The sequence below is a fragment of the Vigna radiata genome, chromosome 8 (assembly GCF_000741045.1).
Source record: "Vigna radiata var. radiata cultivar VC1973A chromosome 8, Vradiata_ver6, whole genome shotgun sequence".
Classification (NCBI taxonomy): Eukaryota; Viridiplantae; Streptophyta; class Magnoliopsida; order Fabales; family Fabaceae; genus Vigna; species Vigna radiata.
Window position 1 is genome coordinate 37,292,431 of NC_028358.1, and position 140,225 is coordinate 37,432,655.

The 140,225-nt window shown below is 32.0% G+C and overlaps 12 protein-coding genes and 1 non-coding gene across 35 annotated transcripts in view; 10 read left to right on the plus strand and 3 right to left on the minus strand.

The window, feature by feature from the left end:
• Positions 1-9,292: 9,292 nt before the first annotated feature.
• LOC106770615 (transcription factor MYB8) lies at positions 9,293-10,636 on the plus strand. The gene is made up of 3 exons (XM_014656415.2): positions 9,293-9,532; positions 9,613-9,742; positions 9,838-10,636. The coding sequence occupies exons 1-3, from the start codon at positions 9,397-9,399 to the stop codon at positions 10,391-10,393; spliced, it is 822 nt and encodes a 273-aa protein (XP_014511901.1). The 5' UTR covers positions 9,293-9,396; the 3' UTR covers positions 10,394-10,636.
• A 5,107-nt stretch (positions 10,637-15,743) lies between these two features.
• LOC106772340 (protein indeterminate-domain 5, chloroplastic) lies at positions 15,744-19,980 on the plus strand. Of its 2 annotated transcripts, XM_014658706.2 has the most exons (5): positions 15,744-16,054; positions 16,185-16,220; positions 16,371-16,540; positions 16,939-17,335; positions 18,726-19,980. In XM_014658706.2, exons 3-5 carry the CDS (start codon positions 16,402-16,404, stop codon positions 19,792-19,794), a joined length of 1,605 nt encoding a protein of 534 aa, XP_014514192.1. In that variant the 5' UTR covers positions 15,744-16,054; positions 16,185-16,220; positions 16,371-16,401; the 3' UTR covers positions 19,795-19,980. The 2 variants fall into 2 exon arrangements, with proteins under 2 accessions (XP_014514192.1, XP_022641135.1); XM_022785414.1 differs by lacking the exon at positions 15,744-16,054 and having other exon boundaries at positions 16,061-16,220.
• Positions 19,981-41,156: 21,176 nt separating this feature from the next.
• Positions 41,157-42,253, plus strand: LOC111242379 (extensin-3-like). Its single transcript, XM_022785415.1, has 2 exons — positions 41,157-41,915; positions 41,997-42,253. Exon 1 carries the CDS (start codon positions 41,194-41,196, stop codon positions 41,896-41,898), a length of 705 nt encoding a protein of 234 aa, XP_022641136.1. The 5' UTR covers positions 41,157-41,193; the 3' UTR covers positions 41,899-41,915; positions 41,997-42,253.
• Positions 42,254-43,860: 1,607 nt separating this feature from the next.
• Positions 43,861-45,911, plus strand: LOC106771338 (probable cysteine protease RD19D). Its single transcript, XM_014657305.2, has 4 exons — positions 43,861-44,377; positions 44,722-44,841; positions 45,088-45,331; positions 45,417-45,911. Exons 1-4 carry the CDS (start codon positions 43,910-43,912, stop codon positions 45,716-45,718), a joined length of 1,134 nt encoding a protein of 377 aa, XP_014512791.1. The 5' UTR covers positions 43,861-43,909; the 3' UTR covers positions 45,719-45,911.
• A 66-nt stretch (positions 45,912-45,977) lies between these two features.
• Positions 45,978-46,050, minus strand: TRNAE-CUC. Its single transcript has one exon. It is a non-coding gene; the product is annotated as a tRNA-Glu (tRNA).
• A 6,090-nt stretch (positions 46,051-52,140) lies between these two features.
• Positions 52,141-58,758, plus strand: LOC106772557. 17 transcript variants are annotated; one of them, XM_014659036.2, is made up of 8 exons: positions 52,141-52,444; positions 53,100-53,220; positions 53,375-53,431; positions 53,555-53,618; positions 53,862-54,179; positions 54,643-54,730; positions 57,610-57,676; positions 58,491-58,758. In XM_014659036.2, exons 5-8 carry the CDS (start codon positions 54,017-54,019, stop codon positions 58,584-58,586), a joined length of 414 nt encoding a protein of 137 aa, XP_014514522.1. In that variant the 5' UTR covers positions 52,141-52,444; positions 53,100-53,220; positions 53,375-53,431; positions 53,555-53,618; positions 53,862-54,016; the 3' UTR covers positions 58,587-58,758. The 17 variants fall into 17 exon arrangements, with proteins under 17 accessions (XP_014514522.1, XP_022641137.1, XP_014514513.1 ...); XM_022785416.1 differs by lacking the exon at positions 53,555-53,618 and having other exon boundaries at positions 53,100-53,281; positions 53,372-53,431; XM_014659027.2 differs by lacking the exon at positions 53,555-53,618 and having other exon boundaries at positions 53,100-53,281.
• Positions 58,759-59,882: 1,124 nt separating this feature from the next.
• On the plus strand, positions 59,883-64,015 carry LOC106772516 (serine carboxypeptidase-like). The gene is made up of 9 exons (XM_014658958.2): positions 59,883-60,227; positions 60,774-60,942; positions 61,039-61,158; positions 61,419-61,562; positions 61,660-61,813; positions 62,430-62,518; positions 63,105-63,363; positions 63,456-63,589; positions 63,675-64,015. Exons 1-9 carry the CDS (start codon positions 59,935-59,937, stop codon positions 63,801-63,803), a joined length of 1,491 nt encoding a protein of 496 aa, XP_014514444.1. The 5' UTR covers positions 59,883-59,934; the 3' UTR covers positions 63,804-64,015.
• An 864-nt stretch (positions 64,016-64,879) lies between these two features.
• LOC106771881 lies at positions 64,880-68,036 on the plus strand. Of its 2 annotated transcripts, XM_014657895.2 has the most exons (8): positions 64,880-65,089; positions 65,340-65,413; positions 65,727-65,768; positions 66,175-66,216; positions 67,104-67,187; positions 67,592-67,679; positions 67,804-67,901; positions 67,983-68,036. In XM_014657895.2, the coding sequence occupies exons 1-8, from the start codon at positions 64,936-64,938 to the stop codon at positions 67,998-68,000; spliced, it is 600 nt and encodes a 199-aa protein (XP_014513381.1). In that variant the 5' UTR covers positions 64,880-64,935; the 3' UTR covers positions 68,001-68,036. The 2 variants fall into 2 exon arrangements, with proteins under 2 accessions (XP_014513381.1, XP_022641142.1); XM_022785421.1 differs by lacking the exon at positions 67,983-68,036 and having other exon boundaries at positions 67,790-67,901.
• A 703-nt stretch (positions 68,037-68,739) lies between these two features.
• On the minus strand, positions 68,740-87,196 carry LOC106771880 (protein MOR1). The gene is made up of 54 exons (XM_014657894.2): positions 86,788-87,196; positions 86,505-86,610; positions 86,268-86,391; positions 84,936-85,015; positions 84,678-84,855; positions 84,517-84,581; positions 83,739-83,821; positions 83,540-83,625; positions 83,310-83,423; positions 82,515-82,634; positions 81,957-82,059; positions 81,304-81,440; positions 80,901-80,966; positions 80,689-80,806; positions 80,483-80,523; positions 80,063-80,134; positions 79,854-79,964; positions 79,643-79,748; positions 79,031-79,143; positions 78,833-78,920; positions 78,647-78,747; positions 77,806-77,913; positions 77,612-77,717; positions 77,465-77,544; positions 77,236-77,385; positions 77,043-77,118; positions 76,823-76,947; positions 76,619-76,729; positions 76,397-76,546; positions 76,215-76,289; positions 76,047-76,128; positions 75,860-75,969; positions 75,683-75,781; positions 75,509-75,583; positions 75,327-75,422; positions 75,133-75,234; positions 74,925-75,026; positions 74,568-74,750; positions 74,384-74,495; positions 74,040-74,116; positions 73,884-73,963; positions 73,196-73,255; positions 72,954-73,080; positions 72,700-72,822; positions 72,542-72,619; positions 72,292-72,450; positions 72,029-72,187; positions 71,293-71,390; positions 71,069-71,225; positions 70,871-70,987; positions 70,043-70,138; positions 69,786-69,857; positions 69,401-69,683; positions 68,740-69,313 (listed from the first exon to the last, which is right to left on the minus strand). The coding sequence occupies exons 1-54, from the start codon at positions 86,945-86,947 to the stop codon at positions 69,039-69,041; spliced, it is 6,075 nt and encodes a 2,024-aa protein (XP_014513380.1). The 5' UTR covers positions 86,948-87,196; the 3' UTR covers positions 68,740-69,038.
• A 7,011-nt stretch (positions 87,197-94,207) lies between these two features.
• On the plus strand, positions 94,208-97,363 carry LOC106769813. Of its 4 annotated transcripts, none has more exons than XM_014655583.2 (3): positions 94,233-94,392; positions 94,634-94,727; positions 96,320-97,363. In XM_014655583.2, exon 3 carries the CDS (start codon positions 96,324-96,326, stop codon positions 97,107-97,109), a length of 786 nt encoding a protein of 261 aa, XP_014511069.1. In that variant the 5' UTR covers positions 94,233-94,392; positions 94,634-94,727; positions 96,320-96,323; the 3' UTR covers positions 97,110-97,363. The 4 variants fall into 4 exon arrangements, with proteins under 4 accessions (XP_014511068.1, XP_014511069.1, XP_014511070.1 ...); XM_014655584.2 differs by having other exon boundaries at positions 96,324-97,363; XM_014655582.2 differs by lacking the exon at positions 94,634-94,727 and having other exon boundaries at positions 94,208-94,392.
• A 3,569-nt stretch (positions 97,364-100,932) lies between these two features.
• On the plus strand, positions 100,933-106,958 carry LOC106771481 (glycerol-3-phosphate dehydrogenase SDP6, mitochondrial). The gene is made up of 6 exons (XM_014657473.2): positions 100,933-101,483; positions 103,120-103,593; positions 104,221-104,552; positions 105,021-105,181; positions 105,324-105,582; positions 106,448-106,958. Exons 1-6 carry the CDS (start codon positions 101,120-101,122, stop codon positions 106,745-106,747), a joined length of 1,890 nt encoding a protein of 629 aa, XP_014512959.1. The 5' UTR covers positions 100,933-101,119; the 3' UTR covers positions 106,748-106,958.
• Positions 106,959-107,601: 643 nt separating this feature from the next.
• On the plus strand, positions 107,602-111,687 carry LOC106771768 (putative ribosomal large subunit pseudouridine synthase SVR1, chloroplastic). 2 transcript variants are annotated; one of them, XM_022785422.1, is made up of 9 exons: positions 107,602-108,189; positions 108,271-108,350; positions 108,432-108,532; positions 108,837-108,909; positions 109,031-109,124; positions 109,231-109,279; positions 109,605-109,755; positions 111,107-111,162; positions 111,276-111,687. In XM_022785422.1, exons 1-9 carry the CDS (start codon positions 107,694-107,696, stop codon positions 111,334-111,336), a joined length of 1,161 nt encoding a protein of 386 aa, XP_022641143.1. In that variant the 5' UTR covers positions 107,602-107,693; the 3' UTR covers positions 111,337-111,687. The 2 variants fall into 2 exon arrangements, with proteins under 2 accessions (XP_022641143.1, XP_014513249.1); XM_014657763.2 differs by lacking the exon at positions 111,276-111,687 and adding an exon at positions 110,319-110,375 and having other exon boundaries at positions 107,604-108,189; positions 111,107-111,166.
• A 240-nt stretch (positions 111,688-111,927) lies between these two features.
• Positions 111,928-140,225, minus strand: part of LOC106771767 (exocyst complex component SEC8) — a 40,650-nt gene continuing 12,352 nt past the window's right edge. The window contains exons 3-27 of the mRNA XM_014657761.2: positions 137,621-137,833; positions 136,670-136,843; positions 135,854-135,955; positions 131,323-131,432; positions 130,866-131,039; positions 130,256-130,418; positions 130,072-130,178; positions 128,905-129,212; positions 128,647-128,810; positions 127,337-127,452; positions 126,419-126,489; positions 122,128-122,255; positions 121,984-122,033; positions 120,315-120,415; positions 119,871-119,983; positions 119,566-119,673; positions 117,395-117,592; positions 117,201-117,286; positions 113,969-114,146; positions 113,792-113,869; positions 113,082-113,183; positions 112,885-112,959; positions 112,645-112,740; positions 112,508-112,557; positions 111,928-112,438 (exon numbers count right to left, since the gene is read on the minus strand). Of these exons, the coding sequence (XP_014513247.1) occupies positions 112,351-112,438; positions 112,508-112,557; positions 112,645-112,740; positions 112,885-112,959; positions 113,082-113,183; positions 113,792-113,869; positions 113,969-114,146; positions 117,201-117,286; positions 117,395-117,592; positions 119,566-119,673; positions 119,871-119,983; positions 120,315-120,415; positions 121,984-122,033; positions 122,128-122,255; positions 126,419-126,489; positions 127,337-127,452; positions 128,647-128,810; positions 128,905-129,212; positions 130,072-130,178; positions 130,256-130,418; positions 130,866-131,039; positions 131,323-131,432; positions 135,854-135,955; positions 136,670-136,843; positions 137,621-137,833 (3,153 nt within the window). The 3' untranslated portion in view covers positions 111,928-112,350. The remainder of the gene's footprint in view (positions 112,439-112,507; positions 112,558-112,644; positions 112,741-112,884; positions 112,960-113,081; positions 113,184-113,791; positions 113,870-113,968; positions 114,147-117,200; positions 117,287-117,394; positions 117,593-119,565; positions 119,674-119,870; positions 119,984-120,314; positions 120,416-121,983; positions 122,034-122,127; positions 122,256-126,418; positions 126,490-127,336; positions 127,453-128,646; positions 128,811-128,904; positions 129,213-130,071; positions 130,179-130,255; positions 130,419-130,865; positions 131,040-131,322; positions 131,433-135,853; positions 135,956-136,669; positions 136,844-137,620; positions 137,834-140,225) is intronic.

Genomic DNA, 140,225 nt, shown 5'->3' on the forward strand with positions numbered 1-140,225 from the left:
AAAAGTTAGCGCAATTGATCGTCCTACCCCTATCCCTAGGTGGTATTGCAGAATCAAGAGATTACTCACCAGTTCATGTCATTACCACACGTCCCCATGTCAATAACGACAAACAACAATATATCGAATGAGTTAAACGATAAAAGCCTTAAGACACCAACAATAATCAATCAAAACATATGGAGACCATATAAATAATCAATAATTTCAATAAGAGAGTATCGAAAGATTACATTGAATTTCCCAACAACAATAGGGTTTAGTTCACCATAGACATGGTGAAACTAGATGTAAAATGGAAGAAGAATGGAAGAGCAAACCCTAGAAAAGATGAAAAGGAGTCTAAGCATCCAAGAGATCCTCTCCAGAGAGCAAAATTAGGTATGGCCGTCTTCCCCTGTCAAAAGAATGACTCTGAATTCGTAGTAGGGATATTTATAGGTGAGAAGTGCGTCAAAATCAGGCCCAAGTCCAGCGTGCTACCGCCGGGCGGTTTGAGTGTGCCGCCCAGCGGTTTGCCACAACCTGCCGCCACCGCCCAGCGACAATTGCCACCACCCGACGGTTTCTCTCAACGTGAAATGCTGCCTAATCTACTTAAATTCACATTGTTTTTATATTTTTTTACTTAATCGTGTTTCAAATGAATTATACTTAAAAAATGTATTTAATTCTATATGAACAATCTTAATTTTCATTGCAATAATCGTTTTTTTATATAATAATCTTTTAATAAAAGTTGAAGAAATTAGATATCTCCTACATAGTAAGATTTCTCCAATAATAATATATATTTTTCTTATTAAAAATCCTCCACCAATTATTCTTATTAGTCAAAGATTACTAGGGAGTTCTTTAGTAGAAGTTATTTGTTAATATAGTCAATATATAATTTACACAAATAACAAGGTACTTTGTTATGTTTAATAAAATTAGTTGAAAAATTAAAAAACTAGTAGGTGGTTTAATTTTTTTTTATTAAATTATAAATATTTGTTGAAATATCTTATAAAAATATAATAATAAAAATAAGTATACTTAAATAATATTTTATGTGAGATATAAATTACTTATTACAAATATATTTTGTGAAATTTATAATTATTTTAAACTCGTGTACTTCATTTATAAATCAATTATTTAATCGTATTATTTAATTGCAGTTATTATATCTTATATTATATGGTTCTATTCTTAACCTTATGCTGGACAACATCATAAAATATTTATAATCAAGTCTTAAAAAAGTAATGATTTGATATATATTATAAACTATGATGACATATAACTATTAATTTTAAAAGAATAAAACACACATTTAATGAATATTATAAGAATAAAATTATAAAAGTTGATAGTTAGAATCTAACATTTTGAAAATCCTAATTAAAATAACATTTGAAGAAAAAAAAGAAGCAAAAAAGCTATTAAAAAGGTTCCTTTATTCAACATTGTTTTACAGAAAAAAATTCATTAAAGAACAACTACAAAGTCTTACCACATCTGTGTTCTACATGCTTAAACCATTTTATTTGAAGAAGGTTATATCCTATTTCAAAGTCAGAATACATATTCAACTGGCCATTTTCTTAAAAAATAGAAAGGCATGCAAAGTCTGCGATGTCAATCAAGTTTGCATTCCATCCATTATCAATCATATGAAGTCCACTACAATACCATTAAATATGACAAAAGATTTTAAATACTGGGACTTGAATTCAATCAACAAACATGGAAATTAAATAGTAAAAATAACAAAAAATAAATCGATAAAAAAATACTGAAATGTAAGAAACATAAATGGATCAAATTGTTAATTTAAATAATTAGTCAAATGAAAACCCCTTACTCTTTTGTTAAAATGAAACGTTTACAAATGTCTATCCATGGAAAGGTGAGAAGATATATATACAACTAGCGCCAAAACCAAAAGTGACAAAACAAATGATGAATAGCACAATTTAATCTGCTGAAAAGACAAATTCCACATGTTCTTTTTACGTTCTTAGTTCATGGGGAAAGGGAATTTATAATGAGTGTTTTCTGCATTTATGACACAGCCTTCATGATTTCTATATAATATTTTCTCGTTTTCCATTCTATATTGTTTGGTGATCCTTCTGAGGAGACTTGAAACTACGTGAAAACAGTTGCAGACTCAGACTCCAATGGTTGAATTATTATCTCAGGCCAAATATCAAGAGAGAAAACATTAATTTTTTGTTATGATCTGATAATCCTACCCAGTTCAAGTTTCATAATCATGGCTAATTCTCTTTTGGGTTCAGTCATTTAGCACTCTCACGACAATGACAACAGCTTTCACAGCAAAGCACGTAAAATCACATTTCCATTATTCTGCATTATGAACTGTACACACATACATAGGTACAGAGCTGTAATCATCGCATACCGCACCTGAGTTTTTTTTTTTTTTCATTCTTTTATTACCATTACACTTAATTTTTCAGAACAAAATTCATAAATATGATTTGAAAACAGGTAGTAAAATAAAAGGTATTAGTTATCGTTACATAGTTTGCTTATTCTAAAGAAATCCCCCACCATCCTGGTTGGTTTATCTGCAAGGGCTTTGAAGCGTCGGTGTTACGTCCAAAGCTATTTATTGTTTAATAATTTCTTTTATGGTTGTGTATGATTCCGTTATGACCTTTTTTCTGGCACAGAATCACGTTTTAGGGGCCAACTAATTGCTTTTGAATGGGTATAAGGATGACCTAACAAAAACGTGAATATATATTGTTTTGTTTTTGTCTTTGTCGAAAAGAAGGTTGTGGTGCTATTGATTGAAGGTGGAATAAGAAAGGCGTTAAAAGATGAGCTTTGATGAAGGTGATTGGAATTTGCTTTTGAAGCTTTGCTACACTTCTTGGGGACAAGATGTGAATGCAGCCATGCATAGTGTTGACGACTTCTGAACTGAGAGAGAACGTTTGATATATAGTCCACAGCATTATTCATCCACGTTTTCTTACTTATACACTAACAACACATTTCGGAAGTATATAACATTCAAAGAATAACATTCTTAAACGATGAAAACAGACAACATATACTATTAGTTATTACAGAGTAGTGAACAGTGGAAGAGAGATAAAGTTTGAGTGTATATTGGTAAAGTGAATATCACTAAAGTGATGTCCCTGAAGAAAGTTACATTTACACTATAAAACATAAGTGGGACCAAAATGGAAATGATGATACCTTGGAGTTTGAATCTAGGACCCTCCTCCGCGGAGGCACCACGAGGCTGGCTACCAAGATCTTGTCCCTTTTCTGTTACTCTTGCTTTTTCTCTGCCTTCTTTTTACATTACCAAACAAAGACTAATTAAATTACCAGTGATTAACTCACTCAACAAATTTTCCATATTTGTTTTGACAGAAAGAAGACCATCAAGCGTTCAAACGTGTCCTTAAAATTCTTAAAGTTATCAGTCTCTCCAACCTTGTTGTGTTCTTTATGTTTGTCTTAAGTAGTATTTGACAAACGAATTTAAACAAAATGGTGGCATAAATAAAGTTTTATCTAATTAGTGTGTGATATATCCTATATACAGTATAGAATTGAAAACAAAAAACGTGAAAAATCATGTAAAGGTCCCTTTCGGTGTGGTGGCGGCAGTGAACAAGGATATAAAGGGTCCAAATATAGTTGCCAAGAGTTTTCAAACTGATGTGGACATGCGTCAAAAATAGGGGTCTGCGCTATGTTACATGTGTAACTTTTCATTATTATATTCAACTAATACATGCTGGACTTTAAATGGGAAAGAATTTGGAATGTGACGTGAGATCCTAGTAAGTGTCCATCGTTAATTGCTTTAGAATAAACCAAAATGTTTTAGTTTGATTTTTACATGGACTCTATTTTGCCTTTATTCTAAGGTGTGAAACATAGCAGAATAAGCTTCTAGAAGGTGAGAACAAAAGCAACTATAAGTTAGATGTTACTCATATAATTACAAGCATTTAGCCCGGAAATAATATAAAAGATCAAATAAAATTAATAAAGTTTATGTTTCATTTTATTGAGAGAGATATGGTAATATATATATGTATATATATTATATCTAAAAGATAATGATCAACTTATAATAGTCTTGGTAATACATATATGAGTTAGTGAGTTTTTTTTTTTTTTTTACTTATTTAGGTTAATCCTATTTCGAAATTTTAGATTTGGGTCGTTTTTGTGTATATATAACACAACTTTCTTGTGAAAAAGTGATCATCGTCTTAATCCATTATTCATACTTTCTTCTTCCTTTATTTAAGCATTGTTTATGGGACATTTCATTGTTCAAAACACATTTCCATTTTGTCATTTAAAAAATTTTAATTTTTTTATATCATATATAAGTTTTAGTTCTTTTAATTTTAATTTTAATTATGTTTCGGTTAATATCCAAAATTTAAGACCTTCACTTTTCATTATATTTTGATTGTGAATCAAAATAGAACTCCAAAAACAATGGACACCAAATCTCTTTCCTACACTAGTGCAACATCCGTAATTTCAAAATGAAATTAACTAAAAATAATGGAATTGGTAACTGATAATTAATTTCCTGGAATCAAGAATCTCAATAATAAACATACAATTTCTTTCTTTTTATTTGGGAATATATATATATATATATATATATATATATATATATATATATATATATATATATATATATATATATATATATATATATATATTGTCGTACTAGGAATTGGTAGATACTTTATAGTCACACGGGATGAGCTTCTCCTCTTATCACGATGGTGGGAACACATAAAAAGCAGTTTGATCCTAAAGTCAATAAATATAAGCATGAATATAAAGTAAATTTGATTCCCCTCTTTGAAAAATTATCTTAATAATTAAGAATCTTGACTGATTATAAGATAAATATAAGGTTTAATTTTTTGGCTAAATTAAGATAAATTATTAAAAGTTAAATACGTGTTTAATTACCTTAATGACTAAAAAAATTTAAACACAATTAAAGTTTTTATATTAATAATATAATTTTTAATTATACTAAAAATAAAATATATTAATACTTATAACATTGAACCAACATTTTATTTTTATAAAAAATATTTATTGAATTTTATAAATAACAAATATGGACCCTATAATCTCCATTGTGATAAATAACATATATCATATTGAATAAGTTTTATTCATCCTCAACTTGTAATATAAGATTTATTTTTCACATATATAAATTAACACTATTCTTAATCGACTAAGAGACTCTAATAACAAGCATTATACTTGTTTAGTATTGAATTGGTTAAAGACATTGTTGGAGTCTTCATTCTTGCAACATGTTTTAGAAATTGGATAATTATCCCGATGAAGTTCAAGCAAGCTCGTCGCAAGGTTCATAGTGTTACATTTGTTGTTCTAGGTCAAACCATGGACAAACGTAGAATATACTATCCTCTATGGTATAAACCATGAAACAAAGCTGGAATCTTCTAGGACTGAAGTAAATTCCACAAAAAAAAAGAATTTATGTCTAATATCTCTTTATTTCTGACAGTGAATGTTATAAAAGATTATATGTTGTATTGTATCATTTCTATAATAGTAATTTTTCAAGCAAGTAGGGTAACAGTTATCACATGTTATATTTGATTTAGAATAGAGAGTTATTTTCACTTGATTTAGAAATATATTTTGTATAACATATTTATTTATTTTCACCCTGTTCTATGCTCACTCCATACTTTTTTTCTACTTTTATTTCAGTCTTTTTTGTATGGTTTCCTTTGTAATGATCTTTTCCTATCTTCCAGATAAGGAAAGTTTCTTTGTGCAACTAATTAATTAAAATTAAATTAACTTAATTGGGTCTTTACTTTTTTCAATATATTTGTCGTTAGTGAATAAAAAAACATTAAAAACCCTAAAGAATGGTAGAAAAAGGAAGAAAGTTTTTTTACACGTCCAATTTACGTCCAGTTTAACGTGGAATTATAGAAACAATGATGGTATGAATGAGTTGGAATTTTAGAACATCATCGATAAAATCGATCACGCGCAAATACAAGGAATTCGTGCAAAAGAGTTGCTTTTGACTATGACCATCGTGAGTTACATTTAAAGCCTTAATTTTTACACTAGACTGAATAAAGGAATAAAAGAAGTAATAAAGAGAGAAATAAAGAAGTAAAAAGTCTACATATTTGGAGGAAGGAGCAAACTGAATGATAGAAAAGCAAAGCAGAAAATGCCCACAAAGTTAAGAATTCCAAAATTACCGACCAGAGTACAATCGATGAGCGTGCGATGGTTTTTTCACTTGTAAGTAAGACAAAAACAGTAAAAATACTTTTACCATGTTAATTAAACTCTTTTAAGGTTTAATTATTTTTTTATGCTATTTGACCCTGAATTATTGTATTGATGATTTTAAAATCAAAATTTACCCTGGGTTCCGGTAAAGTAGCAATTTAACTTTTTCTTCCCACAAAAGAATCAACGTTTAACTTTTAGTTGAATATGACATAAGTATGGGTGAAACATGTTGATTCAATCATTTGATAAGAGTTCAAGATGTACAAAAGAAAGATTTGATCCGATTCTCTATCGTTCCAATAAATTATGAATAAACTATCTCTTTAAACAACAAATGAGAACTTCGTGCTCAAAACATTGATTTGATTTATTTAGTAAGTATATCTCCAATTTAAAAATCAATTATGTGATTTTATTTTATATAGGTCTCTTTATTTTATTTTATTTTTTGAGTTTCACTAAAAAATAATGTGAAATATATAAAGTTTAAATAACTTCTCAATTCACTAACTTCTTTTATTTTGAATTTAGTTTCTATTAATTTTTTTTAATCTTTTGAATATTTAAAAGTGAAAACTATTATTTCATTTTATGATTTTACTTATTTAGCTCCCATGTTAATAAATGTGAGTTTTTATAACTAATGTAAAATGATGAGTGGCTTTAATTATTCATAACAAAAGTGATCTCACTAATAATAGTGATGAGGTACTTCTTTGATCTCTATAGGTCATGATGTGAAAATCATCATACTTAATTATTATAAGTAATGATGTGGAAGTCATTAGAAAATATAACAAGTTGGTTATATATCCAACACGTAATATCTTTTTATATTAGTAACATAATTTCACATATTTTAAAAATATTAATCATAATTATTTATATTAATAATATAATTTCACACTTTTAACACGTTAAGATAAACAAACAATATGAAGATGCAAGATAGTAATCATACCATCCAATTAATACAGAAAATAAACTCAGACATTTAATTGAAAAATATAGAAATTATGAGTTCTTAATAAACAAAAAAAATTAATAAAAATCAATTAAAAATATTCAAATATATCAAAAATTTGATATTCATGTTTTAACCTTTTAAAACTTAAAAAAAAAATTGTTCTTATAAATAGGATTTTATTTAAGATCCAAAGTTTTTAGTTTCACTTGATATTAACCTGTTGTAATCAACTAGAAATGTATCAACGATGTACAGTCAATTTAGTATAGAACAAATAGGCTATATATTATTTTTTTTTTTAAATCTCTGTCTTTAAAAAAATGGAAATAAGTCATTAGAACAAATGTTCCATGAGGAACTTAATTGACAGTATTATAACCTTAACAAGTACTCTTTAACAGTTTGTTTTGTAGAATACTTTGTCATGTGTAGCCAACCTGAAGTTATAATTAAAATACAGAGTTGTGTGGATTTTTATTTTTTTTTAATTTGATTATCTGAAATTGCATGTGTTGTATATTGGTCTTTTAAATATCACGTGCCACTATTGTACTTATCTAACATATTTTTGCATCAAATTAATCCCCTCAAAGATTAGGGTACGTAGTGTTTGACTCAAACACGTTTTTTTCTTAAAAAAAGACAGACAGAGATTTATAAGGATCTTTATTTTCTAAAAAAAGGGGATTATTTTTTTCCACAAAAAGCTAACTACACAGCTTTTTAAAATATGTTACACATGTAAAACAAAAAAGAATGAAACTTTTAGTTTTAAATAAACTTTTAACTTAAAATGAACTAGCAATTTGTACTTTATTTTTAACAGATTTACTTTAAATTTTATTTTTAAATTAATTTTTAAGCCAATCAAAAGTTGTACCAAACATAATCTACACAGCGGTGTTTTGATGCTAATAGTCCCCATGATATGAAACCCATAGCTTTTACATTTTTAATGGATTCATTTTAGTACAAGCCAGATTCTTGAAGGAGCAATTTAGTTAAAAAAAGAAAAACTATTTAATTATTCGTATTATTTTACTGATAAACTTTTTTTTTTTAAATATGGCGACATATAGATTTACAAGAAGAGATTAATGGTTTTTGTAAGAAAATAACTGTTGGACTTGGATTACGATATCAATGAGAAGTTAATAAAGTACAGTTGTGTTAATATTTTATGTAAAAAAAAAAAAAACAAGAGCTAATAAATATATATATTTTTTATGGTTTGGATGAAGGAAGAAAAAGTAACAGAAAAAAATAGTTAATTTTATTGTTTATTAAAAGAAAGGGTGAGAAATTTGCATTTATATATATAAGCAGATAAATGATAAGTAAAAAAATATTGGAAAAAACAAAGTTTCCTTTCTACTTTTTTTTTTCTCATAAAAAGATGGAATCTTTATTCTTTACACGGCTCTTTATCATTTCCTTTTTCTCTTCCTTATCATTCTACAGCAACGATCTAGTTCGCTCTTCTTTTTCTAGACTCAGTTGCTTTCTTTTAACAAACAACACAGACCCAAATGGTATAACAGTTTCAGAATTCAGATGCTACGTTGATTCTTTGCAGTAACAGTGAGAAGTGCAATGATCTTTGTTCTATTATTGATTTTTGAGTATTGTAAAAATCAGATTGGAGGGACCACTGCGTTATAATAACTCAGCACTATCTTCTGATGTTTGAGCCTCTTAGTTGCCCATCTCCATATCTCATTGTCATAACTTTGTCCCACTGTTCAATTTAAAAAATATATACAAACTAAAAATTCATTTTTTAATTCATGTTTTAAATTCTTTTCACTTAATCTGACAAAAATTTGAAATTTTTACGTTGTTAAATTATACTATATCACCTTTCAGAAACAGCACTATGATTGCTAGTCCACTTGGGGTCCCATTTGAAGGGAAAAAATAAGGTAATAGAACTGTTATAATCGTGATCCTGATTCGGTTGATTCATCTACCACACAGCACAGATATCTGAAATATATTTAAATAAATAAAAGAAAAGTGAGCGAGTATTTAAGGAGCATTTACAAGACCTTTCAGAATCCAAGGATAAAGAGAAAGAGATAGTGAGTGAGAGAGAAATAGAGAAGAATATGGGAAGAAAGGGAAATTGTGAGAATCAATATGCTATGAACAGAGGTCCTTGGTCTGCTGAAGAAGACAAAATTCTTATGAACTACGTTCAAGTCCACGGAGAAGGTAAATGGAGAGAGCTTTCCAAAAGAGCAGGTATATATAAATGCATCGCCATATATGTTTCAAAAGTATATATATTCTACTTTCAAAACTGATCGTTTCTATTTATGTAGGGTTGAAAAGATGTGGTAAGAGTTGTAGACTTCGATGGTTGAATTATCTAAAGCCAGATATTAAGAGAGGAAACATTTCTTCTGATGAAGAAGATCTCATTATCAGATTACATAAACTCTTAGGGAATAGGTATATCTATTTATATTATACATGCATTTCTTCCATTTTTTTTATTTTTTTTCTCACGTAGAGAATATATTAGTTAATATTCTTATGGTGAATAGATGGTCTCTCATTGCGGGACGATTACCAGGGAGAACAGACAACGAAATTAAGAACTACTGGAATACTTATTTGAGAAAGAAGGTAGAGCACAAGCACAATCAAAACGACAACATTCCTATCAACTTAAGCTCGAAAAGTTCCTTGGGTGATGTTCTTGATCCTACAAAATCCGCTCACCCAATGATGATTAAGCCCAAATCAATGAGGTGTACCAAGGTTATGATGCCAGGCAATGATTCGGTGAACACCATGAATTTGATCGCGACGACCTGGGACCATAACCCTTCTGCATCCATGCCACAAGATGAACATAACCACTGTTTAACCGGTGTTCTTCAAGACTTTGACATCGGTGACTTTTTAATGTCGTACGAGGATGATTGTCGTTTCAATGGGTATGCTTGTGTTGAAATACCCCAACATATTTTTGAAGATCAGACTTGGAGGCTTGATGATTCCATGGTTGAAGCAACCTGGTACGAGAATTGGAAGCACGACGCCTACTTTTCACAAGAACAAGATATGGACATGGATATGGGCTTTTCTTCATTTTAAAACTGGACAAAATTTAGGTACATTACTTTTAAGTGCTTTTGATATTGTTCTTTAATCAAAATTAGAATTTCATTTCAGTATCATCTGCCATGAAGGTTGAATTTAAATGTTGGTACTAATTAGAAATTCTAATTTTGAATCAAAAACAGATCTAAAATCTCTTAAGTATTGTGATTTTTATGTATAAGTTGTGTGTTACAAGGGAGAATTATGCTTCCGGCAATACATTGCAATTTTGGGTTATTCTATAAGGATAGAGCTTCTTTTGATACTACCTTTTTTTATCAAGATTCCTTTGATACATGTTTTTCATAATAAAGTATTATATTAAAATAATATAAATAAAAATGTTATATTAAAATAATAATTTATGAAATTATAAATTGAATGTAAGAGAAAAGTTTAAGTGTCAAATATCATGACTCTATAAAGAACCATGAAGGTGGTGCAATTCCTTTCACGCACTTCGATTAGTTATAATTTATTAAATATTTTATTTTAAACAAAGCAATAGTTCTACAATATTATGATTATTTATTGTGAAAATTAATAAATTAAATTTCAAGAAATTTTAGTAAAGCTTAAAACACTTTAAAATACTGGTTATTAATAGAGGACTAAAAGAAATAACTTTACTAAATGTTACTCTTGGACTAAATAATTTTTATCTTATATAAGTACATTATGAAAACACTATTCTTTTATGTAAAAAAAAAAAAAATCAATTTTTTTAAGCTATATATACAACAATTTTATATATTGAAAGGTTTAACTATGTTCTGTAGCTATTGTCAAATGTAAGTAATTATTATGATTTAAAAATTTACAAAAAAAATTCTTATGTTATTTGTAAACATGACTCGATTCATGAATAGCTATTGAATTTTACTAAACTTTGGTAACCTATTTAAAAACTAAAATTAAATATAAGAACAAGCTCAAATGTGATGCCTATCAAATGAATTTTGTGTTGGTTCTTCTTTTTGTGGCACATACTTTTGAGTAGTATTTCTAATTCAATAAAAAAAATATGAATTGTTGAATATCATCAGTATATACGAACTTATTATTCAGAATTAAATATATACTAAATTTTATGAACATATACAAGCTTTTTTAAAATCTTAATCAATTTGTAAGGATTTACTATATAATTTAACCATAGAAAAATGAATGAATTCTTTATTAAATTCAATAACCAATTTAAAATAGCAAAATACTACAGAAAAAAGTAATTATGTTTGCTTGCAGCGTGTAGAATTAAATTTGTTTTTAAAATTACCTTTGTTAAAAAAGTGAAAGCAAATGAAAGATTTATGTTATAATGAAAATTATGTTATATTTTATCATAAAATTATTTTTCTAAGAGATATTTTAAATATAAATTATTTAGTTCTCGTCTTAATTTCAATTATATTAGGTTTGTAAAAGTAAATAAAAATAAAACCAAGTTTTTAAATGCTTACTCAACATATACTTAATTGGGCCCATATAGATATGGGCCTAGTCGACCACAAAATTGTTAATAAGCCCCAACCATTTTAGATATTTGTATTTTAACGAAAGATTATTTGAAGATCGATACAACTATGAACATAATAAAAATAAGTCTCGATAAGATTTTAAGTTTTAATTATGCATTTTGACAACAATTTATTGAGATACACAGTAAAATTTAGTTATCTATTTTAACAAGAAGTTTTTATTGTGTATTTTATAATTTGTTTAAAGATAAACTTGATTTATGTGTATCTTAACAAAATATTGTTAGTAGAACTATATAGTAGCTCAACAAATCTTCTTATCATACACTTTGCCTTGGGAGATTTTTTGTAACAAAATATTGTACATTTTATGGTCTTAGACAAGGCTAATATATCGTTGAATGCTTTTCTCTCTGCATATTCATTGTTACTAACTCCACCCTATACTAACAGGAAAAAGACTAAAATATCCTTACTTATTGCATTAAGTTATTCTTGACCTTCGTCATCACCACTGCTTTGCTTTGTCATCACGGCTGCACCTTTGTTCTCCATTGTAGAGAAAGAAGAAGAAAAAGAACTTTTTTCGGGTAAAAGTTCGTTGGAAAATGTATCATATAAACTTATTTTAGAAAGTTTACTCTGAAATGAATTTTATGTGTTTTGAAAAACCTTTTTCTAGGAAATTCATTCTGAAAAGTTTATTATGGAAGTCACTTTTACGAAGGATAAAATTATTATTATAAAAATTAGGTGTCTGTAATTATGGAGGTGCAAGAAGAAAAGGGCTACGGCTGATTGGTCAAACTCCTAGTTCAAATCATGCATAAGAGTTTCAAAAAGTAAAAGTATGACTGCTTTTAAAGGGATATATCTGGAAATCAATTGATCCATGTGACCAAATTAAGTGATAAAAATAAGTCTCAATATATTAGCCAATCTCATTCTTATCTTTAGTCAAATTAATTAAAGGCATATAAAACTTAGACTAAAATATATTTTTATTATTTATTTGCATTTTTAAAATTAAACCAGGTCACTTGAGTTAAAAACGTTTATTTTGCATCTTAATATGCCTTAGTTATGACAATATTTGGTCATTTCACATACTGACTTCATCAATTTATTGACATGTGATAAACTATAAAAATTTTGTATTTCTATTTTTGAAATTCGTTAAGTTTGCCAAAATTAACATTATTAATAAAAGCTGATAAATACCTTAGTTTAGTGTGTGCGTGTATCATTTTCTAATAAACTATATTGAAGGGTTATTATTATTTTCTAGTTCATGTTCGATTAAGTTGTCAATTTTCTAGAGTTTGAGGCAAGGTTTGACGAGTGGAAACCGAAGGGAATATTTTCCTTTTTGTTTCTTAGCTTTTTTCTTACAAAAATTAAATATATAACTTTTTTAATTCCTTTTAATAATATATAAATAAAATAGAATCCATTCGTTTATTTCTATCACATTCTATGTGCATGTTATTAAAGGACTACTTGAAACATTGTCAACCCAAAAGCTGTAAAATGTAGTTATTTTAAGAAGGATAGTAATATTTTTTTTAATACAATGTAAAAGAGATGATTAATTAGTAACAATTTTAGAAATATACTTTTTTTTTCATATGCATTAGTTGTGGTGTTTTGTTATGGTAGAATGTGAGAAGAGAGAATATATAAATAGCTTTTGTACTTACAATGAGTACTTTATGAGAGGATGAACTTCATATACTTTTTGAATTTTTCATGCGTCAAGTGTCTTTCCTTTTTTTGTCTGTGGACACTTTGTTCTCCGTAGATGATATTGGTATGTTTATAAAAGACAATATGATAATTAGTAGAGTGCATTCGATAGCAAAAAAATATTATAAATGCGAATGTAAATATTTTTTTTCAATAAATATATTATTTATAGGATAAATATGAGTTTATGATGTTAGAAGTGGATTCTAGGCCTAACTCAATCCTACAAAACCGGTTTGTAAAGTGAGGTCTGCACCCCACTTATATATTATAAATTGACCTTATCGATGTGGAACTTCAAACACATGAGGCAATCCTTATGTAGATGTTTTTGATCTATTTTCCTCTAAACCTAATTATAATATTATGTTAAAAAATAGATTTTGAATCTAATTTAATTTCAGAAAATTATTTTAAAAAATAAAATTTACAGTGGATGGATGTGAAGTTGCAAGATATGAAAGAATAGGTATGAGTAGAAGGTAATGAAAAGAAAATCCTGAAATGTAGGTAAAGCCAAAATCCCTGAAGAGTTATAATTGTTGATCTATTTTCTGTGTTAAAAAGAAGGTCCTTATCTAGGTACTTACCCCCACACACATCATGTGTCTCAGTTTTAAGCTTCTATCCAAATCTAAGCCACACACAACATGGTCCACAGCTAAACCTTCTTCATCTTTCATTTTCATTCCAATGTCAATTCACCTATCATCATCATCTCTCATTTCTTTCATACCAATACATTACCAATAGATAAATCTTCAGAATCTTAAATACAAATCAGAAAGTTAAGTCTTATATAAACAAAAATATTATAAGTATTAAGTTTTTAAGTTTTTTATACTAACTAGCAATTCCATATCACAAGTCACAATCTTTCAAATTCAATAATTTTAAATATTTTTAATTATTTTTTTATTAAAGTATTTTATTGTTTGGTACTTAAATAAAATAAAAAAATATTTTAAATACTTAATGAAGTATAAATTTTAATAAATTACTAGATAAAAAAAAACTAATTGAATATAAAAACATACGAAAAAAAAATGGAAGTATCCACTTGCAGAAAAATATCCTAAAAAGAAATTGAAGTCGTCACGTACACATCTTCACTTGAAAGGAAAATTGAAATCGTCTTACAAATGCCTTCTTGAGAGGTTACTTTTTTCTAATTAACTAATACACATCATAAATAATTATTTTTATTTGACATTTATATGTAAAAATACAATACTTAAATTTTTTTTTTATGTTATCTATTAACTTTCATTATATTTTGTGAAACTTTAGAAAATTTAAAAGGAATTGTAGATTTTTTTTTGTGGACGCAACTTTATAATGCAAATATTTTGCTTTGATCTTGGTAGCTTTCACTTGGGTGTTACATTGCATTGGCTTTTGTGACATAACACTAGTTTTTGACCGACAAGCAACGAGTTTCTTGTATTGATCTCCAGAACCAAGCCTTATCATACCATATTCCCTTTTCAACTTCAAGCGAAGCAGCTGTTTTAACAGAGACTTCGTACAACCAAGGAAAAGAATGTTTCAACCTAGCATTATCAATGCAAACATCATCCTCATACACACTGAGTAAACCAAGATGGTCACAACACCGATAACACTTTTCCAACCAAATATCTTTCTTACAAAAGGAACAAGAAACTAATCATCACCAGCAAAATATCTCTTCAACCAAACACTTCAAAATACCATTACCATTATTATAGAATCGGAGAGAGCAACACAAATATTGTCAGTATCTACCTACGCTTAGGTTTTTAAGAGTTCCAAGTCGTTTTTGTCCCAGAATTACCACAAGATTTTGATTCACCAACCAATAATCCAAGAACTTTTTTTATAAATTTTACAGTCACCGTATGATAACAGATGAAAGTTTTGTAAAAAGCATGGTAAAGAAAGTATATTGTAAGACATGATGATAATAAGAATAGTTATATGATAATAATAATGCATAAACGAATTAGTTGTTGGCTAAAAAATGACGAATGTTGTCTGGTTGTTGGTAAAAAGATAGGAAATAAGAGAAGGAGAGATAAGGTGAGGTTGAAGGCTAAGAGGGTCGGTGGCCCCAGACCATCATCTGCTAAGGACACAGTAGCCCGTGCAGTAGCAGTATAACAGTGACATAAATTACCTTCCTCACTTCGCTGGCAACTTTACCACCCTTAATTATTTCCCCTCACAAAATGCACAACCATGAGGAGAAGAGGGGAAAAGAAGAGACACATAGATCAAAAGAGATACATATCAGTTGATTTATACATGCCTTTTCGAGGACAACCTAGCATGTTATTAACTATTATTATTATTCTCCTGTCTAGATGACACCAAATGATTGAGAAATAACAAGAGGGAGTAGTAGTAGCTAAATTTTATGATAAGAAAACAATAGCAAGGAGATAACTAGGTATTCAGACTCAATTGTTTTCTTCTCTTCGTCTCCTGTTTGCTTCTGTCTCCCAAGATACTTTCCTCTCGGTATCTTTTGTGATTTAATCTCTCAGCAGTTTCTTTTTTTTTTTCTTTTTTTCTGACAGACAAAGAAAGCTGGGAAAAAATCAAACATACTTCAGGTCTTTTTTTTTTTCATTCTGTTGTAGTTTCTTTTTCCCTTTCTTTTTGTTTATTCTTTCCAAGCAACAAGGAAACATGCAATTGAGGTTTCTTTTTTTTCTTTAGCAGAAGGATATTCGGATATCTGATAGGTTTTACTTTTGATTCAGATATTATTAGTTCCAGATTTGCACAACAGTTATGGCGGCAGCTTCCTCATCCACTCCATTCTTGGGAATCAGAGAAGAAAGCCCTCAGATTACAGCACACCATCAACCCTCCACTGTGGCTCCAATCACAGTTCCTCAAAAGAAACGGAGGAATCAACCTGGAACACCAAGCAAGTAGCTTAGTTGAATTTCATCACTTAAACCACACACACATATATACTTTGCAGTTTTATTTCCCTTGTTTTCATTTTCTCAATAACAAACACAACAAAACCCTAAATCATGAATACGAGTAAGGGCTATTGACTTGTTTAATTTACTGTGAAGACATTCAATTCATGGTTGGATTTGCTTTGTAGCATGAAAGTTCTAGTTAAAAAATTTGAATGATTTTTTAAAATTTGTATTTGGTTTATGATTACTGTTAAAGTGCCTACGTGGTTCTAAAAGATGGGTCAAAAAAGAAAGATTATTCTTGTGTTTGTTGTGCGTATTCAATTTGAGCAAGTGATTGAAGCAAAAGGGTTTTTTAATAATTTGTTGTTTGTCATTTTTATGGGGGTAAAAGATCCAGACGCAGAGGTGATAGAACTATCTCCCAAGACCCTAATGGCAACAAACAGGTTTATATGTGAGGTGTGCAATAAAGGATTCCAAAGGGAGCAAAACCTACAGCTTCACAGAAGAGGACACAACCTTCCTTGGAAGCTAAAGCAGAAGAGTACAAAAGAGCAAAAAAGAAAGGTTTATCTTTGTCCCGAGCCCACCTGTGTCCATCATGATCCTTCAAGGGCCTTGGGAGACCTCACTGGGATCAAGAAGCACTACTCTCGCAAGCATGGTGAGAAGAAATGGAAGTGTGAAAAGTGCTCAAAGAAATATGCTGTTCAATCTGATTGGAAAGCACATTCTAAGACTTGTGGCACTAGAGAGTACAGATGTGACTGTGGCACTCTCTTCTCTAGGTAACAACCCATTTTATCTTACTTTCTCCTTCACTTCATACATTCTTCATCTAATATGTATATCATCCACTTTATGAAAAATTAGGGTTTCTCTTACTTTTATCTGGTTTTGAATTTTTAGCACTAGTAAAAGCTTTGAAGCTTCACGCATTTTTATATAAGCATGTCTAAAGTAATGTTCGCTAATTTCTAATTTAGCTTATTTGATAATAATGATTTTTTATTACCTGATTGAAAGAATTTTTTATTTGAGAAAGTTACACCAAGAATGGACTAAGTGAATTATAGCATGTAATAAGAGCTGGAGTAATGGGGTACCAAATGTGAACAAGAGCTTTCTCATTTCCCTGTAAGCTTGTGTCTGGGTGTTGGTGGAGGCATGGCAGAAGACTGGTCGCACGTGAGTACCCTGTTGAAATGGGGTACCAAAATTGACATGCTTTGAGAAGAAAAAACAAGCAAGTTCAACTTTGTTCCTCGGGAACAGTGCCCCCACCCTTATTCCCATTCACGTGTAGTTAAACAACTTTGCAAAGGCAACAGGCGCAGTGATACTGGGTTTGTTCTCACATGAGTTGGAGATGCTGCCTTTTGTTCTCTTTCGGCTTGGCTCGGTTCAAATATAAATACACTTATCTTTCTTGCAATGGGTCCGAGCTGCATAATTGTCACCACTGCCACCCCATTATTTATTTATGCAATTGCTAAACAAATTCTCTGCATTAATTCGCCACTTCTATCGGCAATTTTTGTATTGTACGACTGTTTTCAAATGAATTCTCATCGTAGAAAATAGACAACTATTGAGGTTGTTTGCATTTATTGAACTGGCCCCATGTTTGCTCCTATGATAATTGACTTTCATCAAAACCTGAAAATAATTCTCTTTTATTCAAGGAGAGAGACCTTAAAGTGGCAGTTCGATTTGGATTTCTTGTGTGTATCATATTTTGGTATATAATGCTCCCCTGGGCCCTCTGTTTCCATTGTAGTTTTCTTTTCAAATTTGCAGTTCCAATAACAAAGAAAATATGATTCCTATTATGCTTTTATTTTATTTATTTGTATATTTGACAATCTTTGGATTCAGCAGTTAGGTTGGACGGTGTTAGGTTACCCATATACGTTCTTAAAGTAAATATATGATTTTGTTTAAGAAATTTATGTGTTGATTTGTGGCATAAACTCGCTGTTATTGAGCTGATTAGGAACAGTTTGATTATTAATTATATTCTATTCTAAGTTTAGCATACTTATAATTAATATATATAATTTGAGTCCAAACATGATACTCGACGTAATAAATTCAGCTTTTCTATTCTCAATTTCTATCATCTAATGTGGTTAATTTAAGTATAAGTTGATTTGTTCCAATATGTTTTTGATGCAGGCGTGACAGTTTCATCACTCATAGGGCGTTCTGTGATGCGCTGGCACAAGAGAGTGCAAGATTCCCCAGTAACTTAAACCCTTTGGGGAGTCATTTGTTTGGCACAAACCACACTAGTTTAACCCTATCCCAAGTGGGTACTCAACTTTCCCAAGTTCAAAATCAGAACCAAACAACCTCTAACAACATCTTGCGCCTTGGAAATGTTGGTGCAGCTGTAAAGTTTGAGCACTTGATTCCACCTCTAAATCAGTCTTCATTTGGACACTCACCACAATCAATGCCTTCTTCAGCTTTCTTCATGAATGACACCACCAATCAAACATTATTTGAAGAACACCAATCGCAACAAGGACCAATATTCTCAAACAAACAACTACATGGCCTAATGCAGCTCACTGATCTTCATGGCAACACCAACAACTCCGATTCTTCATCAGTTGCTGCTCCTGATTCCAATCTTTTCAACCTCAGCTTCTTCCCTAGTAGCAATGGCCCTAACACCATTATCTCTGGTCAATTCAACAACATAAGCGGTGGTGACCACGGAACAACGCCACCACCACTCTATGTTAATAACAACCCTGCAGTAACTGACCATCTTGGTTCGGGTTTTTCTTCGTTCTTTGGTGATTCATTAGAAAACGTATCGTCCCCTCATATGTCTGCCACTGTGTTGCTTCAAAAAGCGTCACAAATGGGTTCGACCACAACCTCCGGCGGTTCTTCTTTACTTAGAGGAATGTGTAGCAATAATGGTTCCAAAGCTGAAAATGGTCACCACCACCACCACAGTCTTCAAGGGTTGATGAACTCTATCGCCAATGGAAACACGTCCTTGTTTAGGAACATGCAAGGGAACGAAAACAACCTTTGTGGCTTTCACAACTTGGACGAGTCCAACAATAAGTTGCCCCAGAATCTTAGTGTAAACTTTGGAGGTTCTGATAAGTTGACCTTAGACTTTTTGGGTGTTGGAGGAATGGTGAGAAATATGAATGGTGGATTTTCACAGAGAGAACAACTACAACAACAACGTGTCATGGGTACTGAGTTCTTTGGACCTTGACCTGAAATCAGCACAGCCAAATCATCATTTTGGAAAGTCAACGTTGTAATAAGGAAAAGATTAGGCAGAATGTATGGACTTATTTAAAACTGCTTTGAGGTTATTTTGTTATGAAAAGAAGTCTAATTGTTATATTATCTATGATTTCGATTCTATAAACTGTAACTCTTATGTTTTTCTTGAGTACATCGATCCCTTTATATTCAGTACTCTCTCTCTTTGACAGTGATAGACATCTGAATAAATTCACTGTTTCATTGAATTTCATGAAAAGTTTAATTTGAGACAGAAAAGAAAACACGGCAAAGCCAGACAGGTTATGCACAAAGCTCAACAGACGAGGATGCTGAGAATCTTCACGTATTCGATATATTCCAATGGAAACGACAAAGCCTGGTTTCCTTTCAATTTCATCATTGTTTTTCTAGCTATAATTAACATATACCATACCCACTAAAGCTACACAGAACTTAAAAATAAAGCAGTAGGAATTTGGTATTACACATACCTAATTCCTTACTTTTCAAGAAAATGTTATTATAAACGTGCATGGCAGCACACAAATCATGAATTTTACACATAAAATGTTATTTATCAGACGCCAAACTACTTTCTCTTTCAAAGAAATAAAATACTTGAAAATATTGATTTAACAGCAATCAATTAATTATAACATAATTAATTTACTAACATCCCTCACGGTACACAGATTAAAATATAAATTAGAAAAATGGTTAGTACAAGTTGATAAACGGCGTTCATATTTTCATGTGCTTTTGTTGACATTCCTTTGCTTAAAGATGACCCTTTTTAGCCATGATTTTGAAATATTCCTGACCATGTTGACCACTTTTGAAACTCAGATTGGTATGAGTTGTTCTCTCTCTGAGGTGTTTGCATGTTAGCATGCACTGTAGGGCAATGCCGTGGTTGCTGACAATTAGGGTTAGGTCTCACGTCATTATTAATTTGGTGAAAGATTTTCGTGGCGTTAAGTAAATGAATAAAGGTGTGGTGGCTGAACATATACACAGTGTTCATCAGCATCCAACAGAGACAGTATAGTCTCTGCAAATGTTCGTTATCGTAATTATTAGTAAAGATATTGTGACACTTTTGTCGCACCTCATGTCATTTGCCTCCTCATATGGGAATCCCTCGTCCGTGACTATCAAACCCACTCATCTCATTTCGTCTTTATATATAGTCTCTCTCCATTTTTCCCTTTTTCGGATATTTCTTCCACACCAAACCAATTCCTTATTCCACTCCTTATTATCTTTTATAATGTTATCTTTCCATCAATAACATCTCAACATCTCACTATACCTTCAAACTTTTTAAAACCTCATAAATGTGTTTGGTATGTGTGTAATATCAGATTTTTCATACGGATTTAGTTTTTTTTATTAGAAGTTCACGTTGATTAGAGATAAGTCCATTCATAATATATAAATAGATGTAAATCTCACTTTATAAATTGATTTTGTAAAAATAAATTAAATTTAAAATTCATTTTTAACATGATTTCAGAATTATAGTTAAACTTAAGACCGTATGTATATAAGTGGGTGTTCCTTGGATTTTGAAAAGATTACTACTTTTGTTAACATTTTATATAATAAAAGTATTGGTTTTGAATAAGAAGAAAAAATAGAACATGCAATCTATATTTATGTTATCATATGCAGTGAATCATACAAAGTAGATAGGAATAGTTTTCTGTGTCCCCATTGTGATTAACTCAATCATTCATGAACAAAAGACTCTGACTTGCATATCAAAGCTATCTATTTGATTGTCCACTTGCACGTGAATTGATGTAAGCATGAATTGTTATCCCTTTTTCAAAAACAAAAAGTAGCGCGAGCAATGCATTGGAGTTGCCCCAGGTATCAAATTTTGACAGTGGGGTTTTATAACATATATGCACCAATATACCTGTCAATATAATATTATATGAGTTATATATTTGTTTGCAAAAGTTGGAGAATTTTATTTTTTAGAAACCATCTAAAATAGAAATTATTTTTATTTTGTTGATATTGTAAATATTGTCCGAAAGACTATAATATTGACAATGGAGAGGGTCATGAAATTTTACTATTGGGAAAGAGAATTTGAAATGTACATTTCATTTTATCAAATAAGTTATTGACAAATCAAATTTTATTAATAATTAAGTTATTGACCAATAAAATTTGTTAGTAATTAAGTCAATTTTGTCTATAATTAAGTCAATAATTTCATATACAATTTGTGACATCCCAATTATATGACAAAGATATATAATATAAAGGCGTCATCAAATATAATGTAGGAAAGTAGTTAGAGTAGAATGACCGTTAAAGTATGGATTACACTCATCCTGTAAGACCTTAAAAGATCAATTTTAAATAAAAGAGGTCTAAATTTAAAACTTAACCGTAGAGGGTATTTTAAAATGACATGAAGTAGATATAACTCCTAAGAAACTAGGCTGCAACACCAACATCCTCCAGCTCTTGCTCCAAGGGAACCTCCTCAACAACATATGCTCACATTCAAGCGGATAATCATCGCAAAAGGGGACATACACAAGCAACACAAACAAGCAAGGGTGAGCTAGGTATAAAAATCATGTTATCAATAACACACAACATGCAAAGTTCATTCAAGACATATTAAAAGACATTACAAGACTCGTCACATTATAAACTGACTCGTCCGGACTAGAATGATTGTCGAGCTATGGCGAGTTGTACACTCGTGGTGGCATCTACTGCTTTGCAAGCCATTGCCAATGGGTTTCACCCTACCACACTCACGAGGTTAGTCTGTACCGTGCCTTGGAGCATACTGGAAGCCTCCAAGACTAAGACCTCCTACTACTCCTCACCACATAGCTCAATCCTCTCTAAGTGAGAAGAAAGGCTATTGGAGCGTCAGGATAACTCCTAAGACGGAGCTTCCATGCAAATCATTCTACACACTACTAGGGCACCACCATGAATCCTCTCCTTGAGGATCATGGAATTACGTCCATGAACCATACTTTGTTCCTTTCATTCATAAAACATACTTCATACTTTCACATACTTTTAGTTAACTAACATTAACACCATCACACCATGCAATTCAATCAATACACACCTTTATCAGCCAAAACAAGAACAAAATAGACAATCGAGACTCAAGGGATTAGCACAGCGCACCTTTCTCGCAAGGCGAAACATGATTGGTTCGCATGGCGCACACAGACTCGCACAGCGAAACAGGGACGTTTCGCACATTGCACCTTGGCTTCGCGTAGCGAATTAGTTCGCAGCATGCTCCACTTCTCAAGTCTCTCTCGCACAGCCCCCTACTTCGTGTTGTGAATTAACACCCTAAAAACCCAAGGACTTTGCGAAGCCCTTTGCGCTGGGAATGCTAGGACACCACCTACAGGGAAATATAGTGGTGGAATCAATGTGGAGGCTAGAGAGAAGGCAGAGAGAATGAGAATGATTTTTCTAGAGAGAGAGTCTAAGTTTAATGAACTCGGACTTTGGGATACTCTTTCTAAAGTTAAGGTGTCTCGATGATTAAGGCCTAAGTACCTCACACAAGACCCAACAGCCCTTGGCCCAAATTTTAAGGACCTCACACAATTTTATTGATAAATATATATGAATTAAATAAAAATATTGATAGATAACTAAATTTTTTTTATAAATATATTCATTGATAAATCAAATAAAAATATTCATAGATAACTAAAATTTTTTTGATAAATATATTCAATGATAAATAAAATAAAAATATTCATCGATAACATCATTAATAATTAATATTTACCAAATTCTTTTCGTCGGTAAAAAATCAGTGATAACTTATGTTTTTCTGTAATGTTTATTTAGTTTGTATTCTAAATGAACTTATATCATACCAATCAATTTTGAAAACAATAATTATATTTTTAAAAATAGAAAAAAATACTTATTACAACAAGTACATATAGTAAAATATATATGTCAAAAAGTAAGTAAATATATAATTTTTTTCTAATTTGGATTTTTTTTTAAATTTTTATTTTCATTTAGCCGTTTAGATGTGGGTATGGATCGAGTTTGCAGTTTTGTTTTTACTTAACCTGCTAACAATAAACCAAGTCATTAGACTCTTTTTTCGAAATCTAATTTGTAAAGGGTGAAGAGATAATAAATTTTTCAAATAATATCTCTTATTAAATCAATCCAATCCAAATGCAATGTATCATAACATAACCCACAATTTTACAATCTTACATGCAATGTATTCGTATCCAATAATATGATTAAAAAAATTCATTATTTCATACGTTCTGGAAGTCACTTTATGAAACTTGAAAAGGTCATTCTAAAAGGTACAGGGTGCAGCTAGAAATTATCATGGTGTAGAAAAAAACAATGCCCAAACTTAGTTAGATGAGAACTTGCAAAGAGTAGTTTTGGTAGTTTTGATAGTGTTATATAAATTTAAATTCTTTTAAAAAAAAAATTACTTAAATATTGAAATGGCTAAAGCAAGGGTTAAAAGACATTGACTATGTTAGAATATTTTGATTTAGAATTATTTCATTTGTAATATCAACTTTTGTTAATTCTTTGTTTTTAAAAACGTCCCAATGGGTTTAGAGAAAATAACGTATGTAAATGATATTTGCTTTAAATTCTATTTTTTTTGGTAGACACGGTATAGTTAAATAGGAAGAATATATGATATAACAAAATAAAACTATTATGTGATGAAAATATAATAAGATAAAAATATGCAAACATATTAAATAATCATTAGATGTAAAATATATTATGTTAAGTAAAAATGATTGGCATATAACTTAGCTAAAATTTATTTTTTACTAATTTTTATAATATTAAATTATATTTATATAACCAATTTTATATTATAAAAGTGATATAACACTTTTAAAATATAATTTGTATCTCGAAAATATTTGAATAATTATTATTTAATATTTTAACAAAAAATACAGTTAAAATTGTTGTGTCACACTAATTATAAATATTAATATATATAACATAATAGTGTTAAATAAAAAATGATGGTCCGTAGTATCATATAAATTAATATAAATAAAATTATACAAATTTTTATTTATTTATATACTTACTTTATCTTAAAAGTGTAAATGAATTTCATACATTTTATGAAATTAATATTAAGATATAAATACTGATTGAAATGTATTTTTGAATAGTAAATGTCGTTTTTATATTTAAATTACTATTATAATTTAAATTTATGTTAAATATTATACATGGAAAGGAAAACAATTTATCCTATTATATTAAACTTAACTCAAGTTTTTTAAGAGTAAAAAATTCACCATAGTCAAACAAACTAGGTAAGATAAGTATATTTATTTATGTATAGGATTTTAAAATATATGGGATTTTTTTATTGAATATTTTTTAGGAAATACATTCAAAGATCCTTTTGTAACGAGAGCCTTAATCTACAAAGGTTTTAATAAAAAAAGTTATTTATCTATCGAAATTCATATACCCTTCACTATAATACAAATAAATATTTTCATACAGTCTAAAATTTTTTATAAATAAAAAAATTAATTTCTTTTGTTACAAAATTTATATATTTGTTAAGATATTTATCCTATTTATAATAATTATATTGTGTCTAGGATTACTCCACTTATCATGATTATATTGTGTCTATATCATTACTTTAATTATAATAATTATATTGTGTTTAGAGTTATCTTAATTATCATTTATTCTTGTATCACTTTATTTTTGTAAATAGAAAATTATAAGAGAAATAAATCAAATTCTCTAAAATTGTTTTACAGGTTAATTCTCAAATATATATTTTGTCGAAATACAAATATTTTTTTATAAATAAAATTATGTAACACTTTCTATATTTTTCCCATAAATTCCTACTTACATTACATTTATTTTAAAATTTTCATCTAAACTTATTTTTCACTCATAACAATATGAATATGATTCAAGAAGATTAGAAACTCGAAAACACGTATTTGAATTAATAAAATATAAAAATATGTTGCATAAATCAATTAATAAAAATAAGCTTAGTCCATGAAAATAGTTTTGATTTAGATTTGTATATTATTTTCAAATTGTACTCTAGTATGTGTTAAAATAGGTAAAAAAAATAACATTAAATGGTATATTTTTTATGAATCTTTATCCAAATCAGTTCACTTTCTTTATTTTTTTTTTCTAAAAACATAACAAAAATTATAAAAACTTTCCGGAAGGTCACCCATCTCATAATTACTCTAGCTTAACCATAGAATTCTTATGAGTTAGGCTACCGAAAAACAAATGCATTTATTGATATAAGTAGCCAAATCAATTCCTTTAAGCTATCCTTCAACTGTATAGTCTCATACCTATACAGTCTCTAGATCCCTCTCATTCTAGTGTATGTTCGATTCGTCCATGTACCCCTTCCACTGGAAGCCTGCCAGGAGCCGCTCCTTATTCGTGCCCCCTGCACCATGCCTCTTGCACCGGCGATCACTCCCCGCCCTCGTCAGTGCCCGGGTGTCACATGTCCACCAGCTTTTGTCTGGTTCGTCCTCGAACCACACCGTACTGAGAGAGGCTAGACTCTGATACCATTTGTAACGCTCCAGCAACTTACATTCTCGGAAGGTCACCATCCCATAATTACTCTAGACTAAGCACGCTTAACCATGGAGTTGTTATGAGTTAGGCTACCGAAAAGCAACATTTGTTGATATGAGTAGCCAAATCAATTCCTTTAAGCTATCCTTCAACTGTATAGTCTCATACCTATACAGTCTCTAGATCCCTCTCATTGATGTATGTTCGATTCGTCCACGTGCCCCTTCCACTGGAAGTCTGCCAGGAACCGCTCCTTGTCCATGCCCCTGCATCATGCCTATTGCACCGACGATCATTCCCCGCTCTCGTCAGTGCCCCGGCATCATGTGAGAAAAGATAAGATTTTCATGAAAACTCAAAAATATTTATGTAAAAGTACCTTATGTAAATAATAAATGCCTTTAAATCTTCTTTCTAGAAGATTTTCTCATTCTTCCTTCCTTCAAATCATTTCTCCCATTTCTTCACGATTCCAATAAAACATGCACAACTTCCATAATTTCATCTTCTCCAACCAACAGTGCATGAGCAAAAATAAACACAACCTTAATGGCACTAAATATGATAGAACGAAGGCTTATAAATATTTAAAGAATATAATAAATATTAAAAATGTAATTACTATTACTTAAGTATACAATAAGTAAAATATTATGATAAAATGGTGGCTTAATTCACTTAATCTAAATCACCACCAGGCAACAATACCCACCATTCAAGTTTTCAAGGACTATTACAATAGTTTTATACAAACAATCACTTACTTTTGCTAAATTAATCCAATCATCATCTCCAAAAATCATATAAATATAGGTAGGTAAGATGTACGGTACAGTGATCAACAAAATGTAATCTGCTAAGTATACGTATGTTCAACACTTTCACCTTCAACTTTAAAAATTAAATAAATACAGTTTTTTTTTAATTTAATTGTTTAAATTTTTGTAAAATTTCAAATAATATTTTTAATTATTATTTATATTATTTAATACATCCAAACTAAAATATTAATCTAAAACGTTACTTAATAGGTAAATAAATTAATATCATTAGATTAAAATAATTATATATTTATTTAATTTTAAGTTTAGAACTCAACATGCACTAAAGTTTTAAGTCATGAATAAATTTTTATTTTATATCTAAATTTCGTGATTAAAAAATATATTTTTTAGATACTTTTATCAATAATTATAATTATGCGCTTTATATTCTCTAAAAAAAGATGGAATCTTTCACAGGAATTAGTGATCTCAAATCCATAATTTATTTTTTATTTGAGAAGGAGTCAAACAAAAAAAAAACAAGAAAGAGAGAGATTGTATTAGATTAGTCACCACCTACTCCATATTTTATGTGAAAAATACTGATAACGGCTCGTGATGATAAAAGGGTGCCCTGTTTGTCTCACATGCAAATGACCAATCGCAGATTTGATTCTACAAAGGATGCTTATTTTAATGTCAAAACCGACATCCTTTGATAAACTTGTTAAAAACAACCGACATGCTTTCTTGAGGTGCCTTGAAAAACACCAATCTCTCTCTCTTATAAACGCATTTTCCACTTTAGATCCATCAGGCTCTCTGCTATGCCACTTTCACTTATATTAATCTCGTTTTCAAAGAGGGGAACACATCTTCACCATTTCCCAATTGTTATTATACTAAAAATTAAATATGTTAATATTTATTATATTAAATTAACTTTTTTATGCTTTTAAATATATAATATTAAATTTATATAAAAAAATATTATAAGTTAATATTTTCAAATAAGACGGATAAATTTTGATTATCTGAATTACCCTCACCTTGTACGCATGAAATTAATATAAAAAGGGGATTTTTTACCTTTTTCTTTTTTTGCATTCAAATTAGAAAAGTGATCCGGATTTAAGCCATATAAGTTGCTTTTAAATGACTTGTGTTAATATTTTATTTGTTTTGTGTGATTGTGAGATTGAGGGCAAGTTATTTGATGCATTGTAAAGATACGACCGTCGTAGTTGACAACGAAGAACTCAAGTTGATGCCTATCTAGGTTTAGCCTTCGAATACGAGGACATAGATATGAAACCAAAGTGATATAATAATTTAAGAATAATCACATATTCTAATAATTAAGCATAGTTATGGGTTACTAGCATACACAAACTTATAATAAGGACAATTCCATTTTCTCTTTTTAATTAATCAACTTTTATCATTGTCATGTTTATTGTTATCTTTTGAAATATTGTTAATATTCTTGTCCCTATAAGTAAAAAGAGATATATTTTTCTGTGAAAAAAAAAACAAACAATCATTCCATGTGATTGGTGAAACCACTTGATTACAAATAAATATTTTATGCCTTGGTACTATTTGAATTTGTTTTTGTTGAATATGATATGGATAATATCATTTTCATAGTTTTAAATTATAAATAAACCCTTGTTTTATTTGATATTTTAATTTTTTTAATTATAATTTTGTTATCCTTAATTACGCTAAAAAGGAAAGATGTGTGCTCTTTTTATTTTTATTTTATAATATTGTTTTTTATTTTAAATTTTCCTTTTAAGAAAAATTATTTAATAAATGTTTAAAACTCTCACAAATGAAGTTTTCGAATTCGTGGCAGAATTAGACATTCTAATTGAGATTATCCATAAAGGATGATGTCATCGTATTTGAAGACGAGAGTTTAAAACAAATGTAGTAAAAAAAGGTGAAGTGAAAACATAAAATCTATTAGAATTAATATAAAATGACATTCGTAATAACAATAATCACCGGTGACAATACTATTAAAGATAAAGATTCAATACTCATTTTTTCTATGTTTGGCTCAAACTCTAAATAAGAGAAAAGGAAGAAAGTGAGAACAATATGCAGAATACGAAGCAATAACAAGAGTCATTAGAAGAAGTGATAAGTGAAGTAAAGTACAACTGATATAAGAAGATAAAAAGAGAGACTTTGAGGAGATGAGGAAGAGAGCGACAAAGAGAGTAAGAGTGCCACTAGTGCAGAAAGAGTTTTAAACGTCAATTATTTTGGGCTTTTAACGTCACTTCAAGAACCGGCGTCTATACGGGTGACGTTAATGAGACGTCAGATTTTTGCATGTCCGATGTCCATATAGACGTCGGTTTAATGCAAAGCTTGAAGTTTATAAAGACATCAGACCTTGCTTGAACCGACGTCTAAGGTGGCCTTAGACATCGGTCAGTGACACGTTTAACGTCTATAAGGTCGTCAAACATTGCATTAACCAACATCTATGGGAATTATAGACGTTGGTCAGTACATTAACCGACGTCTTAAAATGAATTTTTGTTGTATTTTGGTGTAGTTTTCTTATGTCTTTGGTTAGCGTAGCACCTCCTTCCTTTGCTAGTTTCTTCGTAAGAAAAATTTGCGTCTTTTGGACTTCTCATGACATTTCAACCCTAGTACAAACCTGGGTCGTTGCCTAGGTCCATTCTGGCCGCCACTGAAAAAAAATACGACGAGAATACGATGTCGAATTCTTTTTCGTTAGCGGTTGGAATGAACATAGGCAACAATCCAAGTTCGTCTTTGGGTTGAAATGTCATGAGAGATCCAAAAAACGCAAGTTTTTCTAATGAGGAAACTAGCAAAGGGAGAAGGTGCACTACGCTACCCCAAAGACACAAGAATAATCGCACCAAAACACAACGAAAACTCATTTTAATTGGTTCAAATGAAAGATGAAACATAAAAAATTACTTTAATCGGAGTAAAAAACAACTTTAAATGGTTAAAAGGAGATCAAATGCACCTGAAAATGCAGTGTAACGGAGAGAAAAGGCGAAGACGATGAAACTGTTGATCGCAAACTACTGGTTCGCACAGTTATTTAACAAGAAATAAGACGTCCATTGGTCACAAACCCGACGTATATAATTCCATTTACGTCGGTCGCCTCACTAATGTGACGTCTATTCGATTTAAAAATTAATATTTGTGTTATATATAGAGGTCGGCTTGGAGGGATGAGATGTCCAATTGGCGGAAACAAATGACTTTTCACATACCTGGTCAGATTATAGACGTCCGTTTCGGCGGGATCTGATGTCTAAGGGGTGGAAAAGAGTGACTATTCACTTACCCGGTAGACATATAGGCGCCAATTAGCAAGGTCCCCGACGTTTATAGTCTGATAGGTAGGTGAATAGCTATTAATTTCCGTCATATAGACGTCGCTGCCCACTCAAAACTGACTTCTATATGTTTGAAAGAAATGATTTTTCACCTAACTGTCAGACATATAGACGTTAGGTGGGAGGGCCCCGACGTCTGCAATACTATAGACGTCGGGGAACCTTCTAACGGACGTCTATATGGCCAACTTATTTACGAAAATGCCACCGGTCATCAATATATGTCGCTTTTACCCTTAACCGACATTTATGGGATGATTTTAAACAACGTTTTTACACTAGTGTGCAGAGAGTGAAAATTAATATGAAGAGGGTGATGATGGAATACTATCTGATAAACTTTCTTCATTCTCCTCTTATATTTCTTTTACACTTTATTGTATACATAAAATAACTCATGTTCTGATACCATAACCCATACTCCATGAAAACTAAAATATGTATACAATAAAGTGTAAAAGAAATACGAGAGGATAATCAGGATAATTTATCAAACAATATTCCATCAGGTGAAGTGCGATGAGAAGGATAAAATTAAAAATATTATACCAATTATAATGATAGACCGATATAGTATTTATTTTTAAATTAAAAATAATATAACTTATATTTATTATAATTATATTATCGTTTTTTAATGTGATAGTTTTACTAACTATGGAAATAAAATGTCCTGTATTTCGTTACAAAATTACCGTGAGTCTCACTTTCTATATCAATTATCACTAGAATTGATATAAAAATTGTCATCATATTTGTAATTTTTTCATTGTTTCACTTATTATAACCGAAAAATAATAATTATTATAATAAATTACCATTAAATTCAATTTTACACTAATTGACAAACAAACGTAGAATACAAATGCAATCAAATAAAACTTTTATTTGAAAAAAAATTAATGACCAATAAAGTATTCACTACACTCATTATTCTCTCTACCAATGAGACTTTTTACATATGACTAAAAAGGGTCAAATTACTTTTATTTTAAAATTATCACTATACTCTTTCAACGTATCATTCTTATGTTTTTTATAACTAAAAAATTGTTGTAATAAATAAATCATATATCATAATTAACTCATATTTATTGATAAAACCTCCCAAAAAAATGTGACAAATTAAAGTCAACATAAGGTTCGATATACACAAATGTTATGTACAATGTTGTATGACAATATTTTTTTTTATACGATATATTTTGGATTAGTCTTTATAAAAGTTTTTTTTACAAAAACAACTATGAAAAATAAAATAAAACTAATTTTTTTATTAATAATATTTAATGTATTCACAAATTAAAAACTTATTTTTAAATTACTATAAACTAAATTAATAACGGGATAATTTTATTTATATTTATATTTTTTTCTCCTAGAATTCACTGAAATGAAATGGTCTTACAGGTACATTAAATTTGTACTGATTTGAATGTTTTAAATTCCTTTTTTGTCAGTATCAGAATGGTGGGGGCACTTCAGAGCTTCCAAAACTTCTTCCCAAATTTCTGGATTAGTAAAAAGTCAGTTTCGTTACATCCAAATAATATATATATATATATATATATATATATATATATATATAGTAAATAAAGATTTATTTTACAATTTTATTTTAATAATTTCATTTTAAAAATAAAATATATAATCAAAGTATTAATATAATTAACTATTAAATGATTATGTACGGTGAAAGCATATATAATACGTGGCAAACAATTACACTTACGACAATATCATATTTTGTAATTATATAGAGTTCAATCTCTGGACAGACTGAGACAATATACTAAATATTTTAAATTAAAAAAAATTACTTTTGTATGACAGGCCTAAATGTAAAATTGAAAACTACAAATGAAAATATATTAAATGTTTGATATCAAATGAGAGCACACTTGTTGGACTGTAAAATTAAAATAAAATCACAACCAACTCCGAAAATTTAAATTTATAATTACATACCAATAAATGGCCTCTGTAAACATGTAACATATATTTTATAATGTCTGAAATCTAACTGTTTAACGAACTGATTTGTTGTGTAAAACAGATATAATATATAAGACACGTTTTTATTCTCAAAAACTATCTTATCATAACTAGCACGAGAGATTTAATGTTTTCGTTCCGTGAAAACCAGACGTAATTTTTTTAAAATTAGGCGTGAAAAGAGGTAAAGGAAAATATAAAATAAATAAATTCGGGAATGAAAATCGTCAATGGTAGAAGCTTAGAATGAAGGATAATTAAATATACGATGCTATATATGTATTGGGAGGTAGAGTAAAGTAAACGTTGTTTTTCGTTCTTAATTAGGACGCAGCCTATAAAATCAAAATCCAAATCCAACGTTCCAAAAACACTTAGGGTCACAACCGTTTCAAAACGCTTTGGGACGTTTGCTCCTAAAAAACCAATAACAAGAACGAAAAATTCTCTTTTAACAATTTTTTTTACAACTTTTTGACAATACATAGGTGACAGTTTGTGATTGGCTGTTTCAAATACGTTTTTAAAAGGGTTAAATATGTTTTTAGTCCTTATTGGGGCGATTTTAGTTTTAGTCCCTCTTTCAAAATAAGGTATAATTTAGTCCTTCAACTTTAGAAAACTCTGGTTTTAGTCCTTTTTACCAAATACGCGTTTGAAACAACAAATAAAGTTAAAAAAATTTGGTAAAAAAGACTAAAACCAGAGTTTTCTAGAGTTGAAGGACTAAATTGTACTTTAGTTTGAAAGAGGGACTAAAACCAAAATCGTCCCAAAGTATAGGGACTAAAAACATATTTAACCCTTTTTAAAATAAATTCAAACAGACCAATAAAATAGTAACACGTGTTCTCTTGTAAAAAAAATGTTAAAAAAGAGTTTTAAAATATCATTATCCTAACAAGAATGGCAATTCATGCATGCATGTGTACTATGTCTGAAGGAAAAAAAATAAAAGGTAAGGAAAATGATATTTTAACACTATTTTGATACTACACACGTGTTAAAATGTGATTGGACGATTTCAAATTAAAAAAGTTGAGGCAGAAGTATATTTGGAAGAAAAAAGCCAAAGATTTTTTTTTTAATTTAAAATCGTTAAATTTTGACATGTGTACAATGTCAAAATGGTGAAAAAAAAAGTGTTAAAATATCATTTTCCAATATGTAAATGATATAGAAAGACAGTATAAAATAGGTATAAAATAGGGTTCTCAACATAACCATAACCATAATGTCTCTAATGGCCTCTGCTTCTCTCATTCTTGCATTGGCCATAATATTCTTCAGTCTCCCATTTCAAATTTCAGGAAACCACCATGTCTCTCCACCACCACCTCCTCACAAGAAGCCCTATCACCATCCCAATCCACCACCACCACCATCTCAAATACTGCACCACCACCCACCCCCTCCTCATCCACTCCGCCACTCTCCTCCACCGCCAAACAAACCACACAAGTTAACATCTCCACCACCACCATTGCACAAGTACCCTCCACCTCACCCACACCACTCACCACCACCACCACCCAAAAAGAAACCCTACAAACACCCTTCTCCCCCACCTCCTCCAGTGCCAAAGAAGCCTTACCCAGTTTACCACTCTCCACCGCCACCGCCACCACCACACAATAAGCCATACAAATATCCATCTCCGCCACCTCCTAAGCCATTCAAACACCCTTCCCCTCCTCCTCTCCCACACTTCCACTTTGAATCAACTCCTCCACCTTACTAAAAAGTGCTTTCCTATATATTACACCACACGGTAACCATTCATAACCCTGCCTAACATAACATGTTTGTTTTTGCATACTTTTCCTTACCTCGTTCTTATATTTTCTTCACATGATTCATCATTTCTCCTCCTTCTGCAAAATATTTCTCTTCTCTCCCTATATATACCTCTGCAATCAAGCATTCTTTAATCTCTCCTGTGACTTTTTGTTAAGCTTTTCATGTAAAATCTTTACTTATTTGATTTTGTTTTAGACATGAATTAGACATGAACTGATAGAGCCCTACATGTCTTTTTCCAGGGTCTAAAAGCTCAGGAAGCCATGAACTGGAGGAAGCACTTCCAAAATATAGTATAATAAAAGAGGAAACATTTCATTGGTGTTTAATTGTTGTTCAGAATGGATTTTCTTTTTCTGTTTTTAGTGTGTTCTATCATATTGTGAGCTTCCCTCCATGCATTTTCTTCATTTCGCCTGCATGCAGTGTAGTTTTTTAAGGTTGTCTGTTCGCGTATTGGCTGGCAAAGCAATATAAAAATAAATATTTCATGAACGTTCTCTTCGTACAGTGACAAAAAAAAGTATTAATATTATTAATGATATGACAAAAATAACAGTAACTGTCAATTAAGTGCTTATGTTGAGTACATATATCCATAAATCATAATGGAGTATGACTGTGAGGGTCATGATGTTGATATTGATTATGGTAGTGAGGGCGTGTTGATAATGATAAATGATTATTTTTCTAATCAATGTGATTATAGTTATGGCGATCAAACGTGAATATGTTTAGTTATTTTTAAAGTTTAAAAAATTAGATTATTAAAAAAAAAAAACTTTTGCATGAGATTAAAATTAATTTAATCTGTCTTTAATATTGATTACGGATTCATATAACTGTATCCAAACATGATAACTTTTTTTTTCATTCCATTTTTTTTTTATAGAGATGATAAATTATGATTCTAAATGAATATAAAAAAAATTAGATAAAAAAGTTAGGTGTATAAAAGATATCTTTTTTTAACTTCTCTTTTTCCACATAAATTATACAAAAACCAGATGACTATTTATCAATATCATTTCATTACCTTGAGTTTAGGGGGGAAATTTAACTTTAAAAATATTTGAATTCAATGTTTTTAAATTGTTTTCTTTAACATTTTGTTTCGATGAAATAATTTTAATTTATCAAATTTTGATTTACATGTTTAGACAAAGTATATTAATCACTACCGAAATACAAAATGTATTTTAATATCAAATTTTTAATAATTAAAAAATAATAATATTAAGGATTTTTTAACTTATCTTAATTGATGATATTTTTCTGGGAGTTCGTTAATAGTTTAATTTTAATTCTAAATATTTTTATAAAATTTCAGAATGTTAATTTCTTTCCTCTTGTTTTAAAAAACACATTTTACTATAACTTTTTTTTTTAATAAAAAGTAATTACTCTTTAAATATTTTTTGAACACGTTATTAGGAAAATCTTAAAGAAAAGTAAGTCACTAAGCAATTTGCAAAGCATAGTATTAATTATGAGGTAATACAAATAACTAAATTAATTAATTCCATTACAATCGTGTTTTATTTTCTTCTTTGTCGTCTATTATAAGGGATACATTCTTGAATCATTAGAAAAATAACATAACTTTGTAACGCATAAATATTAATTTTTAAAGTTTGATGTGATTTTTAATATATATATATATATATATATATATATATATATATATAATTTTCTTTTAAATTATTATATTTTAGTTTCTCAAAATTAAGACTTTGGAACCTCTAAATGTTTTTTTGAAGACTCTCTACCACAAACAATATCGAAAAATATCAGGCAAGATTAAGAAGGTCCTTCTTGCCAATAAATACCAGTCTTATTAAGAAATATCATGCAAAATCGAGAAGCATTAGTCTGGTTGAAAAGTGTCAGACAAAATTAGAAGTATGAAAGTTTTAGAAGTACTAATATTATGAATAAATACTAGAAAAAAATATAGAACATCTCAACACAATATATATGTAACTAATCAAACAATAATAAACATCTAAAACAATATATTAGGAATAACATTAACATGTCCTTAAGACTCATTCAAGTAGAAACCCATTAGTAAGAATAATAAATAAAATTCATAGCAATCAAGTAAATCCATTATTAATATAATAAAATTAAAAGTGTGATCAAATTATTACATGTAAGCCAAACTATAAAGTAACTTTAAATATTTGGCAATGGTACAATGACACGCCTACGTGGCAAAAACATTCAAATGTCACATTATTTTTCACCTTTTTCTTCCAAAATTACCTTTTTATCTTCAATAAAGGTTAAAAAGAAGTGGACCCTACCGTGTCAAATGAATGTTTTTTCAAAAGTGTGTGTCAAAATATCTTTATTCCTAAATATTAGACAACATTTTTTGATAATATTTAAACATTATCATACGTTTCATTATGTGATTGGTCCATAGCGGTATCATTGTGTCATTTGGACCAATTACACAATAACACGTATAATGATATTCAAATGTTGTAAAAAAATGTTGTCTATGTATCATTACCCAAAGTTTATTTGTTATTAGTTTTACTCTATTTTCGCATAAAGAATTATTAAGTTATTTCTTTTGCCACATCATTGTCCCTCTTGAAGCTTCAAACAAGATGAGAAAGTGTATTTCAATGCAAAATCAAGTGTCGATATTATGCAGGGGTTGTCACAGTTTTTAACTCAGGTTTCCAATACTATAATAAAATAAATCAGTAAAATAAAAATACTGAAATAATAAATAAAATACAATTAATTGTTTTACTTTTTATATTTGAAAATAATTTATTTTACTTAATTGTTTCTAATATGAATTTTTATTTTAGTTAAAAATTTTATTTAACTCTAATTTATATTTTCAAATTATTTTTACATGAAGTTAATTTAAAAAAAAAAAAAGTACATACATAGTATTGTAATAATTCAGAGGTGACTATATTATAATATTACTCAATCAAACTTGTCTGTCAGTAAGATGTGACGTTTAGATAGAACCTACCCTGATCATCACAGACTGAACAAATGCACATGCATTAACACTTTATAAATGGGAAAATTCAGCAATTTCACGTGTCTATTATGCACAATAAATATTTACTTTGTGTTCTATAATGAGTTGAAACTATAAGAAAAAATATTTTTCTTGTATAAAGGAATTTAAATTATATTTTGTACTTGAAAATAAAAACTATAGTAAGTAAACTTTATAATAAATAAATATTTTTAAATATGTAAGATGTATTTTTATATTAACTAATTTTAACTGTAACACAAACTTACTTTAACTTTTAATTTTTGGAATCGTTAAAATTTAATTCGTGAAGATAAAAGAAAAAATTGTAAATATAGATTAAATATTTTATCGACTTGGCTAGGTATATAGATAGTAGATCTGACCAATGTTTTGTCAAACGTACCATAATTTAATCTTATTAATATGTTAATATATTTTCTCAAATGCGTGAGTACTTGGTAAACCTTACACTCTTCTTAATTATATTATTATTATAAATAAAATAATTAAATATATATATATATATATATATATATATATATATATATATTTTGTTAAAAGTGAAATTAGTTTTTCTTTAAAACTTTAATTTAATTTAGTTTTTTAATTTTTAAAATATATAGATTTAGTTTTTTAATCAAATTCTGTAAATTTATTTGATATATTAATTTTATAATTGTTTATACTATTTAATATATTTTATTAATATTAATTTAAACACATATTTAAAACCTAAATAAAGTTTATTTAATAAAATTTGATTAAAAACCTAAATTTTCATTATTCTAAAAATGAAATATTAAAATTAATTTAAACTTTAAAAAAAAGATTAATTAATTTTCATTTGACAGAAAAAATATATTTAACCTAAATAAAAGTAATAAATGATGAGATAATATCAAAATTTTTCAATTAAATAAGCTTAAAATTAACTTTAATTACATTGTGAAGTTCCCCGATAAAGAGAAGAATAGAAGACAGTGATTACATTGGATAACTCGTGAGTCTTGGCCTGCTGGCACGTGAATCGCTGCTTTCGGGAATAGAGCATAAAATACCATTTCTATTCAATAATTAAGGAAAAATCTTTTAATAAGTTTTTTTAATAATATTTTATAACGCATTTATGATTAGTTTATTTTGAATATTTCTTTAAATATAAATTCAAAAATACTAATAAAATTATAACACGTGTTTTGTTATAAAAAATATTAAAAAAATAACAAAATATCAAAATCCTAATTCATAATGTCAAGAAATAAAATAAATAAAAATACACATTTTAAGCACTTCCACTTGGCCAATAATAGAAAAATTGGATTAGATTGATTTAAAATTGTGGAATCTTATTCTAAGCTTTTATATTTATCCCTTTTGATGTATCCACTTCAGATGTCATGTCCCAAGTTAAAGCCTTCTCTGCCACTAATCCTTTATATCATACACAAATTTATTGCAGCACAGATTACATGTTAAAATAGTATTTTACCTAATAACATTTGTTTTTATACAATTTTTTTAATAATTTGTTCAAAATAATTTAATTTTATACAATTTTTTTAATAATTTGTGAGATAAGATCTATATTTATTTATATATTATAAATTGTTTTTATTTTTAAATTATTGTAAAAGTTTTAATATATTCATTTATATTGAGATATATTTATATTAAAAGAAATTAAATAATAATGATTGGTTAGATAACGAATAATACATAAATTCAATAATAATAAATTCAACAAATAACGGTAACATAATAGATAAAATAAACAATAAATCTACTTAGAATATATTGTAACTCATAACTTTTATAATATATTAAAGAATGAATTTTAAATTTAATTTCACATTAAAAACTAATTTATAAAACAAAATTTATGCTAATTAACTTTATCTTTGATTGAGACAATACTTCCAATTTATTTTAAATTAATGTAGTTTTTATTTTTTTAATTTACATAATTAACTTCTAGATTGAACTTTGGTCACAGTTTAAAAATTTTAATTTTGTTTCTCCTCTCAATAAAAATAAGTTTCTATATATTTTATACAGAGGATTGACTATTAAAGATACATATTAGCATATGTTTATTTATTGTGCGTGTTTAAAACTAAGTGTTTAGGAATTATGTAGTGGCGTTTTATGGATTTATATCAAGTGTTATTATAATTTTAAATTATTTTAAAGTAAAAAGGATTGTTCATGTAAAAAATAAAATTGTATAAATATCTTAAATATGACAAGTACTTGCTAATAGAAACTCTTAATAAAATTAATATTAATTGACAAGTCCTAGTAGTAGTAGTAGTGAGTGGCTTGTGTCGAAAACTTAAGTAATTTAGGTAAGTTTAGATATACAATAAATGATATTAGAAGAAATATCCTTATTATCAAAGTCCACAACCATTTTAATGATTACGAATATTAAAATTAAAGTATGAAAAACCTTACTAAAATAATAATTAATTAATTTGCTGATATGAACAAACTGAAAATATTCATCCCTTATAATTCATAAACGTATCGATTCTTTAAGTATGTTATTAGGAGTTAATTAAATTGTGTGATATTATATTATTCTTTTTTCTATTTCTCTTTTCGTTCTCATTGTGAAAATATATATAAACGTAACATACAATTTCGCTTCTAATATTTTTTTTTTCTTGTCAAACCGTGAATTAAAAATCTATGGATTAAAAAAAGTACTTAGAATTGTTTAACAAATTTCTTACCATGTTCAAGGAAAAACTATAAAACGAGTTTCTTAAAATTAGTTTGTACATTTTTAGAAACCACATTGTCTAAAGAAATTTAGCCAACAAAAATGTTTGGGTTTCTTATTATTTACTTTTTCTAAAATATTTAATAAATTATACAAAGTTCTGAAATTGTTAAAACATGAAAAGATTAAACTTATAGTTTTTTAGTGGAATGAAAAAACAGGGAGGGATGAAAAATATGTAGTTTTGTGTGCCTCATGTAGTACCAATTCAGACAAGTACAAATTTCTGAAATTATGCATGAATTTGGAAATCAAGTTAAAAAAATAGTTTTATGGAATATTTTAAAAACTTTCCATATTTTTATTTAAGTTTCTCAAGTGACACAGCTGAATCAATCCATCTCATTGTTTTAATTAAAACAATTTAAGAAAAATATAAGAAATAAAAAGTTGGCGAAGACAAATACCCAAAAATCATGCATGTTGGACTGAGTGATGTTTGGGTGCTAGAAACAATAAATAATTAAATCAAAATGTTTGTCTTTACTTTCACACACAAAATGAAAAATAAAGGTCGTGTCAGCGTTTTCTGACCACTACACACTACACAGACTGGCATCCCTGCTCTTATTTACTTTTCTTTTTTACTTCTACAATACAATATTAATGACTAAAATTAGATGCTTTTGTTATTCAACAACGTACATATATAATAGAAAGAATATATTAAAAAGACAATATAGATTATGCAAGAGATGATATTTTAATGAGATATGTGAAAAGATATTCATAAAAAAGGTACGTAAGTATGAAAGGTGAATCAATATTCCAAAACCGTGTTCGAAAGGATCTAAAAGTCAATGTCACGGAAGCAAGAGTTCAAAGACAGCATTACATGATAATTGATCGTGTTTCCAAGAAGGTGAGTCTAAAAGTGAAAAAAAGTTGAGGATTAACTGAGGTGTAGATTGGAGGTAATGGTAACGAAACAAGTATAAAAGGAGATGCAGAAGGTCCTTTTAGAGCAACCCAAAACCCTTGGAGGAAAATGGGGTCTCTAATGGCTTCTTCTGCCACTATCACTCTTGCATTTGCCATAATCCTTTTCAGCCTCCCATCTGAAATCTCAGCCAACCACTACTCCTACTCCTCTCCTCCACCTCCCAAGAAACCTTACCACTACCCTTCTCCTCCTCCACCGTCTCCTTCACCACCACCACCACCCTACCACTACCCATCTCCACCACCACCACCAAAGAAGCCATACAAGTACTCTTCACCACCCCCTCCAGTTCCCACATACCCTCATCCACACCCCCACCCCCACCCTCACCCTCATCCTCACCCTCACCCACACCCACACCCAGTCTACCACTCCCCACCACCTCCACCACCAAAGAAGCCATACAAGTACCCATCTCCACCACCACCAGTTCACAAGCCATACCCTCACCCACACCCAGTCTACCACTCTCCTCCACCTCCTCCCAAGAAGCCATACAAATACCCTTCCCCTCCTCCACCAGTGCACAAACACCCTTACCCTCACCCACACCCACACCCAGTCTACCACTCCCCTCCTCCTCCCGTTCACACCTACCCTCCCCATGTCCCCACCCCAGTTTACCACTCTCCTCCACCATCACCTCACAAGAAGCCTTACAAGTACAAGTCTCCTCCTCCTCCTCCGGTCTACTCTCCACCTCCACCCCACTACTACTACAAATCCCCTCCTCCTCCTTACCACTACTAGATACTTCACACTACATCGTAATAACATCTGAAACTTTTTCTTTCTCTTTTTTATGCTTCACTATCAAATATCATCACTATGTTACGTCTTTTCTGTAGGATCTTAAACGTCAAAGCCATGGACGGGAAGCTGCACTTCTTACCTGCAGATTCACTGAGAATTATAAACGTTTATCAATTGTTTAGAGAACCGTGTTTACTTCCATAGTCATTATGTTGTTCTTCTATTATTAGACATTTGTAAGGCATGTGTTCTACATGTATGTGTCTGCACTTGTCTGAATCTTCTGTAATTTTCAAAGTCTGCTTTATCAACCTCACCAAATAAATTATTCCTTCCCATGGGATTCACTTTTTCCCTGTTCCTCTGCCTTTTTATACTCCTCCTAATATTAATATTTTACGTTTATAATTAATTATCGTTTACCAGTGTTGTATTTGATGCTATATTCGGAAGCATATTTTAATGGAAAATTGAACTTTTAATAAACGTATAATAATACCCATCACGTTTTGGTGAGGAAAATATATATATCTTGACGTGAACAAAATCTCCGTGATTAACGCTGGAATCCTCGCCTGAGTGTAATAATTTAATCTGTATGCGTCTTTTGTGACATATTTATTATAATTTAAAATTAGTTTAAGTTTAAGTTATGCATGAGTTAGTGAATAAAAATAAGATTTATAAAATCTTATTAGTTTTAATAAAGAGTTTTTTACTACATAAAGCCAAAATCCCCTCAGCAAACTTCTTTGTTGCTTGCGTTCTGGCCCAATCCCTTTTTAGTGGCCCTTCTGTGCCTTCAAGATTGAACCCCATTGATTGAGCAAAGATCTCATTCCAGAGTTTTATTCCCAGCCAATTTTCTCTTCTCTCACATCATTATCATGTGTACCAAATAAACATCTTTGAAGGCATCAGAACAATCTAGTACATTCTTGGGTTCCTTAACCATTATGATAGAGGGAGAGATAAAATCATAAACATTAATTAATGCATACGTCAAACTTTATTGAAAGAGAAAAAGAAAAGATCTATTTCAACTATTTTCTGGAGAAAACTTTATTTTAAAACAAAGTCCGAAGACAAGGGTTCATTTACTAAAAATCAATATTTGAACAGTATCGAATACATAAAGAAATCCACTTAATTTATATTTTAACTTACTTTTTTATTATCATAAGTTGTTTGAATTATAGTGTGTTATCTTAGCTTTATTCTAAAATTTAAATAACTCGAAGAATAATTAATTATATACATCGTCTCCAAAATTAAACAAAAAAATAAATATAACATAATAAAATAATAGATTAAATACATTTTATTCTTTAAACTTTATTGTGAAATTTGAAATTTTGATATAACTAGATTTTAAACTTTAAAAGTAATAAAATATAATTCTTTTTAATTTAATTGTAATAATTTTTTTATTACGCAGTATTTCAAATTGGTGTTTAAGTCACTTACTCACATATTTTAACTCAAATATCAATTTAGAAAACTGTTTAACACATGAAAAGTTAATTATTTCTATTATTTTAAATCAAAATCCATCAAAATTTTGGAAAAAAAGTTGTTTTAGTTTCTCCAAATGATTTCGTGTGTCTAAGCTGTTGACGAAAAGGTACAAGCCAAATGAAGCATAGACAGAGGAAAACTATTTATTGCTAAATTGTAGATTCAAATTTGATATAACATTGTTGATTTAATAAAAGAGCCACTACAAAATATATAAATTTAGAAAAAGATGATGTTTTGTCTTACTCACGGTTTAAGACTCTGAGCCCTACCACGTGTCACGTTGCATGTTGAGCCTAACTACTGCATGCTGCCACCTTTCCATTCGTTTTCAATTCACACTTATACCCCTGTCCTACACCGTCGTGTATTCTCCAATAGCACCCTTCGAAGGCTATAAATGTAATTACATATTCACGGAGGACAACCCCATAAAACGCGAAGAAGAAGAGCCGTAGTAGCAGAGTAGGCAGAGGCAGCACGCGGAGACATGGTGGCAAAGCGAGGTCATGGCCTCACGTGCTTCGCACGTCTTTCACTCTTCCTCTTAGCTCTAACCCTATCCTCTGCTCGCCAAACCACGTTTCAAGACATAGCCAGAAAGTTGAAGCTCGAGGACAACCAACTTCTGCGAACAGAGAAAAGGTTCAGAGTCTTCATCGAGAATTACGGGAAGAACTACTCCACACGGGAAGAGTATTTACAGCGTTTGAAGATTTTCGCAGGAAACATGCTGAGAGCGGCGGAGAACCAGGCGCTCGATCCCACTGCCATCCACGGCGTCACGCAGTTCTCCGATCTCACCGAGGACGAGTTTCAACGCCACTACACCGGTGTCAATGGCGGCTTCCCGTTGAATAATGGCGCCGGTGGTGTGGCACCGCCGTTGGAGGTGGATGGACTGCCGGAGGATTTCGATTGGCGAGAGAAAGGGGCAGTCACCGAAGTTAAAATGCAGGTACGTACATACATATATGACAAGTTTAGCTTTAATTTCTACGAAGAAAATTACATTTCAACTAACTACAATTCTTCATTATTATGATTTTTTGAAGTGGTATATATTTTTTTCACTACTAACTAATTAGTAGAAGTATTTAATATTTTATTTTTAGCTAACTGATTCCAGCTATGAACAATTAGTTAAAATGTCACTATTAAAAATTACATATTGAATACTTTATGATTATTTGTGATCAGATTTGTATAACTAATTTCCTTTTTTAAGTGAAAGTCTTTTTTAAACTTAATTAATCTATGAATATTCCATTTTTTTAAGTGGTTCGCGTAATTTGAAAACAGGGTAAATGTGGATCATGCTGGGCTTTCAGCACCACGGGATCTATAGAAGGAGCCAATTTTATTGCAACCGGAAAGCTGCTCAATCTTAGTGAACAACAGCTCGTAGACTGTGACAGCCAGGTACTATATAAAAATATTTCTGTTCAAGGACTGTTATATATATATATATATATATATATATATATATATATATATATATATATATATATATATATATATGTTTATCTCTATGTAACTTGCTTTCTTCAGTGCTTTTCAATGCATATAAATAAATGTCACAAATTTTATGCATCCCGATTCATTTCTGAACTGGGGTTCCATCTTGCTCCTGATAACTTTTTGTTTTGTTCAATTTCTGTTTCCAAGTGTGACATAACAGAAAGGACCACATGTGACAATGGCTGTAATGGAGGTCTTATGACAAATGCCTACAAGTATTTGCTGGAGTCTGGAGGGTTGGAGGAGGAGTCTTCATACCCTTACACAGGGGAGAAAGGTGAATGCAAGTTTGATCCAGGGAAAGTAGCTGTTAGGATCAAAAATTTCACCAACATTCCTGTGGATGAGAACCAAATTGCTGCATATTTAGTCAAGCACGGCCCACTTGCTAGTAAGTCCCCCTAATAAAACAATCCTTGATGTTTAATGTTAGTAATATCTTTATGTCTTTAACATTTATGAACTTTGATGTGTAGTTGGTCTGAACGCAATTTTCATGCAAACATACATTGGAGGTGTGTCGTGCCCTCTCATATGCAGCAAGAAATGGCTCAACCATGGTGTGTTGCTCGTGGGATATAGAGCTAAAGGGTTCTCAATTCTGAGGCTTGGCAACAAACCATACTGGATCATCAAGAATTCCTGGGGGAAAAGATGGGGAGTAGATGGGTATTACAAGCTCTGCCGAGGGCATGCCATCTGTGGAATGAACACGATGGTCTCTGCTGCAATGGTTGCCCAAACACAAACAACTACACAGAGTTATGCTTCCTATTAGCTGCCTACTTCCGCTCCGTACTTATGCAATGAAGTATTTATTTTTACTACTATAAAGTTTTTAAAAAATCTTTCTATGTACTGCAGTTTAAAGACATGTGATGTATGATAATGTGTGTTCTATCTATAATAAGATCTTTGTAAGATGAAAATAGAGCATATTATGTCAAGTTCTGTCTGCTATGTTACCTGAATTTTGGTTGCTGATGGAGTTGACGAGAGAATTGTGAAAGTGTGTGGAAAATTAGATAAAAAATTTCTTCCGTTGCCGGGACTTGAACCCGGGTCTCTCGGGTGAGAGCCGAGTATCCTAACCAACTAGACTACAACGGATTGATGAAATAGTTGTAATGTTTTAATATATTAATAATATTCATATAATTTATTTATTAAAAATACAACATATCACACACTTCACATCTGATGTTATTACTTTACGTAATGTGTTTATGTGATTGAAGTACAAGCTGATAGAACAAACGTGGTTGGAAATTTGAGATAATTAGATGAAAAATTGCTAATTTCATTTAATTAAATTCAATATAATGGAAAAACTTTAATGACTTAGTTGTGTTTTAATGAGTACGAGACTAGGATTTATACATGGAACCTGCAATTACTAACGATGATAAACTTCACTACTGCGCTTTCATTATTTTATTTTCATTATACCTCGAAGCAAAATATATATAAATTTAGGGAGTTAAACAGGGCTATATAATTATACATACCACTTCAATAAATAAAAATAATCTTTTATATACTTGTCAGTTTCGTCTGTAGTAAAATGATATCTAAATTGTAGATTCATTGGGTTGGGTTGAATTCAGTTTATATAGTACATCAGAAAATTTAAAGTTGTAACTTAATATAAGCTATAGTAGAGGTGAGCGTGTTTTAGAAACTAGAAGAAAATGAGTTATTTAACATGAGTTGGGTGCATTTCCCTATGAAAAACAAAATATGTATATAGATCTCCTTATTTGGTTTTGGAATCTTGTGGAATGATTATTTAAATTGTTTAATTTAAAATCCCAAAGCACTCAACAATCCGTTGTAGTCTAGTTGGTTAGGAAAGTCCCGGCAACGGAAATTGGTTTTTAGTGGATTTAATATTTTTAATAAAAATTGTGTATAGTGTTTTTAATACTTTTATAATTTTTCCAACTATTTTAACAAAAAGAGTATAAAATGGAAAGATCTATATAATGTCTTGATCCTCTTTAAAATATAGAAAAATGTTACATATCAATGTTCTGAATACCAACAAAATATAAGTCATTCAAAATTTTAAAACTATAAAACGTTTGAAATTAAAATTAAATATAAAATGAGATAAATTTAAAATAGATTTCTAATACAAAATAAAACATTTCAAAATGCTTTTGTGCATTTCTTTTAATTGTATTGTAAACTTTTTAAATAAAAATTTGATGATGTGTTGGAGAATGTTTGGAAATGTTGAATCAGTGTTATCGAACTTGTGAGTTAATTCATTAATTTGATCTAGTTTACAAGTTCATATAGTGTTTCTAAGTTAATTTGGAAGCAAACTCGTATTTGGTATATGATTACAACTCGTATTTGCTATATGATTAGTGGAATCGACGGTTGTCTCGGTAAACTTGTATGAAGATTGCGAGTTTGTTTTGATTTTGTGAGTTTGGGAAGAAATTTTGAAAGCGTAAAATAGAGTCATTTTTAGGACTCACCAAATTAGGTTTTTTGATTTAGGCTTAGTGATGAAGCTCATCTTCTTCATTCCTCTCTTGTGATTCACTCACATTGTGTTTTCGTTCTTGGGATTCATCTTCATTCTCACACTCTCAATCATGGTTTTAGTTGTACACTCCCTCACGTCTTTGTTCTCGTATCGTTGACGTCATTGTCGTCTTCAATCTCGTATTCATCCTTGCGCCTTCATTACCATCACTCACATTGTATTTCTCACACTATCACTATTGTCGTTGATCTTGTCGTCGATCTTGTTGTTGATCTCGCATAAGTTCTTGTGCATTATGTTTTAGTTGCTACCTCCGCCTCACAAAATGTATTTTAAGTAAAGTGTTGCACTCTTCAAAATAAATGATTTTATGTTTGAAAAAAATAGTGTTGCACTACACCATCCAAAAAGTCATGCCATTGCTGCAATGTTTTAAGTTCATCTCTACTACAATGTTTTATGCTCTTGTGTATTTTATTTTTTATGTTTGTAGTGAAAAAGCTTATCCCATTATGTTTGGAAATGCATCAGATTCGTTGGGAGATAATCAAAGTGCATCTTCATAAGTTAAAAGTAAAAGTAAAAATGCTTCAGGAAATCGGTATGATATTGGATGGAAACATGGATTTGATATTAATGGTAATGGAAGAAAAATTAAACATAACTATTGCTCAAAGATTGTGAGTGGAGGCATACGTGGATTTAAACATCATCTTGTTGGAATCAAGAAGGATTATGAACCTTGTCCTTCTGTTTTAGATGAAATAAAAAATTTGATGATAAAAATAGTTGTTGAAGTTAAGAATGCTTCATGAAAGAAAGTAAAGTTAAATACCATTATTGAAGACGATGAAGAAAATGAGAGTGGTAAAGGAAGACACAAGGTGTTCAGTTTGAAGGAAAACAAAAAATTTCCACTACTAGCAACAAGGGTGTCAAAGCAACTATAAATCAAATGATGAGAAAATGACACAAAAAAAAAGTTGATACTCAAGTGATTGAACTCTTTTACATCAGTGTCATTCCTTTTAATGTAATTAGAAATCTAGTATTTGCAAAGGTGTGTGAAATGGTTAGTAAGTATGGAGTAGGATATATACCACCATATTATCATGATATTAGAGATAAGCTTTTGAAACAAGTAATGAACAAAACAGATGCAATCATTAAGGAATATATGGAGGAGTGGAAGAGAACTGGATGTACCATTATGTATGATGGTGAACAGACAGAAAAAATGCTCTATTTACAACTTCTTGGTAAATAATACTAAATGGACATTCTTTTCTTTATTCACTTGACATTTCATACATTTCAAAAATAATTGATAAAGTTTTTAAAATGTTAAATGATATTGTTGAGTTTGTTGGAAAAGAAAATGTTGTTCAAGTTGTCATTGATAATGCTGCAAATTTCAAAGCAGTTGGAGAGTGGTTGATGCAAAAAAGAGAAAAATTATATCAGACTCCATGTGCAACACATTGCATTGATTTGATCTCTGAAGATTTTGAAAACTATTTGAAGGTCCATGAATTGACAATTATGAAGGGACAAAAGATTACCATCTACATTTATGGAAGATCAATGTTGATTTCCTTGTAGAAAAAGTTCACTTAAGGTGGAGACTTGATAAGACGGGATGTGACTAGATTTGCCACGACTTATTCATTTCTTGCTTTTCTTCATGAATTTAAGGCATCATTGTTGACCATGTTTAGCTCTAAAGAGCAGAAGACAAGCAAGTTTGAAACTTCACAAAATGGGAGAAGAGTATAACAGGTGGTATTATATAACCGGTTTTGGAAGAATGTCTTCACATGCGTGAAAGTTACTACCCCTCTTATGGTGGTCTTGAGATTAGTTGACTCAGATGTAAAACCCGCAGTAGGTTTCATTTATGAAGACATGGATTATGTAAAAGAGAACATTAGGTTCAAATTTAACAATATAAAAAATAGGTAAATTTTTAAACTTTTACTCATTCAAAGTTTAATTACTTGTATGTGAAATTATTTCTAATATAACAAAATTGGTTTGATAATTATATGTAGTTATGAAGAGGTTTGAAGAATAATTGATGCTCAATGGGATAATTAACTACATAGGCCTTTGCACGCAATTGCTTATTTTTTTAAATCTCCATTTCCACCATGAACCTAACCTTAGATATCATGATGGTGGAAAGTTGAAAGAAGGATTGTATATGACGAGAAGATTGGTACCAGATATGACAAAAAGAAGAAAGATTAATTTATAAATTGTTGAATTTCATTATGTTATAGGTCTTTTTGGAATAGAAGATGCAAAGGAATGCACAAAAGAATTAAATCCTGGGGAATGGTGAGAGATGTTTGGGGATGAAACTCCAGAGTTGAAGAGATTTGTCATTCAGATTTTAGGTTTGACTTGTAGTTCTTTGGAATGTAAACGTAATTAAAGCTCATTTGAAATCATAATTTAAATTATTTGTAATTTATAATTTTCTTTATTATGTTTATATGTTTACTACAAAATTGATATTTCATTTTAGGTTCATATAAAGATAAAGAATCGTTTGCTTAAAAAAAAGATGAATGATTTAATTTATGTGATGTATAATTTGAAGTTGAAAAGTATACCAATTAAAAAATTATTATTGTTCTTTGATGACATTGAATCAAATGATGAATAGATAATTGAAGAGGCAGATGATGTTGTTGAAATTGAGCAAGTTGAAGGTGAAAATGATGGTGAAAATATTCACTTAGATGAAACAACAATATATCGTACTTTATATGCTATTGATCTTGATAACATAACATTCACAGACAATGAAGATGTACAATATCCATCTAAAGAAGAATAAGATAAAAATGATGATGTGTTATTAAATGATTAATCGTTATTAAATGATTATAAGATTATATATATATATATATATATATATATATATATATATATATATATATATATATATATATATATATATAACATTCCAATTTATGTTTTAATATATTTTTATGAATGAAATTTATATAAATTTATTTATTTTAATTTATATAATTTTGTGAACTTATTTGAATGATTTATATATTTTTTTCATGCAGAAAATAAAGTAAAGTAATTATTTTGTTATGTAAAATTATTTAAAATATTGGTGGAAGACATTTTCCGAATCTTCTGTCGATTCATTAGTTCTTTAATTAAAAAAGAGGTATTTAATATGTTTGATGGGTCATTGAAAAGTTTTCGTTTTATGACAAATGTATTTCATTTTCAACCATTATTTAATGTGTTATTCAAATTGGATCCTTTTCAAATCTCTATTTTATCGTTTATATAGTTGTTGAAAAAGTCTTGTAGTTAATTACTACGTTCTCTACCCTGATAATTAATGCAACTGACTTTTTATTATTAAAAAGTCTTTTGAAATATGTATTTGGCATTGCCAGGTTTGTTAAACCAGTGAGTGTTGTCATATTTTTAAAAACATTTTAAATACCATTACACTAATAAAATATCTCTATTTTAATTTAAAATATACCAATTGTAATTTTATTCTTAAGTCTTTAGTTATTTATCCAATAAATATTAACAGTTTTGGCCCATCTTTTACTCATTATCTTCGTTTTTTATATAAAACTTAGAAGTAATACGTTTTATATTTTTAATTTATTATCGTTGAAACCTATTATACATTATTTTATAATTACCTGTACATTCTTTTTGGAACATTTATTCTTTTTTATCGTGTAGTTTATATTTATTAAATATATATTTTAATTAATATATAAACTTAATCGGTATCTATTAGATTAATATAAATAACTAAATATGTTTTTAGTTTCTTGAATTTTAATAAATAATTAAAATTTATTTTTATCGAAAATTTTGACGTGTTTTAATTTTAAAACATTAAAAAGTAAAAAATTATAATTGTTTTAATTTAATTTTTAAAATTTTATTTATGTATGAAAGGTGTTTTTTTTTATTAATATTTAAATGAGTTGCATAGTTTGACATATATAAAAAAATTAATGCAATTAAGTTAAAATACTATATTTATTTAGTTTAAAAATTAAAATATATCAAAATTTCTTAAAAAAATTAAATTTTTTTATGAAAGTTTAGAAACTATAAAAATATATCAATATAATGACGAGTGATTGATATATCTACCAACAACATGGTTTAATTATTAACTATTATTATAATTCAACATAAAAACAACTTGTGTTGTGTATAGCATGGGTAAAAGAATAGTTTATTATTGTAGAAACTATAAAATTTAGTATTTTATTCAATAGACACAGAATTTAAAAAGATAAACTAATATAAATTATCGTTTTCAATATATTTATTTTACTTTAAAGACGTAACAGAGGAAACGTGTGTGGCTCTTACGAGCTGAACTTGTTGCCTCATTGTTAAGACCTCAAATGACTAAAAGCCCCTCAAATGGTTTTTCAATTCTTCTCCACCTTTATGTCATCAATGGTTGGTGGAGGGGTATTCTAGTCATACTGTATTACACGTGTATAAATAAGAAACAGCAAAAAATTATCCAAACTCTACCATGTGAAAACAAAGTTATTGTAAAGGGATAATTCTGATTATTTATAATTATCATTTTAATTTTGGAGAAAAATAAAAAACAATAATACATGCAATAAAATTACTACTTTAGAAGAGAAAGGTTTTTCATTTTTAACATTGTGAGAAATTATCATAAATTCAGTGTAGAAAGAAATGCTCTAAGAATTTATCATAATAAATAATAATGGTAAAAAGATAAAAAAAAAACTGGTGGCAAGTCGCCACAGACACATGTCCGCAAGAAGAAATTGACAACGTAGAGAGTAGAGAAAATGCATGTTCTTCTGTTAATTGTTGTAGCTGAATGCTTGTAGAGTCTGAGACCCACGTTTCTAAATCGGACCTTGAAATTCTTAGCTTCTGATTCTTCTCCGATTAATCTCTTTGGTCGGCCACCACCACCTACCGTCACTCAAAAGCACCATACGGGTATTTTTTTTTGTTTTTGTTTTTTTTTAATGTTTCAGATGCTGTTTTTTTTATTCAGATCTGGTGCTGTTTTTTCTTTTCCTCAATGCATTCCTCATTGGGGCACAATGTTGTTTGGTTTTGTCTCCTAATTGGAATTAAAGGGAATCTCTTACTTTTTTTTTTTTGTTGTTGTTAGCTTTGTAATTTGTGTTCTTGCTAGGTTACGTTGCTTTCTTGATGAAGCTGTGTTGTATTAACTGTACATTTAAAACCGACACAAGTTTTGAGCGGTATACAGTGATGAAGGGAAAATTGATTTGCGGGATGTTGTCCATATACGGTTTTTGGTTTGTCTAAATTTCTGTTTCCTTTTTGTTTATATAAAAGCAATGTGGGTATTTCAAGTCAGGGAGATTTGGGATCTAGAAGTTGCATATCTGTGTTCTTTACCTAATGTATTTTATTTCAGATCTGGAAGGGAAGTGGAATGAATTAATGGATAAATATTTCGTTTCGTGATATTGTGTTTGATCGGAATTTGGGTATTATGAGCTAACCAATTCCCACATAGAGTAATATAGGATACCCATTGAAGGGTTTAGGTGCCTGGTTCTCCTCCTTTAATAGTTAGTTTCTAAAAGTGGGTTCTCTAAGTTTTTGGGTTACTTATCAGGATCCGAGTATCAAACTTGTTGTATTCCAGTTGAAGTTGAAATATTAGGAAAAGCGTGCGTCAGGCTTTGTACGGTATCAGGTTGGAGAGTGGGGGAATGCTTGGTTCACTGAATTTTCAGGTTGTTTTACATTTGGATTTCGGGAATGATGCTCATGTATCTGGAATAACTTGAATTGAATGTTAGTATGCATTTGTTATATTTGAACTTTTGAGACTGTACATTCTGTCATTTGTTCATTTCAATCACTGACTAAAATCGGAAAACAAAGCAGGTACAGGGTGAATTGGCTTGTCTAAAAGTTGTTACACGCCATTGATGACTCAGAAAGGTTCACTTTATACATTATAGTAAAAGAGCATGACTATGTGTAGTGTTCAACTTTTACATATCACTTAGAGGTTTTGTCACCTATTGCTTCCTTGATAATACTCCAAATTATCATAATCTTCAGGCAATTGATGCCACATTAGAGATGAGATATAATGTGGAACCAATCAGAGAAAATGAGGTTTGGGGTAAGATAAGTTTTATGAATGTTGTGCAAATTTAAAGCAACGGGTGAAGAAAACTACTGTTGAAGGAAGTTATTTATGAATGTTGTTGTAAAAAAATTGTGAAATTTACACTTCATTCAATTTTATCCATTTTTACATGTTGATTTCTTTTTTCCTTTTTCCTGTTTTATTAGTGTTGTACAACAAACACAAATTACACTTTGCCAATGGTTTTCCTTTGAAAGTTGTTTCATCATTATGCAGCAGCAGTGACAGATGAGCACCAGTTCTTTTCAAAACCTGTGACATGAAAGTTGCAATAACTGTTAGGAAGCTTGGATGTACCTCTAATCTTTTGAAGGAAACAAGTATTAATATTTACCGTATAATTATTGCGGGGAATATCATTTAATTTGGATATGATGGAGTTCTGTGCTGAAAGTTCCCATTCAAATGGGAAACAAATTTTGAAGCATTCTAAACCTGCAGATGAAGTGAAAAGATCCAGTGAAAAGGCTCACAGAAATTCTCATTCCAATGTAAAGCAAAATTTTAAGCAAACTTCGACTTTTGTTAATCATGGTGAGCTTGTCATTGTAATGTTCATAGTCTAGTAAGTAAATGGTCATTTTCCTTTAGCATTGTTGAAAAGTATTAACTATCCAGACATCCCATATAGCTTGTTGGTAGCTCTGTTTTATTCATGCTAGTTACCAGGATGGTATGTAATAATTTTGTTTATTAGCTGAAATAACATAACTTGAGGAATATGGAAGGAGATTGTTCCATGAAATATCTTTCCGATCTATATATACGAGGACTCCAAATATCTAATCAGAGAAAACAAGCTTCAAATACTTTTCTCGCCTAGTAAGAATTAAAGAAGCAAATAATGAAATAGTACTAGCTTTCTCATAATTTGTCAGTTTTTTTTTTTAATTTATTTAATTCTTCAAATCATTATTATATATACTTTTCTATTTTCTGTTCATTTTTAATTTTTCTACTGTAACTTAAAACCTAATATGGATTGATATATCTGCAGCTGCAATTGCTTGGCATGAGGATAGAAGAAAATGGGTTGGTGATAGGTCTCAGCATCCACCAAGAATAGCTAAAGATCAAATTATTAGGTATAACTAAAGTCAACTTCCCTTTTTTCATTCACAGAACGATCAATCATTGTTATTAGAGTATAGTTATAATGAAAGTTTTGGAAGGTGTTTTATCTTATGTTTTTTATGAAAAAAAAAACAAGAAATGAAATAATAATGCTTTAGGAGGGTTTTTTTTCACACACATTTTTCTAGTTTCTTATAGATAATTTGCAATTTTATTTAAAAACTAGAGTTTCTTAAGTCATTCTTAAGACACAGGAAATCACCATTCTCTTCCTTGTCATCTTTTATACCCATTCCATGGTGAATCCTATTCCTAACCTGATAAACCGTTCTTGCCAATGAATTAAATGTCTTGTTTCTGGCATTAGAAGAACTCATATAAGCTGATCCCCTTTTTCTGATCTTACACTATATAATTCATTTACATTTTACCTAATTCATAGATAAACAATAAATGACACGTGTAATAATAAGTTTTAAATTACTAAATTGGATGTAAACTTCAAAGTGGATTGAAATACACAACCTTTTTATAAACTTTCAGAATCATGAAAAATACAATCTAATTATTCATTCGTATAGATCACAATTGATTATATATTTATTAACGATTTCTATAATCTAATTACAGCAACTTACAAACCAATTGGTAATAAAACTTAGATTTATCTGTGGACATTGTCCCTAAAACTACAATCTCTCTCTAAAGGAAATCAAATACAAAACACTAGCAAAGTTGTAATGCATAATTTCATTTATGCTCTTTGATAAAGTGAGGATTGAAGAAAAGCAACATGATATTAAAACTTAAACACCAAAGGAGGGTTCAACTCCAAACACTATTAATTGGGAGAATCTCAAGACTTAAATATCAGTCCAAATAGTTTATTACACTCAAACCCAGTATTTGGCTAGGGCTATTAGTAATTCATTCATGTAGCACTTATATCATGCCATCTATAGCTAATACTGCAACGAGAAACATGCATGCATAAATCAATAGTCAGATTCCACCTGAGTTATACCAAGAATGTGGCTTGATTTTCCAAATTGCATCAGACCTAAATACCAGTCAGTGGTTAGATTGCTCCAAGGGGATCATTGATAGAAATTAAAGTTGTAAACTGAGAATCCACATGAAATCTGAACTTATTGTGAGTGCATTGGAAAAGAGAGAAAAGAGAAGAATGAAGTATCATTATATATTCCAATCTTGTTACTGTCTACAAAGATTAGCTTGAATATACAGGCATATCCAAGCATTGTAAAAAAGAAACGAACAAACAACAGAAAAACAGAATTAACAGAATCTGTTTATACATGGGCAAAACTGAAGAAGAGATATACTATCTATATCAGACCCCCCTCAAGCTGGGTGTAAGGATTATAATGTCCAAGCTTGGAAACGACATCAAGGAAAGGAGCAGGAGGGAGAGATTTTGTGAAAACATCAGCTAGCTGGCATGCTGAAGGAACATGAAAGAGATGTATAAGGTCATCCAGAAGCTTCTGTCTGATAAGAAAGCAATCAATTTCAACGTGTTTTATTCTCTCATGAAAAGTGGGACTGCGCTATTTGAATAGCAAAGTTACTATCACAAAATGTTGTATAAGGTGTGATAATGGAGAGATGAAGATCTTGAAGGATGTATTGAAGCCATTGCAATTCACAAGTGAGGGAGGCCAAAGCAGGTTATTCAGCTTCTGATGAAGACCTTGAGACAGTTGTTTGTTTCTTGGATTTTCAAGAAATCAAGGATGTGCCATTGAGGATGGAAAAGCCAGAGACAAAGCGTCGAGTGGTGGCACAGGAAGCCCAATCAGAATATAATCTAGGAGGAGGCTTCGTGTAGATTTCTTCTTCCAAATCACCGTTAAGAAATACATTGTCAACATCTAGCTGTTGTATAAACCAGTGTGGCAGAGCAAGGACAAGTCTCACATAAGTCAACTTGACAACTAGAGAGAATTCTCAAAGTAATCTATCCCTTTAGTTTGTGTATATTCCTTTGCAATCAGCCGAGCCTTGTATCTATCTACCAAACCATCTGCTTTGTTTTGACTCGATAAACCCATCCACAACCCATGGCTTTCTTGTCAGAAGAAAGAGGAACTACTGTCCAAGTATGGTTTTTATTGAGAACATCTATTTCAGCAGCCACTGCCTAATTCCAGCAGTCACTTTGAGCAGCTTCCTTGAAGGAAAAAGGTTCAGCTAGGGCATAAATGTTGTGACAAAAAGAAGCATGATTAGAGGAACATTTATCACAAGAAACAAAGTGAAGTATAGGGTAAGGAGCTGTAGTTTGAGAATTATCAGAAACAGTGTCAATAGGAGTAGTATTAAGGGAAGAAACTGTGGCACGATTGACTAGATGATCAAGCAAGAGGATGAGTCGCCATGAAAGGTCTAAGAGAAAGAATAGCGGAAGCTTGCTAAACTGATACCATGTGAGTGTATTGGAAAAGAGAGAAAAGAGAAGAATGAAGTAGTATTCCCAATCTTGTTTCTGATTACAAAGATTAGCTTGAATATATAGGCATACTCAAGCATTCAAAAGAATCGAACCAACAACAGAAAAACAAAATTAACAGAATTTGTTTATACATGAGAGAAACTGAAGAAGAGATATACTATCTCTATCAATTATTGAATTTGAGTGCCTTCACTTTCTTTTCTTATGCTTTCTTTTGGGTACAAATATATATTTTTCATATAAAATCTCTTCAGTACATGGTAGGGATGTTTAGTCCTATAATAGGGACAAATGTACACAGAAAAAATTGTGTTTTATTACCAATTGCGTTGTAAAACCCCTATAATGCGCGCTTCAATAGTTTTGACTTAGCTTCTTAAACAACTCTAATAGTTTTGAACATTTTTATGTCAGCTGGTCAACGTCTTATGAAGAGCTGCTTTCAACTAACGAACCTTTTGCAGAGCCAATTCCCTTACCTGTAAGATTCCTTTACCTGAAAGAATCTAATCTAATGCATAAAAAATGTATGTGTTCAAATGGATGTCATAATGTAAAAGTTTATTTATAGCATGTAAATCTCGAAGCTTGAACTATATTGTCAACAAGCAAGTTAACGCTCTCTTGTCACAGTGTTTTGATTGTTGAGTCACAAAGAACTTCAGTTTCTCAAAGTATCTCTTATGCACAGGTCTTAGCTAGAGTCTTAAATTTAAGATTTAGGCCTTCTTAGAAATTCTCATCCAAACATGCTGATATGATATCGCGAGGGGTATAAATTTAAGACTGGTAAAATATAAGGTGTAAAAAGTTGAAATGCAAAGAAACATTAAAATGCATATCTTATAAGATTTTTTCATTGGAACAAAAGTTGTAAGAGTGTTTTAAAAATGCAGTATGTAGAGATCCACTTAAGGTAAGATAAGATCTCATGAGAAGGTTTAACAAGACTGTTGCATTGGATATGGTCTCACTTTTTCTCAACCAATTTACATCTGCATCAGTAATTTTAACTCAATACTTGTTCATTGGTTTTGTAGCTTTACCAGCTATTACATTTTATAGTACTTCATTTGAAGCTAAAAAAACTTGTTGCATAATATTCCTTCCATGCACTGAAACAAAATTGGTGGATTGGTGGTGACTTACGCAGGAGATGGTAGATTTCTTAGTCGATATTTGGCATGATGATGAAGGCTTCTTTGACTAGATTGTTGGAAGTTTTGGTTAAATGTCCAATGAAACAAGGACTATCTAAAGCTTCTAATATGCAATGACTTCCATTGCTCTTGTAGGTGTCCGCGTGCACTGATCATGATCGTAGACGGAGACCATCTATGTTCTCCGCGTTAACCTCAGCATCTAATCCTTTTATATGTAGAAATGGTTAATGGTTATATTTTGCATCATTTATCTAATGACAAATTTCATTATATATGCACACACCCACCATAAAAAAATATATTATTTGTATCTCATGATCCATCAGCAAATTGACAAGTTCAAATCCATGTATTAAATATATGGTTTCATCAATGCTACTTTTTCATTTCTAAATTCAAATTGTGCCACAGTTGTGTTTTGTTGTCACTTCCGGTGACAGATCTAGGATTTCTGTTGGTGGAATCATTAATTTTTTGTGACTTCCGGTGATATATATATATATATATATATATATATGCAATTTGAAAATGCACATTTCATTGCTGGAGAGAGAAAATTTCTCAAGTTGCAGTGACCATGGACCATGGCAAACATTCTATGCAAAACATCACACCATCAGCAGATAAAAAGTTACGTTAATATCGTTATCAATATCTCATTGACGTAACTTAAACAAAGACGATTAGTAAGGTAAAGCACGATTAGATATTAATCAAACGAAAATGCATTTAAACGAATGCTTTGAAGTTCCATACACGATAGAAATAAGTTATACTAACCTTTCAAACCATCTGGAATAGCAGGTACGTTTTCGACTAAAACATACTAAAAATTTTCTGTTAATAAATTTACTTTGAAGTTACAAATAAAAGATAAAGTAATACGTTTTCATTTAAGACATTTTCATTATGTTTTTATATCATTCATCACTCTTTTTTTTTTAAAAGCTATAAAACTATGAAAACACAGATTAAATGGGAAATGAAACATGTGCAAATTTCATAGTTTTTAAAGTTAATATTAAAAAATGTGTTGAAAAAAAAACATTGTTAATATTTTTATTTATTTATCTTATTATAAGTCCAATAAATTAGTTGACCATTGAATTAATGATCTTTAATATCAAATTCACGTGTAATTATCTTGAATCACGCACGCGTACATCGCTAATGCATGTAACTGAAAAAAAAAAAAGAGGTGATTTATCTAATAGTTAAACAACTTTTTTTATTAAAAATAATTTTATTTTTTAAAACAAAAATTAAGTAGAAATAAAAATATAACTTGCTCAAGTTAATAGTCAGTACCGACCTATTTAATTATCAGTACTTGTTTATATGATTTATATTTATATTTATCTATAACATTATAAAGATATACTTTTCTATATTTATATATAGTTGAATGGAGTTGAAAGGTAAGATGCATGTGTAGTTTGCACGTTTATAGACAGGTGGTTGTAAAGTATGGTTGTATGATGCCACATGTCCTTGAAAAAGAAACTTTCATAACACGCAAACACATTTTATTACAATCTTGAATTTGGGTTTGGCAGAAGAAAGTGTGGGAAAGAAAATGGGACACTGTAACCGCTGCTTCTTCACGCTGTGCCCTCTTCTCCTTCTTCTGCTGCTTCCTTCTTCCTCCGGCACGGATCTCCTATTTGATTTTCCGGCGAAGATCAGAGACCTTAACCTTTTCCCTTCAGAAGATGTCAACATCGTTCGCCACCCTAATTGCCACGCCAACAAACTCGTCGAGAAACCCCTCAGATTCCCAAACTTGTTGCCTACACAGTCTGGCGTTTCACTCGACAATTTGGCTCATTCCGCTGGTTACTATCCTATCTCCCATTCTAATGCAGCCAGGTTTGCTTCTTTTTTTTTTTTTTTTAAATAAAAAATTGATTGAATGTATATGTTTTTCACTGTACCTTACGTTCATGTCGAGTTAAATGGTAAAACCCCAGCTTTATTGTTGATAGTATCATTTGTTGTTTAACCTTGTGTTTCTTTTCAGGAAAACAAAACAAGAAAAACATTAACCCTTTCAGTTATGGTTACGTTTGGCTAAACGACTTATTTAATACGCGAACAACGCTTATGTTATATAGATTGGCTTTAGCCTGTGGAGAAAACTTAATTCATTTTACCTCCAGAACTTGTAGATAAGTTTTTAGTTGTTTTCATATGAGTTCTAATTAGTTTCATGAGCTATTCTGGAGAGCTTATTAAATTAATTAGAAACTATTTTTTGGAGCACTTTATATTAGGATGAAGAGGGGAAAAGAAAATGGTTGAATTAAATATTCTTAATTCTTTTATGTCGGTGAAATATGATTGTTGCGGGGAAAATGCTGCAAATCCTTGGTATGCATTTGTTATTTATTTTTGGGTTTGGGTTGAATGGTGCAGGATGTTCTACTTTTTCTTTGAATCACGGAACAGCAAGAAGGATCCTGTTGTGATTTGGTTAACCGGGGGACCTGGTTGTAGTAGTGAATTGGCTGTGTTTTATGAAAATGGCCCTTTTAAGATTGCTGACAATATGTCCCTTGTGTGGAATGATTATGGTTGGGACAAGGTAATCCTCATACCATTTGTTGCCTTTCAACTGCGCCTTTCCTACGTTATGATTATCTTGTATGAGGTCTTGATAAATTGCCTGGTGTCCTTTCAGGTGTCCAATCTTCTCTATGTTGACCAACCAACTGGAACTGGCTTTAGTTACAGTACGGACAAGCGTGACATTCGTCATGATGAAGAAGGAGTGAGCAATGACTTGTATGACTTTTTACAGGTACTTGTGTTAGCTCAAAACACTCGTTATACAACATTAATGCAGTGTCTACTTATTTGGTTTCCTGACTTGTATTTATTGTTTCTTTTCTGGAACAGAAGCTGTATCTCCTATCTTTTTATTCTCTAACACTTCTTAATGGCTCTTCTTAGAAGACCAAAACTAAGCAATGTGTCGTTATCTTGAATTTTGATTTAAACACCTTGCTTAGCTTGATCAGCAATGTCTTGTCTTAGCAAAGTTTTCTGTTTATCCTACAGGCTTTCTTTGCTGAACATCCTGAGTATGCAGAGAATGACTTTTTCATTACGGGTGAATCATATGCTGGACATTATATTCCAGCTTTTGCAGCTCGAGTCCATAGGGGAAACAAAGCTAAAGAAGGGATTCATATAAACCTAAAGGTTTGTTACATTAATATGTGAGCTATTCTTTCTTGAGTTTTAGATATACGATGAAAGGTGAGTAGACTTGCTTGGCTAACTGGAAGTGGTTAAACAGGGATTTGCCATTGGTAATGGGCTTACTGATCCGGCGATTCAGTATAAAGCATACACAGATTATGCACTGGACATGGGCATAATTCAGAAGACTGACTATGATCGCATCAACAAATTGATGGTCCCGGCCTGCGAATTGGCAATAAAATTATGTGGTATTTCGCATGTGATTTTGTTGCATGCTCTGCTTTCAGTGGATTTTGTGTTTCTTATATTTCGTAATTAGAAGCTAAGGCTATAATTGAATTAAACAGAGAGAAATGCCATAAGTATTCTTGTGTTTATTTTAATGAATACTAAAGACTTCCGTAAATCAGTTATATAATATTGTGCTTTAGAATTGTCTATTGTCCCCAACTTATCCTACAATAATGTAAACTGGATATTCATATTATTTTCAGAAGTATGTAATAACTATCCTGACAATAAATGCATATTACTTTTTTCCAAAATGACCTAGTGGGATAAAGGCTTTGTTGTTGTTTGCTTAAGTGCATACTACTTTTTTATTATGAATTCTTAGAAGGAAGTTCTCCAATCATATTTAGAGTTTTACGTTGATAATGTGCAATGGATTTAATGGGAGACCGACAGCCACAGTACTTATGTCACTTTAAGTAGGTTTTATCCTTGTATGAAATACTTTTAAAATTCAACATATAATCGTGGATTTTAACTTTCAGCAATCATGTGGCATTTAAGCAAGTTTTATAATCCTGATCAATGAACCAAGAATTAACTGGTTCTCACTTGCTTAAAAAATCCTTTCAGGTACTGATGGAACAATTGCGTGCACGGCTTCATATTTTGTTTGTAATACGATATTCAATTCCATCTTGTCACATACTGACAATATCAATGTGGGTAACAAAGTTTCTTCCTCTTCTGCGAGTTTTAGATGTTTGTTGTAGTACCCTAGTTTACTTGTTTGCGGAATATAATTAACTCTACTGAATTATTTGGGAGCCCCTTAAGCATGAAACATGGTCAAAATACAGGCCTTTTTGTTGATAGATATTCTGATACCATGTTAATATATGTCTCAATCTAAAAAGTCTGTTGTCAAGTTCGAAGTGAAGATGGATTTTGATTTTCTTGAGCGAATTTCATAAATTTAACTTGCGAGTTTTTTCTTCCAAGAATAACTTCCGAAAAAATAAATTAACATCAACATGTTATATGATCGAAGTAACCAGTTTATGTGATGGTAGCACATAATTATGTCTGACGTATTTTCTCTAAAAATGAACAGGCATCTGGTTAATCGACTTGCCTAACCAACTCTGTAATTCATCGTTGATTACTTTCTCAGTGGAGTATATTTTGGACAAGAAATTTTAAGCTTTTACTGTGCTGGTTAGCAAGAAGATTTTGATATATTGACATCTATGGAGATTGTGCCAAGTCTTGAAAGTTTTGACCAGCTACTGTATTCTTGTATTGCAGTATTATGACATCAGGAAGAAGTGTGAGGGTAGCCTCTGCTATGATTTTTCGAACATGGAAAAATTCTTGAGCATAAAATCTGTTCGGGATGCACTAGGAGTTGGAGATATTGCTTTTGTGTCTTGTAGTTCCACAGTTTATCAGGCTATGCTGGTGGATTGGATGAGGAATCTTGAAGTTGGTATTCCTGGCCTTCTTGAGGATGGAATCAATATGCTTGTGTACGCTGGGGAATATGATCTCATCTGCAACTGGCTTGGTAAGTGCTTGTGCCTATAAAATTCCATACATAAGACTTTTCAATGCAATGTGTAATGTTCTTTTTCCTTTTGGTATGAATTCAATGATTAGGTAATTCAAAATGGGTTCATGCGATGGAGTGGTCAGGGCAGAAAGAATTCGTGTCCTCACCCGAAGTTCCTTTCACAGTAGATGACTCTGAAGCTGGACTATTGAAGACCTATGGACCATTAAGTTTCCTAAAGGTATGTAATCCCCTACACGCACAAACTTCCCTGTGGCTTGGTAAAATGATTACTCACTTTGATATTTTGTCGGTGAAAAATACAGGTTCATGATGCTGGTCACATGGTGCCGATGGATCAGCCAAAGGCTGCTTTAGAAATGCTGAAAAGGTGGACTCAGGGAACACTTTCGGAATCTGGAGATGATGCTGAGAAATTGGTTGCAGAGATGTAATCACTTATGTTGTAATTAGTTCTACAAAAATATGATGCAATAATGAGGGAAATTAATCGCCATGTGTTTTCCGCCAAACTGAACTCATATTACCTTAAAACAAGACTGAATCAAGGCCGTGCGATGTAAAATGTTGAGATGTAATCGTCATCTAAATGTTGGGTTCCGAGTGACACACGGATCCAGTCCATTGCAAAACTTTCATTTTTCTTTATATGATGAAATTATTAAATATATATATATATATATATATATATATATATATATATATAATAAAGAAAAGGCTAGTTTTGAGAAACTGAATCTGGTTCTCAAACATTCATCGGGAATTATAAAAAATTTATGCTTGAATAATATAATTTTACTTTCAATTTATAAAAGTTTTCGTGCTGTATATAATTTATACCAATTTTAAGTATTTGTTCAAATAAGTAAATATGGGAATATATTTAAGGGCTAGATATGTTTTTAGTTTCTGGAGTGGTTTTGATTTTAGTTTTTTTTAAATTAAGGTACAATTTAGTGATTTAACTTTAGAAAACTTTGTTTAATTTTTTTTGTCAAATTTTTTTTAACTTTATTTGTTGTTTCAAATGTGTTTCTTAGTTAATATTGAAGTAAAAATGTGTAATTTAAATGCTATGATGAGTTTGAAACAGTTGATAACATTTGGTAGAAAAGACTAAAATTAAAGACTAAAACTGTTGAAAAAAGAGATTTAAACAAAAATCATTCTAAGAATAAAAATATATTTAATCCTATATTTAAATTGAATAATTAACTAGAGAAACCAGTATCAATTTGAATTATAAATTTATTTGGTTTCGCTGATTAAACAGCGAGTTATTCATTATAATAGATTATTACAAGAAAATCAAACATGAAGAGGAAGAGTTATTCTTTTAAATATTCTTGGAATAAATTTATTATCTTTATAACTAATATATTAAATTAAATTTAATAAAAATTAAATTAAATTATTGCAATTAGAAATTAATTTAAATACATCAATAATTTCTTATGTGTGTGTGTGTGTATATATATATATATATATATATATATATTGTTATCATCAGGTGTGTGTGTGTGTAAGAGTCATAGTGGAAGAAATTGGAAAGTAGTGAGGAAAATCATGTCATCTGCTACTTCCATTGGATTATCAGCAAATTCGTGGTTGCGCTGTCACGTATCAATGCCTCCTTCATGTTTTCCAGTTTCAGTGTCTTATTCTTCTTCTTCGAACTCTTCTAAGTTCTGCCATTATATTCGGAGAGCATCTTCTGAAGGTAAAATTTATAATCTTATCACTGTCTTCTCTAATACCCATTTGGGGCATTGTGCAGTTCTTCAAATCGACACTCCTACCCACAAGTGATGTTAAATTTTTGTTTTTTCTTTCTATATCGCGTTGTATAGATTTGGACTTGGAGCTTCCGAGCTTACTTATGTAACTTGTATATTGAGAAAACAAAAAATTCTTTTATTCAGGGGGCGCTACGAACTACAATTCTTTATATAATGTTTTCCATAGTGCAGGTCTTCCTAATGAGGTGGTTGAAGACTCCAAATTCGTTCCTTTGAATGCTGAGGATCCTATATATGGTCCACCTGTAAGTCATGGTTAGTTTTGAATAACATGTTTTCAATCACTTATTATAACTTTTCACCTCACTGCCACGATAATATAATTTTAAACATACACACTCGTACAAAATGCCTATTAACGAACTTTTCATTGAAATCAAAAGTTGTTATCTTTTACTGTCTCTGATAGGCCTTGATTTCCTATTTATTTGGCTGAGAAAATTTGAATCGAGTGAGTTTTGTCTATGCTCTTTTCACTCTATTTTGACTTGGGTCAGAACTTAGTAATCTGGCTCTGAGTTTATATGTAGTCAAACCCACGTTTCTTTTGTTCTGCAGGCCTTATTGTTGTTGGGCTTTGAAGCAGAAGAAGATTTGAAGGTGATCTTACCATCACTCATGTAGTAAGATATATTAGTCTTAGAAAAGAATAATGTGGTAGTTTCATGTCTTAAAAGATTTACAATGCCTTCTGTTTCTTTTACTTTCTATCTCTTTACTTCAGTGGCCATTTAGTGTACTTGAATTTCTAATCAACCTTTGATCTGGTTATTGTTTGTTCTTTCAATTTGATGATCCAAAATATCATCGATGAGTACCTTTTATTGATATTGTTACCACTATTGAAAATCCTCTATATACCTTGTAATTCATTAATTTATCAGCTATCAGTAAATTACTGTAACATAGCCAAGCAGCTTACGATGATTATGCAGTCATATTTTACTTTAGATATATTAGCATTAATGTCATTTAACAGTATAATGTCCATCTTGATATTGAGCAGATCCAACAGCTTTTAAAAGAGTTAGATGGTGAATTCCTGAAGGTAACATCTCATTTATCTCCTCTTTCATGGCCATTTTATTCGAAAACCAAAATCAATGGGGTAAATATTCTGTAAGAAAGTGAAGAGGGGAAGGGGGCGGGGTAGACTAAAAGATCATTCTTTCTAAGCAATTTCTAGACACAACAAATCTACAAAATGGATGGATAATATAACTTGCTGCTCTTGTAAAAGTAAAATAGTTTTCAGCCTTTTGTTGATGGGAATGTTGTGGATCAATAATTAGTAAAAGATGAATTTTATGATAAACAAAGGACCATTTTGATCAGAAGGCAAAACTTTCATACATATGCAGAATAACTAGCTTGTGCTCGACCTGATACCGAATGGTTTTATAACTTTATACTTTTGTTGAGTAAGCAACATGGGAATATGTCATTTGAGATTGAAAGTATTTTGTAAATGGTAGAAACAGGGCGCCATGAGAGGTCTGATTAAAACACCTATTTAAATGTCCAAATATTGTTTCAAAGTCATAACTATATAATCCATGCTGTGCCTCTTATATATTTCCAAGAAAACAATATCATCATGAAAAAGTTACTACGAATTTGATTGAGTGAATAACACAGCACAATCAATTAAAGATGCATTAGATAAACTAAGAAAATGAATATCTGTATTTACCCATAAACGAAGGGAGAGATAGTGCATAAGGTTCCCAGTTAGAGTATGGAGAAGGTAGATTTTAGAAGTTGTATCAGCACAGGTGGATAGCCTTAACCTCTTACAATTTGGTTAAGGCTTACCCTCTGGTTTTTTTCACATCACTGACTAAAATTTGAAGGTTATATAACAATTTTAATTTTCGTAGATATCTCAAAAAGAATTGAAAAAATAAATAGGGAATATAATGTGTTGCATTGCAGGTCATCTATTGCACAGAAGACATGATTACAAGTTCACTTTGGGAGGCAATGCATACAACACAGCAGAGTTTGGAAGAGGTCAAGGTATAAAGATTTATGTATTACTTTCATCTAACATCTGATCTGTCTCTGTGCACTCCTCGAGAATTTGAACTCATAAAGTGATAATAAATAACAGAAGAAAAAGTTTTTCCTTTGTTATTGCTGCCTACCATTTCATACATATTCATTATGTATTACTTTATTGTATCAAAACTGGAGAACTCACATCACCTCTAACTTTCTGAGCATAAGAATCTTGAACCTTGCAGCACTATATAAGTTAATAAACATGCTTCTAATTCACTAAGGAACTTTCACCTGGACAAAATATTTCTTTTTACTGAAGGATTAAGGTGGCACATGTTGATATTTCATTCGGTCATGGCAATCCTTAATTTATGAATTACATTGAAATCTCTTCATATTCAGTATTTTGTACACTGCAGATAGCCAAGTCACTACCCCGGATATGTTTCTTGTCTGGTTTAAGCGGAGAGGAGATGATGATGTTCATAGATTCTTTTCCGGAAACTGGTAACAAAAATATGATCACATCCTCAATTGTTCCTTAGGGTTTGTTGAAGACAAAATCTTTCTTTCTGTACATTGTCGGCAGATATCACAGGTTCACTATGGTTTTGAAGTTTTTGTTATGCAGGACTAAAACCAGCTGCATTTGCTGCACTTGTTCCCAACAGTGCTAATAAACCCCTGCAGGAATTGATAGAAGAAGTAAAGGGAGACCATGAGATGTTGGTATGTAATTGTTTCCGGAACGATTCTTTATCATTTTCAATGAGCTTATGATCAACAGGAAACAATATTTTATGACTGCAGACTGGAGAAGAGTTATGAAGATCTGAATTCCCATTGAATCCAGGGAAGCTATTGGAAAAAAGACCTGATCTGATAAATCTCAATCACGTTAGAATTTTAAGTGTAGAAAATTTGTTATTGTTCCCAACTGCTTTACATGGTACTTAATTGGATATTCTGTCGTCAGTAACTTCTTGAAAATATGGATGCAATCTTATTCTTTGGTAAATTGTATATTGTAAAACTCATAAATATGTAATGAAAGTTAGCCTAAGGCACAACAAAATTTTAAGCAATTTTTGGATGACGTTTGACCAATAAGAGATGAAAATGTATATTGGTCATGTTAAGTAAGAGAATATTCTGAGCTTGTAAAAATTACATGTTTCTCATCCACAAAGTTCAATCAGGAAACTTTGCTGAAGAATATTTGAACCAACAATTCTCGAATCTGAAATAAAGATTTAAACTTTCACAACACAACATAGGCAACTTCTTACACCCTTCAGAAATTAGGCATTGGTGGGTGTTGTAGTGGTTTTATTGTGTTGTGAAAAAGTACAAACTTTGAGATCACATTGATGATTAGTAGAATTCAAAAAAGTAAACTAAGTAGGAAATAGCACACCAACTTTCGCAAGCACAAACGATTAATGAACAAATTCAAGGACATTGAACGTGATGTCCTACAATTCATTTTGCATAATTGAATTGAAACACCAGTGTCAAAATTTGCTGAAACAAGCTAATGCGATAACACCAAGCAAAGCTCAGCATCAGTAAGGAATGATCTGTAAAATTGCATTAAATTGACGCAATCTACATTAACTCCTGTTAGAAAAACAAAGCTCCACTACAATATACAACGAGCAAGAGGGCAAAGCATGAGGTGAAATAATTGCAAGGGCGGTAAATGGACAGCAACTTAATCCTGCTATGCTCTGCAACGTCAATGTTCAATAGTTTGAAGGATTATACATATTCATCTATACCGTATTGAAAATTATATGACGACACGCTGTACGCCAGTGCGTCAATGAAATCTGACAATAGTGAGGAATGCTTTCTCTTTACCCATCAAAGAGGTTCAAGGGAACCACTTTTCAATCTTTCCATCCGCGCTTGAAGGCCAGACAGTGCCTTCTCATCCATAGGAAGTACCCCACCGTGCAAAGTATTCTCCGTACCAACATGCTCTGCTGTATGAGGAATCTGACTAGGAGGAACTCCATGATTCAAGTTGTCATTTGCACTCGTTAAGTGCCTACCAACAGATTCTGTACTTCCAGCAGCTGCTGCTAATTGCATACTCTTCATTCTCTCTCTGATTGCATCCAACGTACCACTGGTTACTGCAGTTCATATGTAACTTCTCCTAGTCAATATCATTTCTTCAATGTAAAAATTGGTGCAAAACAAGTAAAATTATGTTAAAATACCTCCTGTCATAAATCTATCATTTCTTTGGTCACCTAATGTATAGTCAGAATTTAATGCTCTAGACGTAATGGCATTCACAGGCCTATTCTCCTCACTGTATGATGGGGGTAAATTAAAATTTGTTGGGTCAGGTTTCACATTTAATTTAGCATCACCCAATGGATTTGCATTTACAGGTGAGAGAGGTGCAAAATCAGGGGAAGATATGTTTAAAGATGCTGGTGGAGGAGTAGGCATAGGTAAACTCGAGGGAGTTCTTCCAGCTGCAGCATTCTTTTCCATCTGCCATTAAATTTAATTGGCAATCGTCAAAAACTCCGAATTGCTCACAGAAATACAAAATGAAGCTCAATCAACATGTGAATACAAGTAAGTAATCTCAACCTGAGCAAGACCATCTCTAATGTAGGTTCGAAAGGCCTCACTAGCATTTTGAAGCTGAGCAAATATGTCAACCTAAGATAAAGCACAAGAACCTTAATCAAATAAGCAAAAATCGTATAGGCTGAACATTTACTTAAATCCATCACATTACATCTTATCTGAAAATTATTATTATCATCCATTTTCACTCTAAACCAGAAAAATACATCGCTATTTCTGTTATCTTTACTCTCAATCAAAATACCCTTAACTCTTACCTTAGGGTACAATTGGGTAATCCGATATAGCTCATATAGACCAATTGTGCAAGTTTGCTTCTCCCCAATCTTCTTAAATATAGCAGCCAACTCTTGCTGCAATTTTATTTCGAAGACAAACAGAGTCAACGTGAAATATAGGCTTTTAAGTTGAGTTGCAGCAAAATAGGATATAGAACATGACAACACAAGAAAAAACAGAATAAATTAGAAAATTTTGAAGACAAACAGAGTCAACTGTGAAATATAGGCTTTTAAGTTAAGTTGCAGCAAAATAGGATATTAGAACATCATGACAACACAAGAAAAAACAGAATAAATTAGAAACACTGAGATATATCGGTTATTGCCAGGATTGCGAGTTAAATTTTAGGATAATAAGTACAAGTTGAGAATCATCTGTGCTGCCTCACCAACGGAATATAAGGCAAGTGGGAGTTAAATAGAAGTAATGGTATTATCGATTCCTTGTGAGGCAAGCAGACAGATTCACACAGATCATTCTTGCCTTATCACCCAATTTTTCAAAAACACCTCACATTTCTTTTCTCCATCAAGAACAATTACATCTGTAGCTCCATGTCCTACTTATTAATGTATTGTATCATAATATATTTGGGTTTTATGACTTGTTAATAACCATGATTTTTCAATCTAAGTTCGTACAATGTACTTATTTTCTTTTTTATGCACATATACACATGAATATAGTTTTGCATTCTAGATAAAATCTTCAATTCAAATAACAATTCTAGGTAGAATTTCAAGTTTACAACATTGGATGAAGTTATAGTACCCAAGATACCGAGAAATAAAGCATAACTATACCTTTAACTGGGCATCAGCAGAATGGGTCCCCGAGGCTGAATTATTGGTTGCTGAGTCTCCCCAATGGTTTTGTCCCCCAGGCCCAGATGCAGTCAACATTCTTGCCGCAGCCAAAGTCTAAAAATAAAAGGTAGTACAAATAGAGTATAAATGGGTCTACTTCAACAATAAATCACAATAATTTGTTTCAGTTTATACCTCAAGATTAAGTTCAATGTATGCAAGGATGATGGGTTGAGGTTTTGCATCAATAGGAACCATTGAAAGATGACCCTTTATCGCTGCACCACGAAGCTTGACAAGTTCATGCAGAACAGTTTTTACCATTCGTAAAGGTTTGTCATCAGCACCAGCCCTGTAAAAATTACACATTAGCAAATAGAAATGATTCAAGAATTATTTTACCAATCATCAATCAATACCTTCTTCTAATTTCTTCCATTCCCAAGTCTTGCAGGTACAAATGGATACTTTGAAGAATACGATCAAGGTCAACATCATATATAGTACTCTGAAGGACCTGCAGCATAAACAAAATACATGTTAGTGCTGAACCAAAAAACTTAAATTAATAACTATTCGAGACAAATTATATAAGTTCAGAGCGTAAATAAATATCAATAGAACCATGTAGAAGTCCAATAGACTGGTTAACGGATTTGTTAATAATTGAATATTCAATATATATTAACTACAAATATGTAGTTAATATATATTATAACAATGATATGGGGAATGGTGAATGGAAAAATTTGGGGTCAAAATTTCTTCATAAGGTTATCATATTAAAAAGCATAGTAGCCAATCTCAGATATGCTATCACCACAAATTGCGTAGTAGTCTCTACTAGAAACATAAGTAAAAGTTTAAAGTCAAAAGTACTCTAAATTCAAGCTATTCATCATTGATTCATGCTATCTGTGGAAGTTTAAATTAAAAAGGAAATATAATAACCTTATAGACCCTAGAGTAAATAACAAATTGCTCAGTCCAGAAACCTTGGCTAATAAGTTATATTACATTAGCCTAATTATCTTCATAAAACCAAAATAGTTTGTTTTATGTTCATATCCTTTACCATTTTGCCGATGGCTGCACATGTTACCTTTGTAAGCTTGATAAGGCATTTTACAACTGGATCAGAAAACTTATGATTACCTTAGTAAGCTTGATGAGGCATTTTACAACTAGATCAGAAAACTTCTGATTTCTGGAAGCAAGTGACTCGTTTGATGCTGGTGAAGGCCATCTGGATGGATCTAACGGCCGTAAAAGATTGATTAAGACAACAAAGGAAGAAGTACGATCTGCATTATCCTGTATTGACAATAACTAGTTACTAAAAAACCTGCACTATAATACATCAGCATAATATGCCTCACATTGCAGATCAACAGATGGGGGGAGATAAAGCTCCTAACCAGAATCTTAAGCATCAACACATTCAATGCTTTCAACAGTTGACTTCCATCTTCCATATGAGGAACCCTGTCATCCAAGAGCCACAGAAGCAGCTCAGTAATGAGACTGTCAAGAGTGCTCTCATTTACAGCATGTGCTAATCTTTTATTCTGAAAAGTCTGTATTTCCCAAGACAAATTAGCAATCACAAATAGCTATATTAAAAGACATCAGATGATACAAAATATAACGCCAAAATAAAAAAAGTACCTGCATGAGAGTGTTAAGCACATATTTACAAGATCGTGACGAAGCCCCAGTCAAATTGAAGTCAAAGGTTCTTGCAACCTATTTAAAATGATAAAAAAATAATCAAAACATGAAAATCATTCCCTGAACGAGAAAAGTAGTCTGGAAAGTTATCTCACCTTATTTGCAAGGCATGAAACTAATCTATCTGCATCTTTCACAAGTTCATCCATAACAATACCGTCTGGGTCATTAGAGACCTGACCTAACTCATAACAAATAACTTTCATTCCATCAACAGACTGCAACAAGAAAATAAAAAATCAGAGTTCAACCTTCAATTTCAAAAGAATAGAAAGCGAATGGTGTATCTCAAAAGATGTGTGTGTGTGTGTGTGTATGAATGTATAGCAAATTACTTAGTTTATTTCACCTGTTCAGGAGATCCAAAAGAAATTATATCAAGTGCTTCATTCCAATCTGGGGGTCCACTAGCAACAGCAGAAGAACGGGAAATCAATTGTCTCTCTGTGTTACTATCAGGTTGACCATAATTTTTCCTGAAATCAACATGAATGATATGGAATAATAAAATAGGGATAATTTGGGGCAGGGTTAATTTCCCTTTAATAAGGAGCAGAAAATGAATGAATATCGGTAAAACTTTTACCATACCTCAGTATGGGACCAGCAAGAGATCTAGACATCTCTCCACTTTGCTCTGCAACATCAGACCTGGTAATGGAAGCAATAACAGGAAATATTCACTGTCAAACATCTGTATTTAACTTTTTGTGTTTAATAATCCGGACAAAAGAAACTCTTCAGTCCAAGTCAAGAAATAGGTTAACTAATCCCACACTCGAGAATGAGAAAGGATGCTTAAGACATAATTATCTCTCAGCTTATTCATGTGTGTGTATGTGTACACACATGAGTTCTTACATCAGAGATAGGACCGATGTGAAAGTCATTGTGTAGTTACTATGTTCATTTATACTTCCTTGAAAGGAACTGTATCACGCACATCCATCATAACATTTTCAATATAAATAAGATATCTTTTTGATGTTTTTACCAAAACAATTCATCAAATCCTAATATCTCAACAGCCATAATCACAGTGCACCCTCCCCCAAAATATTTTTGCTACACCAAATAGGATCCCAGCCTCATTTAGTGGATAAAATTATCAAAGATATCAACAACAAGCAAATGCCCACAAAAAGGAATTAAGTCATGTTTATATTTTCATTTCTAAACGATGATCAGGATCAAGACATCATAGAACAAATTAGAAGGAAAAAATGCATTTTGACTGAACAGCATAAAATACAGAACAGATTGGAAAGAATGGACACACCCATTTTCCCTGACTGAGCGTCTTAAAATGGCCCTTGCTTCACCAGGCTTCCCTTCCTTCTTCTTTTCCATCTCCCGTACCTAGTAAAGTACACAACCAAAATCATCAAGAACTCAGTATATAACAGGGAGACAAATGGCTAAAGGATGTACGGACCTTCCACTTGAATCTATCATCTAACATGCTTCTTTGAGCATCTGAAAGGTTTCCAACAAAATCCCAGATGTCATTACCTGCATACCAAAATTGAAAAATAACTCAGGGGGTTATAGGAGGTGTGAAGAAAAGAATAAAAATTCAGCACCTACGTTCAGCGAGTTAAAAAGTGGATCACTTCAAACATGGAGGACATGTCGCGCATGCAATTTACACACTAGTGGAAGAACACAACCCACACCAACAAAATACAACAGATGTGCTTTATATCACGAGGCAGAAAGTACAGCTACTTCACAAGAACGTTGAAAAATAGAGAGATAGTTCTAAAGGGTGTGGCATACCTAGAATCTTATAACAAGTAGCTAGTGTATTTAATGTAGCTTTCCTAGTTTCACCATCCCGTTCTGCTGTCAAACTAGCAACAGCTTGCAATGATTTTAGCTGCCCACCAATCTGTCCACAGAATGTCAGTAGTATTCAAGGAAAACAGTGAGAGTAGAAAATAATTAAAAAATAGAAACATACCTCAGCAACATGATGATCAATAATAAATCCAACCAAATCAACACATTCAATTCGAGTTCGATTATTCTTGGAACGCAAACCCTCTAATATATAGGGGAAACATTTAGAAACTGAATATATGGCAACAAATTGTTTGGTCAGCTCGCGCATTTTTTCTCGTACTTTCTCAATGTTATGCCCTAACTGCAACATTAAAATAAGAAATTAACTTCTACTTTTCCATCTATAACACCAAAGTAAGCACACTTATATAACCTAGTACCTTAGTTTAAAACAAAAGTTAGCTGAAATCAACATAACCATTAGAAAGATTCGCGGGAATAATAACATTCTACAAATATAGTTGCTAATATTAACCTTCTCTACAAGGCATGGAAGAAACACTGCCACTTCAGATTCTGTCAGAGTGTAACCCTCCTCCTTCAAGGTGTCAAGCAGTTCTGGAAGAAATTCCAGCACCTGAGCAATTAAATTGAATGAAGTTACAACTGACACCATACATCTTCAAACTAAAGGAAAAAAAGAAGGAAACTGGCATCACAACAAAAACAAAAATAATAGAAACCTTCAATAGACATGTTGTGTTTGATTTGCAAAACTGTAACACAAACCACCTCAGAAGAATGTCCAAAACTTCTATTACTTCCTTAGCAATGGAAGGAAGGGCCTGAAAAGCGCAATTGCAGTTTGTTCAAGTTCCGGTAAATAAAAAACACTTCAAAAGCATGGACGTTATTGAGAATGTTATAAGAACAACACCTTCTGTAGCATTTGAAGTCCATCAACTTGCTTCTTAAAATCTGCACTTAAGAGTCTCCTATGTAAATCCTCTCGGAAATACTTCATCATATCATTCTGCAAATTACAGTCACTTTTAATATAATTCAATAGTTATAGAAAGTTGGAGTTATGTATACGTATTCCTCAACAAACAGTCCCACCTCAAGATCTTGAATTTGCTCAGGACGTGGGTCCTCAAACTTACACCTTCGAACCACCATTCTCTCCCTATCTTCCTGCATATGAGACACAATCATGAAGATGACAGTCCAGCAGCACATATACTTTTAAGATCTCAAGTAAAGTTTGGTAAACCCAACCTCAAACAACATTACCTTATTTGAATCCTTGATATTTAACAACGCTTGAGACTGTACCACTATATCTTGAACAGATATTGGTTCAGATTTAGTGCCTTTTGTTGCCACAGCTCTCTGTTGAGATGTTGAAACAAATACTTAGAAAATCCAAACAAATCTAAGAGTAATTAACAAAAAAGAAGAAGAAACTACCGAAGATGCAGCTCTATTTCCATGTTTTGAAACACCATTAGCAGTTGATTTCCCCCCCTTCAATTTTGCTGGTGCACCCACTGAAACCGATTTGGCCACCACAGATGACTCTAAAAAAATAACTTTGTAGGTAAGATAAAAATAAGAACAAATTCACCATGATTAACAAAGAAGAATGAGAACATACCTTGAAAAGCTCCATATGGTTTCAACTTCTCAAGAACCAGAGTCAGTGCTGGTCCATGAATGTCTTTAACTATCTTTTCAATCTGGAGAAACAAATTAAAGATGTTTGGGTACCACATTAATACTAAGGAAACAAGGGAAGAAAAAAGCAGTCTATCAAAACAAATACCATTTCGTGTCCACTAACTCTCAGTATCTCATTAATGCAAGCCTCTGCTGCCTTGCGAACATCAGAAGATTTATCCTAAGAATAAGCCATCATAAATTTTGTTCAAAACAATAGTATAAATTAGAACTAATTTGAGAAATATTATAACCACAAAATCAGAAAGCTGAGTAACCAGACTGTACTGTCATTGCGGAAGAGGCAGGCTTCAGCAGTTGTGCAGCTTCAGCAAAACTACTTAACCCAGAAAGTTGCTTAGATAACCAATCAAAAAGATCCTTACGCCCATCCGCACCAATTTTAGAGTCCACCAAAGCAATTGCAATATATGGAACCTAAAGCAAAAACCATACTCAGGACATTGATACTATGGACACAGAAAAACACAACATAGGATAAAGACAGACCATTTTATCAAGATGAACAGCAGCCAGCCAAGAATCTAAAGTATTCAGTACACATTCTCTCATGTGCTTCTTGTTGTCACCAAGACATTTCAATATATCAGACAGAATACCCTGGACAAACCATTGCAATTAAGTCACATAGCAAACAGCAAAAGAACAGTACCAACTATTTAAAAATATGAAGGCATAACAGAATCCTCATACCTTGCTGGCCTTCTCTACAACTTGCCCCATTGCAGATGCAACATTGCCAATTGTTGTCAAGGTAGCCATGACGATGTTTTTGTTGCTATCAAAGAGTCGTCCCCTGAGAGCTCCAAACAACTCACCTGGTAAAAAAACCAGTTAAGAACAAATAAAAGGACAAACCAAGTCGAAAATATACCACACATCTTATTTAATGGGGTAAAGGTTGATGAAATACCGGTTCCAGTTGCTTGAATGCGCTTATTAGCCTCTTCCAATATTTTGTTTACAGCATCAACAGACTCCATACGAACCTATAGTATGCACAGCAAAATTAGAAGCAACAATGCAACAAAATACTTCCTTAATAACTGAAAACCCAACCATAAATACAAAATTAAAAGCAAACTGCATGCTCTTATCAAACAAACCTTCCAATCAGGGCTTTCCAAGCTCTTCAAAAGAGTTTGAGTGATCTTTCCACTGATGTCTTCACGAGGCAAGCCATCAAGTCCACCAGCAACAACAGATGAAGATGAATCCGAAGTCCTGACAGTTCTCTTGGTAACTACAGATGCTCCCTGAAGCAGTTGAAATTATATGACAACACTAGGAAAACCAAGACGTAACGTACAACTAACCTCACCAAACACAACATACCTCAAAAGGATTCTTCTCATACTCCGTATCAAGGGCACTAAGCAGTGCAGGCTTTACATCAGTAAGAAACCCTTTAATGTCTGCAAGAAGAGAAAGCTTAGAGCCTTCAAAACATACTTGAGAAGAAAATATGAAACACAAATTTACCTGGACCAACAAATCTATGCAAAACACCCAAGAGCTTAATTGATGCATTTCTAGTAGCAGCAGTACTTGACTGCAGCCCAGTGTCTTTAAGAAAATCAATTAAATCCTGCATAATAAGATTTGCATTAAAAAGTTAGAAACTTTAACCAAAACATTCCACAAAAAAATATAAAAATAAAACATCTATAATGCACCTTAAGCTTAATATGAGAAACACCAAAATCCTCGACAGCAGAAACCATCCACAAAATTCCCTCACTGAGAACCTTAGGATTCTTATGCTCCTTCATGATCTTGTAAAGCTACAATTAAAAAAAAAAACACAGTTTTCCAAACATTATGTTTTAATACGCAAGATAAACAAAATCAATAATATGCATCCAAAAGGAAACAAACTGAACTTCAATTGAATCCAGACACGGGCACTATCTTAATAACGGGAATTAATTACAACAATTAAACAGCTACACTAAAACTGTTCTACCGTTAGCTAATTACTGGTATTTGACTGCTATTACAGTCACAGACTTACAATATCTTAAAACTACGCACAACCATCATTTTTAACTCTAAAATTTTGTCTTGTTTCTCGAAAAAAATTATATTATTTAAGATTCCTAAGAAATTATGAGATTCAACTTGGAAATATATAACTTAACTTGATTAACTAAATAGTAAAGAATTTGTATAGAAAGAAAATAAACATGTGATATCATTTTGCTAAGCAAACCATCTTCCACAAAAACAAGCATAATTGACTAAATTCACCTTGTATATATGTTTATACAGTTAACACTAGCCACAGACAACAGTGCAAACAATGACACTAAACAGTGAAAGAGCAGTTCAATTGTTTAAAACAGTAACACAAAAGGAGTTGCTAATAGAACATAATTTTATTTACCATATTCAAAACAAAAAAACAAAAGTACACTTATGCCCTAACAACTCGTATGTTTATAGGATTCACAGGCTAGGAGTAAACTTATGCCCTAACAACTAAAATATATGCTCATCAAGGGCAACCATGCTTACTCTTTCCAAAATGAATCCTGGACCAACAGCTTCACACAAAGTACTCAGGCATTTCATTGCATGTGCACGTGTCTTAATATCTGCCACACGTTCACTTAGTCCTAAAATTGAAAAACAAGTCGCAAATCAGAAGAGTCATTCCTAAAGTAAACACAGTTTATTAATGGTAAAAGCTAAACTACCCACCTGAAAGACAAAGTACTGCACACTTCTTTGGAAATTTCGCTGCAGTCGAACCTATATGATTGACCACTTCAATAACCTGCTGCTGAACCTGCACATGGAAACACAAGCTAAGGGGCCCTCTTAAAATCTCCTTCCTATGTTTCACAACAAACCATAAAAAATAGAACATTTTAAATTCCAAAGGAACTATTTTAGAACCTGAACATTTTTCTCGCCCCATCCAGGTAAAGTGCAGAGTAAACGAATCAAAATTTCTGCTGATTGGTTGAGGTCCTGTAAGCTTTCTACCTGCTGTTTCAGTGAAGAAATGGCTGCAAAAATCTAACTTCAGCAGCCTTATTTTATCAAGCATTTCATAAAGGCAAAAGCAGAAAATTACAAGGAAAACAGACAAAATTTTTGGTTATCTTTCATCCCCGTCTCTTCTGACAAGAGAGAATGGCAGGCCATATTTCAAATTACAAGGAAAACAGGATAGATTTTATTCAAGTGTAGGTCGAATTTCACATAACCAAATGGACAATCTAAAATAAAACAATTACACTTTACACAAAAGTTTAAACTGAGACTCCATTTAAAATACAACGGATTAGTTACTAGCAATTTAGTTCTATGCTCAGAATAAAACTTATGTTACAGGATAAAACCAATCCATCAAAAGAGCAACTCGCCATAATAGACATTGTTATAATGATTCAGAGGTTAAACCATCGACCAGACAACCCACCCCCACCCTGTTTACCAACATGTTTCCTCCCAAGATGAATAATAAAAAATAAACAAAGTCACTACAAGTAGGAGACTGCCAACCTTCTAGACGCTCTTTCCACACAGCACTTTTCAATAGAGCAATAGTATCTGACTGTATAAGAGAACCTATTCGACTTTCAATCTCTTCAAGACTCATCTCAGTAGGCTGTACAATGTTAGACACACAGATTAAATAAATATAATTAGTTATCAAAGAAACAGAAATAATATTCAGATCAAAGAGAAAAAGAACAGACAGACATCATTTTACCTCAACATCCTCAGGTGGTTCAATTGATTTTGAAGCCTTCACCTGTGCAACTCCATCAGTTTTTTTGTTTGTGCCAGACTTTACAGCCCCTCCTCCTTTCTTGGTGACAGGCTAGAATGTGCATAATATTTAACAAATCAACTTGCATTCATCAGAAATACAATAATAATATAATCATATTTTAAATAAATAGCAAGATACAATCTTACAGCTGACTGAACAGGTCTCTTTCCACTAAGCATGCTAGCTGCTGACCTTTTGACAAATGCACTTTCAGAGGTCTGTAAGCAAATCAAGTGACATATAAATGTTGCCCTCCAATATATACATTCAACTTTAAAATTAAATCATTCACAAGTTTGTATTCTCTAATACTTAACATGGTTCTCAAATTCATGTCCAACACCTATTCTAGCAATTTAGCATTCATATTACATGTGATATTTAAGGTAAAAATTGGAATCACATTTTTTTAATGGTACAAAACCTATGGGAGGGAAGGAAAACTGGGAAGGGAAAACTTCCAAACTACAAATAATCCAACTAAATCTTGGAGCAACACAAGGATGAAATGAAACTGAAGTCAGATTTCTTGAGCTAAAAACTAAATTAAAGAAAAGTAAACACACCTCTGCAGAAGATGCACTTGCCCGGGTATTTTGCACAGAAGCTGGAACATCATTACCAAAGTGTCACAGCATAAAACCAACATATTTACACATTAAACATCAATAAATCACAAATTAGAGAATGACTCAAATTAGGAAAGCCCTAGTCTTTAAAAAAAGCTCAAAACTTGAGTATTTAATTTTTTTTTATAATAAATAGAACGTACCCGCAGAAGAACCAACAGGCACAGCATCCTCAGAACCTGAAATCATTTCCGAAAGCTTCTTTCTTCTAACATCATCAAGTTTCTCCAATGACCTCTCCAGAGGTCTCATACCAACCAACTATTTAACAGAGTGAAGGAAATAATGTTCAGAACTTCAACAGCAAAAGCATTTTCGAGAGCAAAGAAAAAGATGCAGTTGAAACAAGTTTTACCTTAGCTATTGCAGCCAATGCTGAAAAGGCGGCATCCCTGACTTCAGGAGTGCCGTCGTTTAGGCACTGAAATATCCATATTTTATCATTTAAAGAAAAAAATAAGACATACATTTACAGTGTATTTTTTACTGACAATTGAAATAAATCATATTCTAGAATAAACAGCAGTTCAAAACTTGAGAACTAAACACAAGACAAATAATCACAACTGTAGTCATGCAGTTTATTAAATCGTGTTTTGAGTGATCCTACACCAAGGAAAGAAGGGGATCAAATTGATATTTAAATAAAAATATCTAAAGCTGCTGAGCCAAAGACTCTAAAATCACTTTTAAAATCCACCAAAAAGACAAAAACAAGCCCGCTAAATAAAATTAAAAAACAATGAGAGCAAACTGACCTCCATACAGATTGGAACATAATCCTTGTGCACCTTTGTAACAACAACCTTGTTACTTGTTTCAATACAAAATGTCACCCAGGTCAAGGATAACGATCGTACAAGAGGGACTTTGTTTTTTGTGGCTGTCTTAACATCTGCAACAGATCACACATAATACATTAAAGAAGAAGCAAACATAAAACACTAATGACAAGATTACTTAAGGTCAACATACAGAAATACAAACAATAACTTACGACAGACTACAAACACAACATATCGATCTAAATCATGGGGTGTTTAATACAAGTAGTTAAAAAAGCGATATGAATCTACAGCTAAATAAATAACAACAGGAAAATATTGAATGGATTTTACATCATGTCTTGCAGATGATACGGAATCTAAGGGGAAAATAACACCAAAAATCCTTTGTTCTGACATCTGTAGTTAGTGATGCAAGATAAATATTATAATAGTCAGTTTGGGAACTAATAAACTTCACTAGGAAAAGCACTAAACAGTGCAGGGCAAGGCCACAGAAGTTGAGAGTATGTACAGAAAATAATGCTAGAGATGAGATTCTTTAAAACAAGTTAACTAAATTATTTAACCTATAACCAAACAAAAGACTATCGAGTTGGATAAAAAATCAAGGATGTGAAACATGCCTTCAATGATATCTATGAGGCTGATGCATCCAGCTTTATGCATCGCTTGAAGAGTCTGTATCAATGCCTCAGCCAAAGCAGGTTTTTTTTCCTTCAACTTTTCCTGTTCATCACAAAAAAACATAATAAGCAAGCAACATTTGAAGAGTGAATTATTAATTTGTGTATAAATACAATTCACTATTTACTTTAACAGGAATTTACTTGCAAACTAGAAGCACGATTCTGATGTTAACACCTCTAACAGCATACAAAACAGAAGACAATCAACCTTCTCCTAAATAAAATCAATGACTTCTTCAAAATACACAGCAGTAACAGAAATTTAAGGTGATGAACAAGTCAAAGTGAGAAAAATCACACTCTCAACCATTTCTGCAGATAAACCCATTTAAATAAAACAGATGACTTTATTGGATTTAAATGGAAGGAATACAGATTAACTACTGCTGCTTCATGTAACAAATAACCAATGAAGAATATAATGTAAATAGACCGCAAAGTAAAAAGCATTCATTTGTTAACCCCTCGTACATTTGGCTGTAGGATAGTACTTACAAGCAAAACAGGCAATAAAAAGCGAGAACTTGCGGAAAAATGAGTTCTTAATCCACGAGCAAGATTGCCAATAGCCTGAACAGCTTCAACTGCAACAGCAATATTCACATCTGTGATTAGCTGCAAGCAAAAACGACCAGTTAAACTTTTTGCAATCAAAAATACATCAGTAACAAAGAAAATACATAAATAAATAAAATACAAACAATATCAAATCAACTATGTCCCTAGTCACAAAAATGACCATGATTCACATAAACAATTAAACTTCAGAGTAAGAAAAGAACAAAATGCACCACTACCAACTTCACAAATATCAAGCAACATTTGTCCTTTACCACATAGTCATAGTCATATGATACAATACAAACAGGCAAATGCATCTTTGAGCACAAAGATGTTTAAAAAACATTGGACTTTACATTTACATAAGCAAATCCTAACCTCCACAAAAACAGGGAGAAAGCCTCGAAGAAATTGCCCAGCAATAAACAGAAAGAAGTTTCAATGAAAGAAGGCACAAACTAATAGAAGTGGTAACTCTTCAGTAGACGAACTTTAACTGAAAATTATGCCCCAATACTTTTAAATTCATGTCAGTGGCAAAACTAAAAACCAGACCCAATCATTTTAACTTCTGAAAGTCAACTATGCATCAACACATGAGATATCCTAAAAGTCTCTAGGAAACAGACAAATATTTGAGTAAAAACGTAGATCCAAACAATGTCAAAGCTTTGTATAGAAAAAGCCACGATGCATAATTTCTATAAAACACAAATATGTACAAGATACCTTCTTTAAGGTCCGACAAACTTCAGAGAAATCACCAGGAGAAATTCTTTTAGTTGATGCAAGCTTTGTTAGCTCAGCAACAGCTTCCTTCCTTTCAGACCATTTGGTGGCTTTCTGAACATTAACGAGACAAAAGTAAACAACAAACTTAGGCAGATTCAAAGAATGCAACAAAAGTAAAGGTACAATAGTTACTGAGCACAATCTAAGAGAAAAGGCAGATAACTGACCACTCCATCCCAAAATCCTGACTTCTCCAAAGGAGTCAGTATATCAACAGGATCAACAAGTTCATATTCATCAATTTCTTGAGGAGCTATTTATGAAAGCATTTACAACAAAAAAAAAGGCTTAAATCAGTATTACCGAGGAAAGACAACAATGTCTAAAAATAAGAAAAACATACTCCAGATACAAAAGTTTGCATACCATCATTCCCAGAATCTTCAGTAGGGCCAGGACCCACAACCTCTGACACAGCTTCCTGTTCAGGTTCCTTGTCTTGCTCAGATCTAAAAACATGACGGAATATTTGATTAGGATGGCATTAAGACAGTTAAGCCAATAAATGTTTCAGATCAACATATTGAACTAGAAAAGATCAACACCAGTGGTATAAGCAAAAGGTTGTGTTTGATGAAAGTTGGTCACAGACCAGTGGCTAATGCCATCTTTTGTTGGTAAAACCTTATGAAGTAAAGTTATAAAAGGACGGAACTACAACCTAGAATTATATGAAATATGAGTTCAAAATTTGATATGTATACAACAAAAGTGCTTTGTAGAACTCAAAAATGCTCCATACTTTTTATGGTACTAAATTTATGTAAGATGCCCTCTGAAAGTTTCGATTACTCACTCTTCACATCACTTATCACATTCAAATAGAAAAAAATAACTAGTTCAGATTTAGAAACTGTTTCAAGGTTGTGACGAAACAGCAGAAAAATAGGAACTTGGAGGAATATAATACCTGAATAAAGCAATACCTAACTAGTCATAAAACTTCCAAAAGCAATTTAAAACAAAACATCCAAATACAAAAGTCCACAATAACAAGGAAAAAAACAATTACAAAATAAAATGAAGTAAAAAGAATATGCACACAAGTCATGCATGTCCCAGTAAGTACGGAAAGAACCTATCATTGTACTGAACACTCAGTAAGGAGAAATTCAAAGCAAATGTAGTAAAATCAAACATCCACCTTATTTTACGGGTTGGCTTTGCTGCTCCAGTAACATTTACAAGTTCTGCTTCTAGCTCTTTTTTCTACAGGAATGGAAAAAGGGAGTGTATGATTTCTTTATGAAGGAGAAAAAAAATAAAAAAAAAAACTAGAAAAAATAGACAACCATTCTAACTTACCATTGTATCTCTCATTTTCTCAAACAAAATTGACTTTACACTATCTTTACCAATCCAACGGCAAAGCTCGAGGGTCAACCCTTTAGAGGATGCACGAACATTTTGATCTTGATGATCAAAGAGTTCTGGAAGCATCTTCAAAAGTCTTTTTGGGGGCACAATTTTTGCTCCAAATTCACTACCAGCATAAAAATAATAATTCTATAAAATCTGTAAAAGAAAACACCTATAGTAAATATTGCAATAAAGATTCCAAACCTTAAAGCTTGAAACATAACATCTATTGCAGGTACCACCGCTTTAGCAACTTTGTTTTTTATTGCTTTCTCCATCGCATCCTAAAATTACCAAAAGCCTTCAGAAATTATTGGAAAGGAATAATATCACAAGTAGACCTGAATTATCAATGTGTAAACACCAAAGAATTCACCACATTGGAAACCAAACTATTTGAAATCAATTGTTTGAGGCACCAAACGTTGGAATTAAAACAAATGTTAAAATGTATATTTATACCCATAGAACATAATTAAATTACAAAGGGTTTTCCTACTAACAATTTGCACTTTTTTAACGTACCATACCTTAATTTACTTTTATATAAATTAAAATTTCGATAGATCCTAATAATTGGAGGGGCATATGTAACGTAGTGTATGCTAAAATTACCAACAGCTAAGAGGAAGAAACAGAAACAAGAAGAATATGACTAGTAAAATCTAAACAGAACTCGCCATGTAAAACATTTTCAGAATTGGTGATAAAGAAATTGGAAAACAAAGCTAAGTGAAATAAAAAAAAAAAAAATAGTTTCAAGGATAAAACCATGAAAATATAAAAGAAAACGGACCCATAAATAATATTTTTTTTTAAAAAAGGATTTTTCCTATTATTAGTTTATGACATTTTTTCCATACATCAAACCCTTAATAAAAGTAATATATAACACTAACCAGTAAAATTCAAAATATTATTTCAGTAGACATTATCACATTCGGAATACAGTATTTTGCAAAAAAAAATGTAAATCATTCATTCAATCAAAACTAAAGGAAAACATCAAGAATACAATTTCAATATGAACACTGTAACTAAAGCCCTGGTGTCGGTTACTGTTAAAACAGCACCAGAAAACAACCAATTACTGAGAGATCGAGGGGGAAAGTTGTATCACTGCCCAGCGGCTCCAAAGAAAGAAAAAATTCGAAAGAATCAAATAAACGAACACACAAAATTCGTTCTCTTCATCACCAAACAAACTGAGAGGCAATAAAGTAACCATTAACTTCAAAAATTGTCCGCTCATGAATGATATAACTGGCAGAAAGCAAGCAAGATAAAAATCGCATTCGAAAGAACTTGAAAAGGCATAAAAGAATAGGCACTGCGATTAGGACTTCGTGAAGACTACTTTCATGTCCGCGATCATTGCCAACACAAGTTTAAATTAATGACGTAAACAGAACACAAATCACAATTGAAACAAAAATGCATGACCAATCTCAACTCGGCCAGACACAAAAGACAAACCCATCCCTCAAACAAAAAGGAGAAGGCCGTTTGATAGCAAAGAAGCTAAATAAATGGTACCAGAAACGCATCCACGGCCTCCAATTCCACCCATAACAAAAACACTGCTTGAGCCTTCTCTACTGTCTTTGGCCTTCCCGTCAGACATTTAGCCACAACCGCATCGCAGACCTCCTTCCCGTACCTACTCCGAAATTCAAATTCAAATTTAAATTTAAACACGAACGGTAACTTCTTTAAAACAAAAACATGCAAACAAATTACAAATCCAAAAACCAAAAGCAGCGAAATCCTCACCTCCCAGCGTCGGCATCCGCAGCTCGCAAGTAAGCAATCAAAGCATCCAGCGCCTTCTCCTGCACCGGCGCATTTGAATCCGCCACTGTCTTTTTGAAAAAATGTCCTGCCAAATTCAAAAAAAAAAAAAACAAGGAACAAAACCACGCATCAAGATCCAAACGAAAATGCACCTTAGCAAATAACAACTCGGCAGAGAACCGCATCCAGATCCACCATATGGAGATCGAGAAACGAATCCGAAAACTTAAAAACCCTAACCGAAGAGGAAAAAAACACCTACCGAATTCCCGGATGCGAGAGTCCTTAGGATCGGTGATGGAGTCGCAGAGCGAGGCCAAATCGATGTTCGCCTCGTTGCGCACTTTCCAATTCTTGTGGAAGAGGCGATCCTCCCATGGCAATTTTTTGGCCTCCTTCAGCAACTTCTCTTCCTCCGACATTGTTATTTCTCTCCTATCAAACTACAATCCTCAGGTCTCGAACCTATCGATCTCCGCCGAATCCTATAGAGAGAAAAAAGAGTGTGCGTGATTGTTTCTATGTGTGTTCGATGATATTTTGGATTTGGGAGAGTGCCGGCGAGAGGGAAGAGGGGGTGGGGGATGTAGAAGAAACGGTGAATGAGCGTGCAAAGGCTTTTGTATATTTGCTTCAAAAACACAACAGAGAGAGAAAGAGGGGTTTTTTGTTTTGGATTTTTTTCTTATTTATATATTTATTTAATTGGTTTTCCTTGGGCACTTGGGACGGGGATGGTGGTATATTGGTGTTTACGTTTTTCCTTACCCACATTCCCTTCGTGCGCGTGTCGACACAACGCCAATTTTGAATTGAGATGTCCCTCACAAGTCACACATCAGCATCACACAAGGAGAGTTTGTTTTTAGTTGTTCTGCATTTGTGAAATTTTGGCAGTTATATCTTACCATCATCCTCTTTCATATTTTCATTCCGTTCTCTTTGATCATTAAAAAGGTTTCCATTTCTTTTATTTTCTCAAATCAACAGTCAAATATAACATATTAGTATATCAATTTATATATATATATATATATATATATATATATATAATATAAATATATAAGATTAATGACTTATAACCAATTGATTACAGTATACATTTTTTCACCTTTGCTATAATAAAAGGTCGTATAAGAACTTAAAAGTTTTTCGATTAATTTAAATACTTTATAATTAATTATTATACATATTTTATTATAATTTTATTTTTAGGTTTTGATAATTAATTTTTATAATAATTAAATCGTAACATCTTAATTTTAATAGTTTATTGTTCAATTATAAGATTGATAAAAAAACATATTGTAATTGTATTAATACGTAAACATATATTAATATAGTTGTTTACCAAATAACTATACTAATAAAATATATTTAAATCAGTTAAGGAGAATTACAATACAATATAAAAAAGTACTTTGTAGTATTATTGTCTTCTGTTTCAACACCTACCTTTTTTTCGCAATAAATACAAAGAAACTACAGAGTAAGCTCATATGGATAAAGGATTTTCATAAAACAAACATAATTATTTTATTATCCATCACTTATTCATACATATATCAAGGCATGTACTAAAGTTATTACTATGGAGAATTTCTCTTCAAAATTCCATTAACATCATCATCACGTGTATCCATAAAATATCGTGATCTCAATAAATCATTATAATTTTCATAAATATACATAAAAGTCCATTTTAAATCTATCTCAAAGAATCAAATAAGACAACATATGCTTACATACACACTAGTGCTCAAAAGTAACACCCAACTCTAGACTTCTCACAAAAGATTGTGCTCAGCGTCTTAATTTTAAAATATTACAGACCTACAATACAAGGATAGTACTACTCAACATCATCTTGAAACCGCTTAGCGTCAATGAAATTACTTAGTGTCAAACCATTTGTATAACTAGGTGTTCAACGTTACCCTGACACCGCTCAACATTTTCCCAATAGGATGCTCGGCATCACCCTAACATCCCACAATGCTATACCAGATATTATTATCTATATTTTGTGCTTTTGAGAGAACTCATGCATGTTCAAATGATCAAATTGGTACTCATTTTTTAGTGCACGAGTTCAATACAGTTTTTAACATAGAAGCTTATACCACTTGACTAATTACTCAAATTTAAGCTTTTTTATTTACGCAAAAACCAAGCTCAAACCAGCCAAACATCCAATAATTAAATATTCAAATCACAAATACTAGAACATGAAAAATTCATATTATACAATATTCATTAACTCAACAAATAATGAGCAACAAAAATCAGACAACATCTCAACACATCACACTTATCAAATCACTTATTTAGTAAATTCATCATCCCATCATACAATTAGAATTACAAAGCATTCATAACTTAAAAGTGCAACTAATTTTTATTACATGAAAGACAAATGAACTTGTTTTAAAGAATTATAGATATTTGTGTAAGTTACACATAAAAGCATCAAAATAATTATTAGAACATATCATTATAATCACGGATTAACATAGATTCATATATATAACTAAAAAGTTACACCAAAGTGTACTCTCATACAACAAATAACATAAAAAAGGATTAAAACTCAACTTATACAAATACAATCTTAGTTCTTTCATCAAATAATGAAAAAAAAAATCTTAAAAATCAATAATGATATAGTTTTAAAATAATAAATTTATTAATAATAAAACTATTTACATTAAAACTTTTTAATATTAAAACAATTAAGTTTTATTATTTTTAAACCCACGATGTTTACAAAAACTAAAACAAATTTTTAGTTATACTTTTTATTTTTATTATCATAAAAAGATGAAGATAGATACATATGTAAACCAATTTGAACAATTTATTTTCATTAACAAAAAAAATACAATAACAACTACCCAAAATTTTAAATGGGAAAATTATAAATCAACAATTATTTGTAATATACACTAAACTAAAATAGAATCATCCAACAATGATACATAAATACAATCTCCCTACGTAAAAATTATGGTGACTAAGACGTATAGGCATACCATCTATTATCAAATTTAACTATTTTTCCTTACTTCAAATATAATTATTCTGAGTTAAACTTTTAATAAATCCTAAATTAATATAGAAAATTCAAACACACACATAAAAAAATCACATATATATTTATTGTTTCTCATATACAAGTACAAATCCTTAGATATTCAAATTCCTCACATGCCAACAACCTAATTTTGTGTTTGGATAAAAAAATGTCATAATTTTTAAAATATTTAAATATATTAAATTTAAATTGATCTTAGTTCAAATTATTTCATTTTTAAATGTATTTTTAGTCAAAAATAAATAAATTTAACTAATTTTTAATTTTCTTGTTTCGATAATATTTAAATTACCATCAAATTCAAAAAGTTACTTAAATATTAAATAATTATTAAAAAATTTAAATATTAATCATCTTTTAATACTTGCTAGCAAACTAAAAAAAACCACTTTTTTATTGTCCAGACAATATCTTCCAAAAAGGATAAATAGTAGTTTTCTCTCAACAGAATTTGATGAGGAGGATATTATTTTTCTGTTTGCTAGCACCATGAAGACTTTATCAAATTTTGCAAGAGATGAAAAATTAAATTGCAACTCTATAAAAAAAAATAGAAAACTGTGGTTTTTGTTAAATAAAATTTAAATAATGAAAAAAAATTATTATTTTTAACTTGATTAATAAAGTATTTTTCTTGACCTATAACGTAATATTTTTATTTTTTATTAAATAAATACAGTCACACTCGTTCATTTCACATAGGTTTTATTTATGTTTATAACGTTTTGAGGTTCTGATATTTGGACTGTGTTTGAAGATAGATGGGTAAAGAATATTCGTGAAAGAAAATAAAACATCACATTTTGATTTTTTTTTTATTATCTAGCGGTCAAATGTTACAAAGGGAAAGATCATTTTTAATATATATATATAATATATATATTATAAAAGAATAAAAAGTTAAGTTTGTTTTTTAATGAAACTAAATTATTTTGGTAACTAATTGTAGTTATAACATAGTCCGTTAAAACGATAAAAATAAAAATGTCAAAAATATAAATATTTAAATAATCCCAAGTAACATATGAATGAGGACACAAATAATAATTTAATTGTGTAACATAATGTATTTATAGCCGTTTCTATGCTACAAACTATATAGACACAATATACTCATAAGTTGTACAGAGAATGAAGTCTTATTGTTGCTCCTCTTCTACCTTTGTATTATTTTATGTTATTATGAAACACATGGTAAGTAAATACTAAAACCACAACCAAATACACACGATAAAGTAAATTTAAATTATGCTCTTTATAAAATTAAAAAAAATTCAAAATAATCATTCATTCTTTTTATAGTTTACACTTCATACTCAAATATTAAATTTTCCAAAATGTAGTGTAAAATCAAAGTTATCATGACTCATCTATACATATCTAAATATTTGACTTTACTTCAAAACAATAAAGTAAATTCTATATATGAAATTTGATCTGTTACCAAATTTAGAAATAAGAACCTTATTTATTTATTTATATAAATCTAATAGTAGCAAAAGAAAAATAATTTCATATAAACTTTATCGTTAATATACTTTACACACCATCATCACACATTGTAATATTTCTATTATATGAATTACTACATTCTCATTTCACATATACTTTATATCAAATCACATAAAAAAAAATATAAAGATAAAAAAAGGTCGTATATAACAACACAATTTTTATAATTTAAAATAAAAAATATACAAAACTATAAATATGAAAAGCAAGGAGAGAAATTAATAGTAAAATACTACTTTTGTATAAAATTAGAAATGATATTCTTATAAAACAACTTCATTACTTTTAATATTTTGATGAAAAATATTTAAAATACAAAAAATATAAAAAAGTAATTTGATTAGCGGTGGATAAAGTTTTGGAGGGAGTGTGGTGGATGACGTGAGTGTAGTCGCGTGGGACTAGAAAGAGTATGAATGATTTTGGTGGTACTTTAAGTTGGGCCGGTTTTATGAAATTTACATTTGGATGGAGTTAGAGAGTGAGTGAAAGGGTCGCCAAGGTAGCGCCGAGAGAGACATCAAACTTGTTTTAAATCATTTTATTATTTTAATAATAATCATTATTTAACTTCTTTCAAAAAATGTTAAATTATCATCATGCATTAAGAATATTGATGTTAAAATGTATACAGAAAATGGTAATATTTTTATAATTATTTATAAGGAATGTGATGTGATAAGACTATGGTAATGTGTTTGTGTTTTGTAGTTTCCTTTTTGTAGCTGGAGTTTTCAGTTTGAAAACCTAGTGTTATCTTCTCACGAGAAAGCAACCCTTTCCCCCTGTTTCAAAAAGCTATCCCATACCTACTTCCAAATTTTAAACTTACCACTGTTCTAACTAATCTTTAATCATAATTCTTAAAAATTCCATTTAATTGTTTTGTTTATAGTTAACGTTTTTAGGACAATAAAAATAATAAAACTATTATTATAACTATAATTATAAGATTAAAATATTTTTTGTAATTTTATTGTAAATAGTTTTTTTTAATAATAATAGTTTTATTTAAAGAAACGTTCACTACAAAATTGATAAAATAGTTATTTTATTTAAAAAATATTTATTTAAAGGGCAAAGTTAGAAAATAATTATGATACCGAAATGAAAATTTTCCTTTATACAGTAACGTAAACATAGGTTTTATCGTTTATGTGTGTATGCATATTTTAAATATTTGTAAATTATTTATTTATAATTTAAAAGTAGTAATTAAAAATATATAATTAGAAAAATAAATTATAAATACATAGTTATAATATAGCTATAAATAAAATAATTTTTATTTATTAAAATTAAAAATATTATAAGTAATATTGTGTAAATAACTTTTTGTTACGAGTGATTATTTAAATTTTTTAAAAAATAATTATTAAATGTTAACAAAATAAAAATTTCTTTTATAACGAATAATTATTTGAATTAAAAAATTAATTACCAAAATAATAAAACTGAAAAATAGTTTCTTTTTGTTATGAAAAGTCATTTAAATTTAAAAAGTAGTAATTAAATAGATAAAATTGAAAAACGAAAAAAGGACACCAAATATATAAATATTGCCATGATATTTTTTATCAATCAAACATATTATAATTGCAACTAAAATTCCGTTTCTTGATGTGGGATTAATTGATAGAATAGCAAATTGAATAGTTTGATAAAAATAATACATTAACCTTTACTTCATACAAATATATATATATATATATATGTTAGGGTTAAATATGTTTTTAGTCCTTTAACTTTAGAAAACTCTGGTTTTAGTCCTTTTTATCAAATTTTTTAAACTTTATTTGCGGTTTCAAGCATGTTTCATTATAGCATTGCTAAGGTTGAAAGGACTAAATTATACTTAATTTGAAAGATAAACTAAAACCAAAATCATTCCAAAATACAGGAACTTAAAATATATTTAACTCTAAATGTTATTAACAACGTGTTTTAGCCATCAAACACACTCTAATCATTATTATGAGTTACGATCCTCAGCATTTGGAATTTGGAAAATTCATGAAGAAAATTTGTGTCTTCTATCAAACATCCCTTTCAGTAACACAAACAATTTCTTTTACAGAAGTATCTGTTAGCGTAAAACGTTTTACATTATTAAAAGGTAAATAAAATAGCATGATACTTTTAATTTGTTAACTAAATGTTACATGAGAAGTAGATGTTACTTCTCACATTTATTGTACATAAGTTGAATAAATCCGTGAAAGGAAAAGTATATCCGAATAAATTATTGACACGAATAAAGAAAATAAAGGAAACACGATATCAAAAGTTCACTACCTATGTACAAAAATATTGTTTAAATGTTAAACTATCATGTTTCTTTTTTTCAAAAAAATGGTTTACAACTTTATACTGATCGAAATATACAAAAGTTTTTCACTGATGTCACTAAGCACGTTTAATTCTCCCTATCATTAATTAATTTTTGAAAAAGTTTCATAATCACTAATTAACACAACAAACATTTTGCATTAGTTAATGGGAAAGTTCCTTCACAACAAACTTGTCAAGGTTTGTAGAATTGAAAGAAAGTGATCCAAAGTACCTTAGAGACATTTCCTTCAGTTTTATCATTGCAGGAACCATACAACATCAACTAACATTTTCTGCTTTCTTCATAAACTTTGCAAGCGCCCTTCGTCTACAGGACAATATTACACAAACAAATGTTCAAGTTTCGATAAGATGCAGTACCTACATGCCTCACTGAATCAAGAAACTTGCTTTTCAAAATACTTTTTTTATTTCAAATTATAAATAATCACACAAATATGGTTGGTGAATGTTATAGATATTATTCTAATATCCAAATTTTCCGGTCTTTTTAAATTATTAGAAATTGAATTTTGTTATAATATTTAAAGAGATGGAAAAATTAACTTAAGTTAAAAATTACATTATCAATTTATAAAAAACTAGCTTTAAGATGATTTTAAAGATATTTAGTATAAATAATAAAATTATTATTATGATTATATATATAGATATTTAAATGATTGGTGATTGAATTTCACTATACAAAAAAACCACTGTTTTCCGATTTATGTGTGTCACTATCATCAGTGTTGCATCGCGTGTGGTGGTGGACTAAGCACACCAACACGTAGAAAAGAAAAGACAAGGACCACATCGTAAGCGTAACTTCTAAAGAACAAAAGGAAACGCCGGCACTGGCATGACTCTCTCTCCTCCTGATGTTGCTAATGCTTCCTCACACCTTGGTCTGACTGCTCCCACTGTAGGGTAGGTTCTCTATTTCTTCTTCTCCTTACAGTTTCGTGACAATAATCACAATCCTCTTATAATTTTTCACTAACCTACCTAACTCCTATCATCATCATGGCTCCGTATCGGTGCAAATAAATCAAATCTGTCACCTTTTTCCCCTCATTTTTTTCACTTCTTCCTTTAATTAGAGCTGATTTTCCAGCTAGATTTCCAATTTTGTAGCAACAAAGTCAACCTTTGTTTCAAATTCTTGTAGGACTTGACATCGATACTCACATCAAATGCCCTTTGGGGGGATGGATCTCCTCTGACCATGGTTTTTATATGAAATTCTGGATGTTATCCTAATAGTAAGCTGTTTTTCTTTTTGTCCCTGGTCTTCCTTGTTGGTAATTGCAGTTTGGCTACAAGTCTATTGGCTTACAAGCACCACAACTGTGCATCTGATTAATTTTTGTGTTAGATTATTTGATTGACCAGAAAAAAGCGTGTTGTAGAGAATTACGGGTATTGATTATTTTTTTATTAAGGATTAAAAAAATCATTTTTTTTGAGGTGCAGTATACGTATTGGTTCTTTGATGTTGGTAATTGCATTGTGGTTACAAGTCTCCAGGCTTTCACGCATCACAAGTGTTCAGCTCATTAATTTTCTTATTGGTGTATTTGATTGGAGAGAAGTAAATGTGTGGAGAGTTACGGGAATTTGTCACTTTGTGATTAAGGATTGAAGTGGTCAATTTTTTTGTTGGCGGGGTATAACTTTGTTTAACAAATATGGAGGGAGGAACAATAGCATGTTAAGGGAGCTTGATTGTTTCCCCTTTCCACCTTTATGATTTTGATCTCTGCGTGAAGGTTTCATGTTAGGGTTCTAATGCTCCTCGAATGGTTTCATGTTAGGTTTATTACTGTTTAGTGCAAGTTAGGATAAGTCAAGAAAAAAGTTCATTGATAGTTAATGCTACGAGAATTTGAATATTTGATAAAGTAGTACTATAGTTTTTACCAGTCTATTGAAGTTCATATCTCACGTACTCTCTTGTTTCTCTTATCTGCTTTCTTTGTCAATTGAGATAGTCTTATTTTTTGAATAATTCTAGATGTTTTTTTTTATCATTTTTCTAACTTTTCTTTGATGTTTCTTTTTTCTCTTGTTCCATGTTTTATTCTTCCTTTGGACTTTTCCAGTTCTGTTAGAACCATGTTGGTGTAGAGGCTTCTGATTTGACATGTTTGTTTTGCCTTCTAGTCTCTTTTCATAAACAATTCATAAAAATCCTCTCTATAGTCTGTCAAGTCTGTATCCTCATTCTTGTTCTGCCACAACCACAACGTCCTCTTTTGATGCTTATATATACTCGTCTCTCTTCCATACAATTCCTTTTTTTGCAGCAATTTCTTGGTATGTTTCAACAGGTTTTAGCTTAATATCGCAAGAGAGGGATGGAATTACTATGGAACTTATTCATATATGTTTGAGTTAAAAAATTTTGTAGCCAAACTTAAATGGAGCTTACTATCTTAAATCCTATGCCTGAATCACTCTGGTAAAAATATGGAATCCTTTCAATTCAAAATTTCATTCTCATCATAACTGAATAGTCAAAATAAAGGTTAGCGTAATATGCTATAGAAAAGAATTACACACATTGTGTCTGATGCCCCCTGTAGCAATTGAATGTACCCAGTATTTTTCTTTTCAGAATGTGCATCTAATTGTGTGTATTAGCTGTTTCATAGAAATTAATAGTATCTGTTGACACTCTTCAGGATTTGGATCACAGAATGAAATATATCAATCTATTGGTTGTGTAAATTAAATTTTCCTCATCTACGGGCTAATATCTGTGTTCAATTTGTTACTCTCTTGTTTTTACCTTGTTATCTTGTTTTGTTTCATTTTTGGACAACAACAATCATGAAATATGTTTTTACCCCAGGAAGATGCGTGATTTCTCCATCATTGATGGTTTTGTGGAGATAAGTGAATGCATGGCAGAGATGACCAAATACGTGGCAAATGAACCATCTGTTGGGCTTTTCTTTATCCAACAACATGCCCAAAATGCCGTACCTAATGTCATCGAAGTTAAGAAAAATGTTGTTGAGAAATCCCATGAAACAACTTTGCAAACAGAAGATTTGGAGGACTCTGTCACGGTGGTTCGATCAATGAAAGAGCATGGATTTCCCATAGCTGATAAGATGATTGGAGAGATTAAGAAATCTCTGAATATTATGGAAACAAAACAGCCGAAGAGAGGGTTGATTAGTCCATTGTCACGTTCTCATTCAGAAAGAGCTAGTTTTGATACTCACGAGGGAAACAAAAAAAGAAATAACTATTTTTCAAATGTTTTGATGTCAGCAAAACAGAAGGCTAGCAGCTTCAAGTGGCGACAGCATGATGCTAGTGGATCAATAGATTCCATGGATGAAAAACCGCATATTTACCCTAATTTGCCTTTGTCAGTCTCATCTGGAAGCATTTCTTCATCTTTTTGGGCTGCCAAAACTGAAGAGATGCCTGTAGCAAGCCAGGGTGAAGGTGAAGATGAGTCTCAACATGAAGAGCATGATGCAAGTGATATTAGCATTAATTTATTATCTGTATCATCAGATATATATGAAGACTTCAAAGCTTGTAAAGAAGCTAAACTAGAGGAGTGGCTAGATGGAACTGGAACCCTTGATGATAATTGCGGTACAGGTGGTGAGAAAAGATCTTAGCTCGGCTACACTCAAATAAAATGCTTCAGCTCTTAAAGGCTGCTGTGAAATTTCAACCATCTCTAAATATTGTCTATAAATAAAATGATTTTTGTTATGCTGTAGAGTTGTTCTTTAATCTTTAAACAAGCATGATACACATGATTTGGTCAGATATGAATTTTCATTTCCTCTACCTTGGGAATTTCAATATTTACTATGTCAACCGAGGTAAAAGAAGCTTCATGAATGGTAAATACTGCTAGATTAGTTCAGTGCATAATTCATTGAAGGTTGAGTTTTATAATGGCATGGCGGATGCTTCTATAAAAATAATAGTTGATTATCAACCTAGAGAATGAATAATAGAATGGTGAAGAATATCACAGGGCTTTACCTCATTCCTGTATATGATAGGGAGGACTTCAAGAAAAGTTGGGAATGTAGGGTGATGTTTTTGTGATATTCATTTTGAAATCAACAAAGTAAAATTTTTCATGCTTGTTGTTCTTGCACTTGTGGATAATTATGTTCAATTGCATGGCTATCTTTTTGTTGTTTTTGTTTCTCCCTGGTCAAAGTGTCACTGAGGATTACTGAATTAAAATGCATGTGTTTGACTATCATTGAGTGAAGTAAAGAAAGCTGTAAAATCAACGCAGTACTACACATGGCCTGCAATTTCCTTTATTAATAATATCACTGTATGTTTAGTGCTTTTGGTTTCAAGGAATTAGCAACACATATAATTGAAATACATAGCATTGATATTTTTAATGAGTAGATAGAAGAAAAGGGAAGTCATAGAGGAATCATGGAAAAATGAAGTGGTTGCTTTTAAATTCACTACTCTGGTAAGGTAAAAACAAGCATTCTATTGAATCTCAGCCTGTGCTTTCGTACAGTAGCATAAAGGAATGTCGATAATCTTATAAAATTATGTTTTTGATTTTGAGTTCTTGGTGTCCCATGAAAAATGCAGAGGATAATCTATTTTTATAGAAAATTTATAATATTTTACAATAAATAATATGTTGTTTGGATATAAATTTCAAAGTACTTAATTTTTTAAACTAGTGATAATAATTTGATTATTTTAAACTAAAAAAATCTAAATTTCACTTTATTCTTTTTAATTCTCTTTTTTCTTTATATTTTCTGTTTGACTTAGATATAAATTTAGTGAATATTGAAGTAATTTTTACACAGTATAAATTTTTATTGATATTGACAAATTTTTTATGCTAAAACTGAATCGTAATTATTTTTTTATTAATACTAATAATATTTGTTTTCAATATATATGATTACTATTTTCAGGTGTCGTTTGAATTTTTTTTATTAATAATATTTTTTATTGATATTAAACACGTTTTTTTTAAGTCAGTGTGCGTTGGTTTTAGTTGACATGTTGTTTAACTTATGTTTTTATTCATCTTATTTGCTTATTGTTTTGTATGTAGGTTCGATCGATTTCTAAGAGTGGGTAGAATACTTCTTGCTTTCATTAAGCTATTTTTTATTTGTCAATACTAATTAATAAATATTTGTCAAAGGTTTGTTTAAGATAAAGTGATAAAGTTAGTTTGTTTTAATGTTAAAATTATAAATGTTTAATTAATGTATAATTTATCACTTTATCTTAAATTTTTATTTATAATTGTTATAATGAGTTTTTATTATTGTTGATCTAATTACAATTTAAATTTCATTAATCTTACACTGTGTTTCTTTGAGTGCAAAACCCTATTCACGCTGATTAGGGAGGATGAATTTGAGAGATTGGTCGTGTTCTCATTCGCTGATTTGCGATGAAATAATTCAGCTGATTTGCGGGATATCACTGTTGAACCCATCCCGCAAATTTTAAAGGATTTGTGCTGATTGTTAAGAGAAAGAAATATATACCCCTGTACGAAAAATCCACTTCCAACATGAGCAAGATAGTTCGACAAGGAAGAATGGTGTTCATGATGATGACGGAGTCGATGCAGCCAACCAAACGTGCAAGGAGGGATTAAAGAAGTGAAGAAGATTTGGTTCGAAAGGCAGACGACGTGTGGTGCTAGCACTGTGAAGAGTTTCAAACTAGGTCTATCCGGATACAAGGATGAGGTATCTGGATCGAGGTTGTCGAACAACTTCCATTAACCACGTATCCGATCGACTTTGGCGTATCCGGTTCCATCTTCTCCACCAAGTTTGGCTATGTGGTTTGAGGTGGTGGAAGGACTTCAAAGGTTGGCATAGTTTCCGGTTCGGTGGTGGAAGGACTTCCACGGAAGCTGTGTGTGGGTTGATTGGGTGTTGCCGGCGTCATTTCCGGTTCGGTGGTACGTGACTGGTGTTGACAAGAAGGGCGCAGATGATGATGGAGGTTTGTCTGTGAGTGGTGTTCGGAGTGGTGTGTGATTGGTGTTGGCGACGATGGCTTTGGTGTTGACGAAAAGGGCGCTAGAGGTTGGTTCGTAGATGCAGCAACAGCAACACAGAAACAGGGAGTTTAACCAAATACTATATTTAAAAACAAATACTATATTTAAAAATATAATTATGTTACAACATTATAAATTTTTAATATTTTAAAAATTNATTTTACTTATTATTTCAATTATTATTAATTAATTTCCTCTCTTTATTAACCATTAATACATTAAAATATAACATTACAAATATCACATTTTATATTACTTTAATACCTAGGGGCATTTTGGTAATCTATCATTTTTACNAATTAAACTAATTTTTAAAATCTATTACATCAATCAAATCCTACATTAATTTTCACAAATTTTACTCTCAATTATCCACAAATCCACTCAAAAAAACAACAATAAAATTACCCTCAAATTCATTCAAATCATCTCCTCCAAATCATCTCCCACAAATCCCCCAAAAAAACACAGCCTTAATTATGAGATTAATCATAATGGTTTTATGCTTTAAGCTGCTTCACTTAATTATATGATCTTTTTGGAGAAGTGTCATGTCACTCCCTTAATTAAGATGGTAAAATACTACATTTGACTGACTAATAAATTAGTCATTTTGTCAATTGTTGACCATACCGTACATAAACACCAAAACCCTGAGCATCATCCAAGAGTTTTCTGGTCAGCAATCAAATAAATGAGATAATTTTGGAGTTAGTTGGCTTATTGATTAGTGACAAAAATGAATATGCAATGCCTGTATTGCGTCATATATCAATATCACGGATTCAACACCCTTCAATTGAAGGGTACCCTGCCCAAGTAGACTGAGTACATTATTGGTTGGTTGAGTACACAGGTCACGAGCCATAAAATCTTAAGCGGAAACTTCTCCATTTTTTCTAAAATAATTATATGTTTCCAGTAATTCCTTTTATGCCCATTTTACATTTTACATTATAAATGTAGTATCAAAACTCTCACTCCAAACATTTAATACAAAAAAATTAAAATTATTAACAGTTTTAAATGTAGCACCTTTAATTTCATATTAGGATCTCACTAATGATTAATTTCATAGTGGGAGTGTGATTGTGAAAAATGAGACTTATATAGTATTATTTTGAAATTCAAATTTCATAGTGAATATAGTTTTATTTTAAAATATGTAAAACTGAAATTAATAAGTATTGGTGTATATGGACACTTAGGTTTCCACTAATTTAAATATTACACAGGTTAATTTTAATAACAAAATTGAAGGTTGATAATAACTATAAATAATAAATTATTGTTAAGAAATAATTATAAAGTAAAAGAATTTGAAAGAAAAAGAAGTAATGGTCGCTGACCTGCTAAACTTGGGGAGCATAAAAAATGAGATTGACCGTTCCCTAGGTTGAAGTTGAAACACAAAAAGAATTGCTGGTGAAGCTTCTGACATTTGTCGCCACGCTGCACTTCAGTTCCTCTCACTTCCACGCTTTCGCTTTCAACTCCCTACCAGACCCACTCCATAAACCGTTTTATTTTTTCCTTACCCCGCTTTTCATTGCAACACACAAGCACACTCTTCTCTCTCTCTCTCTTCTCACCGCCATGACGCGACTCAGGAAACTCGGCGCCGTCACCGCAACCGCCATCGCCGCCGCGTACGGCGGGGCTGTCGTCCTGCACGATCCTCTAATATCTGCCAGCGATTACGGAGGTAATTCCCGGCTCGAGGCCCTCCGAAAGAAGGTGCACGACCCCGGCGCCGTCGTGCCGGCCAGGGAGGCGCAGCAGTCGGTGCTCGCAGCTGCCAGCAAGTCTAATCCGCTCGATGTTCTCGTCATCGGAGGCGGAGCTACCGGTTCTGGCGCTGCTCTCGACGCTGTAACCCGAGGACTCCGTGTCGGGCTCGTAGAGCGGGAGGATTTCGCTGCCGGAACTTCGTCTCGGTCCACGAAGCTCCTTCATGGAGGTACATTGTTGCGAATGGATTATGATTTGTTGATTTTGTGTCATGCTTTTGCAGTGATAGATAGAATTCTCGTTGCTTTTCTCTTAAATAAATTTGCATTAATGAATGCATCGTTGTTCGAAATCGAGAGCCTTCGGTGTTAAGGAACATTTTGAACTACCGTCGTCGGTGTGGTTTCTTGCAATATCTGACATTCCAGGAAATCGTGGAAAAATGTAGCGATGCTTTCACTGATATCAGTTGCTGTTGTGTTAAGCCTTGACGTCTCGGTGGTGTAGCAGAACCTTTTTTGACCTTTCTCAGTTTAACGTAGTTTATTTTTGAGTAATGGTGAGATATTCACATTCATTTTATACATATTATTGGAGTAAAATAATTATAATTTTTTTTTTGTATTTATATAAAAAATAATAATAAAAAATAGTGTGAAATGAACTTAAATAATTTGTTTGTGTCAAAATATTATTACTCTTTATTTTTTGTGGTTTATTTTGTGATTATCATTTGATTGTGTGTAATAATGTGTGTGAATAATGTATGTCGATGATTATGATTTTGAAAAAGGATTTTTTTAAAGAAGATGATAAAAATGACATACGCACATGGAACAACATCAATCTGTTTGAACTGGGTATATTCCAGGTTGGTCATTGGTGTCATGATTCTGAGTAAGTATTCAAGGCTTTGCTTACTCATATTCTTTTGCTTTGAGTAAATCAAGCACGAGTCTACCTAACAACCTAAGCTTTAAAGAGTTGGTACGTGGTATTGGAGCTTCTATAGTCAAATGATTTTCATTCTTCTAATCAAAGTTGAATTTCTGTAGATTATTATACATAAAACCATTTCTCAACCGTTCACCCAACAGTTTAAACTTTTAGAGGAGTTGATTGTTAGAACTTCACTTCTTTGTCCCATTGCCCCCGATTGCACCTTGTCAAAGCGAGGTTTTCGTGTTTAAGCACTTGTTTTTCCTTTCTTGTAGAGATTAAGAAGCATGGCTAAGGCCCTTGAAGATGGGGAAAGAAAGGAAGACAATGCATAATTCGTCATCAAATTTCTTCTTCATCAAGTTGTCTACTGCCTACTAGTGTTTTTATATCATTTGGAGTTCTTCCATGTGTTCACCAATCATCTGTTCTGTTGATATTCCCTTTGCCCCTTTTTAATTGTCGTATTAGATTTTCGTTTTTATTTATCTATTATTTTTCAAGTTGAAGATAATATTAAATACTCTTTTATCAATTGTACTATTAATGTCCTCCAATGTTTAATTAGTTCATACATACATATATATATATATATATATATATATATATATATATATATATATATATATATATATATATATATATAAAACATAATATAATATAATATAATATTTATTCTAATGTAAAAATGAAAAAAAAAGATAAAATAGGAAATCTTAAAACTGTTTTATCAAGATAATTTTTTTTTTGCATTTATCGATTTCTGCATATCTGGATAAGAAAACTTCAAAACAGACAGATAAAGATGAATGAGAGGAGTACTTTTTTTATACGTTTTATTAAATTATGCACTGTTTTACTTTTTAAGATTAAATTTTCTAAACATTTTAGCTAAATCTAATCCGTCAATGTTTGTTGTGAATTAGGTGTTCGGTACCTGGAGAAAGCTGTCTTTAACCTTGACTATGGGCAATTCAAGTTAGTGCTTCATGCACTTGAAGAACGGAAACAGGTTATTGACAATGCACCACACCTATGTCATGCATTGCCATGCATGACTCCATGTTTTAGCTGGTTTGAAGTAGTGTACTACTGGATCGGCTTGAAAATGTATGATTTGGTCGCAGGAAGACAACTGTTGCACATATCAAGATATTATTCTACAGAAGAGTCTGTTGATCTCTTTCCCACTCTGGCAAGGAAGGTAAATGATAGAAGTCTAAGGGGCACCGTTGTTTATTATGATGGGCAGATGAATGATGCACGGCTTAACGTTGGATTGGCTTGCACTGCTGCTTTAGCTGGTGCAGCAGTGCTGAACCATGCTGAAGTTGTATCCTTACTGAAGGATGACGATGGAAAACGGATAATTGGTGCACGGATTCGGGACAGTTTAACTGGTAAACATCCTTTTATTTCTATCTTTTGATAGAGACACTCGAGGTTTGCAATATGTGTATGTGTGTGTGTGTTATGTATGTATTTATTAGAAAATTTTGGATAATATATGTAAGTAGTTCAAGGAAACTTGGACTTTATACGTAAGACAACGCAATTAGAAGCATTATTGTCCTGTACCAGATTTTTATGCTCAATCACGTGTTCACAGCCTGGGTAACCCCCCTTTCTCTTAATGAAATAAACATATATGCCTTTGAAGTAGAACTGTTGGTCTCAGGTAAAGTCAAATGTGAACTGTACTCCAAGTTTTGCATCGTGGATGGATAGTTCTAAACAGATTTTTTACGTATAGTTTCCTTTGTTTTTATCTGTATGCACAAGGTTGGTTCACTTAATATGTAATCAACTGGCTATTAATATACTATTTAACGCGATTTCGAAGTGTCAAATACTATTTAATAGAAATTGAAAGACAATAACTTACTTCTGCGTGTGGGATGTATGGTAAAAACGTACACATTACAGTTTGGGACATGTCTTAATTTGTTAGTTTTAAGAATCGAAATTTAATATTAGTAATGTATAGCTTATTAGTTATTTTTTTTTTTTTATTTTACATGCTGCAGGCAATGAGTTTGATACATATGCAAAAGTAATTGTGAATGCCAGTGGACCATTTTGTGACTCTATAAGGAAAATGGCCAACAAAAATGCACAGCAAATGATTTCTCCCAGCAGTGGGGTGCACATTATACTCCCTGATTATTATTCTCCTGAAGGAATGGGCTTAATTGTCCCTAAAACTAAGGATGGGCGTGTTGTTTTTATGTTGCCGTGGCTGGGAAGAACGGTTGCTGGAACTACAGATTCTAATACTAGCATTACTTTTCTTCCAGAACCACACGAAGATGAAATACAATTTATATTGGATGCCATCTCCGGTTACCTTAGTGTTAAAGTATGCTATACCTTCCAATATAGATGACTATTTTAACTCGTTATATTCTCTGAAGAATTGATGTGGACACAACACATTGATGTGATGCTTAACTGACAAAGTTCATACCAAACAGGAAAAGGCTTTGGCTGGTCTTGTTGTGTTTTTCCTCTCTCTTATTTCTGATTTAGATTCAGAATTAAAAAATCTCATGGATATTGCTTGTTTGGAAATATGTTGGGTTGACAAAGAAAAAAGGAATACGTTTCATCATTTATATGTTTGTTTAATTATTAAATAATTTAATCTGTTTATTGTGGGAACCCCCTCCCTCTTTTATTGTTATCTAGGTTTGTGTTTGTAATTATTGATTAAATGATGCTAGTGAGTATCCACTTGATCTACATGTTTTTCTTCTTCGAAAGAATTAATAATTGCTTTTAATTCCATGCCTCACTGTTTGGTAATGGGGAATGAATAACGTTGTAGGTACGCCGCGGTGATGTTCTTTCTGCTTGGAGCGGCATTCGCCCCTTAGCAATGGACCCAACGGCAAAAAATACCGAGAGTATCTCAAGGGATCATGTTGTATGCGAGGATTACCCCGGTTTGGTCACCATCACTGGTGGCAAGTGGACTACCTATCGGAGGTAATTATTTAACGTGCAGCTAAAGTTTCTCAGTTGAAGTTTTTTCAAATGTTGTTTCGCTAACCAAGAATGTAATTAATTGTTGCCTGTCTCTCAGCATTCCAGCAACATCGGTATTATTCTGATCAAAATATGTTTTCAGTATGGCAGAAGATGCTGTTAATGCTGCTATTAAGTCTGGAAAGCTTTCCCCCACCAGTAGATGTGTGACAAACAATCTCCGTCTTGTTGGTGGTGAAGGATGGGAGCGTTCATCTTTTACAGTTCTTGCTCAACAGTATACACGCATGAAAAGTACACATAGTGGCAAAGTTGTTCCTGGGGTAATGGATTCTGCTGCTGCAAGACACTTGTCTCATGCATATGGAACATTGGCTGAGCGTGTGGCTGCCATTGCTCAGGTTAGCTTGCAAATTACTGTACATTCCTTATTGTCAATTTCTTTGAGCGACAAACATATACAAAAACATCGTAATGAAAAATGGAGTGTTTGATCAGTACCATTTTTCAGTTTCTAGTACTCGAATTTCTTTAATTACAGTGCTATGTTTTTTAGTTTTCCTCCCATTTTGTTTTTTATAACGTAAGCCTTAGAATTGAAGAATTTATTTATTCTTGTTTCATATTAAGTTTGATATTTCAGAACTTTAACAAATTATTGATACAGACATCATCTGTATCTATTAGGGATACGACATTATGGTCCAAAATAAGAACGCTCCTGTAAGTGACTGCATTTCTTAATCATGCACAAGAGCAGAATTGGAACACGAACATTTGCCTCTTCATATATATATTTTTTTCCTTTTCGTTATTATATTATTACATAAAAGATACACCAGTTTGTGCATAACTATGACATATTGGATGTGGTATAATTTTTCTTACAAAATTGTCAAAAATTTATGAGCTGATATCTATTATGGGATGCATGACGGTATGTATTAACCGATGGTTGACAGACTCAACTATCTCTGTTCATGTCATAGGGCATCTTAATAATAGTTTGGTTGCTGGTTCATGCGATTCGAGAAACTAAACAGAAATGGGATTAGAATTTTGTTGTCGACCTTGTTATTGGTGATTGTAAATAACAGTAACAGATCTATAGTATGATGATAATTATGCATTTTCTAACAATAAGGATCTGTGGTATGATGGTAATATTATCTATAAAGAAGCTTCATGCATATGTTATAATACTTCTAGTATCTTCGTTGTTTCACAAGTGGTGAAGTTAAACTGATTCTGTATTTTTCCTTTAAGAATGAAAGTTTAGGTAAACGACTTGCACACAGTTACCCTTATCTGGAGGCAGAAGTGGCCTACTGTGCTCGTAATGAGTATTGTCAATCTGCTGTTGATTTCATTGCAAGGAGGACTCGTCTTGCTTTCCTTGAAACTGATGCAGCACAAAAAGCATTGCCTCGTGTGATTGAGATCTTGGCAAAGGAGCACAACTGGAACGATGCAAAGCAGAAGGAAGAGTTGGAGAAAGCTACAGAATTTTTGAGAACTTTTAAATCCTCCAGAAATGCTAAGTTCCATGATGGAAAACACAGTTAGCTTTGTCCTTCTGCCTTTAGTTTACCTTTACCAATCATCTTTGTATTTTGGTTTTTTATATTGCGGGCTATACAGAATATAATTCACTTAACTGAAGCAGTTTCGGTCTAAAGTTGACGTTTTATTGAAAAAGTAAATGAAATAAATAATTTTTCTATCTTTTCTATTTGAATAAATGTTATCATTTTAATAAATAATTCTACTTCTGTATAATTACCAATGCCCGGACTTCTACCTAAGGATAATGACGGCAATATCAATATTAAGGATAGCGAATTTTATATTTTTTAGACAACTTAAACACGTTGAATATCAATTGCTTTAGTTTAATTCTTTTTAACTACTTGGTTGAATAATACAATTTAACTTTATTAATTTGAATAAATTATTTTAATTATTACTAAATATTTCACTTTATTTTAATATTAAATATATTTAAGATCTTAATTACATTAATGAATGATATTATAATATATATGATGGTTGAAATTATTTAAAGATCAAAGTCTCTAAGATTTTTTCCAAATGTTTGTAAAGTTCAATATTGTAGGTCTTTTCTTCTTTTTTATTTTTTTTTCTCTCATCATAAAATAGTCATGTCAACGTTCACTGGAAAAACAATTAATAATGATTTGAGAACAAAAGTCGAATAATGTTAGAAATTAAATCCAAATGACATTGGTTGAAAAAAAAAATCTCAGCTAACATCAATAAAAAAAATAGTCTAATTGACGTCAATTAAAAAATGGAGTTTATCATTAGAAAAAAAAATATTGATTTTAATAATTAAAACTCTAACTAATACGGACTAAGAAATAATAGAAGTTTACATTGACAAAATATAATAAAAAAAATAGTTAAAATTGAAAAAAAAAGGTTTTAAATAAGTAGAAAATATCTGAAAAAGCATAAACACTGTTTATCCTTCTTACTTGGGCAATCGAAAATGGGTGCAACAACTGGCATTGGCGCACTCTCTCTGATTCACTGTTTTTCCAAATCCCACACGCTGTCTTTTGCATCCTTCCGCACTCTACCTCGCCTCACGTGCTCCTTCTCTTCCTCCATCAATTTCAACATCTCCTTTGCTCCCTCTAAGTCCAAGCCCAAGCCCAAGCTCAACCCCGACCTCGACCCCCAACCCGACGTCATTAGTGAGCCCGATGGGCCGCTTCTCATCCCGTGGATCGTCCGAGGCGAGGACGGAAACCTCAAGCTCCAATCCGAACCTCCACCTAGCCTCCTCAAGGCCATCGCCACCGCTCAAACCGGAACCAGAAAGGACAGTAACCAAAGCAAAACCACTGCCGCCACCAGCAAACCTCAAAAGAATCGCGCGACGGCACCGCCGCAGCATTCCAAAGCGGCGAGGCGGTTCTACAACCAAAACATCAAGGAGTCCTCTGGCGCGCGTCTCAGCAAGGTCCTCGCCGCATCCGGAGGTGAGTTCGTTTTGGAATTTGTTAACGCTGTTGCAAGATAGTTTTGACGGTTACGGAGTCAGTTACTGTGAATGTTTTCAGTTGCGTCGAGGAGAAGCTGCGAGGAGCTTATCTTTGAAGGGAAAGTTACGGTGAATGGTTCCGTGTGTACTACGCCTCAGGTTTAGTTTGTTTGCTTTCTTCAGTGATTTCATTTTCTATGAATTATGTGAATTTGAAGGTTTTGATCGTTGTAAGTGTAGACTAGAGTTGATCCTGCGAAGGATGTTATCTATGTGAATGGGAACCGGCTTCCCAAGAGGCAGCCTCAGAAGGTTTATTTGGCCTTGAACAAACCGAAAGGGTATGTTGAGCGTTACGGTTTGTGAAGAATTTTTTTTTTTTCCACGAACACTTTGAATTGATTTTTTTCTTGTAAGGTAATATCAACTTAATTACTTACAGCTTTTTCAGGGAACTTAGGTAAGAATTTTATAGACGTGTATACATTGATTTTAGCTTGCTGGAGAAATTTAATGCATTTACCTCTCTATATTTTTCTCCTTTAAGGATTTTTGGAAAAACTTGCCCAAGCACTACTTAGAATGTATGCCTACTTTGCCCGAACTGAATTTGTAGGTGATGCAAATGCAATTGCGTTTCCTCAGGTATATATGTTCGTCTGGGGAGAACGAGTCTAAATCTGTGATAAGTTTATTTGATGATTTTTTGAAGACTTGGGTACGTGACCCTACGAGCTTTATTAATTTGTATTTGATTGATAGTAGATTTTTATTTTGATCTTAAATAGTTTAGTTCGGGCATTGGATAACTCTTTTTGACATGATATATCATTTTCCAGGGTAAAAAGCATCCGGGGGTACCCACACCACGGCTATTTACTGTAGGGCGCCTTGATGTTGCTACTACTGGGCTAATTATTGTGACTAACGATGGTATGCGATTTACTTTGAAAGCAGTTTTATTTCCATTCTATTGTTAAATATTTTCTTAAACAAGAACAGTTCATCTAATACTATACGCAATGATGCTTGTTTACAGGGGATTTTGCTCAAAAGCTTTCACATCCTTCGTCTAATTTATCAAAAGAGTGAGTAAATGAGTTTGGTTAGTGACTGTGTGTGTCTGTAAGGTTCTTGGGGGAACACATTGTGTACAGGAAGTTTGGGTCAAATGATTTTGATGTTGTGTATTTCTGTTTCATTGTGTTTAACTGTTTACCTGCTCTGAATGATTGAAGTTAGATTCTCTTTGTCCCATGGCAATCATTTCCTAATCTGACACTGTATTGTATAATTTAATGTATGGTATATGTTATTCTTTAGGTGTTTATATTTCTAGGACCAACTGACCAAGAAAGTCCTGCATTCAAATAAAGTCTCACATTCTCTGAAACATCTCGTTTGTTATCTCAGATACATTGCCACAGTCGATGGTTCAATTTACAAGAGGCACTTAATAGCCATAAGTGAGGGAACAACCATTGAGGGTGTCCATTGTGTACCTGATGCTGTGGAGTTACTTCCACGTCAGGCAGATATGCAAAGAGCTCGTATTCGCATTGTGGTAATTATCTTTTTTGGTCTGCCACATCAGTTACATAGTGTCTCAATCTCAATCTATTTGTAAAAAGTTAATGAAGTTGCCTTTTTTATGCAAATTTGTGTTGTAGGCTATGGTGCAGCATAGTATGGAACTATTGAGTTTGTTATAATGCTAATTTTGGTCATTCTGGGAGAGTGAGGAAACATAATCTGAATTCTTTATCTAATGTGAAATAATAAATAATTAGAACTTCGGGCATAGAAACTCTCAGACGAAGGAATTTAGCATATTAATAATGACAAATCTTGTTTCCCTTTTATGTTTCTGAGTGTTCAATAGTATCTTGGAATATAAACACTAAACATATCAGTGGACTATTAATGTTAATTTGTGCATGTAGCATGGGAGTATTGGTATATTTTAAGCAATAATGCAGGATATTGACATCCTCACCATCTCAAAATGGATTTATTTTAGTTGGCTGAATTTTCAGCATCTACTTTTTGGAGCATGATGTGAGTTTTCTGACGAATAGAAGACCTAGTTGACGTTTGTTTGCTACAATTAATTTTGTGTTCTCATAGGTCCATGAAGGGAGGAAACATGAAGTTCGTGAACTTGTAAAATGTGCTGGACTTGAGGTTAGCTTAAATCATACATATGCTGGTTAACTTTCTCCAGAAGCAAAAAAACACTAAATGCTTAGGAATATTCAGTATGTGAAAATCGTGAAATTTAGTGAACCCATTTCCTGTCAAAATGGACATCGTTTAGATTTTTTAGGAGTTTCTTTAATTTTGTTAATTGCGAGTGGCATACCTCGCATAGATAATTAGATATACAGAGATGCTATTATATTTTTTCATGTGAGTGTTGTCTAGTGCTGATGTATGTTCTGGCTATATCACATTGTTGAAATTGTTATATCTTCAATTCAGTATCATGCTTTCAGACGAATCACATATACCAGGTGGACTCTCATGACTAGATAGCACTTTTATGATTTGGGTTATGATAATTTATCTCAGTAGAAAATGAAACATTTCTGACCATAATTGAATATTTACTGTGTTGTCTGACATTATTTCTGTTTTGTAATGTAGAGTAAAAGCTCGTAATGTGACCCTGCTTTATTTTAAAATCCATCAGAAAAGTTAGACCAAATCAAAGATTTTTATCACTGCTTGACACACATCATTTTCCTCCTTGTCTTTCGTTATATCTGCTTGTGTTTATGGGTTTCAACTTATGGTCATTTTAATTATGGAAAGTTTCCATGTATGATATTTACATTTTAATAACATACTAAACGCTTTCTTATTTTTCTCCTTCATGTAAATGACTAACTACATGCATTGGTTTCTTGGTTCAGATTCACTCGTTAAAGCGAGTACGTATCGGTGGGTTTAGACTTCCACCAGACCTTGGGTAACTGTCATGCATCCTATTTTCTTTAGTTCTTGAAATTGTCTTTATTTGGACCCAATCAATTGAATTCGCTGGTAGGTGAATTAAAACATTTTTCTTCTGTTTTGTTTCAGGTTAGGAAAGTATATTGAGTTAAATCCAACGAACCTTAACGCATTGGGGTGGAAGAGTTAACAAATACGCTTCTAAATTATTGGAGTTAAATATTTCTCGAGCTTGCTTATTCAGATTGGAACAGCTCTGATGCCATTGGTGTTCGTCAGCATTACTTGTTTGGATTTGAGCTGTTGAATTCTGATACCTGGTGGAAATGATTGGGAGATCATTGAACAGTGTTTGACGTGAAGCCAATATGCTGTAGAAGAACTGGGAGAAGATTTTAAACTAGTGCTTAGGACAGATACAAGCTTTTCCTAGTAACGTGAAACCCGGGAATTGGTGATATCTTTATTGAAATCGTTGTAAACGGTGCGTATTGTCTATAAAATGACACAAGTTTAACCTAGAAGTGGTCTGTTCAAATTAGAGGACATGTTTTGATTACTGGAACTCTAATTTGAAAAAAAAAAATTGATATCAGTGTTTGCTTTAAAGAATTTACATTGCACGAGAAAATAATATAGTCAGTTGCCATAATATGCAGGCCGTTAGTTTTCTTCCGTGCGTTTTCAGTACTCTCAAATTTCATGCGTTAGGAATCTTTACAGGATGGATGTGTCCCCTCGGATTTTGCATTAATAAGTTCAATATAAATGCAAAAAGATCTTAGTCAGATAAAACTCCTCGACAAAACTTTATTTACAATAAAATAGGGCACACGATTGAAAGTAATTGTACAATATATTTAGCATGAAAAATATACAAGTGATTTTCAGGTTGTTATTAATATCGACTTGAATTAAATGCTCTTCACACCCAAACTCAAGACCCAAAAAATAGAGAGCGAGCTAGCGAGTAACACAAGGAAAGCGGCGGCAACCAAAATTGATATCACCATTACATCACTAACAATTGATAGGAAGAAAGGAATTGCAATCAAAACCACTTTTCACTGGTAGTCTACTATGTAAGTTGTAAGATCGGCATTGGTTTGTTGCATCAGCATTCATAAATATGAATGAGAAATATAATTGATGTGACGACCCCCAACAGTCCAAAAATTCTGGAATAGAAGCGAAAGAGAACTTTCTACGTGGATAATATTTCAGATACTCGATCCTGTGCATCAGGAGGAATTTCCCGTCCTGGAACCTGAACGTTAAGAAGGTTGCTATACCTGTAGAAATATTGTGTCAATAGAATTCAATAGAAGTGTATTAACAAGAAAAATTTGCATAAAACTTACTCAGCGCGGGTGAACAAGTGCATATGTTCTGTGATGAAGGCAACCAAGGCCTGTAACAGAAATAGGAATACTAATAAATAAGATGACATGAAAAAAAAAATCTAACCAAAGTTGAGTCATTAGTTATGTTGACTTGCCTCAAATGGCATGTTCAATAGTTCATAGTAGGTGCGGACTCGATCCAATCTTTGTTGCACTGCTTCACTATTTATGGATGGAATAGCTGCCAGTGCCTATACCATCATCCAAAATTTTTATGGCTTTCAAATTTCGTTCGTGTTTTTTACATTTACCTAAGTTCTAATTCTATCTGAATGTACAGTCTCATATACTTGAAAATTTAGTTATATGCAACATCACCGAGAAACTTTAGTTACCTGTTCCAATGCAATAGCGTTTCGACAAATTTGCTGAACGCCAAAAAGATTTATTGATTTCATATCCGCCAAAGCCTAATAAGTAAATAAGAGAACTCTATCATAAGCAGTGAAAGAAAGGAAGTGATAAAACTGATTATACTGAAAATCAACTCCAAATCCAAACATTAAAGAATAAACTGTAAAAAGTATCATACCTTAAGAAATGCATTTGCGGCAACCCCACAAATTCCACCAAATAAGTAATTCCGCTTTACATTTGAAATAAAAGGAGCTATTTCCTCATCTCTTCGAGTTATCTGCGTATTCCATTAACAATTTCCATTTTAAGGAAGGAATCAATGGGATATGGAATTTACAAGCATCAAAACTCAAATCACGGCAAGGCAAAACCTTTTGTGTATACAGAATAAACACTCAAGCTCCAATACCATATACCGACAAGGCTATAACTTTCATGTCCAAATTTTAGCGCAATGAACTTACCATAAATTTTACGAGCTTAATTATAAATTTACTCCGCATTACTTCGTAGCATTTAAAAACTATTGTTCCAGGACCTTATCCTGCTTTTCTTGATTTTGAATCACCCAGGGGCAAATAATGTTTAATTGATTTGCCTCATAAATCTGACTTAGGTTGATTTCATGCTAATGAAAAAATTTAACTAATTTCATCAATTGTAATTATCCTTAACTTTGATCAATTTGACTAATTCATTAAGCATAAAATAGGATAATCATAAATCATCTCCAGTCTGCAGAAACTGAGAAATAAGAGAAACCATATTGTCTTGCACCATTACTTTATTCTTGGAATGACCAGCTGTTCACTTCCATGTCACTCCCAGAATCCACCTAAGAATCTTCACAGGATAAAAACAACACACAATGATAGAAAGACACACCTGTGAAGTGAGCGAAATGATGAAGTCATCCGGCTCTTCCGCATCTTGGTCATCCAAGTATTCCGTATTTGCCATTTCCTGCTCAAAATATTGATGCTCAGTTAAGTTTTGACATTATCGACTATCAAATTATTACTCGTTTCACAACAGGGGCAAATAAACTCGCAAGTGACAAACCTGCATATGGAATATTGTCTCCAATTGCATCTCTATACGTAAAACCTTGAGGCAATCAATTGCTAGTTTCCTATAATCTTGAGCAAATGAAGCTAGACTCTTTGGAGGAGCACTGTCTGAACGACTGTGATGGTCTTTTCCTCCATGAATTAGTGTTCTCTGAGTTGTCTGTCCAAGCCTGCAAATTTAACAAAGAATTTAAACACCACAAATAATGCTCTAAATATTTGGAGGGATCTTTGAGCAAACGATGCTCAATTTCCCTCATTTGTGAAACTAGTAAAAAAAAACCATCTCACACTTCTCATCAAGGAAAGAAAATGGTATTATATTATATGATTCAAACATGATATAGGTGCAATACAGTTCCAGCAACATGGATATACAAAGGAAATATTGAATGCAAATTTGAAAATATAGACTGTTCCAGGGCATTCAAGATGCCTTGGTCTCACCCTCCCAGGTCTCCATACTCAGTTTCACATTACCCTTCCCTTCTTTTTCCTTTCATCATGCTCCTAACTCAATCTTAGGCCCTGCCCTACCTGTCCAGACCAGGTTGTTACATCAAACTCTTTGTCCCCATTTCTCGCTAAGTTGTGGCTCAGCGTATGGGGTATTCTTTCAGAAAGTACTCTGAATGTGTGTCACATTGATTATGACTATAAATATTAAGAGTATGAATATCAGCTTAAAATCTCACATCCAGTAACTCTTGGCAAAGAAGATCATTAAATAAAACCTATTTCAACAGTCATAATCCATTTTCCCCATCAGAAAGGAAACTGTAGTATACGATATAAGAATAAGAGCTATACAAAGTAGGGCAATATGTCTAAACAAAAAAATAACAGGAGAAAGCCAGCAAAAAAAAATTGAACACAATGCTGCCACCATATTACTGTTAGGTATGTCAAACACCATAGAGGACAGACAAGTGAAGAAATGTCTCAAATTTAATGAGGTAAACATTTGATTCATAAAGATTGTAGTATCTTTAGCTGTAAAGACCAAACTAAAGAAAAAGTTGCTTTTCTTGATGCAACCCAATAATCAATTATACAAAGTCGAAGAGAAGACTCCCCACTAATAGAAACCATACCTCAGTCTCATAAATACAGAAGACATAATCATTCTGAAAATTAATGCATCTCAAAAGTACTTTTGATGTAATTACATTCGGTTAAGAAATAAACTTTAAACATAATCCAATTTCATACAACCAGCTTGTAAGACGAGATTTACACCCATTGATATACTCTAAATTGATCTTATCTCTAACTGATTTGTAACTTCCAACACACCTTCCTCACATCGAGGTATATATATATCTCAAGCGTAAGACTAAACATTATTAAACGGTCTAATTGAATCAACAGACTCAACAAACAACAAATTTCACTAGGATAAGTTCAAACCTAGCTTTGATGGGTCTTTCGAGAGAGGATTACCAGATAGATACAACGCCAATGAGACATGAGCCCAACCCAAAACCTTAAGGTGATGGGTTTATGGATCTTCATCCTTATATGGTGTTTAACTTTCTCATTTTTACTCAACGTGAGACTTTGACTTACACTTGATTTCCCAACAATATAGTGGGTCTTTCAAGGGAAGATTACCTAAGAGATATAACACTAATGCGACATGAGCCAAGCCCAACCCAAAACCTTAAGGTGATGGGTTTGTGGATCTTCATTCTTATATGGTGTTCAACTTTCTCATTTTTACTCAACGTGAGACTGACTTACACTTGATTTCCAAACAATATATTGGGTCTTTCAAGAGAAGATTACCTAAAAGATATAACACTAATGAGACATGAGCCAAACCCAACCCAAAACCTTAAGACAATGGGTTTATGGGTCTTCATCCTTATATGGAACTCAACTTTATCATTTTTACTCAATGTGGAACTTAGACTCACTTGAATTTCCCAACAATATACCATTGAGAGGATTACCATGGAAATACAACACCAATGAGATATGAGCCCAACCCACACATAAAGAATTGATACCACCTCCAACCCAAAACCTTAAGGCAATGAGTTTATGGGTCTTCATCCTTATATGATGTTCATTTTTCTCATTTTTACTCAATGTGGGACTTAGACTCACTTGACTTTCCTACAATCTCCTCAAGTGTGAGTCTCTCCACATTGACACTTCCCCTAACCTGATTTTGATATCATGTTAAGAAATGGACTTTAAGCCTACCTCAACCATACAAAATCAGTTTGTAAGGTGAGATTTGCATCTACTCATACTCTAAATGGACCTTATCTTTAGTCAATAGTCAATGTGAGACTTCCAACATACTGACAAACCTGGGACACCGTTGAATCAAATCAAAGAAGCACACAGGTTAGAGGTTCACAGGTTGTAGAGTCACTCACAAGTACAAACCTAGCTAGATCCAAGGGAAAAAATCACACCCAGGGGAGGTTCTCACAAGAAGTTTCACATTAGATAATAAGGAGCAAGGGTTCTTAGCTGCCGGGGGGATCCACACTTTCTTTCTCTCGACTGAAAATTGTTTGAGCATTATTGGCGGTTTGCAGAATTTTACCAATCTTACAAGCAATCCCTCCACAATCCCAGCAAAGCAAGTTTCTTGCTGGGAGTGAAAGTGTTCCACCACCCACAACCTACAGATCATGGAATCTACAATCTAAATTGCAATACTGACAACACTGCATATATACTTACTGTTGTAATTAGAGAAGATTTATTTAGAATCTTCCTAATTAGAGAAAGTAGATATACAATCTTTTATTTTATTTTGTTTCCTAGTTTCTCTATTTCCCTTTTTAGGAGAATTAGATTGTTACAAATAGAGGATATGAGAATGTATTTTCAATCAATTCTAAATAATAAATTTCAATATTATTTTCTACTTGGTATCAGAGCTATGGTTAGAGCCTATCCTAGCAATATTTGTTGGGCATATTGTTCCACCCGTTATTGGGCCGTTATCGAACCATCCATTAATATCTAGTCTCACGCTCGAGATGTATATACCTCGGCGTGAGGGGGGTGTGTTGGAAGTCCCACATCGACTAGAGATAAAGCCATTTAAGTGTATATAAATGGGTGCAAACCTCACCCTACAAGCCGGATTTGTAGTGTTGAGTTAGGTCTAAACTCACCTTCTAACACTTACTTTATACACAATAGTTCAATATGCAATTAAAACACTATCTAAATTGCAAAACATGTAGAAAATCCACCTTTCAATAGAGTCTGCAACATACTCCAATGAGTCGCTAAGGGATGCCAACAAAATAAGTTTGTTGTCATCATGAATCAGGTTTTCCTGGAAAAAGAAATATAACAGTCATTACTACAAAAGCACAATAAATAGGAAGAAAACTATATCAACAAGGAAGCACAATAATTTTAGTATAGTCCGAGAAAATCAAACCTGCTTAATAGGACGCAAATTTAACAGTAATTCACTTAGTTCTGATTCAGCCTCAATTGTTTCAGCATCAGATGAATTACTTTCCACATTAAACTGACCGAGCAGATTTGGTAAATAAGCACTTGATGAGTCGAGTCTCATCAGTTTGTCAATATCATGCCTCCCAATAAGCATATAACTCTGCTTCTCAAGAACAGCCTGTAATATAATTGATTAAAATGTTAGAAAAAAGTGAAGGCCACCATGCTAGAGTAAACAACTATTTATAGATATGTCAATTATCAACTTTGCCAAATGCTTAAGCTATTGGGTGACCTAACAAGACAATTGTTTAGGGAAAGCATTGGCCCATAAATTTTATGGGGCTTTTTGAGACCCTCCATAAATTATAGAATGAACAAAGCAGAGCTATAAAGATTGGGTCAATCCTCTCCTCGTGAGCTAGCTTGAGGTTAAGTTAGATTCATCCCAAATTTAGGACGTTAGCAGCCTATCCTAGATGATATTAGGTTACCCTCAACAGTCCAAATATGTGCCTAGCTCCGCAGTTTTTCCTGTGTAATTTACTTGTCTTCAGCTTTCCCAGCACAATAAAAAATAAAACCAGTCTAGGGATTGAGGTCTCATGATCTGGCTTTTAAGTTTGAGCGAGGCCCAAACTAATCAAAATGTTTAAACTAAATTCAACATAGCAAAAGGAGTAGGGATGTTTATTGAATTTTAGAAAATTTTGGGGGTCCCAACAGACAATTCCTCATGTAACAATTAGTATGATCCGTTGGCTATCCCTTGGGTCAAAGGGAAAGGAGAAATCGCTATGGGTGGGAAAACTTAAACAAACTGAACTGTCAAATAATTGTACCATATTATACTTGTACCATATTATACTAAAAATACCGAACTATTTACAATAAAATTGAACTTAACCATTTTATAGTTCAGTTTTAAAGATATGAACCTCAAAAGGTGCAATTCAATTAATTGTTCATTAACTTAAAACTATTTTGTTGATGAAACACATGGTAGCACATAGACACATGGACTAAAAGTCAAGACAGGTCAGCCCAAGCCAAAGGTCGAGATTGGCCAAACTGAGCCGAAAGTCGTGACGGGTTGACCCAAGCCATAGGTCAAGACAAACCAAGCCAGGTCGAAGATCAAGACAAACTAGGTTGGGCCACGATCAAAATTTGGCTGAATTCGGCCACAAGCGAAATTTGGTTGAATTTGACAACGTTGGTCATTATCAAACTTTGGTCAAATACGACTAAATTTGATCAAATCAATCATGAAAATAATATGTCTGAATTTGACCAAGTAGGCCTCGACCAAATTTGGCTAAGTCGACTTTCGCCAAAATTTGGCCAAATTCGACTCATTCAATCCCAACTGAATTTGACCAAGTTGACATTGATCGAAATTGGCCAAGTCGACCGCGATCAAAATTTGGCCGAATTCAGATGAGTCGACCTTGACCAATATTTGGCCAAGTCGACCACGGTCGAAATTTGGCTGAATTCGATTGAATCAATCACAACCAAAATTTGGTCGAGTCGGCCATGACCAAAACTTCAGTGTAGTTTAATTTTCTATAACAAAAAATAGTTCTGTTTAGTTTGTTTGAAAAAATTTTCAGTTCAATTCAATTTAGGCAAACTACATTTTGGTTCACAATAGTTTTTGATAGTTCAATCCCTTGAGATGTAACTTTGAATCCATTGGATGGCAACAATAACAAGATGATGAACTTTTTGATAAGAAATGGAGGAAAATGATGAATTGTTACCAGAGATATAGTCTCAGGCATCTAAATCAATAATCCATGGACTATGACCTTCCACATTGTTAGATATTGTTAGTCACAATATCTAACAATATCTTACATTTACCATATTTATGTGTACTTACTATATTTTCGTATATTATTTTTCATTATAAATAAATTATCCTATGTGTATTTTACACACCAAGGAGACTAGCTCAATTTTCACTATATTCAACTTGGTATTTAGAGCTAGGGTTTATTTTTTCGTATATTTCTAATAATGCTTCTATTTGTGACTGTATTCTCTGTTTTTGTTTATATTCCTTAAGCAGATCAAATATCCTTCATATTTGGGCAATTCCATTCAAGGTTTTTTTATCCAAAAAGAGAGAAAAAAAAAAAATACCTCCATGTATGCAGTCCTACATCTTTCGTAAGTCCTCTCCAGAAAAGTTTGCACATACTTCACTAGATCATTAGCAAACTTGGGCATTGCTTGTGCCCAGCCAAGCACCTACAATAAATTAGATGAAAAAGTCAGGGAACGCATCCATTTTCTATAATCATCAGTTGAAAAACAAATCATCATGCATAATGAAATAATGTCCTAACTCAGAAACTACAAGACTAGGTATCATATCATCTCCTCAGCTAATATAGAAGAATAAAACATCACATTTTTGTATGATTACTATCCAAGTTAAAATTTACCTCCTTTGTCAAGTGATCTATAGTCAATAATCCTTGTAACACAGGGCGACCCTTTTCAATTGAAGGAGTGTAAGCAGTAGCCACATGTGCCCTTGGACGAAATGCAGCTGGACCTATGTTTAGATGTAGAGATCAAATCTTAATACAAACTTATGGTGGAGAAATCTGAGGGCATATACTAATCTCTCTGCCATACGCCCATTCCATATTTTTTATCATAAAATAAGAATTATTTTCTAATGCCTGATTTATTTTAATTTCTAATAACATGTCTATAAACCAAATAAAGTGTGACAGCATATCAGGCAAAGCAAACTACAAATTGACACTACGATTTAGATTTTCAAAAAAATAACTAAGAAGCACAGTAGACAAAATTAGGAGCCAAGCATAGTGCTCAATAACGGATACAAAATCAACAGTCAGAATAGTATAAAGACTTGCTTGATATGGCTTGCTGTACGCCTTTTCGGTAGTCCACAAACATAGTTGGTAAAAAGTGGTCCTTCAGAAAGTTCTCCACAAAAGCCAGCAAACCATCATTTCTGTAATTCACAAAGTGGACAGCACCACCAGTTAACATTAATAAGTTATATAGCAACAAAATTTGAGCTTGAAAAGAAGCATTATTGTCATTCAAAATCAAATAGAGAATATACAGTAAAGATACATTAAGCATGGTACGCTAAAACAAGATGCAAAATTTAACAGCAAACTAATTGAGAAGCAATCGGAGGAGTAGCTTCCAATTTCATTCTATTTCCTTACTTTGACTAGGGTTAGAAGCTATTGGATGATTAGGGTTAAAATTCTATTATTGGATTAGTTAGGTAGGCTTGTATTAATAGAGTTACATTAGTATTTAGCCTGAGTCATACAAAAAATAAAAAGGTCCCAGAGATTTGGGTTTTACACACGCCAAATGAATCCAATCTCACATTATTCAGAGCATGCTACATAAACTATTACTTTTAACAGTATTAGAGCTTCTATAACCAAGTCTGCAGAGTTCCATACTTGCGGCCTAACTTTCAAACTGTAGGAGATTCTGGAAATCAATTATAATGGACATTCTGTATGCCTGTACCTCTAAAAATTTCTATCAGAATCATATAGGGTAAGGGAAGAAAGAGAAAAAAAGATGGCCAACAATGTCCTCAATACATATTTGACCAATACATTTATGTTTATAACAATTCAAGAATAGGAAGGAAAATGATTTAAAGTAATGAATTCAACTCCTCTTTGAGCAGCAGCTTACTTTAATGGACAATATTATGTTTACAGGCATAACAAATGGTGCATATAATGAAACATCAACTGTCGAAGAGCTAAAAAGCTCAGAGTCTACTGTTGTTGAAGAACAAAAGATGCTTGGTAGGATATGGCTGTTACTGAAGAGAAAAACTGCTAGGAGGGCACGACAGTAGGAGATGTTCAGAAGGTGTAATGACTTCTGAAGACAATAAATGCTTTGAAGGTGTGGTGGCTATTGGAGAGAAAAAATGCTCAGAGGGTCGGCAGATGTTTGAGTGCAAAAATGTTCAGAGGGCATGGTTGCCGAAAAGGAAAAATGTTCAGAAAACTGAGTGTGTAGTGGCTGTTGGAGAGAAAAAATGCTCCAAGAGTGCAGCAGCTGTTGGAGAGTAGAAGTGCTCTGACAGTGCAATGGCTCTTGGGGAGGAAAAATACTCGGATGGCACATTGATTGTTGTGGAGAAAAGTTCTCAGAGGACATGACAGCTACTAGAGAGGAAAATATGCTCGAAGAACGCAGTGGCTGCTTGGCGAGCAAAAAATGTTGAAGTGGGTATTGTTCACCCAAGAGAAAATGTTAAGAGTAACAAAGTTAGAGTCAGTGCGTCTAGTCATGGCCTAAAAATTAATTCGTGGCAACATAGGTCAATGAGATAATGCTCTATACCATAGACAGGACTTTTTGTAATTGTGTGTTGTGTACATACAAGAGTATTCTTATTTATTTATTATGAAGAGATAGTAAAAAGGAATAAAATCAACAATTAATAAGGAGAAATATTTCCTAAGAATTTCCCTATTTGATGAAATCAAATAAAATCATATCTTTCATTGACTACAACATTTTTTAGCTCACCCAAGTTGGGAATACTTTGTTGGCAGCATTGAAGCAATTTTATCTGTGAACTGCACAACAAAGTCAATAACCCAGTTAGGAACAAACATTCTAAGGAATGTGATCAAAACTTTACATGACTGTAGAAAATTAAATATGTAACACCTGAAGCACAGGTCGGTATATGGATGCGGCTAGATAAATGCCTTCCTCAGGCAAAACTGCTGCTGAACCATAACCTTCTTGGACATTGGGACCCTTCCTATTCCAACCTTGGCGTACAAGATCAACTCCTGAATGTTATTGCAACCAGCCACAAATGTTGAAAAAAAGAAGAGATGAGCAGCTTAAAAAACAAGTAAATGATAAAGAAAAACATGAGTATATATCATATGACAAACTTGTGTTTTAGAGACAATGACTTGTCACTAGAATAAAAACTGCAAGTTGGAATAAAAATAATTACTAGTAAAATCAATGACATTACAAGAAACTTCCATGGATGGTTTACAAATTAAAGTTAAACTCTGAATAGTAAACCGGTAAGAGTTTGATTAATATAAAATATTTTAAAATATTTATAAATAACAATAATTTAATATTTATAATGTTATAAATAATTTTTTTATTTTTTACAGTGTTATAATTATTAGTTTATCATATTATATATTTTTAAATACATTTTTGTCTAAAATTATTAATCTTTTATCATAATTTTAATTGATTATAGTTTATACTTCACATAAAAAAAAGTTGTGGAACTTAAATGTTGGCCCAAAAGTTCAGCATATTAAAAGGGAGGTCCAATGGTCCAAAGTAATAAGAGGTGATTAAAACTAAAAAAGTTAAAACCCTAATATGTTGTAGCACCGACCCTAAAACTGAGGTGGAGAGAAAACTAAAAATAGTGAGATATGGCAAAGCGTGGAGGAGAATCAAAAACAAAAGCAAGGTGTTTTCTTGTTGGTGCAATAGGCGAATCAACATCAACATCCAGAGCAGTCAGATTGTTGCACGAGAAAGCCAATGAACCATGAAATCATTCCTTAGATGCGTTTTGCATATATATTGACCTAGAAACAAACAAAGTCCGTGGCATTTCTAGCTAATTTCTAATGTCCAATTGAGCTTGCTTAATTGCCTCTAAACTTGCAATTTCACCCGAGTTTAACCAAGTTTGTTCAAGTTTACACGAGCCTATCAAAAAACGATTCTATCTACGAATTAAATCGGTTTAGGAGTGTGAGAACGTAAACTCGTGTTGAGGATTTTGATAACCATGCAAATGACACATGTACCAGGTCAGAAATGCATACTATAGGAATGGAGAATCTTCACAAGCTGAAGAACAACCATATAGAATTGTAGACACTAGACACACAAATGGCCAGGAAGTAAATGTTACCTAAATATCAACAATTACTTGTTTATGTTCTATCAAAAATTACTTGCTCTTAAACATTAATAATTTGCTTATCCAGGATCAAGATAGTAGTAAGATTCATACTATAATATATCACGTTTATTTGACAGTAGCTTTAACTATCACAAATGTTAAACAATTACAAAGGAACATAGAAAACATAACTGTGAAACATTCTGAGTATTCTGACAAACACAAATTACCTGCTCAAAAACTTACGAATTCCAATTTCTTTAACATTGCAATTTTTTCTTTGCCATCAAATAAACCACATAAAACTCCCAAGAGCCTCTTTCTCTATTTAGAAATAGAATTTTTATGCAGAAAAATACATTGTGAGGAAAAGACATCCTCTGGAAAAAAATGTAAACACAAAAATGAGAAACTAAAAAGGCAGCAAGGCTACCCAATCTCTCAGCAAACAAGAAACACTTGTCCTGAATATTTAATGTTATTATATAACTAATAATGTGTAAAAATAATGCAGAAAAAGATATTGATACTCCAAAGATGAGGCATAAACCATAACTCAAATGATAAATATATCAGAGTTACCAGTGTGTTCTGATATTTTAAACATTCAAGGTGCATCATTTTAGGTTTTACCCAATACCAATTAATAACATGTTCATCCAGTTGATGTAGCAATAAGCTGCCACTGAAAGACAGTCAAACCAGATCTATTCTTTTTATGTTAATAATGACCAGCACAAAGTTAGAAATCAAGTCATTTGTACAAAATTTGTCCTCAGACTCAAACAAAGTCATCTCCATCATTCAGAAGAAGGATATAGAGACCAAGGTGTTTTCCACATCCCTGAATCTTAATTCTAAAGTATGACTTATTTGGACAATACATGTATCTTTCCAAAGCTCAATCCCATAAATATTGTAAGTTAATCTAACTAAATTGGAAAATCCCATCAAGGAGAGCCTTCTTTAGTACATTCATATAAGCGCACATCAGTAGTTTGCATTGTTAGTGCAAATTAAGTTGCATCAAAATTGTATAGCATATCTTAACAACTCCGAACCTACATCACCATGATTCTTTCATCCAATTAAAAAGTGATTTAAAACTAACTCAAACCTAAAAAATTGACTTATTAGGAGAAGATTACCCATCACTGCCAACTATATATTGTAATTTTTGACACTACCTTTAGTCTATGTGAAACTTGGGTTTTTCTCAATATACCTCTCAAGTCCAACACTATTGGGCTTGGTACGTGCATATGAGTAACCCTTTTAATAGATATGCGATACGCCCAGATATTTTATTATAGAGTGGTTTAGGTAATGTGGGATTTGGGTTTTTCTCAACACCTATGTTACAATTTGAAAATTCATTTTACTTCTTCCATAAAATTTATTGTTGAGATATTTTAGGAAGTTTTAGATTTGATTCCTATTGTTTTAAATTTTGTATATTGGATGTATCTTGATTTTATTACAAGAACATCAATCCCATAATCTTAGGGATTTGTTGCCTAGAATAGGCAGTGACTTATTTATCTATCTCACAATAGATCAAATATTGCTTTTGCTGTGAGTCTAACTATTCAATTTATGCATCAACCAAAGAAAACACATTTACAAATAGCTCTCAGAATTGTTCAGTTTAAAAGGGACACCAAGAAGAGAAATTTTGCTTAAAAGAAGCAAGAATGCTAGTCTTGAGGCATATACTAATGTTGATTATGCAAGTTCAAATATAGATTGGAGGTCAACACACCTTCCATGCTGGAAATCTAGTAACTTGGAAGATTGAAAAACAAAATGTGGTAGCTAGATCTAGTGTCGAGCAGAATTTCAAGCAATGGCTCAAGGAATATGTGAATTGTAATGGTTGAAGATTATATTGGAAGACTTAAAAATAAAGTACCTATGAGGTTATATTGTGACAATAAATCTCCAATCAGCATAACTCACAATCCTATATAACATTATAGAACTAAATACATTGAAGTGGACAAACATTTTATCAGAGAAAAGCTTGGCAGTGGCTTGATTTGAATCCCATGTGTCTACTCAAGGACAACTTACTGACATACTTACCAAGGGGTTAAACAACCGTAACTTTGAGAGAATAATATGTAAATAGAGAAAACTCATTCACTAGTCTGAGGTGGAGTGTTGAGATATTTGATGAAGTTTTAGATTGAGTCTTATTATTTTTACTTCTATATATTGGTTATATCTTGATTTTATTACTAGCATATTGTTAGATATTCCCCATTCAGTTTACTATACTTTTGTTATTAAAGTTGCTAGATGTAATGATCTTAGGCCCATCTCTTTTTATTTTCCTATTTATAAATGGATAACCCTATGTGCTCCATACATATAAGAGGATTCATCCTATTCCTTTTTCTCCTTTGTTTCAATATGGTATCAAAGTTAGGATCAATCCTCGCCTGCCTGGTGAACCCACTGTTCACTGGTGCTAAATTTTAGGGATTTGTTTCCTATAATAGGCAGTGCTCATTTGATGTAATGAGCTTTAGATGAAATGAGCTTAGGCCCATCTCTTTGTATTTTTCTATTTATAAATGCACAACCCTATGTGCTCCATACATATAAGAGGATTCATCCTATTTCTTTTTTTCCTTTATTTCAAAATGGTATCAAAGTTATGGTCAACCCTCGCCTGCTTGGTGAACCCACTGTTGACTGGTGCTAAATTTTAGGGATTTGTTTCCTATAGTAGGCAGCACTCATTTGATGTAATGAGCTTAGGCCCATCTCTTTGTATTTTTCTATTTATAAGTGCATAGCCCTATGTGCTCCATACATATAAGAGGATTCGTCCTATTCCTTTTTCTCCTTTATTTCAACATGATATCAAAGTTAGGGTCAATCCTTGCCTGCCTGGTGAACCCACTGCTCACTGATGCTAAATTTTAGGGATTTGTTTCCTATAATAGGCAGTGCTCATTTCAAAATTTATCCAATTAATGTATGTACATATTCCATATGTATGTAATGAGACTAAATAAAATTATTTTCTGCTAAACTTGAAATTTATCATACCCTGGTTAGGAATGGATATTGTAGCATCAGTAAAGCGAAATGCAAAGGTAAGACCATCTTCTGATCCATCCCTGTAATCAATAAGAAACGATAATTAATAAGTACAGCATACCAATTTGATCAAGGTGAAGTTTGTTTTGTACATGGAATCTTTCATTTAAATTCAAACAAAAACACTTTATTGCCCCAAGAATAGGATTCCTAGGAAATTTTATAAAATGCATGTGCTTATTTATCTCAGGAATAATATGTTAATATCTGATGAAGTTTTATTCTCGTGGGGAACTTTAGTAACTTGAAAATCAATTTCTAGGAGAAGTTTTATAGAATGTTTGGTTACTGTTCTGCGGTAAACTTTTTCTCTTCGCAGAATTGCTTAAAATATGTGTGTGTGTGTGTGTGTTTTAAAGGGAAAGGCACAAAATGAACTATTATGAGACAAGAAATAACTTATTTGAGTTCCAAACCATGTGCTCCTTAATTAGAAGATTAATAGAGGATCCCAAAAATAGTTTTCTGCACTGAAAGTTTGCTTGTAGTTTTATTTATTATCCTTTTAGTTCTTATGCCATATTGGTAGATTTTTCTCAACTTTTTTATTCTAAGGTTCTGGGAACTTATGTGGCAAAAGGACCTGTATAAAATAAAAAACAGAAGCCAGCTGGTAAAGGTTCCCTAATGATGAGTTCGGGGGAGGAAGGTAAATGTTTGCCGCCCTATTCCCACAAGCAAAGAGGTTGTTTCCAGGATTTAAAACCTGTGACCCCCAAGTCACAAGGCTGCAAACATACCACTGCACTAGGGCTCATCCACTCAAATGACCCTAAAAAATAATTCAAAATAAATAACAAATTTGAATTGAGCAAAGATTTCTGTTAAATGTTATATTAAAGGACAATATAAATTCAATTCACTTGCCTTTTATCTTTGGAAGGGACTTTGCTTGCAAGCCTAGCTGTTTGAACAGCAGCATCAGCAGATGCAGCTTCAGGAGTGGCCCGTAGCATTTCACATATAAGTTGTTGGCATTCACTCTATAAAAACATGAGTGAAGGAATATAAGAGGAAATTATAAATAAAAAATAAGATAATGTAGGTCCTGTCAGTCTCATTACTTAGGCCCCCTTTGCCATGAACTTAAACAGAAACCTTTCATGTCTCTGTCACAAAATGATGAGATGGAACAAACCAACAAATGATACGAATTATCCACATCACATATCTTATTGTTTTCATATAAATTAGGTCACCCTTTGCCATTAACCGATGAAGCAGAAACTTAATGCGTTTTGGTCAAATGATCAAGAATAACATGATAGCACAACACAATCTATAGGAGCCACATTGCAGCCATAAAAAAATTCATGCTTTAATACTAATCTAATAGCATGAGGAGTTAAAAGGGAACACTGTATGACTATATGTGTGTGTACACCGAAAACCACCCGGATGCATAATATTTTCTTAGTGTCTTAACAGTTGACACTCCCCAACTAACATATCAGTCCACCTATGAATTTGTTAGACATAAAACCATTCATATTAAGCCTTTACCTAAAACGCTAAGGGCCCGTTTATTTTGAGAAAATGGATTAAATTTTATTTTATTTCCATTATTAATGACAAAAATGTCACTTTTGTTTTACTTTGTTTCCTATTTCAAAGATAGTGGACAGGAAATGGTGAAAACAGCAATTACTACACAAGGGGATATTTTCATAATTATTAGGGAAAATAGAAAACATTTTCCCAATCTAAATAGGCCCTAAGCATTAAGTATTAACAAAGTTGGTTACTGAAGTGGATGCAAAGTGACCAAGCCTCAACAACCAAGTAGTCAACAATTCAATCCTTGCAGTTCTAATTAGATTCAAGGTAAGCTCCCGAGTGTGCCTTGTGCATTGTCCATACTTTAAGCACAAAGGCTCTTGCGAAAAGGGGGTATTTTAAAAAGAAAATCATTCATCTGCTATTACTTATCAGCATAATCTTTTAAAGAAAATCGGTCACTGACAATTTCTGATTTATTTAGAGAGAATTTATAAATGAACTTAAATTTCAATTGACCATCCAATAACCATTATATCCTACATATTATACGTTGAGTAGGGTCTGTAACTTAGACCAAGGCAACAACCATGTCTAGTCATACTAAATTGTATATTTATTTTAAATTTTAAATTCTATTATCAAATATCTTGCAACTATATTGTCCTCACATAGACTACCTGTAACACCGTCAGGGAAAAACCAATGCTGTAACCTCCAGTGGCTTGAGATGCTTCAGAATCAGGGTTCCAACTTATATCCACTGGCACTGATTTTGGCGTGTTTATGTCAGCATGCTGACTGGCTTTTGCTTCTAAAAGCTCCCCGACAATGACATGATTCTCTAAAGAGTGAAACATGAGATTGAAAAATTAAAATTTTAATAATGTATAATCAACATAGAAAGGAAAATAGTATGTAAAATTATCGAGTCTCACCAAATAATCGGACAACAGAATCCAAAATTGAATCAAGAAGCTCCTTAGCAGTAACTTGTGCTTTCCCACCAGGAGCCATAAGAGGCGAGACGGGGCTCACAGCCAACAGAGTCCCACTGCTAGATATTCCATTCTTAGGCTTCTGTTTTGGCAGCTGAAAACTTTCCAGTTGACCTTTTATGAAGTGCAGATTACCTGTTCCAGTGTGGGAACCATGACCAATGCTAGACCTTGATGAATTCAGAAACTCTGCATGAGCTTTAATCTTTGATGTAATTATCTCGTGAATTGTTGGCCGCAACCTTTGGCTGGTACAGAATAAAATAAGCACATATACACCAACTAAGCAAATATAGCAAAAAGGGTAATAATAAAATAAGGTGATCGGTACACAGTTGCACACACTCAAAGACATAATAATAATAATTAGATCACCAGTATGTAGTTCTTTTTTGCCAAAAAGGTGATTTGCATTTGAATTTCAGGTTTGTACCAAAACAAACCACTAGAACTAGCTTAGAATACATACACAAAGGAAAGAAACCCCACAAAACATCCTTGTGTACATCTGCAGACTATTGCACAATATCAAACATGTATCTTCATTTAGTGGCAGCATTCTTAGACTTGCAAACACTAGAACTGGACATTACCATTTACGTTGAGCATAATGTAAAATAGTTATTCACCAAAAGCAAAGGATAACTTTAGAAACTTAGAATTTTAGATTCACTGCTATTTAAGAAAATATAAACGACTGACAGCTGAAAAATTCACATAATTTTCTTTGAATTAGGAGGGTACCAGCATCTATAACGTATGATATTAGAATAATAGGGATAAAAAGAAAATTGATATTACAATAAAGCTTTAAAAAATATAGCAATGGATTACTGGTTTTTAAATAGTATAACTGGGAAATAAAATTGCAGAAAAGGTTTTTGATGATTGATCACATGAGATATAAATTCAGATGGAGAGAATAGATCATGTTATCAATACAAGTGTGCAAGTTAGTTTGAAAAGGAACTTAATTTAAAAAAGCATTTCAAAATCTTTAAAATTGTAATAATGAAATTCAGTTACAAAAAATAAACACCAAAGTAGGAAATGCCTTGGGATAAGAGTGTTCTGAAATGAGAATAATAAAGTGCCAAGATAACAAACCATATAATAGCTCCAGCAGCTGCAACTTTGCCAAGCATGCAAAGGCACTCAACCATGGTCTGAAGATACTTCACATGAAGTGGAGCATCACTCTTTCTAATTGTTTCCTATGCACAAGAAGCTCAAAACATCAGTTCATTTTCAAGAATCATTTGTGAATTCAATACAATTACGTCACTCATACAAGAAATTCATCAGGTGTCGAATTTGAGAGCCATGTTGGCATTTGACGAAGAGCATTATTGGAATCCTTTGGTACATCACTTCCATTAGTTCTCGTTCCTGTCATATTCCCATCTAAGGTACCTTCCTCATTTGAATATGTCTCATCATGGCCATCGAAGGAACTGAAATACATTTGATGTATTCAGTAACGTCAATCCCAAAATACATAGAAACATACACAATTGCCAGAATATCTTCCTAAACTAATATTATATGCTATAATTAATATTAGTGAAGACAACTCAATTCAAAGTACACATTAAGAAAATAGAAAATTACATCAACCTCAGATTACGAGAGGAAAAGAAGTGATAATGTACCAAATCACACTCTCATAGATAGCATGGAATAGTATAACCTACCAAAATAACATTACCAATAACTCTCATCATGTACTGCACACAAAATACAACAAAGTGACAGGAACGTCATAAAATTCATCTTTGTACCATCAACAGCGAAAGGTACAGTAATAAAAAAACATAATGCACCAATAGGAAATCAGTAACATGATTTATGTAGTACAGAATAAGTAGAAAAATAGCACAAATACTGATAAATTCAATTACCCTCCTGCCATTGATCCTGTCCTACAGGATCCATCAGTCTGGAGACTATTCCGACTGTCACCTTTGAATGATCTTGTTCTTCGAGACAGTGATTGTGAATTATGTGCAGCAAGGGCAGCAGCAGTGGTGGTTGGTACTTCGTCATCATTCTCTAACAAGGTTGAGCCAGCAACACTGAACAAATAGCATTTCAAATACATTTAACTTAACAAAATAAATAAATCACATATCTTAAAACTTAAGAATATGTATTTCAAACTATTCGGTCAGTGAAAATTTTCGTTGTACTTGAGCATTCTGGACATCCAAAAGTTTCAACCAAAACACGCAAACAACATATAGGAGAAAGTAGCTAAAGAGAAAATAGAGCTCTGGAGTCTACATGAGAAGAGCATGTCAAGACATATGCAAAAGATATGATTCTTAAAGCTAGTCATTAGATGGGTAAAGCAAATACCTATATTCACCCTTATTGTACAAATGGGCATTCAAATCCTCCAAAATCTTATAAAAGAGAACTCCACGTAACTTCGTTAACTCAGAACGGACATCTTGAAGTGCTCCAACCTAAGCCACCCATAAATCATAATTATGACACACAAAGCATATGGAAATGTTCACAAAGACAGTTAAATAAGTTGGAAAATATGAATAATGTGAAAAAACGAAAAAAAAAATGAGTTGTAGATAAGTTACATTTGGTGGAAAGTTCAATACAAACTAAACAAATGGAATTGTTAAAAGGCTTTTAACCTTGCCCTTTGGCAGGATAGACCTGAATAGAATACTTCCTTGCATGAACATAATTAAATACACTAGAAAAATTAATATAAAAGAAAGAATATTTTTATTCAATTGATTCAAAACAGTACATCCACTTCTATATATAGAGAACTCAACTCTGAAGTAATAATTACATGAGATCTCTAGAATCTTCAAATAACTTTTAACAACTTCTACTAGTTTAATATCCTACCAACAACTATCAGTATTGCATTTAATATCCAATTAACAACACTTTTCCTCAAGTTGGTGAATCGATATCAATCATTCCCAGCTTGCATGTGAGATCATGAAATCACTCGGTAGGAAGACCTTTTGTAAACAAATATGCTAATTGAAATCCACATGGAATGTAGGAAGTAGTGATAAGGCCACTATCCAATTTCCCTTTAATAAAGTGTCAGTCTATCTCTATGTGTTTGGTTCTATCATGCTAAATTGGATTGTAAGCAATGCTAGTAGTTGACTTATTATCACAATAAAGGATCATGGGTTCTTCACATGCCACCTTGAGATCATTTAGAATAATTCTCATCCATAATAATTCACGCACCCTTTGTGTCATGGCTCAAAATTCAGTTTCTGCACTAGACCTTGCAACGACAATTTGCTTCTTACTTCTCCAAGTCACAAAATTTCCACCCAAGAACATGCAAGAAGGTGGATTTGTTATCGATGACAAACCTTACATAATCTGCATCAGTATACACTTCCATTTTTAATTTTTCATTTCTCTTGAAAAATAATTCCCTTCCTGGACTTGTCTTCAAATATTGAAGGATTTTGTTTACTGCTTGTAAATGTCTCTCCTTTGGATCATGCATGAACTGACTAACGACACTCATAACATAGGCTATATCTAGTCTGGTGTGAGCTAAGTAAATGAGCTTCCCAACAAGTCTTTGATATTGGCCTTTATTCACAGAAGAACAACCTTCATCACTCCCAATTTTATAGTTTTGATAGGAACTCCAATGGTCTTGCAATCAAGGCCTAAAACCTGGGGGAATTTCCATATAGACTTATTCTTGTAATTGTTCGCATAAGAAAGCATTTTTCTCATCAAATTGTTGCAATTCCCAACCAAAATAAGTTGCCAATGAAAGAATGATTCTAACTGTATTCATCTTTGCCACCGGAGCAAATGTCTCCTCATAGTCAACACCATAAGTTTGAGTAAATCCTTTAGCAACTAACCTTGCTTTGTAACGTTCTAATGTTCGATCAAATTTATACTTTACATTAGAAACCCATTTGCATCCCACTACCTTTTTATCTAGTGGTTTGTTAACAATTTTGACATATGGTCTGTGGCACCAGAGTCGAGAACCCAAGAGTTCTTACATACAGATTTAGAAACATCAGAAGATGAATTGAAGTTCTTACCAGTCATAGCTAGAGAGCAAGTACCAAAAAGTGACTTACCGATCGACTCCATCCAAGATTTCAAACGTTCAATTTCAGCATGTAGTGCATGTATCTCTGAGGTTTAAAGCTCAGCATTGCATAGTGGAGCTGTCATGCTCCAGATGTGGCAGCGAAGACAATTCTAATGATGGCAAAAGCTCCAACAAAAAAAACTTAGTGACAACTCTGACAACAACTCCAACCAGGGTCAGAGGAGAACTCCGACAATGGTTTTGACGAAGGTCCGATGAGACTCCGAAGAAGGCCCAACAAGACTCAAGCGAAGGTCTCGCAAGACTCTGACGAAGGTCCAATGAAAGTCCAACAACGACTCTAGTGAAGGTTCGATGAAGGTCTGGTAACAGCTCCAATAGACAGCAAATGGGATGCAAGAACAAAAAGAACTACAAGTTGGGTGCACTTCAGGCAATCCCAATATTTAAAGGAAATGGGTGCATTTCAGCAAGCTAAATGGAACTATAACCAAGACAATGAAGAAGAAATGTGGAAGCAGGGCTCCCAAGACTGGGTGGGAGCTTTGATACCAACTAGAAAGAATTGAGATAAAAGAAAGAAGATTTTTATTCAATTGATTTAAAACAGTACATCCACTTCTATATATAGAGAGAACTCGAACTCTAAAGAAATAATTACATGAGATCTCTAGAATCTTCAAACAACTTCTACTCAAGGTTGTTAAACTCGAGTGTGTATGTAAACTTGTGTGAGTCCAATAACTCGGATCGTAAATTCGTGAGAATCCAGTAAACTTGAATTGTAAACTTGACTAATAAACTAGTAAGAGTTAACTTTAGATAAAAAAAGAAGTATTAAAATATTTATAAATAATATAATATATTGTTATATGAGATTATAAATTTTTTATTTCTTAGTGAAATGTCATTAATATTATTATTAGTTGATCTTATTGTATTTTTAAATATTTCTTAACTATTTTTTATAATAAATTTTATTAAGTTTACATATCATATTTAAAATTTAATATAATACAAACTGAGCCTAAAGATTTTGAGGCCCAAAAGCTAGAAGAAACCCTTCCTTACAAATTTCATCTTCCATTACTCCCTAAGTTACCACTGCAGCAACCTTACGAGCAACAACCTTACATGCACATAAGGAAGACAGCATAGGAAGGTCACAGACAGCAAACATGAGCACCCATGAATGCGAGCACCCACAAATGCAAGCTCCCACATGCGACCCGACCAAACGATAGCAAGCAACTACGATGATAAGCACCACGACAAGAGAGGGTCCGATAAATGCACGATGGAGAGTGCTTCAAAAGAAGGAATGAAGAAGGAGTTGAACTAGAAAACACTCAAACCCTAATCCCAGAGAGTTTTCTCCATAAATGCGCTCCAAATGACCATTTTCGTTTAAATGTTTTTTTCTTCCTCATCAAACTCGCCAAATCGTTCCAAACTTGCGAGTTTGCCCGAGTGAATTGAGTCTACATCCAATTCTAATGAGTTCACTTGAAAAACGAGTTTGGTTTTGAACATGGTTATCAAACTCTCGAGTTAACTCGTAAAATCAAGTTTACGTTCTTAGACATGGCTTCTGAGTTAACTTGGAAGTAAACTCGTTTTCTGCGTAAACTCGGTAGAATCGATTATGAAATCGGTAGGATTGTGTAGAATCGTGAGTTTGGAGCGATTCTACGAGCTTGAAAGGGGGGAAAATTAAGGAAAACGAGATTGTTTGGGGTTTAGGGTTTCATGACCTGATTGTCATTATCTCTCGTGCCCCTCTGTCTCTCCATGGCACTACTACAATTCTTTTTTTTATTATATATTTAATGAAATGTATCAAAATTAATGACTGACAATAATCCTAGTATTTATGTTTTACAATATTTATTTTTATGAACAATATATCTATAAATTTAATTTTATTTAAAGTTTTATAATTTTGTAGACTTATTTGAATTAAGATATTAATTATATAATTATTTTTCATCTGAAGAAACTCTTACGAGTTTACGATTTGAGTTTATGAGTCGAGTTTATTCGACTCTCACGAGTTTACGTAAACTCTTGAATTTGATAACCTTGGTTTTGAGTTGACTCAGAAGCCATGCTAAGAACGTAAACTTGTTCGAGTTAACTCGTGAGTTTGATAACCATGCTTCTACTAATTTAAAATCCTACCAACAACTTTCAGTACTGCATTTAATATCCAACAAAACAACAAATACTATAATTAAGAGATCTCATAAACCCCTAATTTTAGGAATTAACTGTATATGCTGTAGTTTAGTAATTCCTTCACTAGACCATTTGAATTCTATTTCGGAGTAACTGCACTTCTAATCAAATTACCCAAAAACATTATTCTGATTCCCTTTCATATGTTAGTATTTGTAATTATCATTATTATTGCTTTAGTGTTTTTCTCACAGTAATGTTTGTTTTAAGGGAAAATTAATTTCTTATATGCAGAGAGTTGAGATGGCTTTGTTATAGATTTGTATTTATTAAGGCCTGCTCAGTTTAAGAAATTTGTTTTCATCTCCTGTTTCATCATTTCTTGTACCTATATTTGAAATCAGAAAAAAAATATAGGTGACACGTTTGTAACAACAATAAATTAAAAAAATATCCCAAAACAAATAGGCCTTAAGTCTCTCTGGATCATTATTTATTGTTGGCTTTAAGTACATACCCTTTGCTCTAAATCGTAAAAATCTTCTTTTAACAAAAATACAAATACAAGATTCAAAAAAATAGAACTGTAGCAGTCCTCTAGATAATTGTAGTAAGTTAAGATCTTACATTTTGGAGACCTCGCTCAAGCATCAACACTGATTGCACATGCAATTGAACAGCAGCATAAAATTGCTTCTCTGAAATGTGTTTCTCGATGCGAGCTGGAACCTGCATCTTAGAGCTTCAGAATCAAAACCCTCTATGAAACCAATAATTTCAAACAGAGCAACTGAAAAGAAAGCATGCGTGAAATTATTATCAAATGAAAACACTAAAATCTACAAATGAAAATGACAAATAATTTACTGTCATTGGATACTTTTTTAAACAGATACTATTGACTCTTCAGATCATGAACTTATCTGATACAATATCAGTACACAGTTGAACAAATGTCTAAAATCCTCTGTTATCATCAGACTAATAATTAAAATTTCAACACAGAATAATACTATGTTTTAGTAACATAAGTGTTAGGCATTGGCCTCTATTTTATCTGTTTCAGTACCAATTTGCTTACACATGATTCTTTTGTCATGGTTAAAGCAAGCAAGTACTGTTCTCCAACTTAAAAAATTAAATTTTAAGGTCAAGTGGTTCATTGACAGTTGAAAATCACTAAAAAATTTCGACAAAAAAAGGATGGTCTATATAATAATAAGTTATTATTTTGCAGTTAAATGAACATATTATACATATACCAAAAATGCAAATGCTTTATTTCAAAGCCTAAACTGCCTAAGTAGCTCAAACAACTCCAACTCAGGGCATGTAGAATCTGATCAAGCAAGCATAAGTTTAAACAATGGAATAGGATTCCCTTAATCTCATAAACTGACCAAAGTCACAATTGGATCAGAATGTCTACAATAAAGAATAGACCTTAGCTATGTCTTCAATTTGATCCAACAAGGATATTATATGTCGCAGTGTGACTGATCGATACCATAGTTGATGCAATTGCTTATTGCGGGCACTTAGGCGCTTCTTTGCCTCTGCCAAATCTACTCTTAAGACAGATATACTTTCAGTGGATTCACTGAAGAGCTTCAAGATCTGGAGATAAACAAAAATATTTATCAAACAAAAATTCAGAATGATGGGCTACTAGTTATAATTCAGCTATAATTCTAATTCAGATGAAGAAATCCGGTTACCATTCAAAGTGTTTCAAGCTCATGAAAAAGAAAATTTAAGAACAAAAAAAAGTTTCAATTATTTGTATTAATAAAATATCCTTCATTTTATTTACATCTATAACTCCTTCTCAACTTTAAATTCTTAAGATACAAGAAATCCTTGTTAAGATTGTTTCTTGTTTCTCATTTTTTAACCTTGCATTCCAAATCACAAAAAGAAAGTGTCTTAAGATTGTAATTACACAGAATCAATAAAAAAATCAGATTAAGTGGTCATAAACTAGACAGGAAAAAGAAAAATGTAATGGTATATAATATATTCTAAAAATAACAGTAAACATAAGCAATCCAATTAAAAACAACAAAGTATGACCTGCAAAATGCTTGAAATGAAGCTAATACCGCCATGTAAAAATCAGGTAACATTGATAATTAAAAAATATATTTTGCTCTTTCTCTTGTCTTATAACAAACTTTTGAGAAACAAAGAACCTGACAAATCTTTGAAAATCGAACAAAGCAGCAGCTATTATAACAATGATATGAACCTGATATTGAGAGAAAAACTATAGTCTGTGGCAGGATCTATACATACATATAATCATACGCCTGGGACTTTCAATGACAAATGACCCAGTTGTCCATAGTTCAATGTATATTTGAAGTGATCACAGAAAACAAAATCTAAAGAAACCTGGGAATAGTTTTGGATAGCTCTGTTGAAGCCACTATGGTAGGAATGTACTACTTCATCCACAACATCTTCAATGATATCACTTTGCTCCTTCAAAAATTGGGCAGCAGCATCACGGTCTTTTGATGTCAAAATGTGAACAACATGAGGTAGTGAATCAAAACGAGCAGCAATCCAACATTCATCTATCCTCAAGAGGTCTTCTCTCAAATACTGCATTCAAATGTAGTATGAGACTCAGATTACCAAGAATAAGTATACAGTGTAAGCACGAGTCAGTACAGAATAAATACCGTAAGTACATAACAACATAAGCTTCAAAACAAAATAATTTAGATTCATAGTTTATAAGTTTACAGTCAAGACATCTTTACTATGAATAAAGTTAGAAACAGAAAAGAGAATTTTCAGGAAAAGGCCTTTTAGAGAAGTCCAAAGTCCAAATCACTATTGACCAAAGAAGAGCAATTAACAGTGTCAAGCAAATGAACAGGGGTTTTACTTCCAAAGCTTCTCTATCAGAAGGATTTCAAGAAAAATAGAAATTTTAAGAGATGGAAATGCAAAGAAGACAAATATCAGAGGACCAGAGGGGGAATATAATGTTAAAACAATGACCCTGACACATAAATCTTCATAGAATATAATACATTATCCATCCCTGAATCTAAATGATAAATATCCAGAGCCAAACTAAAATGTCTTGCACTGATTGAAACCAATTATGAACTTATTCTTTTGCATCACACCAGTGTTACATTACATGATGCCTCTTACAATTAGGATCACAGCTAAACTCCATCCCACAATACCAACTTCTAAAGTGAGGATTAGACAAGTTTTAAAAGCATTACTTAGATCTTATCTTTAGTCAATGGGATTTCAACCTCGTAAGAGTACATATCCGGTTGGCTGCATACTACAATGCTTTCACCAAGCCTATTTGGCCAGTCCCTTCATAGGTAGCCTTTTCCAGGACACTAGCACTCAAATCTAATAGGCCACAATTAAGGAAGATTTCAACAATGCCCAAGGGAACTTTTATGTTGATTGCAGACATTATCTTCTCCTAAAGCATTAGAACTTTAAATGTAATGAAGTACACCATCATGGAAATTTTCTATAATAACGCCATAAAATGTGAAACAAGAGTTGAAGGAATTTATGACACCATATGATTCACAGGACTAAGAGCCAACTAGCCAGAGAAAAATACAATGCAGGCACAGTAAAGGCCAGTTATATAATGTTATTCAATTTCTTAAGACAGAGCCCATTGGTTTGAAATACCTTAGAAAGGTTATTTGAAGCATGAAATGAGAAAATGTCATGGGCCAGATTGTTTTACTTCTCCATTCTTTTGGAGCCGCTTAAACGTGGGAAAAGGGAAAAGAGACTTCAAGAAATTGGTTGTTGTGTTTTGTCAAAAGCCAGAAGAAATAAATTGAATACATCCGAAAATCCCTCTTCCTTCTGCCTTTGCAATGCAAGGACTTATCATAGGACACAGTAATTTTGTTCAGGCTAAACTTGGGTACCACACCAAACAAGTGAAAATTTCCCACAGCTTGCACAACTGTTATTGTCATCTACAAGCAATACACACATTGAATCACTGGCAGAAAATCCCTTAGTCAAGAAGGTCGCTATCTAATCATGAATCAAAATCTCAAAAGGAACAGAGTAAGGCTTACTGTCCGGAAAGTGGTTTCTGATAATATTCAATGAAGAGCAATTGCTCTTAAATAGAATACAGAAAAACTTAATACCGGAAAATCCTAATTCATGATCAATAATCTTGTACATTAATCCTCCTTAGTATGAATTGTAATTAAACCTCCTAAGTATGTAAATTAATATAGCACAAGGAAATAATATATACAGCATAGTACAAAGGATTTTGATACTCCCCACAAGTTGGTGAGTGGATGCCATTCATTCTCAACTTTCCAATAATAGACTAAAATTTAGCATCACTTAACCCTTTTGTCAATACATCTGCGAGCTTATTTTCCAAGGATATAATGGTGCACATATTGTTCCATTATCTAATTTCTCTTTCGTGAAGTGTCTATCTATTTCAAAATACTTAGTTCATCATGTTCCCTTGGACTATGAGCAATATTTATTCCTGACTTGTTATAGTCTCATAGGCTTCTTCCAATCAATCTTCAGGTCTTAATAGGTGAAAAGGTTTCAAGATAGGTAATCTCAAGTATGAGTATATCCTTTAGTTACTAACCTTGCCTTACACCTTTCTAATGTCTCATCTTCCTTGCACTTAGCAGTGAATACCACATATATCCAACAAGACTTTTCCTTTAAGGTAGATCCACCAACTCCCAAGTATTATTCTTTTCTAGAGCAACCATTTCAACTTTCATAGCATTTTCCCTATCCTTACTACTCAATGCCTCATCCACGATTTTTGGAATGGTGACGATATTTAGATGACTAAGAAAGCTTTTGTAATTACTAGATAATGTCATAAGATGCAAAATGTGACAATAGGTACCTTGGCTTTCGAGTACATAGTCATGTTTTAACATCTTTCCTTACTGCAACTTGAAGATCCTGAACTTCAACGCCTAGCATATTTTGTTCT

Excerpts from the sequence above, each read along its gene's own strand:
- LOC106769813 (XM_014655582.2), top strand. The coding sequence starts at position 94,325 with ATGACTCTCTCTCCTCCTGATGTTGCTAATGCTTCCTCACACCTTGGT. Across the intron at positions 94,393-96,319 it reads CTGACTGCTCCCACTGTAGG|GAAGATGCGTGATTTCTCCA; the intron begins GTAGGTTCTCTA and ends TTTTTACCCCAG.
- LOC106772340 (XM_014658706.2), top strand. The coding sequence starts at position 16,402 with ATGGCGGCAGCTTCCTCATCCACTCCATTCTTGGGAATCAGAGAAGAA. Across the intron at positions 16,541-16,938 it reads GAATCAACCTGGAACACCAA|ATCCAGACGCAGAGGTGATA; the intron begins GCAAGTAGCTTA and ends TGGGGGTAAAAG. Across the intron at positions 17,336-18,725 it reads TGTGGCACTCTCTTCTCTAG|GCGTGACAGTTTCATCACTC; the intron begins GTAACAACCCAT and ends TTTTTGATGCAG.
- LOC106772516 (XM_014658958.2), top strand. The coding sequence starts at position 59,935 with ATGGGACACTGTAACCGCTGCTTCTTCACGCTGTGCCCTCTTCTCCTT. Across the intron at positions 61,814-62,429 it reads ATTGGCAATAAAATTATGTG|GTACTGATGGAACAATTGCG; the intron begins GTATTTCGCATG and ends AAATCCTTTCAG. Across the intron at positions 62,519-63,104 it reads CACATACTGACAATATCAAT|TATTATGACATCAGGAAGAA; the intron begins GTGGGTAACAAA and ends CTTGTATTGCAG.
- LOC111242379 (XM_022785415.1), top strand. The coding sequence starts at position 41,194 with ATGGGGTCTCTAATGGCTTCTTCTGCCACTATCACTCTTGCATTTGCC.
- LOC106771338 (XM_014657305.2), top strand. The coding sequence starts at position 43,910 with ATGGTGGCAAAGCGAGGTCATGGCCTCACGTGCTTCGCACGTCTTTCA. Across the intron at positions 44,378-44,721 it reads TCACCGAAGTTAAAATGCAG|GGTAAATGTGGATCATGCTG; the intron begins GTACGTACATAC and ends ATTTGAAAACAG. Across the intron at positions 44,842-45,087 it reads TCGTAGACTGTGACAGCCAG|TGTGACATAACAGAAAGGAC; the intron begins GTACTATATAAA and ends TCTGTTTCCAAG.
- LOC106771880 (XM_014657894.2), bottom strand. The coding sequence starts at position 86,947 with ATGTCGGAGGAAGAGAAGTTGCTGAAGGAGGCCAAAAAATTGCCATGG. Across the intron at positions 75,027-75,132 it reads ACACAACATGTCTATTGAAG|GTGCTGGAATTTCTTCCAGA; the intron begins GTTTCTATTATT and ends TTAATTGCTCAG. Across the intron at positions 70,988-71,068 it reads ACATTGAACTTAATCTTGAG|ACTTTGGCTGCGGCAAGAAT; the intron begins GTATAAACTGAA and ends TTTTATTTTTAG.
- LOC106770615 (XM_014656415.2), top strand. The coding sequence starts at position 9,397 with ATGGGAAGAAAGGGAAATTGTGAGAATCAATATGCTATGAACAGAGGT. Across the intron at positions 9,533-9,612 it reads AGAGCTTTCCAAAAGAGCAG|GGTTGAAAAGATGTGGTAAG; the intron begins GTATATATAAAT and ends CTATTTATGTAG. Across the intron at positions 9,743-9,837 it reads CATAAACTCTTAGGGAATAG|ATGGTCTCTCATTGCGGGAC; the intron begins GTATATCTATTT and ends TATGGTGAATAG.
- LOC106771881 (XM_014657895.2), top strand. The coding sequence starts at position 64,936 with ATGTCATCTGCTACTTCCATTGGATTATCAGCAAATTCGTGGTTGCGC. Across the intron at positions 66,217-67,103 it reads TAGATGGTGAATTCCTGAAG|GTCATCTATTGCACAGAAGA; the intron begins GTAACATCTCAT and ends GTTGCATTGCAG. Across the intron at positions 67,680-67,803 it reads AGATTCTTTTCCGGAAACTG|GACTAAAACCAGCTGCATTT; the intron begins GTAACAAAAATA and ends TTTGTTATGCAG.
- LOC106771481 (XM_014657473.2), top strand. The coding sequence starts at position 101,120 with ATGACGCGACTCAGGAAACTCGGCGCCGTCACCGCAACCGCCATCGCC. Across the intron at positions 101,484-103,119 it reads CACGAAGCTCCTTCATGGAG|GTGTTCGGTACCTGGAGAAA; the intron begins GTACATTGTTGC and ends GTTGTGAATTAG. Across the intron at positions 103,594-104,220 it reads GATTCGGGACAGTTTAACTG|GCAATGAGTTTGATACATAT; the intron begins GTAAACATCCTT and ends TACATGCTGCAG.
- LOC106772557 (XM_022785416.1), top strand. The coding sequence starts at position 54,017 with ATGATGGAGTTCTGTGCTGAAAGTTCCCATTCAAATGGGAAACAAATT. Across the intron at positions 54,180-54,642 it reads TTCGACTTTTGTTAATCATG|CTGCAATTGCTTGGCATGAG; the intron begins GTGAGCTTGTCA and ends ATATATCTGCAG. Across the intron at positions 54,731-57,609 it reads GCTAAAGATCAAATTATTAG|CTGGTCAACGTCTTATGAAG; the intron begins GTATAACTAAAG and ends TTTTTATGTCAG.
- LOC106771768 (XM_022785422.1), top strand. The coding sequence starts at position 107,694 with ATGGGTGCAACAACTGGCATTGGCGCACTCTCTCTGATTCACTGTTTT. Across the intron at positions 108,533-108,836 it reads GCCTTGAACAAACCGAAAGG|GTATATATGTTCGTCTGGGG; the intron begins GTATGTTGAGCG and ends GCGTTTCCTCAG. Across the intron at positions 109,125-109,230 it reads AATTATTGTGACTAACGATG|GGGATTTTGCTCAAAAGCTT; the intron begins GTATGCGATTTA and ends GCTTGTTTACAG.